Here is a 118,635-nt window from a genome sequence, read left to right as displayed (position 1 = left end):
AAAGCGACTAATGACGAGCGAACATTCAAAACAGGATGTGATTGTTTTTTCTGCTGCGTTCGAGAGCACGACGACAACAACAACAAAAATCCCGGTGGCTCCTTATGCAGCCGGTTCATCTCTTATGAGTTCTGCTCTGCTTTGATTCTCCGGTCATTACTTGTTAATAAAGGTAGAAAATAACAGTCCTGGCCCTGGCCATCTCTTTAATGACAAGCCCCATTCTTCAGTCTGCCGGAGGGCTGATGGCTGGGCGGTCACCGCGCTTCAGCACACAGCACTTCAAGCTTTAATCTTAAACAGCGCTGATCAATGTGAGATCAGAGGACAAACCACTTCATCTGCTGCCTGCCTGCCTGCCTGCCTGTGTGTGTGTGTTTGTTCTCTTTGCATCTAATTGGCTATGTCAGAGGATGAAAGTCATATTTTCACTCCACGTTCACGTCTTTTCTCAGGAGGTCGTGCGGCGGACAAAGTTAAACAGTTCTTCCACGTGTCGAGCGCCATTTTGAGTTAAGCGTGAACTTGCAGATATCATACAAGCAGACATTTTAATTTTGAATAAAGTGCCATCCAACAAATAGCACATGTTTTACATAGCCGCTTGGTCAAAATCAGGTAAACGGTGGAATGTGTGGAAGCAGAAATAAAAGAGCGGCCGCGAGTCAAACACACAAGACAACCGCGAGTAGCAACCTACTGTACATCCAAACATGGCAGCGACCAATAATGTGATATACATTGTTTAGTTATTTGCCATTATCGCCTCACTCTATCTCCAAAAAAAAAGTAGCAGCCGGTATTTTTTTTGAAACATCTGGAATATGGTTTCTTACAGGAAAACTTGCATGACATACGTATACGATTCTGCCAGTATGGAGCGACAATCATTTGCAGGACGTGATAAAAAAAACTCCAAAAAAGTACTAAATAGCTTTGTAAATTTTAAATATGTATCCACTCTGCAAGTGTAAAAATGTTGAGAGCCCGCGGCTCCCTCAGAATGTTAATTTAAGGTTAAAGCTGCACAGATTTAACAGTCTTAAAGTCTTTAGGTAATTTGTTTCATGTAACAGTGAATGACCAAACTCTTAAGAGCGTGACTAATTCTGCCGTAGCCCAGAGCTTTCATTTATTTCATGCTCTTCAGTCAGAGTTAGATCTGTTCACCATTGTTTCGTCTGAATTGGCGCGGCGTCCTGAAAACAAAACTTCAGAGTAAAAGACACCGAGGCGGATAAATCACAAAGATCTGCACAAGAGATTTTCTTTTTTTAAAGGATTAAATCAATAAAGGCTGGCCGAGCATTTAAAGCCGACCGTGTGTATGTATATATATTTATATATATATAAGCTTTAACGTTTTTCACAAGGTCTCGGTGTTCTACGTTAGTGTTTTTATTCATGTACCCAAAAAAAGAATAAGTGACCTCCTCATCCAGAGACATTTCAAATTGAAGAAGTTCTTTTTTTATAGTAAATGTGCGTCACGTTTTGACACTAGGGTGTAGTCCAATATTTTTTAAATACAACTAGAGTATCATCAATCAGCCGCGAATAAATTGGAAATGAGCAGAACGTCTTTGTGGTTTTTTTTGTTTAAGGAGAACAACTTGTTCTTTTCATTCGAGTTGCCCAAGTCAAGACATAAAACTCTCAAGAGTAAAACCTTCTACCAGACACGACACTTCATCTCGGGGTTCATTTGACTGCCTTTCTGGCACTGGAAAGCTTCTGAGAACGCCTCGAAATTCTGGAGGGATCCAAGCACCCTGAAGACAAAAGAAAACCAAAAGATTATGACAAACGTTGAAGTAAACAGACGAATCCTAGACATCCAGCTTCCGAGATGCTTAATGGAGTCGTGCTTTTTTATTTTATTTTATTAGGCTCATATTTACAGAGTGCTGAATCTTTAGATGTAATGAGGTGTGAGAAGTGCCAGCTGCGTCCAGCTGAGTGGATGAGTGAGCCGAGACTGGAGGGAAGGTGCAGCCGCTCCACAGAGAGATTTACAACAGCTACACGTGAATTTGACTTTGAAATGAAAGTGTTTAAGTGGCGATTGTTACTTTGGGAAAAGACAATAATTAACGTCCAGGTAAAGCATAAACAAAATCTGTGTTCTGAATTTGTCACACCACAGACAAATGTGTTCCTCACCACTCAGCCAATTTATAATTATTAAAAGAATTGGCAAGTATATCAAAATAAAAATAGCAGTATTCTCTGCTCTGAGCTTGCTTGCACGCTGAATCCTCTGAAACCACGGCCAGAGTGAATTGTAGTTGAGTTGAGTAAGTCTAATATTCTCTTATTAGCTCTGTATGTTGTCTCCATCAACTCATGGCAATATAATCTGTAATATAATCCACCTAAACATTAATGAACAGATTATTTCTTAAATGTGTTAAAACAAAACAAAAACATCTAAAAAAAAGGCCTTATTTTGAAACCGACATGGTAGTGAATCAATGCCTGTTGTTATTTACGATTGTGGGGAAACATAAAGTACCTTTTCTAATGTTCACTAATAAATCTATTTTATTACAGACCGCAATGTGATTCAATCCATCAAACTCCCTATGAAGATATTGTTATTGGGTCTGATTTATCTATCCGAGCACACTAAAACTCTTTACCTGTACTCTAAGGGACTGTGTGAGTCGGTCTTGATGGACTGGCTGGCATACTCAGGCCGATAAGCACCGCACCACACCTGGAGGGGGGGGAGAGTGATTACATGAGTGGAGGGTAACCTACTTTTAAAAGCATTGAAAGAAGCATTGAAAGTATTAAAAATGCATTTTTACATTTTGTATTTCACTTCAAACACAAGTTCATCCTATACAGTTGAAATTTGCATTTTTGGAGTTATTTAACTCATGCACCAACTGACTTTCACCATCACAATGGGACGTCATTGTCAAGTCTAATTGTCAGTTTCCTGCTCATGCTTTACATTCCCTTCGCCGGCACCGAGATGCTCTTCACTTCGGCGTCTCTTCTCCCTGTGATTGTGGAGCCGAACACTGATTTGTTCTGCGATTGCCCAACCTCATCTTGTCCCAACCTCATCACTTTGCCTCAGTGTTTTACTCCTCCAAACATCCACTCTTGAACTCTCGATTCCAGACGGAGAAATCCCTATTTGCTGAAAAATAATACAATCAAACATTCCCTCGCTGCTCTTACTCACTTGGGCAAAGTTGAGAAAGAAAAGTTGCTTGTGATTCATGTCTAGACCAGGTAGACGAGGCTCCTCACCCTCCATCTCCACCCACTTTAGATAAGCCTGTAAACACACACGCACTTAAAAACAGCTTTCAGATGTGCAGCATGTTTATTATAAACACGTCGGTCATTGTAGCTGAAATAGTAACACGTGGTTCGGTGCAGCTAATATCCAACCTTGTATGCTTGACGAACGCCTCCATTGTCTGCGATGTTCTCCCCCAAAGTGCTGATCCCGCTGACCTGAAACCACAAACGCACACCGACGTGGAAAAACAACTCATTGTTGGCGGGCGCTTTAATACGCGGCCTCCACCGTGTGGGATTACAGCTAAGACAAAACATCTCATTTCATACCAGCGGGAGCTTACGTTTTGTCCGCCGGCCAGCTTCCAGTTGAAGTTGCCGTACTGTTGCACCATGCACTGTGACTGCTCTTTAAAATGCTCAGCAGAGTAATTACTCCACCAGTTCAGCATATTGCCATCCTTGTCAAAATTACGCCCTGTGGGGGAAACACGATGTGTTAAAGCAACTTAAAAATAAACTGTTGTTGCGAAATGACAATGAACGATTCAACTTCCCCCAAAATATCTCACCGTTGTCGTCGAAGCCGTGCGTGATCTCGTGTCCTATGACCATCCCTATCCCGCCGAAGTTCAGGGCCTGGTGTTGGTGTTTGCTGAAGAAAGGCGGCTGCAGGATTCCTGCTGGGAACACTGGACGGACAAAAACAACCAGAGTGAAAACACTATAGCTATTGGCAACACTAAACGGGATTCAACTGAGGAGTATATAATAATAAAGAACACATTGCTTGTTTGTCCACAGAGGCACAGCTCTTACCGATCTGGTTTCTGTTGGGCGAGTAGAACGCATTCACCACGGCAGCACCGATGATCCACCTGAGGAGGGATTGGGTGATAAATCAGCATTAAAATGCATTTTCAGATAAAGACGTACTGCTGTAAAATCTAGAAAATTGGTAGGTTTTTTGTTCTTGAAATAGGAAGCAAAACATTTACGTCATTTTTAATTTGATAGAGGTGGTTTGTGTCGGCTCCCTTGATTACATTAAGTTTAAGATAAAAACAGATTGTACTCTCAGATGTATCAACAGCTTACAAGTCCGGGTCAACAGGCTCTCTGAGCTTCTTCAGACTCTTTTGTGCTTCGGACTTCAGGTTCTCCAGGATGTTCTCAAAGTAGTGTTCTATGCTGAAATTGAGCTGGAAAGAGAAATCGAAGATCAGTAACATATGTTGTTTTGTTTTTTCTCCAGCATGGCTTGGAAACAAGACTCACTTCTTACTTACATGAGCGTACTCCTGGTCAAGCTTCTGGTTGCTTTTCTGCAGGATATGATCCGGGTAGCCAATATGCTCCTTGATCGCCATGGCCTACATGCCAAGCAGGACAGTGAGTATAATAACAGAGAATATGGAATATGAATATTGGCCGTGGGTAGTATACCTTCTCTCTTGCCTTCTCCTTTGAGGGAGAATCCATCCAGCTTAACTCTTCCAGTGTTTCCACGTACGCTTTCTGGATCTTCCGGATAAGGTCGCTGACCTGAGAACAGCGTAATCACAATCCCATACATGTATTCAAGCTGTCATAGTTATGTCGTCCCACGGTTTTACAGACCAAAAGGACTCACCATTCGCTTGCTTTCCCCAGCAAAGGTCTCATGCACATACAGAGCTCCGACCGCATTCTCCATGCTGCTCTGGACGTAGCGGACGCACTCTCGCCACCAGGCGTCCTCCACGGTCGTCCCGTAGAGCGTCTGAGCGAACACACAGCACATTATCATTCAGTTGTCGAAGCAGCTCCTTTGTTTCTGCTGTTCTGTCACGCACCTTTCTGTAACGGGCCCTGGCGTCTTTGAAGCGGCGACTCAAGCTGTTCACTCTGTCGATGATGAGCTGCCAGGTGAGGTAGTTCTGCATAGTTCTGCAAACATGAATTGTTTCTGTCAGTTGAATGTAGCTTTTGTGCAATAACTGAATTTCCACGGTCTCCCGTTTGCAGTAACACTCTTGGACTCAAGGACCTGACGCTGTGTTTGGAGAGCACGTCGTTCATCTTCTCCAGGTAAGGGGAGCTGTACACCACCACCTCCTCCTCCAGCTGCACCTCCACCGACACGCTGGACAGCACGCCTTGAATAAACTGTGTCCAGTTAAAACCCTGGAAGACAAAGACAGTCTGCATGTTAGATGTGGTTCGAACACGATGTGGCAAGATAGGTTTTCCATGGAAGTGTTCCCAGCTATTTTTCTAACTATTCCAAGAATGTGGAAGGAGAAATCACTATTGATTCAAGTTTATTCAAGTTTCTGAACACAGTATTTACCCACTGAATAGAATAAGCTACTTCCTTTAGGAGTCAAACGTAAAGCTAACCAGTGGGTGGATAAAATAATATGTTAATTTAATATTTTACTTTTTATCTCACTGTTATTTGCATCTTGACCACTGTCACGAGGGACACCTCATGTAAGGCTCCTGATAGTAAGGTGAATTTTCGTTATCTTTGGACTAAGCTAAGCTAGCTGTTTCCCCCCCCCCGTTTCCATTCTTTTGCGCTAGGCTAACTAGTTAGCTTCATATTAGCGTACAGAAATGAGACCGGTATCAATCTTCTCATCTAATGTTTGGCAAGAGAGCAAGTGAGTGGATTTTCCAAAACAATTTTTTTAACAGCCATGTGTAGTCAATCATACATTTCCCATAGTATAAATGTAAATTTCTTTAACTAATAATTACTCTCAACAGTCGGCTCCTTGTTTATTATTTCACTCGTACAAGAAAGAAGAGAAATCTCACGTACGTTGAAGCTGAACGTGTTCTGCAGCTCTCCAAGCGTCGTCTTATAGTAGAGAACAGTGACATCTTGGCGTTCCTCCGCCGGCGATGTGGCCTGTCCAGCAAGGGGAAGGAAGAAGCCTTCTATAAACTGATGCTTGGTTATATATATGGTTATATTCATATTTTGCTTTCCTTTCATCAGGAAAGTCTCATTCGCCATGCTCATCTTGACAGACACGAACAAAAGAAGGGGAAATAAAACCCTGGTTAAAAGCCGGGCTGATCTATCTCCACACTAATTGAAACCCGGCTCTTTCATTTTTCAGCTTGCCATTATTCATTTTCTTCAAGCCCTCGTCCCACAGTTTTCCATTTCCTGTCGCGGCTGGCACTCACATTGGCGATGTCCGTCTCCAGCTCCAGCACTTGCATCATTTCCTCCCACACGCGCTCGTCATCCTGAGTCAAGTTCCTGTCCTCTCGGGTTATCTTCGCAACAGAAACCATGAAATGCAGGTAGGCCTCTCGAACCTAAGGTGCAATCACAGGCTGTAAAACGTTGCTTCACGCAGAATTAATGTCGTGTCGGAACAACAGGAATGATTGGAATCAGATTTGTACCAGTCAGAGAAAAGGAAAATTATAAGAAAGCCCTGATAAATGTACTTTCTAAAAGTGAACAGGCGTCTCTGGATGAGACCAATAAGACCAGACACTGTGGACAGTTTCTTCAGTAGAAAGTAGTTCTGTATGCAGCTGTTACTGTCATTTTATCATATTTTTTTAAATGCATGAAACACCACATAAAATGTTTATGTGTTTGTGTGTGTGATTTTGGTGTAATGATCCTTTAAGGCCTCACCTTTTTGTAGTTTCCATCATTGAAGTAATAGTCTCTTGATGGCATTCCAAGTCCTGGTTGGTCAATCTAAAACGAATCACCAAGAGTAATGATTTAGCAATGTAGCAATATTTTATTATTATTATTATTTTTATTACAATTATAAAAAAATATTATTTTATTATTATTACAATATTATTATTTTATTTTTTCTAGTCGTCAATAAATCCCATGAAATGACCAAAACCAGCCCAATAAAGTGGACAGGGTAAGGCAGTTTAAGAGACAGACTACATGGTGACTGTGCGATGATGACATCATGACTGCAGCCTGTTATTTGTAGTCTTACATAAATGATATGGCGCCGGGAGTCCCGGTCGTCCGTCCACACGTACATGTCCAGCAGAACCTTCTTGTGGAAACGAGCGGTGAGCTTTGCCAGTGTGTCCTCCAGGCTCCATGCTTCCTCTGCAAGCGGAGCAAAAACACAAAACAAACATGGCACTTCATTGAATCGCCGTTGTCTAGCTGTAAAGATCAATGCAAATGCATCAGTGAGGCTCCCTGCTCCTGCTGCCCATTTAACCGGGCTCTCTGTGTAAATCTGTGCAGATGCAGCAACGTGTGGTTAATTCTGCTCCAGTCACCGTCGGTGATTACATTTAATTAAAGTGGCAGGAGCCAGGAGCATGCGTGGACTATTTAAAGCATCCTTCGCAGTGTGAGAACCTGCTCCTCTACGCCCACTCATCACGTTCCCGAGCTCCACACACGACCGAGAGCCTCGGCCGGCCTCTCGCTTCCTGCCAACGGAGCTCACACTCCAGCGATTCACTGGGTGCAAATATAGCTGCACGAGCACCGTGCGATGCACATGTTGTTTGAGTGGGAGCACAATCGTTTTTGTGTGGCTGCGGGTGCACGTGCTCATTCCGTCGAGCCACCGGTGCGTTTTTCTACCTGTGGTGGTGTTCCAGTCGTCTGACGCCACGGGCCAGTCTCCGATGCTCTGGATGAGCTTCAGAAGGGGCTGCGAGTCCCGCTGCTCTATGAGGCCTGCAGGGGAAACATCACGACTTACACAACAACACGGCCGTCTTTACACTATTATCCTGTCAGACGACAGCAGTCGACAATCTCCCCACAAGAATCAACTTTCAATCTTAACTTATGAGGCCCCCATGTCTTTACAGGGGAATTTGAACATCTACATTTAGCTCCATCCCCCCGCGCCGGGTATCTGCAGTGTTATGGGAATTTTGATAAATTAGACTTTGTCAGGTCAGACGTTGATCCATCTCCTCTTTTTCCAATGTTATCCTATGACTAAAATGATTGCCTGTTTGTGTGTAGCCAGGTGATACGAGCATGACATGAGATAATTTCAGAGGACATTATGACATCTGTGTTCTGTACATCTTGTCTTTGTAAGATAGGACATGACCCGTCTTTTGTCTACAGTTTGATTCCTCCTCCTTAAAAGGGAGATTCCTGCTAGACTCAGGGTCGTTCCTGCAGCAAACTATTTTTGTCTGCAGATGAAAATACTTTGTCGAATAAATTTAGGAGAAAAAGCTGATCCTGGCTGGTCCAGATTCATTTTTTTCAACAGCAGGTTGTTTGATCCCTCAGAAAAAGACAAGGAGCTAGGAAGCCCATCGTCTGAGAGAAGGCAAAAACTTAAATTAACATAACTAAAATGGATTAATCCTTTTGAACTGGTTCATTAATTTCAATGCACCTTGTGCATGTCAAGGCTACATAAATTAAATAATTTATATAATTAGAAATGTATGAATTATATAGGCCTACTGTTACACCGGTACTGAAAACACACTTTCATACTTTGACAATAAGATCACAAAACAGGTATTTAATTCTAAATTACATTAAAAAGTCTAACATTTTACTTTGGCGATCCCTGCAGACTTCCTGGATGAGAAACAATACAACCAACAGTTCCTGAAACACAAACTGCCTGTGTTTATGTCTTCTATCTTTCAACACCCGTTGTTATAACCGAGCCTTACTCTCATTCATGCACGAGTTGTAGAGGACTTTGGCCTTCTTGATGGCATTCCTGTCCTGTTCGTTCTCCGTCTCCAGAACACCTGCAACAACAAACCAGACATTTCATCTCTGAATGAAGCCCACGCGTGCGCGCCCAACGCTGCAGCCCACTGACACTCTCCAGATCGAAAACCGACCTTTGAGGACAATCTCCAGCTTGTCCCTCAGAATGTCAAAGACGCTGTGGCGGGAGCTCGTCTCCGGGATAACGTGTCTCTCCAGCCAGCCCCCGCAGGCGTACTGGTAGAAGTTATCGCAGGGCTTCACGGACTCGTCCATGTTCTGCAAGAGCCGAGCGGCTGTGAGGAACCACAGAGAGAGGGGGAGAGGTGGGAATCCACATGTGGTTGGAAAACAGCTTTGACTGATGCAAAGTCAGGGGGGGGTCAGTTCCTCTCACCTGCAGTAACACAGTCCGCAGTTGTGCACACAGTGTTGAGGCGGGAGCGAAACAGCTGGCCTGGAAAAGTGAGGGTCAGTGTCAACATTCATGAGAATGCAGGCTATTTGAGCAACGACACCCCCGACTGAGACGAGGAGGATGTTATTGTGTAAAAACAGTAAACATTCTGAACAGCCCGTCTCTATGGTGTGTCCGACAGTCTGTCTATGTCAGCAGTGACTGCTCTTCGACTTTTGTGTGGCACTGCTGATGGGGCAGCAAAGGGAATTACAGCATTACAGCGACTATCGGAGCTGCAGGCTCCCCCATATGACGCGGGCCGACCCGCTTTATCGCACAGTGCTTCCTGTGTTCAGCTCAGAAGCTTATGGCGGCTGGAACCCACCTTCACTTGTTGAGCTCCTCGACACACTCGTCTTGTTGGATTGTTCTGAGTCGGTTGGAAGAAACAGATCTTTAGACAACATAAGACACAGACTTTGCTCTAAATTAAAGTTCAACATTTAAGTTAAGGAAGGATATCCCTACTTAAAGATTTGACCTGTGTGTAGAGGATATGATATTATGAGTACATATGTGCATCATTTTTGGCAGAAAGCAATATCCTGGTCATAATCTCAAAGCATTTCTACGGTGAGGATCGTTTCCTGTGTCAGTGCCAGCTTACAGTCACACAAAAAACCGAGCAGAGAGAGAGAGAGAGAGACACTGCTGTGTCATTACTGCTGCCGCCGTCTGGATTATCTGGATCCCTCCACAGTGAGATTACATTACCTTTCACAATCGACGTGTAGAGCACCACCAGCCCGGCCAAGGCACAGCTGACCAACAGCAGCAGCACGGACAGACCAATCTCTGCAACGGTCCAGCGACGCTTTCCAGGTTTACTTGATTTCTCCATGATATCCATTTGGCTTTCCGATTTGCCCATATTCCTCCTGACTGCCGGCTCTGTGGGAAAGACACTGTTGGAGTGTGGGATGGTCCAGGCAGAGAGCTACGAGAGCGTGTGTGTGTGTGTGTGTGTGTGTGTGTGTGTGTGTGTGTGTGTGTGTGTGTGTGTGGGCAGCGAACCATCAGTAAACTGTGCCAGCTGACCTGCAGTGAGTGAGCCTCAACTGCTGAACACCTACAACAACTTCACTGACAGTTGAGTTGTGAGACTGTTCTCGTCTCGCTGCACGAAACAAGATGTCACTCCGCGTGTTATTCTTCTCTTAGAAACATCTCAGCTCGGGTTTCATTTCTACGGCCTTAACTGGCCTTTTTCTAGTCTTTTCTTTTGCAACTTTAAAAGTCGTGATAGCCTTCATTAAAAACTAAGGGGGCTGCATTCCCTCTAAATTATTTATTTACTATCGATGCTATTTTAATGTGAAAGACATTCAAATGGAAAACGAACATTTAGAGACGACATGATCGCTTTGTCTTGCTGGAATATGGACAATTATGGACACCTTAATTGTTTTCCATCGTGGGAGTTGTAAAAATGGCTTCCAACAACATTTTGAAGGGTCATAAGCTGAATTAATCGATGCGAAATAAAATATGAATATTTAATTTTCCGACTTTTGCCTTCGTCATGTCAAATATTGGATACTTTTACTCTTCTTTAAATCCTTTAAGTGAGGTTAAACAATCTGAGAAACATAAAAACACCAATATATTCTTTTATTCTAATGGGCCACAAGCTAAAAACAGGACATGATCTCACTGAGACTGAAATGTTTTTGCTAACTGCAAGGAGACCTGTGCTGTCGGCCAATATGATTATTATTATTACAATATATGTGTTACGCTGTCGGGCATGTTTCCATTCTGTAATTTAAACATCATCTATATGCCTTCTCCCAGTTAAACTGATATTCATTTTTCTTGGTTGTATGAGTGAATCGTTCACTGTAATAATGATGGCGCTTTAATAACCTCACCACATTAGATACACTTTGTTGAGTGTATGAGGTCATTTAGGACGTTATTCCCTTACGTTCTCACACATTGAGCTCCATCTGTTGATATGGATAGAGAGCGGTTGTGTAGATTGAACGTGACGTTTATTCTGGAAACACACACACACACACACACACACACACACACCAGGCACTCTAATTATGTATGTGTGAACACAATATTGCAAATGAACATTTGTGCAGAGGACAAAACGACAATCACCCATTGCTTTCAGCAGCATTGCTTTGCTTCTATTCACTCTGCAGCACCTGTTTCTCCGTAACCAGCCCCATCGCCCTATCATTAGGCCTGACAGGGGACGGGCTGTAAATCAGAGGTTCACACTGCTGTGCCCCATTAGCCCTTCCCGATGAATACTCGTAGGCAGATATCTGGCACTACAGTGATGAGAGCAGGCAGGGGCTTGTTAGAGCTTCACCGACATCCTCGGCGTCAGACGGCACAGAAACCTCCAAATCTCAGATAGGCAAAAATCCTGTGACATCGCACAAATCTTTAAAATGACCTCGGACAATAAGCTTTGCTGTATTTCGGTTTCATTTCTCCCTGTTTTTAAGGATACGGACAGAATTCAGCACTTGTGTTAAATATTTATGAAACATGCATTTGGAATTGTGTTTATAAGCAACCACAAATCCAATGCATAGGAAGTCCATGGCCTCTTTCCATTTGAAGAAGAAACAATAAAAAAAAAAACGATAAAGGAAGCGATAAAATCTTTCTATTTGTGTCAAGTTTTTCCATTTAAATGTCATAAAAGTAGTATCTGAATAATGTAGGTGGCTTTACATTCTTACTTTCTAATGAAAGCAATACATCAGCCATTGGTCATTGAGAGAATTTAAGAATTTTAAAGATTTTTAGACACATTAGAATTATTATTAAAGGTAAAAATTAATCAGAATGTTTACATTATGATGACATTTGTCTTCATGCCTATATAGTGACAGTCAAAGAATGAAATGAATGACGTGTGTTCGTCTCTGTATCATTGATGCACTCATACTGCATGTCAAGATAAAGGAGATAGAAAGGAGATAATACAACAAATGAAGAATGCAAAACAACAGCAACAACAACAACAAAATTGTCTTTTCACCTGTTTATGCTAATTTGATTCATTCATATGCTAACTTTTTATTTCTTTACCTTATATATATATATATTTTTGTGTGTAAAGGACTTCACAACATTGTTATGATACATGCTATAAATAAAGTATTATTAACTTAAGTCACATAACTTTGAGGCTTTGTTGCCGTAATATAATTACGCACAGATACAAACAGTCTGTAATGTCTATAGAGGTAAAGTGACGGTATAATGTCATACTGGTGTGCCAGAGCATCAAGTTTAAACAAAGAATCCAATGCCGAGTTCAAATTCTACCTTGTGCACAATGAATGGGATCTAGTTGATATTCATCCTCTTGTGAACCCGCGCTGTAAACATTTGAAAATATCGGTTGTTACTTTTTCTCCTCCTGAGATCCACCAATCACAGAGTGAAGGGAAGCGTCTGTTGTAGCCTGCGAGACAAAACCCAGGATTGAAAAAAACCCCACCCAAACTGTTCCTCATGGCTGTGAGAGTGCAAGGGAACAGTAGGAGTCTTTGCATCTTTATCAACTAAAAAACAGACACCCGGGAACAACACGGAGCTGCAGCGACGGAGACAATCTGCTGCAGCTCTCCAGCAGCCTCCAGCTGCATGCTGGTGCAGCACAGCGAGGCCTCTGCAGGTGATGCGTCCACCCAACGAGGGGTGTGGTGAAGAGGGCGGCATCCAATTATTGTTGCAACAATAAATGCAAACATTAGCAGACAATCTAAATAGACTACATTTGGAGAATCTCAAGTCCGAAAAGGGTTTTAACTCGGGGGAACCAACATCTAAACATCTTGAGAACATCATTGGGAAAAATTTCAGTCGTTCATGCACACAGAGAGGCTGACCTCAAATCCAAATGGTCTTAACATGTCTCCAGCACCAAGGAGACAAGTAAGCAGAGAAGCACATTATGTGATGCATGAAAGGAAGCAGCGGCGCGGTGTGATCTAACAGGTCAGGGGTTCACTGTGTCAAAATCCAATCCTTCCTCCGAAAGTGAGACGAAGCTGAACCAAATGTTTTCAGGTCAGATGACGTCCCGTGACTGGTGCTATTCTTCTCCAAACTCCAGACAAAACAAGGATTAACTGCCAACACACTTCCTCGAGTTCAGTGTTATTCGCCCCTCTACTGACCAAATGTACCTTCAAGTCTAAAATAACGCCGCCAGCGTTCATTTCCACACGCACAGATGCCCAAAATCTTGTCTTACAAATCTACGGACCTCTGAGAATCTGACCCGAGTGATGCCTTAAAGGCTCCGCTTTCAGGTGGCTAACTTCTTTCACCACCTTCACTTTGGTGCCTCACGGCAAACGGGAATCTAACATTAAGGATGCTTACCTTTGGATGTTGGATGGTAGAAGTCCCTGAGCCCTTTCCCTCCCCCCCGACAGTACGCTAATATCTCAAACACCCCTGCTGAGCATCCACTCAGAGCTGGTGTGTAGAGAAATGAGTCTGTGCTGCGGGTTGAAGGAGACGTTATCCAGCTCAGAGTCCTGCTCAGGGAATGAGTCTACAGCAGAGAGGGAGGGAGAGCAAGAGGCAGAGGGAGGGAGGGAGGGAGGGAGGGGAGGCAGATGGGAGGTGATAGTTGGCTATTGGATTGTTCTCGATTGAGGCGCTGTGATAAGATGCTGGGGATGTGTGTGTTATGAGGGGCTGGGGTGGGTTATGATGAGGGTCAGTTCCCCCTTTATAAGCGTCCACAGAGACAAGACGAGCATGTTCTCTGCAGACAGATAATCTAGTAGCACAGAGTTTCTCAACCTTTTTTTTTTTTTTTATCCCTGCAGCCATAAAAGTGAGTTATGGCCTCCCGTTATCATTGAAACAAACCCCACTCATCACCGTCGTCCTCTCCTTCCTCTCCTTCCCTCGTCTTCGGAGGGAGATCTCGAGGTGTTTCTCGATCTGGACCGCGGCCTGGTGTCAGATTGAAATGGCGTGGCGCCCCACGCTCATTATGGGCCTGATTAACCCCCACTAATTATCTGATAATAAAAAGGATGAATGTGTTTGGCTGATGCTCGTAGACGGTTGCTCAGGTGGCTGTTTGCCGCCCCAAGACGTGATGAGAGTAAACAGATTTGGAGCGTTGAACCCCAAAATAGAACAGTCATTAAATATGTTGGAGGTTCCTGTTTTTTTTCTAGCAGGAATGATTTAAATTCATTGAAAATTAATGTTGCAGAAACACTTAAAGAGGAGAAGCTTGCAAACGCGGCTTTTTTACTTTCTGTTCTTGTTCACTTCCTCTTTTATTTGATTAACCCTTGTCTTGTGGAGTTTCACCCGTGTCTCACCTTTGTCCAGTTGTCTCCCACTTGAACTGAACCGGATCGACTCCGTGTGAGAGATACGGCATCTCAACTGTAGTTTTTGCCTCCAACGACTGATTAGCTGCGTTACCGGTCCTGAACGCTCCATTAAAAGACCGAGCCTGAGCAATGCACCTTTGTCTTGGTCTGCAGTATCTGAGTGTGCACCTAATATTTGATGTTGCCTCTCATATCGTCATTTCTAGTGTGATTATAATACATTTCCATGATATCCTGAACTCTGAATTTGATGTTTCGGGGTCACGGACGCCGAGAAGTTAATTACATCGCTTTAAGGTTTATAATTAGAGTAAATATTTAGGTGACAAAGTGAAAACTGTGCTTAAAATAACCCCAAAACATTGAGTTTTTAGTCATTTTTTACATTTTATTGTATCTTATGTGTGTTCATGTCACTCATTCATGTTCAACATTTACTATTTTATTTTTTTAACTCGTTTCAGATCACTTCACTTCCTGCCTTCGTTTGTTTTCCCGCCACTTTGGATCGCCGATTAGTTTCACCCGTCCCTTGTTACTCCTCTTCCTTTGGTCTGTCTCGCTTCATTTGTGGTTTTCCTGCTACCTGCCTCAATAGCTTGTTATGAAAGCCCTGATACCATCTGCTTCGGTTCCCTGCCCCCAATTCATTCATTTAACCTACGAAACTCTTCCTGCCTCCAGTCTGATGGCTTTATCTGTGTTTGGGTCCAAACCTGTTATTCACGTAACTGTGACAAATATCTTGAATGCATTTTTTTTTTAAACGTAGTGTGCGTCATATTTCCCATGATTTCGACTCATTCGTCTTCTAAGGTGAGGCAGATTGTATCATGTGAGCATTGTCATCAGAGACAGAGGTCTCCATGTTATCCCTCTGGGGATGTACTCACTGGAAGGGAGCATGTGATCGAGCATGACGGCGCTCCATCATCTTTCTGTCGCTCTGAACTATGAAGTCATTCTGCGCGCATTGGTGATGCGTACGCCGCAGACAGGACACTCGTACACCTGCCCATGTGATCCGGCCAGTAAGACGTCAGATCTCAGTTCTCAGGACTGCATTTCTTCTGACTAATGCATCGACTCATTTCATTCAAAGACAATGAACCTCTTTGCTTTTAAAGGGTCGGTCGCTGCGGTGTCCTTTCTTTCCCGCTCTCCTTTCAGATCGATGCCGTTAAGATATTTTTCTCACATTTCCTGGAGTCGCAACCTTTTGCTTTCCGCCTGCTGTGTTTCGGGGGCCGTTGACAGCTAATGTGCTCCTTTTTTTTTCGTTGTCATTACCCAACGTCGAACGAGCTGCTGGCAAACATCAAATCTTCTCTGCAGTTTGCAGTCTAATTCCATTTTAAGTAGGCAACTTCACATTTCATTATTGGAGGGTTATTCGCTGTAAGGCGGCATATGTCTGTTCTCACGCAGGCCATAAACAAACACTGGACTGTCTTCTGTGATTAGTGGATCTGAGAGGGAAAAAACAAGCTTGAAAGCTTTTTAATTAGACTATGTTGATGAATGCCACTGAATGTATTTGATGGACAAGGCTGCTCGACTTTGCTAAAAGCCTGTGGCAGAAAATGTAATGTGCACTTGGAAACTCGGAGAGGAGGGATGTTGCTGCTGCTGTTTATATATTCTGGTCAAAGAAATCTCATAACTAAAAATGATATCAGATTACATGTTGTGCAACGTGGACCAAATGGTCCTCTGGATGGTTCCAATGGAAGAGATACGAAAACATTCTTATTTGTGGCCGGATTCTTTCATTAGCATTTCCATTTCTACTGGTTTTTTTTGTTTTGTTTTGCCTGAAATCACTATTTCTGAGCTTGACAATAGTAGTAATCACTGCTTTACATGCTCCTCTCCCTGTTAATCATGTCTTGTGTAAAATGCCGTGGGATTAGACGGCAGTCAGCTTAACCGGCCCAGAATATTTGAGTTTTTAATTGCAACGCTGAAAGCCGCTGCTGTTTTTTACGAGCCAGCAGCTTATTTATTGTGATGAGTTGATACTATCTTACACTCCTTTCTTACAGACTATAGTCTCATAGTCTTATATAAGGATGGTTTGCCGGATGAAATAGAGGCATCGATTCTTTGAGGCAGGTGTCTGCAGAGGCGGTCCGTCCGTCTGACCTGATGGCATTAGTTGTCCTTACTCAGATTCATCGTTGTCCCTCAGCCCTGAAACAAAGGCTGTGGCCGATTTAAACGCATGCAGTAAATCGAAAAAAGAGGAAGAACATGCCAGTGAATCACAGAAAAGCACACAGGTCATTAAGCACAAACGGTGACACGAAGGCCCAGACGTGAGCTCCCACTATTGACTAACTTTGGGAAGAACCGGGACCCGAAGCGAACCTCGTGGTCCCTGTCCTCGCCTCATAAATCAGCAGCCATTAGATCACAGTTTCCAGGTGTGACCCGGTGAAATATGGGCGACCACAGCGTGACGGCTGGACTCACCGTGGATGTTTTCACCGGTGTCTTCAACCCCTCAATCTCACGCAGTCCAGACCCGAGCGTGGCCGAGCATAATGCCCTGTATGAAGAAGGAAGAACAAGCCGTATAAAAGGAGAGACTCGTCTACTTAGGCACGGCCTGCTTCAAGGAAAACATTATGTTAGCCCTCTTTGATTTTGGAATGTCTGGTTTCCATTTAATATTATTGTCGACGTCCAAGAGATTCTAATAAGAGCGAATCCTGACATGATTCTGGCAAACTACAAAGAAATAATAATAAAAATAAGCAGCGTGACATCTTTTCTAGTTGGGAACAGATGGCTCCAGTACGAGTATTGTGGCGTTGTGGTTTTTGGTACTCCACGATGGATCTGAATCCTCCGTCCACCACTGATCCAAACGTTGGTCTGTTAACAAGCTCGTGACAGAGTTGCTCGTGGTGACCAAATGCAATTGGTTTCCTGTTAATCCAAACAATATCCTATCAACATGAATCAGTCCCTTTGGTGACTAAGAGGTGACAACAAACCTCCCTGGATGTGGTCTTATGCTGCCCGCTCGTCCCCTCAGGATGGAGCCGCTATAGGCCAGCGAGGTGGCAGCTCTAATCCCCCTTATCTTAATGGCATCCACCTCTATCGCTGGAGTGGAGGGGACAATCGACCCCGGCCCTTTCTTTATCAGCGAAAACCACTTCCCTCGCCGATCCTGTTGGTCACCCCCCTCCCCTTTGTCAGACCCCCCCACCCCCACCCCCCCAACCCATCAGGCTCTCTGATGTTACCTCATCTCATCGGCTTTGTTACAGTCTCACCTACCGGCTGTTTATTTGGAGATGCCTGGTTCCAGGAAAATATAAAAAGCTTGTTGGGAGATGTGGCTGCTGTTGAAAAGGACTAATGGTACAAACACACACACACACGCACGCACACACACACACGCACACACACACACACACACACACACACACACACACACACACACACACAGGGTGGATGTGCAGCTCAGCTCTGGGTTATTATACTTTGCCTCCTCATATTCCTACTGTGACATATATCTGTGCTAATACCAAGTTTTCTATTCTAACCCTCACAAAAAGCAGTTTGCATAACCCAAAAACGTTGGTTTCTCAACCCGAACATGTAAAACCTGAGTACACTTGAACTCTTGGTTAACCTGAAAATCAAACCAGTAACATCTGCTTTATTTTGAGAAAGCTAAAACATATTTTTGCCAGTCTTTACAGTGTTTGGGATTCAGTTGGGAAACGTGATGTCGAGTACGTTCATGCAAGAGTTTGTCTGCTGATCTTGTCAGGTCACAGTCCTGATGAGGCAGTGATAAATTACTTTTTCCAAACTTAAACTTCAGTGTTGCTTATTTTGTCATACATATTTGAAGTTATAGAGAAATACTTTGAAAATAATGCGTTCAACAGTTTCCTTTAAGGCGTGTTTATGGTTGTCATTTTTAATAAATTGGCTGACATTTGACTAATTGGTATTCCGTCAATCACATTTAGTAGATAAAAAGTGGTCGTCAGTCCATTTCTCTGTCAGACTGTCAGCTGTGCAAAATAAACTTTTCTTCTATTTTAAAAAGGTTTTTGTTTTTTTTTCAAATGAGGATACAATCAGATAAAAACATATTCAGCAACTGGATTCATTCTCTGATCATTCTCTGCACAACACACCTTATAATCTCCTCAAAATGATTTTGCTGTCGATCAGAAATATGATTAAATTCCGTTTTTTGTCTCATGTTTTTGTTGTTGATGTGTCCCTTTCTCCTTATCGGTGCCTAATGAACGATGAAGCGTTCTGGCGGCAGGCAGTAATTGCTCGGGACCCAACAGTGGGGGTGTAATTAGAGAGACAGGAAGGAGTATATGACTTCATGACTGCCACCGTTTAATGATAATGGGGTGCAACTCCACAATACTGTGGTCAACTAATCATACTATACTGGCCCGGACAGCTCTCAATGCAAACCAGCCGTGACTGGAATACTGAGCAGCAGCTCGCCCACGCAGTTCCACGCCATTCGCTCCGCGGGGGACCAGGCATACGATTATGGCTGTGACCCTGCACCACCTGCAACACTGTCATTAGAGCCGCCACGGATGGACGGCTTTAATGTAAATAAACTAATGTCATCAAGCCACCCAGCAGAGGCTGAATACTGTCGCCATTTTTTTCATGAGCACAGGTTGTCCTCTAAGAGGGATACAGCAGGGAGAAAGTCAACATGTTGATCCGCCCAACTATCAGCCAAATCAACAAGAAAATGTGTTTGTGAACAGGGTGAACAAGATGTTATAAATCACCAGTACAACACAGTGTAATGCAGTAAACATGGGTCCAGCTTGAGATGGGATCACACCAGCTGGGACGCCAAAGCAGGCCAGGGGGGCATACAGTCTTGGAGAGCTTTAGATTTTACAGGTGAGTGAGTAAAATAAAGGGCTGCACTGACAAAAGTTAAAATATAATTTAAATGTCTGTGATCTGCTGTCATTTAAAGGTCCGTGCATGTCGTGGATGCGTTCACTCCTCTTCTGTTATTTCAAGATTTTGTACAATTTGACTTCCTTCTCCCATGGCATTTGTCCTCCCTCCCGACGAGGAGGACGTCAGACCCCGAAGTGGATTTTAGCAGCTTTCTGGCGATGGGCAGATACAGCTGCCCTCGTCCCCTGATAGGGTGCAGAAGTGGATCATGTAGTCTGTTGCTGTGTAGTAAACGTTTAGACGCTTGTATCACAATTTGAACCTAAAATGATCATGAGATTGATGAGCAGGAATTGTGCATAGTAGTTGAAGTAGTTATATAGATGATATACTTTCATGTTACTCCTAGGCTGATTATTTTTTACTGTTATTATTATTATTATTATATTTTTTTGTAGTGCTTACCTAGAATTAAGTTTAATTAATTGAGTACACAGCGCCCTCTGTTGTTCAACGTCGTGTCCTGGCGTTTAACTCGTGTGTGTGTGTGTGTGTGTCACTTTAAGATACAACCCCGGACGGTCGCAAGGCATGATGGGTAGAAAGGTTTCCAGCCAATCAAATCATTGTTGTCAACGCGTTGTTATGAAGCTGTTGGTGTTGTCTGTTTTTAAATCAGCTTTGAAACTTTCGCTGTTTGTTTCACTCTGTTAGAAAGACTCGATTTAAACGCACTATTTTTTTCCTGCAAATGTCCTCCGCCGACCAAGTAGCGTTGTTTTGCGGGAGCGTAACAAAGACTTGTTGAACCGGTTGAAGCAGCAGAAAGAGGAACTGGAGCGGCCGAGCGGCTCCAGCCAGGGCCGCAAGAGGGGGAGAGAGGCCGCAGAGGTCCTGGCCGGTGAAGGCCGAGGTCCAGCCCGGGCTGCCCCCGCCAAACCCACCGTCAGATTTGCGGGTAATTAAGCTGTTTGTTTACACGAGGATGTAGACACGAGATTAGTCCGCGGATATCTTAGAACGCTGGTGTTTATGCTGCCTTCGCGTGCCAGTCGGAAAATCCTACACTCTACTTGTGAAAGCGGAATTCCGAGGATAATGTCTTAACTTTGCACCGCGCTAGCAGATTATAGTCTATTATGGATAGGATGATACATAGCATTGGTCTCTTTCGAGTTATTGACAGCCTGCATGTATTGCTGATTCAAATGATAGAACAATCAACAGATAACACTTGTTGCGCTGTTAAAAATATACAATTGCGTGACATCAATTAGTGAATCTGCCCTCTTGTGGTTCACCCAACTCGGGAACTCGGTTGCCAAAATTATCTCCGGGGTTTCCCACCCGCAATTACGACTTGAGGGGGCTTTCGTGTGAAATTTCCGAGTGGGGGAACTCGTATTTACATAATTCCGATGACACGTGAAGCAACATTAGTCCTTTTTCGGTTTGCACCTTCTTTTTGCTGTGAACTCTGTTCCTCTTTGTCTTCATCAGATACATGTGAGAGTCAAATAGACGTCCAGAGCTCGAGTTCAACACCGTCTTTGAAACACAGAGGAGGGACTGGTGAACATACAGCACCATCAAACCTTTTCACAGACGGCAACAGACATCCTGTTGTCCACAGCAGGCTGCAGGACATGAAGTCCTGTCGAGTACATCAACGCAATGAACGGGTAAAATTGAAGACAGTTCCTTGCTCAATGTTTTACACGTTGAAAGGAGAATAAAATGTTTAAAATACCCTTTGTAGCACATCTTGGTTTATTTGAAGCAAAACATTTTCACTATGTTCAAAAATCCAACCTTGTTGTTATCTCCTATATTTTCCACACACACACACACACACACACACACACTACAGTCGTCACCTGTCTGAGCTGCTCAGGAACAAAATGACATTTTAAAGCTTTTTTTTGTAGCTATTGACCTTTGACCCTTTAGCGTTTGGGAGGGAACACAGGTGGAACAACACTCTCTGCATGCCGCTGTGTGTTGCTCTTGTATGATTTTTAGAACATGCTGATCACTAATACACCCGTTTGTGTTTATAGAGGGACGTGAAGAGTCGAGTCACATTCCCGTCCGATGAATCCGACGAGTTATCCGCCTCACAGCGGCATCGTTTGCCGCCGTTGCTCGGCTATGACTGGATAGCAGGTACGCCTTGTTCTCTCCACCTGCCTGTTTCTGTCTCATATTCACAATAATCAAACAGAGCCCTAACAAGGTGACGTTTGTTCCCTCCAAGGAGTCCTCGATGCCGAGGACTACTCGATCGAGCGCTCCGACGAGTTCTTCGACGACCTGCGCGCGTTCCGATCACTCAATAAAGACGAGTGTGTCCACAGCCCGCCTGAAGAGTGAGTGCTTCACCTCCGATCGCACTTTGTGACCGAGTGTTCAGGTCAGGTTCGCCTGTGATTGACGATGACTTCATTAAATTGCTATAAATTAGCTCCCCTCATAGATTTCGTGAGGAGAACCACTCGGCCCTGCCACCGCTCACTGACGAGGACGTTCCGGAGGCCAACACGGACACCCATCGGTGTAAGTGGGGGTAACTCGAGTCCAGGTCTTCTTTTCGTGATGGCTGACTTAATTCTCATCTCCGTCTGCTCACTTTTTTTTTTTTTTTTTTTTGTTCAGGTACGTTCTCTTACAGGATTAACAGCAGACTGTTTCCCGTCCCACTTCACTCTGAGTGCTGCCCGGTGTGCAAAGAGCCCAAATCCTCCCGTCCTCACACCACTGCTGAACCGGCTCTCATCAGGTAATGATCAGGATCCTCATAAACGACCCCGAAGGAAGTCAGAGCACTGAACCCCTGAGACCTTTTAGACCGTGTTATATTTCCTTGTATACGCATATCAGTCTGAATGAGTCCTGTTGATGACTTTGCTTGTTTGTCTGTGAATGTGGCTGTTAAATACTGGTACCTCATAGTGTGTGCTCCTTTAATTAAGTGGAATAAAAGGTCCAAGGCTGCCTAAAATGTTTGAGAATTCCTCCAGAAAGAGGTTGAACTGGACTTAAAATCCCATTTTTCAAAGTTTATTTTATTAAGAGATTACATTTTTACAATCAACAATCACTTTTAGTCAAGTTTAAGTTCTATTAAAGTCACCCCGACCATCATCTCATGATATTTCATCTTGTTTTATTCGAAAGGGTCAGCATCCCTCGCTCCAACTTCCTGCCACCTTACAAGTACAAAGCTCATCGGCGATGCAGTTTTGACCCCTCTGATAGTTTGGGTTTACCATCCGTGAGTAACCGATTACGTAGCTGTGCCATTTCTGTAGCTTAACATCTGTAATTGTGATTAAATTACATTTTTTTTGTTGTCCTGTCCAGCATTGTCTCTCAGGCTGGTCAAACACCGGTCAGAGCACGCCGCCGCCACCCGGCAACCTCGATCTGCGGAGCAGTCTAAATATGAAGAGCGTCGCCGGGTCACAGCTCCAGGACCTGGAGGTGATTCCTACTGTACCTCTCATTTAAATATTATAGACGGCTTTCACAGCATGTTCATATATCATGTGTGGAACTAAAACACAAATGATGACTCCAAGTAGTCCTATCTTATGGGACAAATGAGATCAGCGTTGAGTCTTATGAGGACAAACTTCTCATCTGGTGGTTTTAACATTTTTCAGGATCTCTCTGCACCCAGAGGGTCCGGTAAGCAGATCTCTGACCAGATCGAGGATGTGTCTCGCCTGGCTCGGCACAACTTCCAACACTTCTCTCCAAAAAGAAGTCTAGGAAGCACATTTTACCCTTTGCACTGACAAACAATCAAAGTTCCTGAGAAATTTGCCGCCGCCCAAAATTATTTCCTTTTTTTTTCTCTCTGTAGTATATCTGCTAAATGCGTTTGCTAAAATGTGTTTTAAATATGGAACAAATATGTGATGTCCAAAATAGATTATTTAGAAACATGAGATAATTTGATTTCAGAAATGTAACAACAATGTGAAGATTGTTTTCTGTCTATGATTATGCATCACGTAATTAAACAACATGGTTTCATGAAATGGTAATTTTTTTTTATGACAGAGTGGCATATTTCATGTTATCATGAGTTTGCGTTTTTATTTCTTCAGACCTGATTTAGATTCCACTTGTGACTGTCAGCACTCTCGTGGTGTGTTTTTCCTGTTTTCGATTCACGTAGCAAAGGTTAAATTTGGGTTTGCCAAATCCTGCGGATTTCACAACATCAAGGAAGTCATTTTGAATCATCTCTTTCGCCCTTTCCAGCTTGTTTGCTTTGGCTCCCGGGTTCAAACATACTTCTGTTTTTAACTTCCCTCAACACTTCCTGACTGTGGGACAGACTATGTTGCTGAAACACTGAGGCTGATCTGCAGTCTGCTCTGGGAACCGCAAACACGTACGCTTTACGTCAAACACAGCTACGTTTTAAATGCTTCCAGTTTTGTGTCTTGCAGGCTAACATATTGAAGAAGTCAGAGAGTATAAACAAATCAACAAAAATGATCAAGATAATGAACTCAAACGCATTATTTTTGTTAAATAATCGTACATAAATGTACGATTTGTATTGAGTTCCTGTTAAATGTTGATGCTGCGATACTTTGATGCTGCAGCGCTTGTTCAAAGCGGCGTGTTATCAGGCCGACTGCTCATCATTTTATGAAATTATACTTCCGAAGCTTAATACATCATCATCATCATCATCATCATCACATCTTCAAATCCTCAATACGTGTTTTAATGCTCTGCTCACTTTCGTTTCACAACTGTTATCACATCCAACACTGGAGCGTTAGACTAGAATGTAATGCATTTTTCTACCTTCGGGTGGCCTTTAGTTTCCATTTGACTCAATAAAAATGATTAGATTTGAACCTACTTTACACCAGTAAGACATTGGTTCACTGACTTTTCAGTCAGATCTCATCAGACTGGTGTGAAATATCTGCTCTACATTACCACGCAATACAAATTAAATAATTTGACTTAAAAAAAAAGGATGTTCATACCCGCCTGAAGCGAGTTTCATGTCTGTCATCTAAAAAAAAAAATTAACTACAGTGTTATATGTTAGGGAATTACTCAGCGATACAGAATACAAGAGCAGTGCACCCTAACCTGAAAGTAGGCCAAACATGAAACAAAAAAAGCAATTTAAAAAAAAAGGTTTCACTTCTGCTGGTCACGTTTTTTTTTCTTTTTTCTTCTTTTTTTTTTGCCATTGCAACAACTCGGTTAAAAGCTGAAGGTGTGAGATTTAAAAACAACGCCTCAGAGTTACATTATAAGACGTCAAATGAGACATGGATGCATAATAAGGCTGCTCCTGGTGTACTTGAATACCAGAGAAATGTTGAGGATGTGGGAGGGGGAAACTAATGTGAAATGTCAAGGTCTCACACAGGAACAAACAGTTGAACTGGCTTTGACCACAGTAGAGTACAATAAAGTAAACCTTTTTTCCTTTGGTTGACTTTATTCCCATGAATTGTTCCAGGTTATGTCGTAGGGCTTCAGTGCCTTGCTCAGCAACGAGAACAGTCAGAGAGAACTCCACATGGGGCGGATAAACAACTTTCATTATATAACTATCAACTACAATATCCTGCCCAAGTGTAGAAACCCAGCAGCACATATTCTTAAAAAAAAAGCCCCAAATGATTTCAATATCCAGATTTAAAGTGAACTCACAGCCTTTTTTTGTCTTTTTAAAATGCCTGAAAAATGTCCCTTTTTTTACGTCTTTTTGCATTTAGCACTTAAGCACAAGCACTTTCTGTGAAGCACTTTGGTTGCGGCTCAGCCGTTTGTATATGTTCTATATAAATAAAATTTGATTTGATTTCATACGACTCAATTGTATTCAAGAATAAGGTAATAATGTAGGTTATCTGTCGTTTGAATTGTGGGAGCAGGTCAATGACCTCGGACTGAAAGGATTGCTGTTTTTGCATAGAAACCTCATAACTACTCACCAACTAACTGGTTCTGTCAAAACCAACTGGCTGATGAGTCACATTGAGCCAAAGTTGACGTGAAAACTTCCAAGGGGGGGTTTGCAAACTTTCACTTTTGTAAAATCAGATCAAAACGTGAAGTAAATAGTTTTTTTTTTAAATATTAAACACTGTATGTGTCTGACATGTGGAAGTAGAGTGTTTAACGTCATCATATGAAGCTTAAAGACGGATCAGTGCATGTGGGTTAGATCCTGCCTGCTCGTTTCCTTCCTCCAAACTCTCGACTCACTTCAAGGAAATCCTCGGTGACTCGGTGACTGCCGGCCCGCCTTTAGATAATGATCTGGAGAGCGCACAAGCCGGCGGCTGCATCCTCGACGGTCCCCGCTTCTCTTGAAAGGAGGCGATGAAGGACCCAATATTGGTGCTGCTGGTTCTGCTCAGCGCCTTCACCGCCGTCAAGGTAAGGGGACTCTTTTATTTGTCCGTCACGCTCCGTCCGCTGCGTTCCCCGGCAGCGTCCGCATTCTTCTGGCGACACCGACGACGAGGAGGAATGTCGGATCGAGTTTCACTTTGTTGGATTCATTCAAGTGTTTCAAACTATCAGCATATTTGTCTTAAAAGTGAATTAATTGCAATTAACTTAAAAAAAATTAAACACTGTCTGTGATAATATTATATTACAGTTTGTAATGACATTTGTTTTCACCTGTTTGACGGGTTCACATTGAATATCTCGGTTTTCATTTAAAGACACCGTTTTATAACATGAAGGGTGTCGGTAATTCTCCACGGAAGCTTATCTCTACCATCACATCTCCTGCTGCCGTCGGTGGTCACACCACAGAAGAAGACTGCGCTTCGCAACCGAGGCTTCCAGTTCGTCGCCTTCTGTTTCCTGTAATGCGAGAAACGCGCCGTGCTGCTGTCAGCACATTTTGTCATATAGAGGGCACTGTGGCGACAGGTGTGTTTATTATAGCTGTTGCGCCTCTATTCCGGATATGTCGGTACGTGTGAGGGAGAGGTTGTGGACCTGAGTTGCTGCATATTTTCCCCCATAGAGAGAGGAAGAGATACTGTAGAGGTGAACTCAGAACAATGACTGCCTGTTTGTGCCTCAGGCTCAGAAAGGGGGGGGCACAGGTGTGGAAGGTCACCCCTTTAACTAAGTCTGTTTAACTTCTCTCTGCGGATTGTTATAATAAGAAAAATGTCTGGCCCATACAAAATATCCCCCTAGGTGATTTCAGAATGAGTTACCTTGATCCCCCGGTGGTCCGAATGCATCTCATTTGTGTCAGAGTGTTACGAGAAAACGCAGCACAAGATGAGTTGCTCCTCAGCATCGTCTCTTTCCCACAGGTCTCGTCTCAGCCCTACCAGGCCGACTCAGATGGAAACTGTGTCAACCCGGCAGCAGAGTACCTTTTAGACGGTTCTAACCTGTGCTGCAGAAAATGCCACCCGGGTGAGTGACGTGCTGTAAACGACGCGCGGCGAGGGCCGCAGTTTAGTAAGGTTTTCTAAAGATGACTGGTGACGGACTCATACCGAACACCTCGGATGCACCTCAGATGCACACACTGTACAGAGACAAACACGGGTCAAGAAACATGGTAACAACTTGGGCGCGGAGGTGTGAAAGATCAACACCTATATACGCTGTACAGTTTCCTCGTTTCCTCCTGAGAGACAACATGAAGGAAATGCATTGTGTTCACTATTCACTCAGCGGAAATCATTGGGTTTGTTTCAAGTAGAGCTGTATATATATATATATATTATACACATATATACATATTGGAATATTTGGTTTCAACAAAAAATCATCTGTTTATTCCTATTTAAATGCATCAATCACTTTTGACCCAGGTGAAATTTATTCATGCATAATATATGTTATATAAATTATTTCAATTATTCCAACTTTATGGATGACCCTATATATAAACAGCAAATTCTAAATAAACAAGATATATATCCTATCAAACATATATATTATAATATGTATTTTATATATAAATATATTTGGAAGATATGATATATATCTCGTTTATTTAGAATATGCTGTATATGTTTATTATTTATTTTATTGCTTATTCGTTACGTTTTACTATTAATACTACATGCTGAATATATCTAATCCAATCATTTCGTTCTAACATGACTCTGTCTGGCTGATTAGCGTACTTTGTACTCTTAAATGGTCATTTTTTACTTTAAATGTTCGAGAAAAGGCTTTTAGGACGTGGACTTTCCAGATGTAACACTATGTTGGGTAATGATGTTGTGATTGCTGGAGTGTGGACTTCCCCAAATACAGTAGAGCAGGACAGAGCCGCTAACGTTAGCCTCGTAGCTTTTTTAACACGACCAGCGATGCTCAGCACTCCTGTGGTTATTCAAAGACGTGCTCCTTTGACCTCGGGAGTATCGTTCCCCTCGTAGGCCGGTAGCTCGTGGTTAGTTCAGGGCAGAGATGCTGATGCTCTGCTCTCTATATATATAAACATGTTCATACACTATCATTGGGAATTTTACAGCAAAATGTGCTTTGAAAAGCCACTATGACTCCAGCGATGTGAACGTTCCAGCTCATTGAGGGCAGAAATGCAAACACATTATGAAACGTCTCCACATTAGTATAAACATGGTCTTCAGATCTGATGAAAACAGAGAGCATGTTTATACTAATGTGGAGATGTGGAGATGTGGAGACCCCCATCCTTTCCTAGTCTTCTTAAAAAAAAAAAAAAAGATCTGGGCCATGAAGGCTGCCGATGTGCTCAGTCACGCCCGCTGACCTCCTCTCTCCCACTCAGTGTGGAGTTAATTGTTTCTCCACCATGTAGTGGTTGAGCGTAGCAGCGAGTGTTTATTTGAAGGCCTTCTAGCTGTAATATGAACACTAAGCTATCTAATAAATGTGTACGAAAGTGCACCGCCACAAGCTCAATACACTCCAAATTAACATTTCTAATTGCATTACTTAAAGAGAGTAAATATGCAACGGCCTCCCCGGACCTAAAATACATGTAAGTCTGTGTTGTCACTCACGTATGTATCACCATTTTTATTTTGGACTGTGGATGAAGATGTGATGGTTTATATGAACCAGGGAAAACCAATCTTTATGGCATTCGTCTGCTGTGTTGCTGTTAGAAAAACCCGTTTAAAGTGACTAACTTTTCATGCATGCATGTGTTCTAACAGGACAGCGGCTGAAAGAAGAATGCTCTGAGACGACGGACACTGTGTGTGAACCGTGCCCGGGAGGCCAGTACATGGAGGGCTGGAACTACGCCCAAAACTGCTTCACCTGCCCCAAATGCAAAACAGGTCAGTCGCAGCACTGTGACATCTGGAAAGAATGCCATTTTTTTTTATTTAACACCAAACATTAATTTCTAAATACAACCAGGCAATGGTGTGCAGTATGGCCAGATCTGCTCCTCTACTACCAAGTCACAGTGTGTGTGCCAGCCAGGGAGGTATTGCATTCTGGGATTTGACCGTCCGTACTGCACAGCGTGTTACAGGTACATGCTGTGCAAAGCTGGCTTCGGAGTGTCTGTGCAAGGTACAGCAGCTTCTATTTTCATGTCAGCATGTGCTTATATGTATTTGTTTAGGTATAAACTATAGTTTAGAATCACTGTATCACATCCATCATGATGGTTGATTTCACCCGTCTTTAAGCCAGAGATCTTCAACAGGGGGTCCGGGAAACTTTTTTTCTTCCAAAATTTCAACATTAATACATCTAATAAGCAAATATAAATATAAATTGTTGTGTTAATGTGAAAATCGTGATGTAGAAATGCCAATATAGAATTACATTATGTTCCGTACATATATGAATTATTATTTTAATGGCTTTCCATTGTATACATACATCATAACCTTGATACATGTTTACATATACCTTTATCCCTGCACTACACATTATTATTGGCCCGGTTAAATAAGCAACACAGTTGTATACGATATGTAATAGGGGGTCCCTCCACTGTGTCACTATCAGCCACGGGGCCCTTGGCCTGAAAGACGTTGAAGACCTCTGGTTTAATCAATCACACATCCCGTCAAACATTGTTACATTGAGTATGCAGCATTAAGTTCAAAATAATGTTAGTGAGAAATAAGTAAACAGCAACACGTTTTTGGTGTCTTTTCAGGGACAGAAAACACCAATGTGAAGTGTGAGCGTTGCCCCAACGGGACGTTCTCTGCCTCCGCCTCCTCCACGGAGCCCTGTTGGCCCCACACAAAGTGAGTGAAAGGATGGTCACATCTGTCCACAGCTGCACGGAGCTCCGATCTCTGATGGCTTTCTCCCTTTTCTCTCCAGCTGCCACGGGAGGGCCGTCATGAGACAAGGCGACAGCACCTCGGACACCATATGTGAAGCCGAGCGTTTGATTTCGACCGGCGTGCGGCCGGAAACCAAGACGCAAAACCCTCTCACGGAGACGCTGTTAACTCCTGCACGCACGCCGACGCTCAAAGTCTCAGCCACCGCAGACTACGAGGCGCCTCGCAGGCCGACAAACTCCACGCTGTCGTTCAGGCCGTCGGTTTCGGAGGCAGTGTTCAACTATTCGACAAAAACCCCGCCACCGAGTGCAGGATCCGACAGCACAATGGGTACGGGAAGCCATTCTGTGTCTCTAAGTCATTGTGAGAAAACTGTGAGGTCTAATCAGCGTCTCATCTCTCTCCTTCTGACTCTCTTTGTTGTCTCTCTGTTGAACTCTTAGCTGCAGTCATTGCTGGCGTCGTCGGATTAATACTTTTTCTCATTGCCGTCGTTCTGCTATTCCTGTGTCTTGCTCGGAGGAAAGGTAACTGCATCCTGTAACAAACAACCCCATTAATCATGTTCTTGTTTTGTTTGGAAGAGCTCGGATTGTATCTACATTATATTTCCCCTCAACTGGAAAAAACAGAATGATAAAGACCATTATTTGTCAACATCTTTATCTCATTTTTACCCAGACGCTGCAAGCTTGCCCCCGAAAGTAGATGCAAATGGAAATTGTGAAAATGGCAATGAAGTGAGTCTGTTTTTTTTCTTCTCCCCTGCCTTTTAAACATCGGTGCATCCATACAGAATACTGACAATCCACATGTTTATGTATTTGTGCCGTAGGTCAATCATGATTATTTGGGGGCAACACAGCTGACTTCATTCACAGAATTGCCCCAGGAACAACAGTGTCTGCTGCAGAACGGGGAAGCCTACAGCGACGACACTCAGCGCAGTAACAACGTGGGAACTTTAGTCCTCGCAGACGGCTGCAGCAGCCAGGAGTCCATCGGCCCTTTGCGTTCACATGTGGCTCTCGCCAGTCCGTGCTCGGCCCTGTCGGAGCCCATGACGTTACTTTCTAACGCAGAGCCTTTCACGCGACAGTCCAGCGTGCCGGCACAGTCCTGCTCTCAGCCCTCCTCACAGTCCTGCTCTCAGCCCTGCTCGCAGCCCACCAGCCCGCAGGTCATCAGCCCCGTGGCCAGCAGTCCCCACGTCAACGTCAACATCACTTTCCACATAGGGAACGGGTCTTGCGGGACGCCGTCCGTCACCCCGCCAGACTTGATGCAGGTTGACTCTAAACTCCCCATAGAAGAGGAAGAGATGTTCAGCAGCCCACAGCAAGAAGATGGGAAACGATCACTGATGTCGGTGGAGGAGAGTGAAAGTTACAGCACATCAAGAGTCACCTGAACGAAAGACTGATACTTGCAGTTGTTTGTTTCTTTGTCATGAAACACCAAAACACTGACTGGCTCCGAGATGCACTTGTAGATATAAAGACAAGACACGCTTAAACCTTAATACTGTTTCCATATATGGAAGTATCACTGCGAGTTTATATATGTATATACAGTAAATAAAGATTGTGAATATTGTCTTTCCTTTGGTGAAGTGGTGAAAGTAAATAAGAATCCAAAATGTAAAGAATACGCTATTACAAGCCCTGCAGTCATAATCTTATTTATAAGGACATAATAAAGTAAGTTAAATATGCTATCAAAAGTACCTACTTGTATGTGTACTCGTAAGTAAATGTGCAATACTGCCATTTGCGTCCTAGCATTAAGAAGCATAGTCAATGGAAAATGTATTGTGAAATACAACTTTTGGTACACGTAGACCTACACGCTCCAATGTGGGTGACTCACAAGTGGCAGAATAGACATTATAAGGAAGTCTCCACCGCCTGCACTGGGAGAAGTACTCTGCTCTCTGCTGACACCTGTTGGTTGAAGGCGGACACTGCAGCTTGAGGTAAACCCCTCTCCTTCGGCGGATAAACTCGTGCAACGATGGCCTTTTTTTTTAACGTCAACTTCTACGCTTATCTATTTTCGTAATGCAAATAATTTCCCACACGGTTCCAGTTGCGGTTCGTGTACTTTTACCGTGTTTATTTGTTGTAATCAAGGTAGCTAAACAGCGACGCTAACGGGGAGGTGACGGAGTCCGAGCGACTCCATTCATGGCGGGAGTTGATCTTTATAACTAATTTTCCAAACCTCGTATTTATTGATTAAATTACTCGTATCCCTTAATTAAATACAAATTAAGTACAATTTGTATTCATCGAAGGACATCAGTTAGCACGTAAATGTGTTTTGCTAGCCCACACACCCCCCCATCTTTCGACGCAGTTGGTATCGTCTGTTGCCGCTGTGTGCTGCTCTCCTTCCTGAAAGACGCTGGCACTGGAGCCGCGGATGTCGCCGCTGAGAGGTCGGTGAGTTGAGGCTCTTTTCTTCGTTTACTGTTAATGACTCCGATTCTGAATTGTTAAATATAGATACCTCTACCCCTTACACGTTTCACCAGTTTAAATATGTCGCTTAATAAGTTAGTTTTGCCTGATTTATGTGCCCCCCTCCTCCTCGCTGTTGGCGGTGGAGCCGTGCTCCTGGTCGGGTATGTTTACAAATCTAGCTTGCAAGCAATGTGAAGCAAACCAATTAAAATGGCATGCACGCTAAAGTTACAACACAAATATTGATCCGACAGTTTGTGGTAGATGGAAATAAAATAATAATTAAAAAAAAAAACTCCCTACTGTTGAACCTCTCTTCATAGGGGGGGATTTAAAAAGAGTCTTTAAGCCCGTTGTGGGGGAAGACAGCAGCGGAGATAATACCGCTGCAGGTGTTTCCCTGTTGGTTGGTGCAGACAGTTGGCTGTGCACATCAAAAGGGATGCATCAGAAGTGTTTAGATTTTTAATCTAAAGGTAGTAGGAAAGTGAAACTAGATGGTATCTGCTGTAGTGAAAACTGTGTTACAATGGAGTTCAATGGTAAGTAAGAGGTTACAGGGTCAACCTGGGATATGTTGTAGGCTTTTTATGTGATAACATCCACATTTATTCTGAGTAAATGTGCTCTCAAAAAGGGGCTACATCTTCCTGATTTCATCATCCATAATACAATTATTTTCAATTAATCGTTTAATCCGAAATGTGTGAGAAATCTAATTCTCCCAAAGCCCAGGGACGACTTCAGAGACGTCCAACAATCCAACACCCGAAAGGTGTTAAAATAGATGATAAGAAAATACTAAGACTAAGAAAAATGTCCAAATTTGAGAAGCTGGAACTTGGTAATTGGTTGGCATTTTTGCTTAATTAGTGACAGCCAGCAATGAAATCACTAGATCTGTTGAATGGGCTCTTATTGAAGTCTAAATTTGTAGCCAAGGGAATGCCTACTAATTAGTTTCGTTGTTCAAAATGTATTGCAATAGGTGCATGATGAAAGATCAGTGACGTCTCATCATTGTTTTTTTTTTCCTGCCATATTTCAACAGAGACAACAAAGGTGAAGATTTCTCACAAGTCTTGTCAACTCCCACATGGCAGTAAACGACTCGCTTGAAGATTAAACTAAGTACACTCAGCTCCAGTGCATTGCCCTCGTAGATGCCGCTCAGTCTCTGTCTTTGCAAATGGCTTGCTGCTTGAAGGACGAGCTCCTCTGTTCCATCTGCCTCAGCATCTACCAGGACCCCGTCAGCTTTGGATGCGAGCACTACTTCTGCAGAAAGTGCATCACCGAGCACTGGAGCAGGCAGGAGCTTCACGGAGTGCGGGACTGCCCCGAGTGCCGGAGGAGCTTCGCCGATCCGCTCCTCTCGCCCAGTCTCAAGTTGTCCAACATTGTGGAGCGCTACTCGGCCTTCCCGCTCGACGCCATCCTCAACGCCCAGCGGAGCTCCTACCCCTGCAAGGACCACGAGAAGGTCAAGCTCTTCTGCCTCACCGACAAAAGTCTGGTGTGCTTCTTCTGCGACGAGCCGGCGCTACACGAGCAGCACCAAGTAACCACTATTGACGAGGCTTACGAGGAGATCCAGGTCAGTTAAAGCGCGCACACACTCTGACAGCTCATTAGCAAGGTGAGGCTGACATTTTCTTAAAACCCGTCGGCACGCCACGCCACATTCAGGCAGTTGCACTCGGCCCGTGGGAGCTGCCCAGACAGTTCAGCCTCAGTCCTCTGCTGCTCCACCAAAGCAGTTTGGGGATTTTGTGCTTTTCCTTAGGGGGACTTTTGGTACAATAGGTGCTGAGGAGTGATGCCAATTACCTGGCTCCCTTTGTGAGTTCAGTTGGTCGTCATTCCCTCTCTGAAAAAGTTTTTCTTTTTCATTGTGAATAAATGTCAAACCTGCTATTTTAATATTGCCTGCATGGGTATTTTAAATTACATTTAAATTCAACAACGAATGTAACACCGATAGCAGTGATGCACTATATTTGATAGTATTTGTGTCATAGGGTTCTGGGTGTTTCTAAGAAGCATCCTGGTATGTCTCAGTTAGGGATTTTGACTCTGCAAGTAGGGACGTGCAAGTGCACGAGCTTGATGTCAAGTGTTTGTTGAAACGAGAACCAGATCCATTAATGTTTCCGATCAATAATATTTTTCATGACAGTGACTTATGATAGTTATGTTACGTGTTTACACTGAGTCATGTTTTCCACATTAACAGGAACGGTTCGGTGTTTGCTTTCCTCTCTGGTGTTTGGATAATTCCATTCCCACAGAGCCAAAAATCCAATAACTGTGAAACAAAGCTCCTAATCCTGTTCCTCCTTTTGCTCCAGTATGCAAAGAATCACATTCCAGTCTCATTTCATTTAGTCGGTCTCATTTCCTAAGTCTGCTGTAACCAATGTGGATGTTGAGATCTGCTCTATGTAACATAAAAAAAAAAACACAGTGGTTTTCCAGTTTTCTTGACAGAAAACAGGGTGAATTTACTGATAAGAAACAGACCGAAGTGTTGATTGTTTACACTCAGCGGTGCAGTTTTGAAGAGATTATTCTCTCCCATTGCAGCTCAGAACTACACTCCAACCACTTTGGATGTCACACCTGCTTTCACAGTGTGTGCGATTCTTACCATTGAGGTCAATGCTATACTATCATGGTTGCTGTAGGTCTGTATTTTTTAAAATGCCACAGGCGCCGTCACGTTGAGCGCTGCTTTGTACGGCCTCCCTTTGCTGCAGCGACTGTATCCGTGAGATTGACTATTCATTACACTGACCTCCCTACACCCTTCTCAAAGTGTATCTTTGACACTGGTAATCTCATTTTGCTCTCACTGCTCTGAATCTGTGAGCAGGTCCGTGACCGCAGCTGAATGTTAAACTCCACCTGATGCCAAGCAGCGAGACAGAATTGATGGATAATCTGTAAAATGTATTTAATGACGCCGTGACCGGCCAGAAGTCACAGACCAGAAGCCGGAGCTGATTGTTTTCAGAGATTCTGATGTCTGGTTTTTTGGGATGATTGACGGCTGTTGGAAAAACATAACTCAGAGGTTTATAAAATGGATTAAGAATTGGTGACGTCATCCATCTTTGCCAAAGCCAGAAAAAGATGTGATTATACAGCTGTAGAGAGGCTCCGATCAGCTGGTACTGCAGCTCTCATGTTGACTAAAAATGAAGTTGCAGGACAGATATTTACTCGCTTATTGATTATTTAACCAAACTGCTGCTCGCCCTGAACTTTCTTATCTGACAACAACATTACCAGTATCTTTTCACGCATGTGACCCATCACACAGACACTTACTTCCTCTGTAATCTTAGTTGTATGTAGTGTATTTTTTTTGTATATGATGACATAATATTTCTATGTATTTACACTTATTTTAGCTTTTATTATTATTATTTTGCTATCTAATTACTTTACTTTGCTGTTCTGACACAAATTTCCTCCTGCAAAATGAATAAAATCAGATTCTGTTGATGAAAATCACTATAAAGTGAAGTGAAACAAAACGGTGATTCAGTCTAATTATCAGGGTTAATATCAGTTGGTTTTAAATATTATTTTTTAAGGATGTTTTAATTGAATTAAAACCAATTTACTCCATTAAGGTAGTTGTGAGGGAGAGAATGAAATCATTAGTCAAGTACATTTCAACTAGTTTACATGTAGACATAGTGAGTAGTAGTATAGAGCTACGGTCGTGCCCTTCTGTGAACTGCATTGAATATAATTACCAGCGCTGTGAACATCAAGGCTGCCCTTAATTTCAAATCAGGCTCTGCACTGGAAGCCTGAGAAAGGTCAAAACCGTGTAATCTTGGAGTAGAAGTAATTAGGCCCAGCACAAGATGTTTCTCTTTTCTTGGACACCAGCTCGTCCCTCTGCTTGGGACTCTTTTCAAGGCGGCGTTTTTTGGCATTTTGTATTCTGGCAGGAGCTTTGGAGGCTTCCCAGATCTACAACACTGAAAGAGAGTATGAGCACACAGCGGCCTCGCCGGAACAACCCTGTCCCATGATGAGCTCGGCGTACTCTTCTTTTCAGACCTGCAAGTGGTTAGCTTGTTACGTAGCGTCATCATCTGACCAGAAAAAAACTAATATCAATAACAATTACTTTCTGTCAAGTTAATTTGCGATTACAAAGTCGGCTTCGTTGGGAATCTTTCCTAACTGTGAACTTTATTCTCTGATTTTAAGGAGCCCATGTAAGCAATGCTCTGTGATATTAGTCAGCGCACAAGCTGCTTATCTTTTCTCTTTTTCCTTGCAGAGGGCAGAGATAGGAGCCGTGTGCCAGATAGAAACTAATGTGTGAGAGCGGCGCCTGCAGGCACAGGCTTCACTCTTAGCATGAGGGTCGACGGCGCTTAACTAAAGTGCCAAAACGACATGGTGATGATGTGTTAAAGTGCAGCGGCAATCAGCTCCAGTGTTTTGACTGTCTGGGTCAGAGTGGCGCGTGGCGTGCCAGCTCAGTGACCCCTTTTTTAAATGAACCAGAGAGTTTTTGTAGCGTTTTAGGAAATTTGAGGTGAGGAGGGAAACATTTGGTCGGTCGAGAGCCAAAGGGTCGTTCTTTATGCTGAATTGTTTGACACTTTGGCATGGGTTGGGGGGGTGGAGCTAACTGGCTATGCTTCTATGTCTCAATATGTTGCCTTTGTTGGCGTAATATAATCTATCATTAGTGTGGTTCTACAGAACTGTGACTCAGAACTGAGGTCTGCAGCCTGCTTAAAATTGTGAAATGTTCTGTGCAGTCATGATTTATTTATTATTTTTGTGGGGAAACCAAAGAAACAATCATCACCGGTATCCGAGAAGTAATAGTTGACTGTTACTGCCCATTTCCTCAGCAGTGTTTGCTTTGAAGTGATGTCATCCTCTCACCCTATCATCCGCTGGAGGAGGATGACACCGACGTGTCCTCCATCACCTTGTTGTTATTAACCCGTCTATCTCCAGACAGCAGGTCGCTGACGGACAGTGGGTTTCAAAGTCGGAGCTGGAAGGGGGAAATGAAATTCAAACATACAGACCAACCCTAACAATGGGCTACGATGATGAAAAACAGGAACATAGAAACATGGTCCGTCGTTAACCAGAACTGCTGTGCGTCAGCCAGCTTGTCTGGATTTCTTTGGTGATAAATGTTACGAGGGCTGTTTTCCACGAAAAGAAACACTCATGCGAGTTTCTTTCCAAAGAATCGTACAAAAGCACCACGTTAAATAAGATGTGCTCATGATTCTAATTTATTATACATCACGTATGCTTTTATTCACAGTGACAGCATTATTTTATAATAATCACAACCCTAGATTCCTAAAGGGTTCAGATCGACAACACTCCTGTTATGTCATGGCACCAATGCTGTGGACTCCATGTTGACAGTGTGCTTGGCTGGCCAGAGTCCTCCGATGATGGCAGCCTTTGGTTAGTCTGTGGCAGGCTGTAATCTCCTTAGCCTGGCATGTCACTCCGCTGACCTCAGGCTGTGAGTCTTGTTGCCGTGTTGAGAGCTTTACCTCCTGCTGTTTTTGCATCCTTTTCCTCCCGTAAACGCTCCTGCGGCCAAATCTGTAATGCACAAACACATCCAGCACCCGGCCGGGACGCACACACACACACATCTGGCAAAACATTCACCCTGCGAATGATTGTTTACTTGAACATATTTTTCAATGCAAAGCACATTAAGGTAGGATGGAAGAGGATTTGTCTGTGCCTCCTGACATTTTCATCAGGGAGCCGAGATTTCTAATGCATTCTGATTAGGGGGTTTTAGTCCGCCACTCATGTTCAACAGCATTAAACACCATTTAAACCGTAATGTACGAGAGCCCGAAGCACTCTGAATGCTAAATCTCAATTTAAAAAAAGAGAAAAGGAATCTCCATCTCACCTCCCAAACGTATTGAACCACAACATTAAACCGGAGCCACAATCGGCACTCCAAATCTTCTGCCTCTTAATAACACACACCAAGCGGTCTCATCATTTTTAATCCTCCGTTATTTTGTTGTGAATCTCTTTCGGCTTGTTTGCCTGACTTTGAACTCGTTAATGAAGTTATATCCGGAGAGGCAGATACTATCTATGGCGCCACATCTCTCTCTTTTTTTTTTTTTCAGTGCATGCTTTATGTTCTGGAAAGTAATGCTCTTTTCTTTTAGGCAACATGGTGATGAGATTACAGTTCCCTCCCTCAGCCATGCAACACTGGCGCCATCTTAAATAGAGGTTTGCTGGACGAAGCTGTGCACTTATTGTCGCACGACTGTGGCCTAAAGTGGGTAGTTCACTACTGCGGCCACTGTGCTTTAATTAAGATGATGGAGGCTGTCGGTGGGCTGTGTGCGACCGCAGTACTGCATGGCTGGACGGACCCATTCTGCTGCCCTAGGGACGTCTGTCCGCTCTACTTGACAGCGTAGGACCAGACGAGACTGAAATAACACTGCAACCAGGTTATCAATGCATGTATGGGGACTTAACTATCTTCTAAGTATAGATACCATTGATGGTATAGCAGCAGGCTGCCGTGCAGTAACGCTGGAGTTCAGTAAAGCCCACACAGCTGAAGAATTAAACGATTAGAGGTGGTACTGAGTCGCCCACACGGACCTGTCACTCAAAGATGCTCCTGTGTGCCATCCTTCAATAACTCCGTGCTCCTAATCAAACGGCGAACGGGAGTTAACCACGGAGACGCCGTGGCACTTTTCTCGCCTGCCTCGCTGTAACACAGGGTGCCGCTTTGAAAAGGAATAGAGCAGCACGCCGTCCCTTTTTGAAGTGTTCCTCCGGCAGTTCAACAAACATGGCTGTCTTTCACTCTCCGACTATCAGAGCCCAGCCGAGAGCTCTCTCTCTCTCTCTGAGCCTGCCATCGCCACACATGGCCGTCCTGCTGCAGTAATGAGTCAGGCAATTTCAAGGGCACCCACGGCTGCCATCTCCCCTGTGCCTCGCCTCAGTCTGCTCTCCTTTCCTCCAGCAGCTCTCTTTCTCTCCCCCCCCTGATGTGCGTTCTTCTCTCTCAGTAATCTGCTTGTTTCAAAGGTATGTGCTTTATTAAATCCACACATCTTGTTTGGTTACCAATTCTTTTGAGAAAGCTAGTCCCCCCTCCCACCCCACCACCACCCTGCTAATTTCCCCCATCCATCCACCCCCAAACAAATGAGTTTGTCTAGCTTGGCGGTCAGTCAGGGTGGTGTGGCTGCATTCATGCGGAAATGGAGCCATGGGGAAAGACAGAGCAGTCATGTTCCAGTGGAGGAGTGCCGGCATAATATCCTCATCCAGAGAGAAGCAGCACGTATCCCTGATGCCACTGAGGAAGAACAGAGAACGGCATGTTTACCTCGCCCAATGCTGCTGTTAGATCAGCAGATAAACAGCTGCAATGATTGCACATTAGGTTTAGTCTTGTTTAGTTGATTACTTTTGTTGGAGCTTAAGTTAAGCGACTCAGATGTCCATACATCTGTTGCGCATCACAAATGTTTATGTAGACTTTCTGCACAGAGGAGTCTGAATTTGACGTGTTTTCCAGCAAGTCGTTTGAATAGAGGGCAGGAAACATGCAGGTGAATGATGTTTTACAGCCGCATGCTGTAAAGGGACCAGATATCATCTGAAAAAGCCCTTGAAGAACCTCAAACTACTTGTTTTTGTAAAGTTCTTTTCGTTCTCTTCTTCTTGTCAAACACATTGATTTTTGGCTGAAATTCCATGTCCCAGGTATTATGTTTTCAGTCTCTATATCCTCTCTTTTATCTATTTATGGTGCATATCTTCTTTTGCCACACAAAATAAAACAGAATCACATAGATACCCCTCCCTCCCAAATATACTGATTAAATTAGCGACGTTGTAAATTATTCACCCTCAGAAATAGCCACTTCTGACGAGGTATGATCTGCAGAAATGTTGTTTAATATTTAATGCACAAGCTCCCACACACATCCCGGTGATTCATTATGAATGAATGCATTGTACCTGTTGCATGACATCAGTAGTTTCTGTCTGACAGTAGAATCTGGAGTCCACTGCCGTGCATGCTCCAACTGGTCTGGCAGGCCAGATAGGGACGGGGAAGGATCACTGGTGGACAGGTTTACTGGGTATCTTAGTGGATGAAAGGGGAAGTGCTGTCCCTAAAGTTTTGGGGCTTAAAGCGAGGCTTAATGCTGAGCCCGGGTCTCCCTAATATGAGGAAGGACAGCAGGAAGAACCACCAGCACACAAGCGACACCGTAAAGATTTCATTAAAAGGCAAAAAAGATGTTACTTTTTCTCTCTTAGAGGTGGAATGCCCTTTTAAAAGGTGGTGAATATGAAATGAGAGATAGAGGAAGATGGTTAGACAATTTCAGATCTTGGTAAATGTCAAAATCCATGAGGTGTTAGTGGTCACATCTTTTTTTCATTTCTACTTCTCTGCCTTACAGTTGTGTCTATGTCACTTTGATATTTGGGTGTGAACTGCTTTGCCCAGCTGCTGCAGCCATGAGACTCTGAGCCCCGCGTTGCTTGATTAGCTGGGGAATTAAGACCGATTACAGGCCATTGTTCTCGGGGGTCTGGGCAGGGCCGGACCAGCCTGTAATCTCCAGTAATTCCCTGCGTCCGTGATTTGCTGCAGATGATTTAATTAGACATGCTGCTGATAGCAACCCTCGTTTGCAGGTCTCGACCCCTCCCTGTGATAACAAGTCGCCGGGAGGGGAGAGACGAGGGGGCCGCCCGAAGATGTTTACCTGTTAAATATCCCCTTTTGTCTAAATGAGAGGGACAAGCTGTGTTTTTCTTTACCTAAAAACCTGTGGTTCTCGCTGCAGTCCAGGTGCAGAGGGACAGGTTGATTGATAGGCAGGTAAGTGCTCAGTCTCAGTCTAGTTTTAGCTTTGTGACTTGGGAAATGGTGTCAAATGAAGGGAGGGGAACACGCTCAGTGAATGTGACTTTTTGCATGATTGCCCTGGTTTGGCATACGTAATAATTGATATCCCCGTTAACTTCTAAAGTGCCCGTTAATGGCCGATTCAAGTTTCTCGGGCCAGTTAATCTAAGAGCTTGTTTATTTCCCATGATGCATTTAGTGTGCGTCCGGGGTCGGGCTAATCAGTGGGGAGCAGCCGGCCGTATTGTGTGTCCTCACCCCGGTTCTTCCGCTCCCTGTCTGCACATTAACAGATTTTTTCCTGCTCCGGCAGCTGTTTACAGTTTAGCAGGAGCTCTTATCCGATGTGACTTACAATAACCGCGGCTTGTAAAACAAGTGAGCATTCGCCAAGCATTAAAAGTGTAAGCTGTCGGATAGTCTAGAGGGCTGTGGGAAAAGTGTTACAGCTTAAATCAGGGAAAAGTCAAGTAAGAACATCCGTCTTATCAGCACTTTGATATATTGAAGTGACAGAGAAAACCTCCTCTTTTGAAATGCAAGCATGCGTCGGTGGGGTTTTTTAAATAGAAGCAGAGGTATTCGCTTCATTGAAAACTTCCTCCGGAGTGATTAAATCTGAAAACATTTTAATGTGAATGGAAAAAAATCTGATCTTTTGAAAGCATGTGAGCCCAGTTGAGGGCTTTGTGGCACTAAAGTTAAGAAGATGTCTGCTGCCTGTAAGCCACTTTAATTTTAAATGTCAATCTGGACATGAAACGGCAGAACAGCAATCGTTGCTTGAAAAGTACCTTTTATAACAAAACAAATTACACTTTTTAGACACTTTTTAGAGTGACTGAGGTGAGTGAATTGACTGTTTCCTTACAAAAATGACCTTGTGGAAATGTGGATATTTTGGTAAAAGATGAGCATTTTTTTCCAAGAGGTCCTACGGAGAGCCCACTTTCTGGTCGGCTTCTGTTCCACTAGCTTATACAGAATATCTGTCTTTCAAAAGCTAGAAAAAAGCTGAATTATGAGTCACTAGGCATTAGATTTGAACATTTTAACAAAGCTCTGTGTCGTCTTGGTTAAAGTGACTATAGCTGCTCTAATCTTTCCATCCTGCATAGTGGTAGACAGACCTCCCTGTCGGCTGGGTGCTCGAGGAAAACAATCAACAATGGAAAATTGCATTGTCTGGCTGGAGCAAGTGAAAGAATAACCTTCCATAAGAAGGTGAAATACTTTGTCTCTCTATACTGTGGTAGTGTTGATTAATAATTGACTGTATATTCTTTATTTTCAGTATTTTGTTTGCAGAGCACACAATACATTGCTGCTCCTATAATTAGGAGGAAGACAGAGAGTGTTCTTGAAGGCCGATCTTAATCATATTCAGTTTATACAGTTTTGGTATATAAATATATATTTTTATTTCTATATATTCCAGCTCTGTGCTCATGCATAGCCTGAAACCTGTGTTTTTTTGTTTTTTTAAATGATGAGCCAGGCAATATATCAATATGTAGATTGAAATCATCAGGGGATTTAATAACATGCAGACCTGACTGAAGGCTATACTTAACATTCATGGAACTGTACTGCCAGCTTCTGCAGAAAAACCAGCCTGCTATTTTACAGCGTGTGTGTTGACAAAAGAGGGATGCATTCCAAATATTTATTCCACGTCCAGGTTGCTGCGTCGAAGAGAAGGGAGGCTCGCACTTTATTTGGTCATATCGAGCTGCTTGGTGCGCTGGAACGACTGCATAGTGCATACACACGGGTTGCAGCCAAATGGCTTCCAGCTTGCACAACATGCCGCTAAGATGAAGTAGCCGCACGCCAATCTGTTTGTTATCCCTGTCGGGTGGCGTTGGCCACATCCTGCTTTTTTTTTTCACAAGGTGATTTGTGCGCCTGGCACATGCACGGTGGTCGACACGTTGACTATTACTGACCCATTAGGGTTGACTAATCCTAAGAAGCTTTTGCTAAAAGATGACACGGGCTTGTAATGCTAACATATCCGAGGGGTCATTTTCAGTGTGTGTTTGCGCAGCGTGTCCTCGGAGAGAAGTCATGATGGTGGAAGCAGGAAATGCAGATATTCATAGCTGCGTTTGTTATGCCCGCAAGTGAGTCTGCTTCCTGCGTAGCCAGGCGGAGCTCCCGATTCTAGCTGTTCAAACCAGCAGTCTGGTGAAAAAGGCCCAACTGGCTTTTGACATTTGAATGCCGAAACAGTGGGAATTGCAGTTGAAGTGACAGTCAAAATACTAATATTGACAGAACTTGAAAAAGCTATTTGTGTAGAGATTCGGATGTTCAACACATTTTTACTTTCCATATTCTAAGACCAATCAACACCACAGCAAGTTAAACACCTTTTTGTGTACAAAAACTACAGCTCCCATGGGGCTACTAGCATGGTTCCCTCCATCCATTAGCTGTACCATCATTTAGAGGGTCTCGGGGGGCTTGAGGTGATCCCAGGTGACATTAGGCAAGTGGCGAGGTATGCCATTCAATCCATAATTTACTGAACTTGCATGCAAAATATGCAAAATATTCCTTGATGAAATTGAGGTGGAGGTGGTACCGCCCTGATCATATGTTATATATTCTTAGTTATATATTCTTTTTGCTATCGGACAATATAGATCCAATTGAATTCCTGGATATTAAATGTTAACGTACATTTTTACTGACTTTAAGCTATGTGGCGACTGCAAATACCGATTATACTAAACGGAAACTCCTTTCTAGACATATGGAGACAAACACACAGCAGGCTACTGCTGAGGAAGGCTGTCACAAGGCCGGATTCTTGAACAGAACCAGGACGTTCCTCTGCGAGTGTGGCTCTCTAGACACAACCATGTAAACGTATGGTAGCCGCACAGCCAGGTGGACATTCCAAAAACAAACCAGTTCAACCAACGATCTCTTTGTCTGGGGATAATTACAGTTGTTGGTGAGTCATGGGAGACGTGTGTGTGATTCGTTTTGAATTGGATTTAATCTTAACAGGTCTAAAGAGAGTACATTTTTGGTATGTGAAATGTTTTTTCTTCCATCGGCTTCCTGTTGAGATCTCCCTGAGATTAGCATACCGCTCTTGACGGGCTTGATTGACGACTCTTTAGAGATGGGTTGAAACTGGTTGCTGCAGTGAGGATATTCTGAAATTTCATATTCGGCATTTAAGGTTTTAAATCTGTCTGTCTGTGAAAATACATTTCCAACTTCAGCAGTGAAAATTGGAGGCGAGCGGCTTCTGTCAAGCTGGTGACTCTTTGCAAACAGCAGGTCCGCTTATCGCCCGACGCGCCTCAGATTTCCACTGGAGAGCCCAACAACAAACCCCCTGTTCCCCCTTAAATGGCTCGTCCTGCACCGTGCAGATTGTCAAATTGAGCATTGATGGGTCTGAGAACTGTTTTGTCTTTCTTGAAACCCTCGGACATCCAGCTACTTTGCTGCCCCGGTGATACCACACACACTCCTGTTCAGTGAGTCACTTTGTAGACCTTTGTCAGCAATTCAAACACCATGAATCTTTTTCATTCTCACGATAAAAAAGTATTACATCCGACATGCAGTGTTGTGTGATTTTTTTCCTTAGCTATTCATGTTTGGGGGGGAAACATTTGCATACTCTGTGCCCTTCCTCGCTCCAGGAAGTGGAGCAGCAGCCTCTGAGCATTCATCATTTACATGACGTGCCCTATATTCAGACGACTGGAGGAGGCCGCCAGCATCAGCGCTTTCAATAATCCCCACTGCTTTTTACCAAACGTTTCCTGTAAAATAGATGTAGTAGACGTGGGGGTCACTTGTGAACTGACCCAGGATCGGCAGACCTGTGAAATATTCTGCGGAATTTGTCACATTTTAATTAGGCCGCTTGATGAATTTACCTTTTTAGTTGTCAACGCATTTGATTTACTTTCATGCACTTGTATTAATGTTGAATTACAAAAACAATTACTGAAAAATGTATTAATCTTTAAGTCATTTATCCAAAAAAATGCAAAAAATTTCTTCGTTTCAGAAAATTCTTTTTTGTTTTTGATATTTTGTTTAATAGCACGTTTAAACGGTTGATTATTGTCTTCCCTACAGCATCCCGTCGTATTTTGAATCCGTTACAGTCGGAAAGTGAGTATGATTCCCTGAAAATAAAACCTTTTGTGATGGGGTTATTAATAAAACTGTGATCTCAGCTGGCCTGTGCCTGCACTGCTGTCTGAGCTCAGGCTGCTGGGACTCGCTCGTCCCCCGGAGAGACGGGAGGCTCTGCTGATACCAGAGGAAACACGGCTGTGGCTTGTAAGCACAGCTTGGGCTCAATTTGATATCTCTGAACAAACACACAAGAGTTTGCAGCATCGAGAAAGATTTTATTTATTTTTTTTCTTTCCACCCCTCAATCAACGTCACACCAGACCGATGTAACATTTTCACGATTGTTTTCGAACCCTTTGGCCGACGGTTTCACAGCTCAAATATACGAGCTTCTGTTGGCTCGCGTATGCAGGCGATGACTCATATCACATCGAGTATTTCAGCGGCCGTGACATCAGTAGTTGCTGTTGCTCGTCGAGGTCTGCTGTTGGCTCATCCGCTGTGTTCGGTGTCTTCAGGCTGCACTCGGTTTGAGTGGTTGTTGCACTGCGATGACCGGACCTCGGAGACGCAGGCTGGTGGCTTGTGGCCACGTTTCACTGGGAAAATCTTTGCTTTTTACTTGTTTATTTTTCACTCCTGGCTTCTATATCACAATTTGAGAAATGTGGCACTTTGTAGAATCCGACTGAAAGATTATTTGGCCTTGAATGTCGTTGCACCTGTGACTCCTGGCATGTTGACATATCTCAGATCCACGTTAAATTACAACCCAGCCCATAAAGCCGACGGCCTCACTGTGAAGGCTGCAGCGTGTTCGCTGCTTCGTTATTGGCCGGTGTCCGATGTGCCCGCCCCGTCTGCTACCTGACAGAATTTCACTCTGACTGAGCTTGATGAAGGTTATGCCAAACTGTCCTTGTGAAAATCTCTTGCAGTGCAGAGTTATCGCGGACTCTGCTTGGGCTTTTTCCATTCTCTGTAATGATAAACCAATGAAAGACATTCCACTTTAATTATAAGTCCAAGTAGCATATTGGCTCTACATTCTGTACGTCCTCCAGCAAGGAGATGCATGTGAATTAAATTACTGGAAGCCAGTCATGTCTGTCTGCAGGAGGAATTTCTCCATCTCCTCTGCTTTTTATTATTCATACTGTGGCACTGCACGTTGTTGTGTTCGCCTCTTCATCGCGGCTGGCAGTTTTGAAGCCAATAACGCTCTTTCTATCCTGAACGAGCTGCTGAATATAATCAAGCTCGCAGCTCGAAGGAAAGTTTGAGGAATTTTAAGCCCCGCGCACAATTTTTTTCCCGACTGGTGCTGATGGTCGTATTATTTATTCATGTATCTACTCGTAAATATCTACCAGAACTGCTAACCTGACAGGAGAGGAAGAGGAAGATGAGAATGGCAGCAGCATGAAATGAATTTTAGATTTATAATCCCCCCCCCAAGCCGTGACCCTCATTTCCTACAACTTTATGTCCTGGGGAAATGTCATGTCAGACTTGTGTCGGCCAGATGTGATGGACAGGAGAGAAACGCCTGCTTTCACAAATTAAAAGCAGACAAACTTCACTCTTTGTTTTTGTTTTTTTGTCATCACGCACACATTTCCTCGAGATGCCAGTGAATCACATTCAATTTAGATGTTAATTCCTTCCGGTGTAGTGATGGCTTTTACTACACGTCATCACAGAAAACCTCCCATCTGTATCCTGCTCAAAGGATGCTGTTTGCTTCCAGGCAGATTAAAGAGGATTATGTTATTGCATGTTATGAAGGAAGTTAAGGGCCTTATTGTATGAAGATGATTTCACCCAGGTTGATTTTTGCTGTCTCTAAAATGCAGCGTTGCCTGTTAGAATCAGTAGGCTCCGGTGTGAGTTGGTTGGTTTGTTACACACTGACGATGCAGAGGGTGAGGCGAAGCTCTCGCTAAAATGTGAATGTAAAATAGCGTTTATGTTAAGAATTCTGCAGCTGTTTTGAGGTTTTCCAGGTGTGTGTATGTGTGTTTGTATGTGTGTGTGTCAGCCACAGTCAAAGACACCCCTGTCTGTCCAGTCAGCCTGACAGTGCAGAGCAGGAGAGTGGAGGAGCATGTTTTCTCTGCCAGTCTGTCAGTGTTGGTCTATCTCAGTGTGTGGGAGCGGCCTTTGACCCGCTGCAGACAAGCGTGTGGTGATGAGGCGGAGAGCCCTGCTGAGCCTGCCGCACTCCTGTCATTAGCATGGAGAGTCACGCTCCCCCTCTGCACCAACCATTGTTTTCCACCCTTTCTGTCCTTGGAAGGAAACGAGCTTCATGTTGGATAGCCCACATTTGCTCCTTTTTTCATTTTGCAGCCAATAATCGAGGTCAATGTTTTGTCCAATACATCACATTTGTGTCTGCGCTCTGCCTTTTTTTTTTTAAATCGTCTGGACTACATGATTCAATTCTCATGTATTTTTTCTGTTAGTGGCATTTATTGCAGGCTGAGTGATGGTCAGTTTATTCGCCCTGCTAAGCTGACGGTTCCATTCGGTGTGTTTTTTCCACCTTTAGTGTTCGGGGGAGGTGACGCCGTGTGACACATGGGTTACATGAGCAGCACCAGGGCTGGCTTCGTGGGGGATTGAAATATGAGGCCTAGGTTGTGTCCTTTGTTTCCATTTTCCCCTCAATGAGAGCAAATGCAATATGGCATTTCACCCACCACCGCTCATACAACGTCAGGTTATATACGAGGCTTCTAGGTTTGTATTTAACAGCTGTGTTGTGTGTATTTGTTTGTACTCGGGGCCCCGTCTTCTCCTGCTGTTAAGCTTTTTTTTTCTTTTAATTATAACATTTTTGTCACCCAGCCACTTTTATTAATGAGCAGACACTCTGTATAGTTACCAGAATGCAATTTTACCACCAGAAAGACTTTCAGGTTTTTATAGCCTGCCAACTCATTAAATAGTGCTGCTGTGGTTCAGGCGCCGCTTCACGTCGGTTTGATGAGGGCCAGGTCCGACTTTCAAGTCCACGTCCTTGATTCCAAATGTCTTTTTGTATATTATCGTTCATTATAACTGAATTTAGATTGTTCGTTCTCTATGATGTTATACTTTCACAAGCGCAAACGTGAGAAACTCGACTACTATGTCATTCCATATTGCTTACTCGGTATGAAACATCCAGTCAAGTACTGACCTGCACCTCAAGTCTTTGGTACATTTGTGTAGAAAGTCTCTACTTAAGGGAAGTCCTCTGCTGGACCGCTTCCTGTCCTAAAACCTGAACCTGAATCTGAGTGTGCCGGTGTCGTTGTGATGTCTCTGCTCCCTGACAGCAGCCGACCCAGCCAGCTCGTGCAGAGCCTCTCTCCTGCCTTGGGGAGACTTGAAGGTGGCTGAGTGGTGCAGGTTGTGCCAGCGTGTGCCTGACTAGAGATCAGACCCAATTTTCTCTGACGCAGCCCAACATCTCCAGAGATTTAATTTTTTTTATCTCTTTCATATCTCCATCTCCATCTGCCTCGCTTGTTTTGTAGCCGTACATTCTTTTTTTTTTCCTTTCCTGTACCCGAGCAACGAGCGCTGTTAAACATAACACGATTCACATCAAGTGAATAGAATTGCAAAAAATGTTTGCTACAAAATATTTATCATGCAACTGAGACATTGTTTGAAGTGTCACACGGTATTAATGAGATCCTCTAAATGCATTCCTCTCACCAGTTACTGACCTGTTGTTGTTGGTTGTGTTGCAGAGGGAGATGAAGGAGCAGCTGGCCACCCTGCAGGACAGTGAGAAGGGTCACACTGAGGCCCTGCAGCTCCTGCAAAGACAACTCACTGAGACCAAGGTACCGACATTTCTCCTTTTTTTAAAACAGCAGCTCTCGTATGCCAACGTGAAGTCATTAATACCAACAAGAGTGGCACATATTCAGTCGACAATCACATAATCTTTACATTTGAGGAGCTGGAATCAGGGATCATGTCATATATTCGTATATGTGTAGTAGTGTGTGCATGTATGTTTTCACAGTTCGGTACGGACCTCGGTTTTGGGGTCAAGGTTCGGTAGATTCTGTACCCGAGTGCGTCGGCTCCTGATCCGTCTCCGCGCCGTCCATCGACACACTGACTGCTACATGTAGGCCTTTCAGCCGCCGCCCACTTCTCATTGGAAACCAGCCGATCTCATTAGATTCAGATCCATTTGCAGAGTGCTCTGCCTGGAAGAGAGTTGCTCTGTGATTACATTGATCTCTGATGCATTTAAGTAGCTGACGATGAAATGTCTCCCTGAATTTCTCCATCATGTGAAAGTCATTTTTTTTAGTACTCCACCATTTCTGTAATAATGACGGCCTCAGGATGGACAAAAAAAAGTTTTAAAAGTCCATGTAGCAGAGCCAGAGGTGTTTATCCATACGTTATTCTTCTTTTTTGACATCAGGTTTGTCAGACTTTTATTAGAGATGAGCAGCTAGAGAAGTCTGGTGAACTCACTTCTTTCCATTTTCAATCTTCGCATTTTCAACCAATGTTGACTCATTTTGCTCAGCTCCCTCTGGAGCCATAAAAGGCTTTTGAAAACATTTTCATACATGCAAACTGATTCCGACGTGTAAAATCACTTCGAGTCTTAGCACAAGAACTGATATGCAAAACTCTCAACTGCGATTAAAAGGGAATCACAGCAGCTGCCCACTCATATTCTAACTGAATGTTCCAACCTTAAGCTCCAGGTTGAGTTTGTGGCTCACGTGTGCTCAGGAGGGTCTCCGTCTGAAGAACAGACATTGTGTCCCTGTCACACCGGGGGATTCGCTAGATAATTACATGCTTCCCCCGAAAGGTAGCTAGTCTCCCGTCTCCAAGGGCTGCAGACACCCGCTCAGTGCCAACACCACCTACTGGGCCAAAGCAGCAGCAGACGCGTCACTGAGAGACTGATGGCTGGGTTGCTGCAGTCCTCCTCCTCCTCCTCTTCCTCCTCCTCCTCCTCCTTAACTCTTAACTAGGTAGGAAGGCTGGGATGCATCCCGCCTTAATGTCATAGCTCTCATGCTTGAAACGGGCATCTGAAAGGTTTCCCACAGGCAGTCTGTGTTCAACTGGACTCAGAGAACAGGAGACTGCTGTTTGAAGGATTGATTGAATTTTTAGGCAAGTGCAATTAAGGCTGAGATCACAGCTCCTAAATCCTGAAAACATCAGAGTTGTGGTTGTAATTCCCAGCAGAGAAAATAAACTAGTTTCATCTGCACTTCATGTTTTGATCATTTTCACTGCGACTCATTGGGTTTTCTCTTTTTCTGAGCTGCTCTTTGAAAGGACAGATTTTATTTTATCCCACTAAAACACAGGTTTGTCTGTTTTTTTTGTGGTAAAGCAATGATTGCTGAGGACGGACAGACACACTTTCAACAAAACCTCAGACTGAACTCCAATCTTTGGATTCTTCTCAAGCGTCTAATTGAAACCCTCGTATTTTGTCTCTCTGACACCCTGATGATTCATTCTCTTTGATGTCCGGCTTCTCATTTCTCCCTCTTCAGCAACAAATCCGTTTTCTCCAAACCTCCCCGTCTGCTGTCGCCTACAAAACAGCCCGGCTCCTTCTGTAATAGCTTTAGCTTCTCTGCCCGGCCTCCCCCGTCTCATTATCAGCCTTCTTCGCAGGCTGGATGTCCTTTGCGACCCCGTCGTGGTCGTCTTGTTGGGTTATTTCTGTTACAGAATCCTCTTGTTTGTTTCTTCCTTACTAAAACGGTGTCAAAGCTACGTCATTCTCTCAGTGGAAGGTTGTACACACAAAGCTTCAGAGAGCCACTTAAAATCCATACAAACAGGATGAATGTTGGCGTACTATTAACACAATTTAGAGCACTTTGTAACTCCTCTATTGAAGAGGTTTTATTTTAAGTAACCACCCTTGTTTTTTTCCAGTCCTCAGCCAAAAGCCTGCGCGCCACCATCGGCGACGCGTTCGAACGCCTCCACCGCTTCCTGCGTGAGCGTCAGAAGAGCATGCTGGAGGAGCTGGAGATGGACACGGCCCGCAAGCTGGCCGACATAGAGCACAAGATCCAGCGCTACAGCCAGCAGCTGCGCGACGTCAAGGAGGGCATCCAGATCCTGCAGGAGCGCCTCAACGAGACGGGGCGCCACGACTTCCTGGAGGGAGTAGCTGTCACATCTGAGAGGTGCTTCACCTGTTTGCTAGAACAGTCGCAGGATAATCAATGTAGTAGGAAAACATGGGGTTGTGAACACGTCTGCAAGGCTTTCAAATCAAATCTTATATAGCTGTTAAACACTTGAGAATGATGATACCGAGTGACATGCCAGCTGCGTGTTCCAGAAGTATGAAACATAAGGTCGCTTACATTTTAGAGAAAGTACAGATTTGAGCGGCAGCATCAGATTATCCCTGAACAGATGGTGTAGAAGCTTTACTGTTTAATCTGGGAGGGAAAGTTGAGGACGAGTTTAATTGAACAATTTAATATGTTGGAGCACATTAATGAGGTTGCCTACAGAGAGTGACAGAATACAACATTATCTTTTGCAAAACCACGATATGAAGTTGGGGTTTTAATGTGAGAAGCAACCCACTCAATATCTCACCTGAGCTCCGGACTACGTGTGGGAGGAGCCTGCTGAGTGAGTCATGTGGAGGTTTATATTGAATCAAATTGTTCTGGTGTTAGAGACGAATCCACCTGATACATTCATCTCGTTTACTGGAGATTCATGAAGCCGTTGGTCAGCGGTTTAATTTCAATAACGGCACATTTGAAAGACGCAAAACAGAATCATTCAAGGAAGCGTCAACGCTGTTGGTTCAACAAGAGGCCGTGTTATTTCAGGGGGGGTGAAAAATGTAAATTTGACTGCTATAAATCTGCATTTTTATCTGTCCCAGGATTAAAGGGAAAATACACGAGACCAATCTGACGTATGAAGACTTCCCGACATCCAAATACATGGGACCGTTACAGTACACGATATGGAAGTCGCTCTTCCAGGATGTCTCGCCAGGTATGTGAACATGACCGGTACATGAGGTGTATGTTATATGCAGAAAATATGATTTTTTTTTATTTGTAGGGGAGAGAAATATGAGAAGATTGAGCACACCCTTTTGAATATAGAGCCAGTTATCTTATCTTTTAATAAAGACTGTAAACGTTGGGGAACCAGCTAGCCTGGCTCTGCCAAAGCCAACAAAAACCTGCCCACCAGCACCTCTAAGGCTCACTAATTAACACGTCATGTCTCTTGTGTTGTTCAGCTTTTTTTGTGTGGTTTTACGAACGGTTATGAGCTGATGTATTTCTTGGCCCGGTGCCCATGCAAAACCACAAATTGTTCTGCCTTCAGCAAGCTTGTGGGGCTGCTGATAGTAGGAGTGTTACCTTTTGGACGGAGCCATGCAAGCTGTTTCCAGTCTTTATGCTAACTAAGATAACCTGCGTCTAACTGACTGTATACTTGTATTTAATATAACAAACAGATGGCAGATATGGTCTTTTCATCTAACTGTTGGCGAAAAGGCAAAATAAAGTTCAGAAATCTGTAACTGTTCCTTTAAAAAGCAGGTTGCTTATCTATTTTTACCCCAGTAGCTGTAAAAAGCAGTAATCTGTGACTCAGAAACGTGGAGTGCAGGAGCTGATCCTATCGTGAATTAGGATTGCAGCGATGCTTTGTGCTTTTTTTCCCCCTCCTTGGATGAGAAATGATAGTCAGACCTGAAGGGCACCGCTGCTCTCTGTTCGACGGAGCCCACTGGAGCTCTCCTCCTTCTGCTCCTAAAGCCATCGCTCACTCACAGGAGATTATTTAAAATAATGTGCTTGGGAATATTTTTCACTCCCTCAATCAGCTCTTCTATTTCAGCCCCAGTACTGGGCCGAGGGGAGGGGGGCAGGCAGTTTTCTGGAGGGGTGGGGTGGGCTCCCTTGACTGGCTGCCAAATGGAACAATTGGTTACGATCCATCACCGGCGTTTGCCAAAGACGAAATAAAGACATTCCTCCCATCATCCCTCATCCCTCGCTGTCACTGATGGGTTACTGGTAATAACTTTCCCTCCACCCTCTCTAATGTTCAGCAGGAAAAATAGTTTTGTGTACACGCTTAAAGGTTTCTCTGTACAACACAAGGAGGCACTCAGGTTATGAAATTTTAATGACTTGATTGTAACAAACACCGGAGATGTCATTGACTGGAGAGGGCATTATCCTGCCCGCTGGCCAGATGCCAGGCTGTTTAACCTCCATTCATCCCAGCCGATACGAATACAGAAGAACTGAAAATCCTCCCCGAGAGCAAAGAGAACAAGCCGTTATTGTTTCGGCCTGATATGGTTCCCTAATAAGCAAACATGGGTGCAGGTTCTCCCTCCCTCAAACCGCATAACTGCACTGAGAAACGGCCTCCTCCGGGGCCTGGAGCCTGTGGAGTATAGCTGGAGCAGCTCCTCCCATCGCTGTAATTACTGCTTCACTGCATTGTTTGCACTCTTCATGTAGTCTCACATTGCTCAAATTGAGCTTTCCCATCAGCCTCTAAAGAAGAAGCACTTGACTTTGAAGACTGTGGTTTCCATGGAGGTAAAAAATTGATTGTAAAATGTTGCTCAATGTCTTGAAATAAGAGTGGAGCAGCGGTCGGGTGCTGCGTAACAAACCATCAGTCATCTTTTACCACACCACAGGGTGTGTGTGTGTGTATTTGTGTGTGTTTATGTAAATATATATATATAGAAAGCTGGAGTTGAGCATTACAGCAGGATAGGACAGCTGACTGACCGCAAAAAGTAAAGTAAACTTGCAGAAAGCAGCATATTTTTTTCTAATTTGTTCAGTTTATATATTCCAAATGGACAGTGCCCCTTGTTTTTGATCTGCCATCTTCTCACTGGAAGCAATTCAGGGATCGGTTCATCACCTTCACCTCTGTAAAGTGCCTGAGCAGCCCGTATATATTTACTGCCTCGGCATAAAACTGAAGTCCTCCTCGCCTCAACATAAACATAACCCACTTGCTTTGTTTTTTCCTCCTTATTTATAGGCCTGTTTATCTCGGCTTACTGTTCCCTCTCCACAGCGTTGAATCTAAACATGAAATAAACACTGATTCATTCTGCTGAAAACCGTCTCTTTCCTTCTCTTCGGCTCCCTCAGTGCCGGTAGCGTTGACCCTCGACCCCATCACGGCCCATCAGAGACTCATCCTCTCGGACGACTGTACTATAGTGGCCTACGGGAACCTCCATCCACAACCCCTGCAGGACTCCCCGCGTCGTTTCGACGTGGAGGTGTCCGTCCTGGGGGCAGAGGGCTTCGTGTCGGGGGTCCACTACTGGGAGGTGATGGTGTCGGAGAAGACCCAGTGGATGATCGGCGTGGCCCACGAGACAGTCAGCCGCAAGGGCAGCATCCAGATCCAGCCCAGCCGCGGCTTCTACTGCATCGTCATGCACGACGGCAACCAGTACAGCGCCTGCACCGAGCCGTGGACCCGCCTCAATGTAAAGAGCAAGCTGGAGAAGGTGGGGGTGTACCTGGACTACTACAAAGGCCTGCTCATCTTCTACAATGCAGACGACATGTCCTGGCTCTATACCTACCGGGAGAAATTCCCCGCCAAGGTCTTCCCCTATTTCAGCCCGGGCCAGAGCCACGCCAACGGCAAGAACGTGCAGCCGCTGCGAATCAACACTGTACGCCTTTAAGAGCCGCACACATCTGATTGTCCTGGCAGATAATTCACAGGACGTATGTAGGTCTCAAAAAATGTTAAGAAATCCGTTTTGAAAAAAAATGTTTAATAGGGTGTTTTGAAATGTTTATTTCTCTCAGTTGCGTTAAGAATCGTGCTTGATGTTGCTCTTTAAACCCGCGCTGTTGATTTTGTGTGACTTGAAAAAGACCATGTGATAATGACCCCTGCATTTGAGCCTCATTCCAGATGTTGAATTGAAAAGACGACACTAAGTGGCGACAGAGGGATCCCTGGGCTCCTCTGGGGGGTCTTTGGCAGTGATGTGCACCCTCCTTCAAATCCCAGGCCTTCCTTGCACATCCCCTTATCAGGCTCCAGGCTTGTCAGACCTGGCGTCCCCCTCTCTGTCCAGGCAAAAGGACACTAAAAGACTGGTCACCTTTTCTTCTCTGTGTTGTACGGTTGGCTTTAGCTTTGTGTGTGGAATGTGTTTGACAGCACTCGGCTTTCGTTTGGCCAGCAGTCCACCCTGAACTTCAAGTCTGTTGGCACTTTCTGCTCCTGTCTGAGACCAAGACCTTGGTTCGTCCTGCAGGTCACATCCACCATGTGTCCACTGAGTCTTTATCACGGCTGAGGGAAGCATCAGAAACGCCCGGCCCTACCCACAGAAATATGCTGCTACTGATGCAGCAAGGACTTGCATGTTTGTCACGGGTGAAAAGAAAACCATTCTCTCATTATGCTGGCTCGTGTTTAAGTTGACGCTAGCCATCGGCATACGCTATACCTGGGGAGTTTTTCCATCCACTTCACTGTTAAATTCAAGGAGACTGCTGAGTGAAACTTTGAGCATTTGGTCTTTTAAACTCAAAAGATTAAATCAACCTAAACCCAGCGGCATACGATGACGAATGTTTACATTCTAGAATGATGTCATCGCTCAGAATTTTTATCCCCTGTGTGGAGTCGATTTGTTTCAGGAGGTAATCCCACAAACTCGAGTCCAACCTTCCTCTGCAAGCCCGAAGGGTTAGCTCATTTCGGAGTGGGCCTTAGCCCGGGGCTGAGTGCAGCCCCGTTGGAAAAGCATAACTTCTCACATGTGATAATCTGAAATGTTAAAAGATTAATAATTACTCAAACTCTACGGGGACCAACTGATTGCTCTTATTTTTAATAATGGCATTTATGTAAATTAATTCGAGCTGCATGTTTCAGAAAAGGGCAACTATGAAGGGAAATTGTGATGGATGGATGGACTATAAATGCCGTTCCTGAGAGACTGGCATTCCCCGAGGCTGCAGCTGTGTTATGTAATGACAAAACTCACTCCCCCGTGTTAATGTCTTTGGCCCAGGTGCCTCAAGTGCTCTTGTTCATCATCGGTTGTAAACAGGTCCGGCAGAATCCGCTCTAAGAGGCTCTGGTCACCCAGCCAAGTCCAGCATACTGAGAGATGTGTCCGTGGGTGGACATGTGCACGGGTATGTTTGTGTGTGGGTCAGCTTTCATTTTAAATCCAGCTTTGGTTGTGGTTAATAAAGCCCATAATAAGGCCCATCTGGCCCCCCGAGCATACCCATGCAGTGGCCAAAAGTGATCATTACAAAATATGTTGGAATCGTGGTAAATCTACAACGGTAAAAAAAACAAACGCAATCACCTCCACCTTCCTTTGCCGCTGTACATCTTTGCATTTGTGTGTGTGTTGTCTGTGTTGTCCATTTAAAAGAAAATCAGGGCCGTGCCCTCGTGTTTGTAGGATGTGATTCCGGTATGTGCAGTATGATGAAAACTAGGGTCAAATAGTGAGCATCTGCAGATTGTTCTCGGCATTCGTTTCAACCTGCACAGATCTGCAGGAGACGGTTTCAGTCGAAGACTCTGCAAAAGTATCCAGATAAACTTCCTTTTGTGAAACGGGATTTGTGTAATTATGTGTGAAGATAATAATTACCAGAAGGTTCAGACAATCGAGACGATAATTTCACTTCTCTCTGATTGAGACTCTTTTGTCCTTGAGAAGCAAATTGCAACCATCTGGTGCTTCACAACCAAATGCTTAAATTTGACCCCAGTTTTCTGTGGCTTCATTAAAGGCATTGTTTGAATATTAAGAAGGAAGGATTATTGCAAGGGTGATGGGTTTCACTGGTGGTGGTGTGAATTGTTAAAAAGGATTTATGATGATGCTAACTATGACACTTTTAATGATTATAATGATGATTGTGTCTTGTGATGATGGCCGCTGTGCACCCGTCATTGTGTGACCACACTGTTGTGTGCTTTAGCTGCAGCCGAGGTTTGTGGGAAATGATTTAATGTACAATAAATTGCTGCTGAAATCGGCCCGTCTCTCTTTCTCTCTGTCCTGGTTTGGATGTGCATCAACACACAGTCTGTAGACCATCAATGCAGACCTGCTCACCGCTCTGTGTGGGACGCCATGCAGGTAACGTGAGCCAGAAATTGCAATAAAAACTGCAGGAGCCACGACTGACTGACTGAATGAATGTAACCGATAGCAGCAACACTGAATCGTACTGTTTAATATGGATGAGTCATGGCTAGTGCCAAATCCACTTAATAAGGTCCGATCCGAGTACTGGTTTTCAACCCGCTGGTTCGTAACCTCCAAGGGGTCCGAGCTAGATCTGAGGGATCATGGGATTGTTAACAATTTAAGAGAGATGGTCAGACATTTCTCATATCCATTTTTAGGAGAAACACTTGATGGTTTTACCTATTCAGGCCTATAAATCCACGAATGTACAGCTAGATGTGCAGTTAGACCAATGCTAATGTAACTTTTAGTCATTTGAAAGGAATCTAAACAGAAAATCCTAGATTAATATTTGAGAGTTACAATCACAGACTATTTTTGAGTATTTTCTAATTGTAATATTTCGGACAAATTAAAATGTCTTATTGGTAGCACGAGATCTGTACAAACTCCAGAGCAATTATCCAATTCAGTTAAAACTCACTCTTCACTTCAAGCTCATAGCTCATTAAAAACGTGGCCTCGGCCAATGGGGTCATGAGCTGACACGCTTCATTTTAAAGGGTCACAAGCTGAAATGGTTGAGTACCGCATGCTTTAATACGGCCGTGATGTAATCTTTAGTCGGAAAGTGAACACGATCTTGTAAGTCGCTTTGGACAAAAGCGAGAAAATGAACATAGTTGAAAATGAAACGTATCAGGGGGAGGCAGATGAATCATCGCGGAAACGTAGGAAGGCTCCGCTTGTCGCTGCCTGTTCCCGTTGAGTAAGAGATACGTGCCAGACATTTTTTGCCGAGATGTGCCAAACTCTCGGCCCTGCTAAGCCATCCAGCTGGGAGGTGGGAGGTTGTGCACTCTTTTTATTACTGTTCCCTATTTTTGGCATAGGCTGAGGGCCAGGCATGTGATGTGATGAACAAAAAGATGTCTGCATGGGTTCAGTGTTCCCCCTCGCCGCGGGTGAGCCGCCGCTTTCAAAAGGTCCTCTTCATTAGCCATCTGTGACGTGTTTGAACGACTGGTTGTTACACTGGTGGGAATAAATTATCATACAGTTTGAAATCCTGATGGGAAGCTAAGATCTGAGTCACACACTGGGTCAGAAACCCAGATATAGTTATTTATTTTTGCACCCTGCCACGTTATTATTTCCCACTGAAGAGTTGAGTCTTGTTGCATCATGGTTACAACTCTTCCACAACAATCGCTGCAGTTTGAAGCAGAGTGTGGTTTATTCACAGCAGACCCTCAGGACAAGTGGCTTCATATCCCCAGCTTTGATTCTTATACCCCTCCCCCCCCTCCTCTCACTCTTGTGATTGAGACATTTATATCCGAGGAGAAGGTGTCCATCCTGTAATAGACATTTTTTACCGGAGGGGAAAGTGTCCATTAAAAAGTCACTGTGCTCTCCTTTGAGAGACTTGTATCCGATTCCAGTCTGAGGTGGCCCTCCCGGGGGCACGAGTGTAAGGTTTTCTAATCTTGTAAAGCGATGGAAAAAGCAGAAATGAAGGCTCACTATTCCTATCATTCACAGTTAAAGAACAAGAACTGCAGCTATAACGCTGCATGAACCACTACATCCATATTGATGTAGCCTGCATTTGTTTAGGATTAATATCAGGTTAAATATCACTTATCGGTTCATGATTATAAAGTAAAAAAATACATGTTTGAAGCCATTTTCTGGTATAATTAGTCGTTTAATTGATCAGTTGAGGCGCGGAAAATGAATCACCAATCACCGACTGTTTTGATGGATAAAAAAATGACTATTCCTGATGCCAGTTTGCCTTTTGCATCATTAAAAATAAGGTACATTTAAGATTTGGACAGTCTGACGATATATTTTGTCATTCTTAACAGGTTGAACAGATACAGATATCTCATTAGTTGCTGCTCTACACTCTCTAGTGCCCTGATGGATGCATTACAGCGGGCCTGTTCACGGTGGCTGTTCTTCTCCTCATTTTATATACATTCAAAACATGTTCAATTAAGAAGCAATTACAGGAACACCTACGTCTTTGTGTGTGTGTGTGTGTGTGTGTGTGTTCAGCGACAAGCTGAAGTGAATATTCACCTCTCAAAAAGACAAATCTGTGCTTTGCAATTTAAGAGTCTCCAAAGTGACTGGTTGGGAGCAGTTAAACCACCCGTGGGTGTTCATGTCAAAGCAATCAAATTAAACACCATAAGAAAGAAGATGGTCTCAACACTTGTGCTGCCACCACACGGCTTCTTCTTGGCGTCTTTCGTGACATTTGTATAATTTTAAAAAATACCCTCAAAGATGCTCAAAAAACCTGCACGCTCGTTAAATTTTGTGTTTAAAGAACTAATTTGCCTTTGGTTTCATGTGGGCTTAAACAGTTAAGTGTCTCCATCTGTTCCCTGCATGAACTCCTGGAGAACCCTCCGTTAATCTGGTGCTGCAGGGTTTTTTTTGTCGGTATTTGTCTGCACAGGTCTGCCCTCTTTGAAAGAGGAGGTGTGCAGGACGTTCACTCAGCCCCGAGGCTTCGTAAAAATCTCCTCTTTTGTCTCCTGAATCCTCTCCATCCCTCTCAAGTTACCTCCCAAAGCTCGTCTATCAAACATTTTAGGAGCTTCAAGGGTTGCTGCTGCCCTCGTGTGTTGTTGTAGCGGAGCGCCCTCTGGTGTCGACATGTGTCCCTGCACATCTGTAGCTGCAAACGCCTAGGACGCCTGACAGGTTTGATGAGACTCAAGGTAACTCACATAATACCTCTGTTTGCATCTGTATATCTGTCTCTGTATATCTTAGTTAGTCCACATGAGGGGATGACCACTCTTCTCCCGAGTCCAGACTCTTTTAAGAGTCAGACGAGGTCGGAACAGCCAGCAGCCGTTAGGTTGTCATGCTAATTAGCATAAAAACCGAAAAAGCTAAGTCCAAAGGGGAACAACATCCACCCAAAGCTCATTGTTTAGAGCGTGTTTCGTCTTGTTTGTTTTCTCTATTTAAAAAAACAGAAGTTAAAAAGCTGGCAAACCGTACTTTAGAGGGAACTGACGTGTTGTTTGGCCAAGTTGCAGCGACTTGTTGAAGACTCGTTGTAGATTGTGGTTACCAGGCAACGCAGTGAGTGACGACGTTTTTTTTGGTTGGTAAAATTGAACAGAGATAACATGCATCACTGAGCTTTTGTTGGTTGCTGGTATGATTGTTTATGTTGATGTTACTTTTTTAATTAAAAAAAACAGTTTGTATGCTATGTTGCTATGTTGCTATAGCTAGCTAGCTTACTATAACTATATGTTTAATAGCATACAACAGAGTGGAATATCACAATATTGCATCATTAATACTCGTGCTTTAGCAGCTCCTAAAGAATCACAAGATACATTTTGAGGTGGTCGTAATTCTGCTTTTCCCCTAATCTTTCTGAAATATTGGATAATTTGACCTCTTTTTGGCATCATATGCATATGAAACTTATCCAGAAGAGAAATGTCTCTTTTGTCACGAGCCAAAACATTTGGAAATCAGTGGTTTAATATGATACACTACTTGATGAAATTACTTCTCACCTCTGATGAGTAGTACAATCCTGTGAAACCAGCGGATTTAACAGAAAAGATGAAACATTTAAATACATTTTTTACATTTTCACACTTCATATTACTCATTTCAAAACAGTAGTAGTCTTATTTACGCAGGACTTTTCTACAGCCAATTGTGTAATGACAAATCGCTGCAGATCTAGAACAATAAAAACAGGCCTTCCAGGCGTCTGTTTCAGTCTTACAACCAAGTACGCCTCAACCTGCCTGCTCAGCACCTTTCAGCAGTTTCCACATACTATTCCTCACATGTGAATAGCTGCTCAGAAATGCTTATTGACTCTCTATTCAAGCCGGTGTTGACACGTGGATCTGCCGTCTGCACACATGCAATATTAATGCACCGATCCTGTTGCAAATATCCTCAATCAGCATCCGCCTTTGCCTCTCGGCAGTCAGGTTTTACACCACAGTTTCATTGTGAGAGGTGGATGCGTCGCTTGCGTATGCTGCGTATGAAACTACAGATTCCATGCACAGCTCCAGCAGAGTCTCTATAGTCCTGATCAGAAGAATGTTCACGCTGAGGTTTAGAGGCAGCACAAAGATGGAGAGCACACCGACGAACCCTATCATTACATTCACCCCGGGGCATGGAAAACCCCACAGTCGCCACCCACTTTGGCTCCTGCATTGTGAGGCTACATGTTCCTCCGTGATAAATGTCAGAGGTATACCTTTCCTTGCCCTTTCGCGCTCTTGTCCTCCTCTCTCCGCTGACAAACACTGGGGGGCGACGAGGACAAAGTCTCCATGGTGATGCGCCGACATCTGCACGCTGTTCCAGGAATATGCTCTGTGAACAGTGCAGCTGCTCTCTGTTTTCCCTGGGTCAACACACTGTGAGTCTGACTCTGACATGCCGGATTTCGGAGGCTCGGAGGGCCCGCGTGGCACTGGATCTCGCCGGCAAGTGTCCCCGTTATTGTTACCTCCACGTTTCTCTCCGTGCGTCGTGGCCGTCCATGCCCGGTGCCGAATGTGGAGACCTGTGCTGGTCCTCAAGAGTCTCCAGAGGAGCAGCAGGAGGAGGGAGAGGAAGGCCATGCCCCAGCAGAGATTCACAGTGCTCGACATGGGTCTGAACAGGTAAGGCAAACATCTGAGGAGGGAGTTGGATGTGTGCATACAGGCAGCGGTCCACACTTCCTCCCGCTTCCATCCCCACCTGGCGTCAAGGGCGACGATGACCCACACCGACAGGCAGCAGAGGTAGCCGACCACATGACGGGACAAACTCTTTTCTTTGCCTCCGTTGTCTCTGCTCTCCTCCTCCTCCTCCTCTTCCTCAGCCACCTCCCCGACGTCACATTGACCGTGAGCGTCACCAGAGCGAGGCCACAGCAGCGTGGTCAGAGTCTCCACGGCTATCAGGGGTATGACGAGCAGCAGCACGGCGCCGTACGTGTGGCCGAGGAAGATCAGGAAGCGCAGGGCGACGGCGTCGCCCAGTTCAGTCAGCTCAGTCAGCCAGGACTCAAAGATGCAAAAGAAGCTCAGAAAAACTGTGGGAGACAAAGATCAGATGGTCATTCTGATTATTGCATCTATTCCTTCCTCTCTTTGAAAGAATGCAGAATCTTTGAATATGCTGCAAACTGCTGGACACAAGATGCATCATACTTCACTGAAAAGATGATTTACTTATCATTATTCATTGTTATTGTTGTCAATTAATTGAATAGACATTTGGTCTAAACAGTGACAAATCAAAAAATCAGCCACTACTTTTAAACCCAAAGATTATGGAAGAGAACCTGCAAATACTTTCATTTTCAGAACAAGGACATCTATCTCTCCAGTCTTGAATACACTGTGAAATATGTAATATTATAGTGCAAAATAACATCCTATTCCAGATGTTTACGGGTTGGTGTTGGGGTCGTCCGACACAGCTGTGTCGGGATGTAAAACTTGCAGCACCGTGGTGACAAGTACACCCCGCTAATAATCACCTGCGACCAGGAAGTCGGTGAAGACCAGGAGGCAGCAGAAGCAGAAGCTGACGGGGCTGTACGAGGCGGCCTGCGAGGGCAGGAAGAGGAGACTGCAGACCAGCTTGCACGCACACAACGCCGCCGCTCCTTCCAACACACCGTCCATGGCTGCAATCAGACAGCACACAACAAAGAGGGGGAACTCATTTAAAGACTGGTTTTCTTTTGCTTCGGGGTGGAGGAGCTCTGGAATGTCAGCTCTGTTGTCACTCAACCCCCCCAGCAGTGTTAGATATATAATGTTATAACATAAACCTTCAGTTGTTAGTGACACTGTTTGACCCTGTGGTTCCAGATCAATATATTTGTTGTTTACCTTCGTGGTGAACCCTGGACTGCACAGCTGTTTTAAGTCGATTAGAAATGAGGAAACTCGTTCATAAGTTCAACTTGTTAACACGATATTTCAATTCCAAAAGTTTTATCACCAGCAATGAACAAACTCCTCTCTAATGTGAACACACGCACGTTGACACAGACTGTGACTACGTCCACCACCTGACGGTGTACAGATTCAACCTGTAAACGCGACATTATCACGTGCAAGATCTCACTTGAGGGCAAACAGAAAACGAGTCATCTTGCATGAAAACACAAGTGTGGAGTTCGTTCGTTTCGTTTCACGTACCTGGACTCACGGGAGCTTTCAGAGCCGCATGTCAATATGAGCTTCAAATCTTTCATCCGCTCTCTCCACCTCCTTGTTTTGCTCCACCCCTCGTAGGGGATAATGACCTCTCCTCCTCCCCCACCCCTCCCTTCACCTCCCCCCCCCTCCGGTGCTCCCTGCTACACCTGGCCCTGCGTGGAGGTGAGAGAAAACGTTGCATCTCAGAAGGTGTGGCACTGTTTGCACAGACAAGAAAACCCGTCGAGCAGCTAACTGGCTGACAGTGAGGGATGCAAAGCGTCTGCATGTGCGTGTGGAATCAACTTGTTGAAGAAGAATAAATCAGATAAAAGGTGTGTTTCCCTGAGAATCTGCAAACATTCCTGCGTTACACCCGCCTCGTTCAAACCGCAGCGCGTTGCTTCAGAGGTTACAGCAAATACACGTTGGGGGGTTTCGGTAAAGCAGGATTAGACCGAGCCGTAGATCGCGTAACACATAACAATGAGTCATTCAGGATCTTAAACACTTCATTTAACACCCTATTAAAAGACGGTTCTCCTTCATTTATGAATCATAAATGACGATGATTGCTTTCGTTGTCGTATTAAGCCAATTAAAGGTATGCATTTTACATGATGTATCGGTACGGTTCTCCTGGGGGAAACCGCCTCATTGTCTGTTCTCCAGTTACATGTAAATGTCAGGTCACAAGACATTTTTATTCAGTTGTACTTTGTGTTCAAACTGGTTGGAAACACAATGCTCCTCCTCACAGCTGGAATGAGATGCGCCAAAAAGTCTCTTTTACCCCGTTTGAACGCTTTAAAACACTCGGAATGTGAGCAGAAGTTCACGTCTCGACCCCCCGAAAACAGCAGGTGACAAAAACCATCGGGTACCGCGAGCCCTTCTGGAGCTTTTGATCAAATCACACCATCTTCTTCAGCGTGATGGCGTCAGCCAAAAGCGACGTGGAAATTGTAATCTGTAATCTGAGGCGTTTGAGGACTTCTCTGCCATCTGAACGCTCATTCTCAATGACTGTGATCAATAAAAAATGGGCCTTCTGGTGTTTCTGTGGTCAACTGTGACAGAAATGAGGGCAGGAAGTCCTAAGAATGCTTCCAGAGGACATAATATAACTAAAATCTCTCTCTCGCTACTAAATGGACCTGGTTATGTGACTGCTTTTGGAGAGCAGGGGCCTCGATGACATATCTACGTGTTCTATCGATGTGAAGAATAGGTGTGCAAACCACATTTTCTTATCAGGTGTATTGACTTTTTTTTTTTTTTTATCTCTCTCTGAGGTACATGTGCAACAGGAAGCAGGAAGTTGTGCAAAGTAAAGTCAGATAAAGCTCAGTTCACGAGAAGCTGCAGCCTTTTCCGTTCTTCTCAAAGCATTTTAATTGTGTCCATATTGAAACATCTTGTATTCCATTATAACTTCTGTAATATCCACAGACTGGTAGGTCTGCACTCAATAACCACTCTTCTTCCTCTCTAATTATTCTCTTTTGTATCCTCAGTCTGACTCGTGTCAACGATATGAGACGTCCCGTGGAGTTTGCATGTCTTATGAATATGTAAACAAACATTTGAATGTGTGCGTGTTATTTTGTATGTGTGTAAAAACCCCAAGGCAGGTCAGAAAGCAGCCATGTGTGAAGGATGTGACCAAAACAGGGTCAGTTTTTATGCTGACGATCTCACTTAATATTACGTATATTAATTTGTCCGTAGTCATCTGTTTCTGTTAGTTATGTTTTAAAAAAAAGTGGTCTAATAAATCTCGCTAAAGCAGAGGAGGAGACGTTCAAGACGCCTGGTGCTGTTAATTAATCATCATCATTCTTGGAGGCCGGTTTGTGCTTGTGTTTTCTCTTGGGGGGGGGGGGGGCAGGTTGGGGCACCGACTGTAGAAGGGTGGCACACTGAAATTACAAGGTTTTTAAAATGCGGAACATCCCAATGTCTAACTTATATATTGACGTAGCCTAGTAGTCGTATCAACGTCTGCATATAATCAACAACTGGCCGTCCCTTCAAATAAAGAAAGAACATTTCGACAATATTTATTGTCACATTTAATTATACAGATATATATTACTGTAGATATGTATTATTTTCTTCCATCTTTAATGAAACGAAGGGCTGCATTTCAAAATAAAATTGTGAAAATAAATTTAAAAAAAATATATATTTTTTTTTAAATGTTGCATCTTAAAATAAAGTACCTATGCTCTAATCAAACAAAGTGATTGACCACCCCAAAGACACGCCCCTGAGTGTCCCTGCACCCCATGGACACACTCCTGCACCCTGTGTACAACTCAAGAACTGCATGTGGATAAATAAAACAGACAAAACTATATTAGGGCAGTTAATGTGTATAAAAAACACAACAAACACTGATGATAAAATGGAAAAAAGGATGCACTTTGGTCTGACACACAGCGGGGGGTGTAACATTTGATAGATACAAAATATTATACAGAAGCCAACGTCAACTATAGCCTCTAACTGTAGTGTTTGGTCCAGTTCTTTGGATCACAGAGCAACTCGGGAGAGTCTGCCTTGATAATAAGCTTCATGATAATGTCTCATTATCACAATGTTAAGTGGCGGCTGCGACACAGAAGCTCCCCATCAATCTCCTGCTGAGCTCAGCACAGAGCATATTAGCAGCCTGTCATGCTGCTGCTGAGCGGATTACACCTCACATTTACTGTACATGACCGTCGTGGCCTTGGACACACACACACACACACACACACACACACACGGCCGAGACCATTGTAAGGGATGATGCACGTGAGAGAAAGTCAGCCTGCAATAATATCTCAACACCACAACTGGCACTGTGCAGGAAAAAGCACGTTAATTATGAAGTCCCCGGGCGCGCACACACACGCGCCGCTATCCACCGCGCGCACAATATCTGCGAGAAAAGGCGACGTTTGAGTTAGAAAAACCAGGAGAGGAAAAAGGGGAAAGAAAAGAAAAGGGGGGAGAAGGGGAAAAAAAAGATCCGTTTCAACCGAGAGGTGTTCGGACGCCTGCAGCACCCAGAAGTGAACAGCAGGCGACCCGGAAGGTTTGAAGTCCGACCACCGAGAGCGAGCAGAGAGAAGAGTCCAATCCCAAAAATAAATAGATCTCTTCGCTTCCTTCAGGTACGTTGGCCGCTCGACGCAAACCGTCCGCCTCGGCTTCTTTTTTTTTTTTTTTTTTTTTTTTCTTCTCCTCAAAGCTTTGCTCTTTTCTGTCTCGCGCGCGAGCTCTCCTCGCGCCGCTTCGTCACCGTTTTTCTGTTCGAGTCGTGCAAAAGTTCTATTTAAAAAAAAAAAAAAAAGGAGAGCGAGAGAGAGACGACGAAGAGCCGTGTCTCTCCTCGTTTCACTGCGCCACGATGAACGACGACGTTCGGGGCTTTTGCGGCTCCGCGGCTGCAGCTTTCAGCGGAGGCATCACGATTGTTGTAGGAAGTGTCAGGCTTTTTTTTTTTTTTTTTTTTTCTCTCTCTTCCCTTCCTACCCCCCCTTTCAAGCCGGGCTATTCAAACCTGAATCAAAGTAAACAATCATCCGTACGCTTAATGCAAATGCGCCACATCGCCCGACGCGTCGCCACGGCGTTTAAATCACATCTGGAGGAAATATTCGGATCTGCAGAATATGGCGTCCCAGTGCTTATAAAAATAAGACAGGGGCTGCCATTTTTGTTTTCCTTTTGTCTGATTTTTTTTAATAAAACTGTCTGAGAATGTGGGAGAGGCGGCGGAGGGAGCGGAAGGCGCTGCGGAGGCATCGCTGCTCTCCGGAGGAGGAGATGCTCTCCGTTCGGAGCCGTCTCCGCTTTTAGACGTCAGACTCCGGTTCTTGTTGTTTTTGAACAAAAGGAGCAAAAATTCAGCAGAGCAGCTACACACACACACACAAAAAAAGATCAAAAAGTTAGCTCCAACTTTAGTTCCAGAGATGGAAGCTGATCCGCGTTTTATTACACTGAAGGTAAAATATTTATATTTAAAAACAGTTTCCTGTCATTGTTGTTACAGTCTGCAGGATTATTTTAGCACTTCCATGCAAGACAGCAGATATATGTTCCCATATTTCATGTAATATTAACACACTATTACAGTATCAGCAGCATGCAGCCTATAAATATTACTTTATCACTTTATAATGTCCTTTATAAGGACTTTACACGTTCTTAACAACTTGTTTTATTTATTCATTCATTATTTACGAAGGTCTTACAGTCATTAATAAGATATGTTGGGTTGCCTCTGACTGATATTTATCTTAAATTAGCTAATAATGCAGTTAAACATGTTGAATAAATTATTTTGTTTTGCACTATAAAAGGCCATTAAGTCTGTAGTTATACATTATAATAGGTTATTCATTTTAAGCCCGTCTGCAGTTGCAGAAATGGGCAAAAACCTTTGACGTTCTCGTCAATCTATTGTTGTGATAATTCATTAATAGTTGATTTAAATGTTTCAAGAAAAAGTCCAAAACAATGTTTTCTTCCGGCTTCTTAAATGTGAAAACAACAATGCTATTGTAAGTCATATTATAGTAAACGGAAACGTGTTGGTCAAACAAAACAATACATTTGAATGCATCATCTTGTGCCCTTGGAAATTATAATGGCCTTTCTTCACTATTTCATGCATTTTATTCATAAACCAATCGCCTTCACACCAAGAAAGTAATCTGCAATAACTTTTATTTGCAGCCCTTTCAATTCTTATTTAAATGTATTTGTTTAATAAGACACCTCCCTGATGCACCTGCACCTGAAATACTGGACGAATGCCTGCATGTCATTTTCCTACCTGCTGGAAATACTTCAAACCCTGTTCCAACATGAAGGCATATAAGCCATATTTCATGCTGCATTTCATGCCAAAACATGGCAGTATTCTGGCACAAGTGGCACAAATAGTGCTGAAAGAAGTCCAAAAGCAAGCTCTTAATTGAATGTACCGCACGAGAACTATGAGTTCCAGTTCATTTTTGTTTTTCAAAAAGTGACACAAAGATATCCAGCCGCCGTCGAACCCCCCCGTGCCGCCTCCCTCCAGGCAGAGAGTCTCCAGGAAGTGAAACTGATCCCCACTGGCATCATTAGAGAAATATTTTGTGGGGTTTACTGTACGCTCGTACCCCCAAACGTATCGTTTTTGTTTCTCTTGGCTCACGGAGATGGACTGTGTTATGCCTCCGCTAAGCCAAACAGACTTAGGAATGGTGGAGTGTGCCAAAGCATGCAATGCAAAATGTTTGAAAAAAAAAGAAAAAGGAATTTCATACGAGGTTGAAAAGAGAAGCTATGGAAAGAAAAGCCTCTCGGATCAAAACCGCAGCAGCGAGCAGCTCTCTGTTGTCAAAAAGCGGAGGTTTCTAACCATCTCATGTGGAAAAGCTGAGTCGCAACTGATAGAAATCATGTATTGTTATGTAAAAGAGAGTATGTTCTTATTTTGCCCATAAAACAAGAACAAACATGTCGACTTACAAATCCGCGTGGTGTCTGTGCAGCATCCTCGTTTCAGCCGTTCCATGTTCGGTCACTGACCCCTCAGCCTCACCGTGTTCAGGTCTCACTGCGCTCTGAGGTGAGACGGCGCTTCCCATCACGTAACCTGTCAGGGCCCCATGTGTCAAGGAGGAGACAGAGGGCGAGATTAGGATCCTTTTGCAACGTCTCTGTTTCCTGTGATAAGCGTTTGTCGGACACTTCCCCTCCCCAACGAGCCGTAATCATGTGAGAGCCTATCTCTCAGGCAGCATGCCCATCTCTGAGTTTTGTGGTTGGAAATCTTGAGAAGAAGCCGTGTCGCTCAGTTAAAAACGTCCTCCTCTGACGACAGACGATGAAGAAACAAGGTCTCCTCTCGCACTTTTGAGAACGGAGGAGAACTAATACAGAATTTATACCATCACAAGATCTCAAACTCCACGTCAAACAGTCAGCTGCTGTTTGACGTGGAGAGCTCCTTTTTTAGATCTTCATATTTATTATGTCATTAAGGAGGCTGTTTTTATAGGAATATTGTGGTCCCCAACATGGAATAATCAAGTTTCCTCTAATCTTTGCCTTTCTGTGTGTAAAAAGCAAGAAAAAAAAAAAACTTACCTAGTCAGCCCCTGAACAAGCAAACATTTCTTCATTTCCGTCTAAAAGGTTGAGAGTCATCATCATGTTTGGAGCTGCCCTCACCTCGTTCATGAGCCTTGTGTGTTTCTTTCAGGATGGCGGAACCTCGCTTTAACAATCCCTATTTCTGGCCTCCACCTCCAACGATGCCCGGCCAGGTGAGTGACTCTCATATTTAGTCAAATAAAGGTTGTTTTAACAGCATCTTTGTTGAAACATAAGCATTGGTTGAGGATTGTATTAACGTAATACACTTCAGTTTAAGTACAAGTTTATCTATCGTATCTAAATACGTATCTGCCCCGGTAACATATGTAAAGACCCGAGATGTCGAGGAGTGATTGGTAACCATTGATCGCACATGTACTTCTTTTCTAAGGGCAGAGAGAGTCGTCGATAACTCAGAAAGCCATTAAGCCATACTCGGCCTCCCGAACTCCCGAGCAATAATTCTTCCTCTTTCTTAAAAATAACTGTTGTCTCCCTCTAATGTTATGAATAGCTGGATATAAACCTAGTGTGAAAGCATTGGATCTAGAGGTATTTGTATTGATATAGTCTCTAACACAGAGGAAAAGCCTGTTTTCACACTTGATACATACATTAAGTATCACACTATTGTATATTAATGAGATTTTTTGGTGTTTGTCATTATAATTTTGCCATTATAGTGCAGTCGTTTTAGTTATGTGTTCCCAATGACTCTGATTATACCTATCAGAAGTTATTTTTTTGTTTAAACTCATTTTAAAACACCATTTACCTGATTAGTTTGTCATTTGGGTAAATATGAATATTTCAGAGAGTTAGATGAGAAGACTGAAGGTCTTTTGAAGATGTTTTCCTCTGGACAGCCAGACAAGTTTCCAGGACTTCAATGAAATAAATCAGATTAAGAGAATCCATAAAGTCCGTAACAAGTAGAAGTTGCTTCATATTAAGGGGTCACAAGACAGTTTGGGGCCAGTGGTTTAATGCAGCGTTTAATGGGCGAGACGTTGACGGTTTTAGGTGCAATGTCACATATCGGCCTCTAGAGGGAACCATCACCTCACAAAGTGACACTGACTGAACTGATGACTGTTCTCTTGTCACAAATGTTGTTTCCTGGCTGTCAGCTGGATAACCTAGTCTTGATTAACAAAATCAAGGAGCAGCTGATGGCAGAGAAGATCCGACCACAGCATCTGCCCGCTGCCTCAGCCCCTTCCCAGCAGCCCATGCTGGCGCCCCCCATCCAGGCGGATGGCGGCCAGCACGGGATGTCCAAAACTCACCAGATGCCAGTTCTGCACAGCCACAGCCCGTCTCAGCCCGATATCGCCCTGCACGCCCGGCCCGCCTCCAGCTCAGTAACAGGTACGCCTCCCCCGTCTCCCCCGCCTCCAGCTCAGTAACAGGTACGCCTCCCCCGTCTCCCCCGTCTCCCCCGCCCTCACTTCACCAGCACCGTACCAGTGGTGGAGGAAATATTCAGGTCCTTTACTCCTTAGTACGAATACTATACTGTTACAATAATACGTAAAAGTATGTAGGTATTATCAGCAGAATGTACTTAAAGTATCAAAAGTAAATCATCATTCTGCAGTCAGTGTTTTACTACAATATACAAGGTTTTTGGATTAATTACTGCTGCATTATAAGAATCATCACGTGGTCGTAGCGTTGCATGTTTTCAGATAGTTTATTTTGCTTTTAAAGTACGAGGATTTTCTGAACACACAGAAACACTTCATCCTTCAGTTTATCAGAAACATTCATAGTTAAAGAATGCGGGGTTTGGACGACTGGAATAAAAGCTGTCTGACAAATGGAGTGGAGTAAAAAGTACAAGATGTGCCTCTCAGAGACAGGAGTTCTATCAAAAGTCCCCGAAATGTTACTTCCAATGTCAACATGCAGATGCTGTATGATGACCTAAATGAAAATGTGTTTATGATAGAGACACTCAAGTTGGTAAGGATGATAAAAGATGAAAGATTTGTTTTGTAAAGGTGAGTTTTTCCTGCACATTTTCTACCAGGTCGTATTCTGGGAGATGTAAACCTGAATCTGGATGATAAAGCAGCTATAAAAGCCAGAGGATTATGGGAAGACTGGCATCTCCGTCAACTTATAGACCATCCGTCCAGGACGAACCACGTCTCAGGTATACCGCCGTTAAACAAAGAAGCACGGACGGCTGTCCTGCTCGGATCTGCGTGGATTATTTGAATTTGGGATATTTTGGACTGCTGTACGAATGTGTAGGAGACTAAGAATAATGTAAACACTTCATGAGAATATGGCTTTAACCATAAGCCTTTGCAAACACTGGAGAGTAGCCTTGCCAACCGTCCTGCCCTATTGCCATTGTGTCTGTTGCCTAGCAGCTGTTTGTCCATTGGCCTCGACATGAATGGGCAATTTGATGATACATTGTGACATTGTCCTCTTTGCTATTGTTTTGCATCAGGTGTGGCGCTGGCCTCCAGAACCGGCAACCTCAACCCCTCAGAGATCATCACCCCCACCACACCCAACTCCAGCGGCCACGGCCGACTGGGCGGGGCCCCCACGCATCACCTTATCTCAGGGTTAGCCTGCAGCCACGGAATGGAGCCTGGGAAAACCAACGGGGGCCTCGTGGGCCTCCTCGGCCCTCCTCCGAAGGAGGAACGAGGGCGTAAGAGGATCAAGGCAGAGAACGGGTCGTCACTTTTGGTGGTGCCCTACCCGATCCTGGCCTCGGGCAACGACCAGCCCTGCCTCACCATCACCTCCAAACCGGGGAAAACCTACAGGTAGGAGAGATGCAAAAGATAACCAAGGTGCGGTGCCTCTGATTCACGGCTCATTGTTTTCAGATAAAGTCCAGTAGATAACGCAGGTTTCAAATCTCCCTCTGTGATCAAACAAATTAGGAAATACAGTGATTTGGAAGACCAAAGGTCAAATCTGCAAAGTGGCAAAACAGATTTTAACTTCATGTCCAATAGATTTGAGAATCTTCTCTGCCCCACCAAAACATAAAAGCAGCCCAAAAACACGTAATATATCAAATATGCACAACAGAATATTTATGCACAGAAAAAAACACACTGTGGGGAAAAGCTGTGCTCCCCAGAGTCCTCAAACCGAGGAAATCAAGGATGAGAACCGTCGGCGTGTTCATGGCCTTTTCTCTAGTTTCCCACGATATTTACCAAACAGACTATGGTGACGGAAAATCAGGCAAAAACAAGAAGTGAAGGTTTTGTATTCAAAATGTTACTGGAAGAGGCTAAAATCGATCATGTGACTGTCCAACGTCAGAGAAAAATAACTTCCAACTCTTCAGCTGGTTTTGGTTCCCACAACTTTATTGCTTTGATTGACAGTTTTCAATTCCATTTAGCAGCAAAACAAGCTGTGAGAACGCACTGTTTACACCATATCCCGCCTGCTCAGCACCAAACAGCAGCCAGACAGTTAACAACTAACAACACAGAAGGCAGATCACATATATAACACATATGTTTATATTTGTTTCTGCTGGTCAAAAGATTTAAGTAAAAATACATGCACCTGCAGGTACAAAGAGTAAAAGTACTCACCGTGTTATACGGTACAGTATATTGCAGTATTATGCAGTGCATTGTTATGAACCGATCTTGTGTTTTGTATATATATACATATATATATAGATATATATGCAGTGGCACTAGTAACTGAAGATGTTACATAAATGTCAAAAGTTTAAAGCATACATAAAGTGGAAATACTTAAGTAAAGGTAACTCAAGAAATACTTACTATATGTACTTACTTTTCAGAACTGAGAAACAGACGGTTTTACACATAATCAACGTGCAAAGACGAAACAAAAGCAAACCGCCAAAAACATAAATCCTCCTCCTCATACAAATAATCCACCCATACATAATGATCATAAAGCCCTGTTCCTCTCCGTCCACCTCAGCCCTCGTCTCCTTTCCCCTTTCAGCTTCCTCAGCTGTGGTTATGTGTGTTGACATGCATCCAACGTGTCTCTCCGTCTTGTGTTTGCCGCAGGTGTAAAGTTTGTCCGCTGACGTTCTTCTCCAAGTCAGACATGCAGATCCACTCCAAAACACACACAGAGGCGAAGGCTCACAAGTGTCCTCACTGCACCAAGTCCTTTGCCAACGCGTCGTACCTGGCGCAGCACCTGCGCATTCACCTGGGCATCAAACCGTACCGCTGCTCCTACTGTGAAAAGTGTTTCCGCCAGCTCTCCCACCTGCAGCAGCACACCAGGTCTGATATCTGTCTGATGTCTGCATGTTTCCTTCACATCGCAGATTCAAAAAGCGCCGTAGGATTTAGAAATAGAGCTTTCCCGTGGAGTCTCGTTGGTGCTTAAAGTGCTGACGTGACGTGAGTTTCTTAGGAAGAAGACAATACGGAAACGCCTGACCACATTTTCTCCGACTGTATAATGAAATATGTTTTGCAACAACATGGTCGTGGTTACAGTCATAAATATCTCCCATTGCTCCATTTAACTGAGACAATGATGTATTTAGTGTCCGTACAATAGACAGTAGTGATAGTAGGGGCTTTCTTTATTCATAAAGCAAGATGTAGACAATGCATTAATCTGTGTTCTTCTATTAGTGGCATCACGTTCATCACAACAATTTCCCTCTCGGATAAATCACGTTTTGTCTTAGAGCTGTGGATTTTTGTCCCCTACATCACTTAAAGTCCCAGTCGGCAAGTCCGGCGGATGGAGGGCAGATTTTGAATGTTTACAACTCTCACGCTCCTCCCCCACAACCACCGAGCTCCTCCCCCTCGACTTCCTGCCCTTTGAAATCCCTTAGATCCCGCCACCTTTGAAAAGCGGGTCCGATGTTGACTCGTTTTATCACGGGCACCGTCGCAATCTTTCTTTTTTTCCTTCTTTTTTCTTGGTTGTTTTGGACCTCCTCGTTTCGGTTTTTAACCGAGGAATTTGAAGCTTGTTGCTACTTCCCTCCGCCTCCCTCCTGTGATAGTGGTACGACCCGAGGGGGGAGGGGCTCTGTGTGTGCACAAACACAGCCCTGCGTGCTGATTGGACAGGACAATCCGGGCTGTGTTGATATTTTGCAAAACAAACAGGCTCTACGTGCACGTAGAGACGTGCTTTTTTCTAAAACCGGATGATTTCTGTTGTTCTATCGGAGCGTAGTGTCAACTTCAGTGAATAAGATCAAAAAAATGTTGCCGACTGGGATTTTAACTGTAAAGGATCTTTGAACGGCCAGTGTGAACAGAAGGAATGAATTCAAATGAAACCAATCAGTAAGAAGCAAACGAAATAGTAGAAATTTCAGAAACGATTGCATTTCTCGATACTACTAAAAGTGAGTTGATATATATCGGTAATATTTGGTGAACTGAGCCTTTAACATGGCATCGACCTGCAGTGTTTTGGGTTGATGTGTCAGCTTTGGCGGAGCAGGAAGAGTGGAGGAGAGTGAAGAAGATGAGATAAGATCCAAATCCAGTCACAATAAGAAGCATTCACACAGACATTTAAGACAAGGATGTGAGGTGTCCTCTGTATCGTCACGGCGACGCCTCGTCTCCACCACAAATTCCACTAACAGGATTTTTTACATTTAAGGAAGGAGTTTATTGAGAGAGTCTTCCATCTCTTGTTCACTCCTGTGTTTGAAAAGAGGCTCATTTTTTCTCCCATTTCAGAATCCACACCGGCGATCGGCCGTACAAATGCGCCCATCCGACATGCGAGAAAGCTTTCACTCAGCTCTCTAATCTGCAGGTAAACACCAACCCCCCTTTTTTCCCTTCTCTTTACCACTGAGCTCCCGCGCCGCCGAAACAGGGAAGTGATAGAATTTTCTCAATGCAATGAGGCTGACTTACTTTCCCTCTGTGTGTTTTGTTTCCCTCCCTGCTGAAGTCTCACCAGAGGCAGCACAACAAAGACAAGCCCTTCAAGTGTTCCAACTGTTATCGTGCCTATTCAGACGCTGCCTCACTGCAGATCCACATGTCTGCACACGCCATCAAACAAGCCAAGGCCTACTGCTGCAGCATGTGCGGCAGGGCGTACACATCGGTGAGTTCCACAGAAAAGTCCAGTTACCTGTTAAATCCTGAACCGGCTGTAGCGGAGATGTCTAAAGGTCTTTATTTTTCTTTTTTTCCAGGAGACGTATCTTATGAAACACATGTCGAAACACACAATGGTGGAACACGGGGTGTCCCATCACTCCCCCCATCACAGGACAAACTCTCCCGCCATCCCTATACGGGTCGCCCTCATCTGAGCTCCTCCCCCTTCGCCCCCCGCCCTTCCCATCGGAGGCGTTTGCTGTGACAGCCGAGCTCCACCGAATGACCTTTGAACCCAGTTGTTGGGCTCCTACAAATGTGCCAGATTGTACAAGTATCGCGTGAAGAGACGCTCCTTTAATGAGCGTATCCTTCTTTCCTTTCTTGCTGACCAGATAGTATTATCGGGGACATCCAAAGATGACTCAGCACTTTCAGGCCAGGGAATGACGGGCCTAAAAACGTCTTTTTATATTCACAGAAAGAAAGAAAGAAAGAAAGAAAGAAAGAAAGAAAGAAAGAAAGAAAGGGGGGGGAAAGCATTGCTCTGGGCAGCTACATTACATGGACAATCTTTTTAAACGTTTTTGTGTTATAACATGATTACATCTCTTTTTTATACGGTCCATTTCCTTCGTTTACTCACGTGTTTGCAGAGACAAATAGGTTTGAATGAGAAATAGTCTTCCGCTAGCCGAGTGGCCAAGTGAGCATAAAGGTGAATGCTTATATAATGTGGATTCATGTATGTCGTGCCACTTTTTATGTCCGTGTTTGCAACGTCTCACAGTCCACGTGACCATAACGCGCACGTAAATGACATTTTTTTATTACCATATTTTTTTACCCTGTTGTCACCACGGAGCAGGATGTGTGACTCATAATTAGATGGATATGGATATATTTTCTTTGACATATATTTTGTGATGTTGCAAAAACGTGCTCGAGGCAGTCGTCGCATTTTAATCCGGTCCAAAAAAAAAAAATGCTTTCGATCTCCTAAAAGATTAAAAAAGAAGAAGAAGAAAAAGTGTTTAATAAAGAGGGGCGAGAGTCAAAACTCAGAACGTATGATCATTTATATGCATTTATCTTGCCAATTCACCACAATATTTATGATTATTGTATTAATATTAAATTGAACCATGCACTCAGTGTTGTTTGTCCACTTTGGTGTACAAATCGATAAATGTAATTGCAAGACGCCGCGGACAGATCTGGGTTCAGCCATCAATGCAACTGATCGCGTCCCACTCATTTCAACCCTCGTGTTGTTTGATGAATGGAAACTTTTTGCCATTTTACAAGCATTTAAGCCTTAACTTTGTTACGACTCTCCACGCTGTTATCACGTCCCATTTGCCTTTTTATTTCAAAGCATGATATAAACTGTAAATATACTATATTAACTGTCAACCAGTTTTATAATAAATAACTAGAATTACACGTAATGGTGAAAAGATTTTTTTCTATTTGTTTTCTTTGCTGGGAGATAATGCTAGTGACGTGATTGTACCTGTAAAACCAGATAGATGATATGAGGAAGCCGCTGCTTGCCGGCGGGTAAAACGCCTCGCCGGGGGCCGGGCTGTGGGCCTCAGGTGTGGGGTTGCTCTGTTCACACCACGTGCTCCGTTCAAAGCGTCGGACTTGGCCCTGACTTGTTGGTTCTCACGTTACCGTGAAGAGCAGACGAGAGGGACACCGACACCGGTGAGAGAACGGCGGTTTGATTACAGTCGCTTCCACTAATACGGACCGTTGTGTGTTGAAATACAAATAACACAAAAAGGGAGATTTGAGTAACTTGAGGATTTCGTTTTTCTCTGGTGGTTTCGAGATAGAGAGAATGTTGAATGCAAATTTTACATAAAACATGATAGCCTACATGATATTGGAGTAAACAGTGGCTACCAGCCTGTTTTCTTATCTTTTTTAAGGGTTGTGACAGTGTCTCTGAGGTCCAAAAATTCCCTAATATTTCTCTAAAAACATTTACTTTTAATATTTTATAGAAATATAGCTAAAGATACTCCTACTTATATTTGAGCAGCATACAACTTTCATGTGCCAGTCGTTTACATCTGGGCATACTTTACTTCTTTGACCACTAAGTCTGAACCAAACAGGAAGTGGCTGACTCCACTTCCTGTTCGGTGACACACGTCTGTGTTTCAGTATGGTGCTGTTATAGAGAACATGTTGGGAAGTTGGAACTAGATCTATGCAAAGTTTTGAAAAATAAATAAATAATGTACAAATGAGCAGCGAGCAGAAGATTTACAGGAACGTTTGACCGCTAATGGGCCGCAAAACAAACAAAGGCATAAAATGCTTCGTTTGTTTGTTTTTTTAAATCGTATTTAACGATTTCATTCCACTTTTATCCTGTTTTTTATGTCTTTGTTAATCACTTTATAACTTGTTTTGGAAAAGTGCGATATACATTAAATGATCATTATTCCCAAACATGTCACTTTACATGTTTTGGCTAATTCCCTACAAATAGCACTTTGCATCACTTCAAACCTCTGTGGTGTTTCATTTTCCTTAATGTGTTTTTTTTTTCCTTTCCTTTCAAACAGCCATTTCCATTAGTTGCCATGTGATATGAAAGTCAATTAGCAGACTCTTAAAACTGCGTGTGTGATTCAGCTCAGCGGTGTTGTTGTCCTGAGGCAACATAGTGCATGTCGGTCTGCACGTTAACTGCATCACCATGGAAATCAATCAATAATTAATAATACAAATGTAGATGCGCTCCTCGTTGTCTGCTAATTGATGGTTTATACAATCTCGAGAAATGTCAAGTTCTGCAGCACGTACTGAAAAATGGTCATCGGGCAGGAAATAAAGAAATGGGCTGAAACTCGGCAGAAATACTGGTTTGAACCTTTAATCTGCAAACAGACAGAAAACAAGAGCAGCTATGAAAGACATTCAGATGTTTAAAGGACTGCACCGATGCAACAATGTGTTATCCGCATACATTACAGTTGTAGCAGCTTGAGGTGGAACTACTTTTTAGGAAGTTAGGTTGTTTCGTCCAGCGGTTCCCAAAAGTCCCTGCAGAAGACAAACGGCAAACGTTTTTCACAGTTTTCAGAATCTTTTTTGTTTGTTTGTTAAACACCCAATCAGTGCTAACGTTGGCTAAACACACACAGTGAACTCAACGTGACCTCACAGTTTGTGCTAAATGAATAAAAACAACTCAGCCGAACTTCTGTTCCCATGACGACGACTAAACAGTCATTAACTCAGAGTATCCAGCAAAAAAACACCCTTCACTGTCATTGTAAACAATTTCAAACATATTTTACTACTGACTGTTTTCGTTCCTTTTTCTTTCTATTTTTTTTTACTTTTTTGTAAAATGTCAGATGATTTCATATATTTGGACCTCGGGGCAGTTAGTTAAATGAATCTCAGAATTACTCTTTGGTGGGAAAAACATCTGAAACATAACCTGTTTTGAGCAAAACCTCTAAATGAACCTCATTACATCAGAGACTCGGCATCCAGGAATTTGCAAACCGGCACGTTGGAACAGGCTCTCAGGTATTTGTCAACAGAGTTGGGAGTTCTTCGGTCTTCACTTCTAACTGTCTGTCCACACGCAGCCCAATGAAACTAAAGTAGCCTAGCATGATTCAGAAGTCAGAGAGACGACCGTTGTGCTACATTCCTATTGTTCTATGTGAGTCAGCCTTTTACCAAAGAACCACACCTTCTCACACAAAGCACACATCCGCTACTATTATAGCATATTACATTATTAGTGGACTCAAGGTCCTGATAAAACAATACATTACTATACAAGGGGAATCATATTTATATGATAATGATAGACATCTCATAATGACACAGTATTGTTCAGATTGTTGTCGCTTTTCATTCTATTTCTTCTTTTTGTTAATGCTTTAAATGCGTCATCATTGACTTTTTAACGGAAGCGATGCAATGATCCCCACTCTGACGTAACGCACAGCTCCGTCATGTGATGACTTGATGCTGAACCAATCCAACGTAACGGTACGTTGTGGGAACGGAAATCAGGCTGGTGCGCGTGGGCGTTGTTTTGGACCCATGTATAACTAAAAAATGTTGGAAAAAAGAAAAAAAAAAAACATCCGCGCGCGCGCGCAGCTGTATAAATCTGACGTGTGTCTGTCCTCGCGCGCTTAGAGAGTTTGTAGCCATGGCACGGTTTTACGCATCGCAGGCGTGTTGACATTAAACGTTCCTTTGCGTTGAAAGTTTTTTTTTTTTTTTTTTACTTGGTGCCATTTTAAACGAAATGACTTTATTTCATCTGTAGTTGTTTCCATTTCGTTGCTGAAACATTCCGGGCACTTCCTCCTCCTCCTCCTCGGAAGTTTCACCGCGGACAGACGGGAAAACCTCCGTGAACACAAACACCAAGGTAGGGTTGTCTCTGTGGGTCGGTGGTCATTAGTGCGTGTCTGTCGAAGCCCACGTGTGCTGCGTGTTGTACAGGTTCGGTTCCAGCGGTAAAACGCACCTGCGCGCGGCTGAGTGAACCTCACGCGCTTTACCTGTGACGCACGGGGACCCTCCCTTTCCACCTTCAACCCGAGGACACACAAAGCTGCCGCTCGTCGTGCAGGACGCCTGGAAAAAAACCCTGCTGGGATTATTTGGGTATTTTTGGACGAGTTATGGATGTACGCGCGCGACAGCGACTCGGAGGTAAGTTATTAACGTGTTTTTTTTTTTATATCATCAGTGGTTGTATGTTGTGTACAAAACGTACATTTGGTTTATTTAAAGTTCGACGTCTTCAGCTTAATTTAAAATGAACGAATTCGTATTTATTTGCACCACGAGGTTGCAGCCTGTCTGGAATCACACTAATGTGTCTCTTCCTTCTGTTTTGTCAGAGTTGCCGTTTAATTCGTGAACCTGCTGCTTCACGCTCGTTCACGAGACCTTCATGGTCGAACTCAGCTCGGACGCAAGTGTTTGTTGAACAATGGGGTATCGAACATATATGTTTTTATTTTTTTCTGAAATAAGATTCGTGGTTTGTTGGTGAATCTGACCGTCTTTGTTTTATTCTGGTTCCAGTAGACCTCTGCAGAAAATGAAGAACGGTTTGAAATGTGTCCTTTGCCTCCCTATCACGCTGTGTGTTCTCTACATAGTATCACCATCTTTGAGGTGAGTCTGCATTTAAATTAACTACTGCACCAAGCCTGCATGCAAATATTACATTACCAAATAAGACAAACAAATGTAACATTTGGCTTTGACTTTCCTGTTTCATATCAGACTTTTAATTGGCTTCCTACCGATGGAGAAATGCTCCTTGGAAAGTGCAAAGATGCTGTCTCTGGACAACAGCGTGGACGCCAGCCTTGACCTCTGGTAAGACTATGGGGACCTGAAGTTTTTTTGGCTGCACAGAATGGTGATGCTGTTTACTCACCACTGAATGCACGAGGACCCGGATCACGTCTTTGCTTCAGAAAATGTCCAACTTGAGAGAAGTTAAAACAGAATTCCTGTCATGTATTGAGTCACTGCAAATTTAATAACATCAGACCGGACGTATTTGGCATTTCCCGCTTTTGTGTGTGTGTGTGTGTGTGTGTGTGTGTGTGTGTGTGTGTGTGTGTGTGTGGGTGTGGGTGTGTGTGGGTGTGTGTGTGGGGTTTATTAGTGTATTATGTCGAAGACAATCCCAGTTAATCAACTGTATCAATAACAGTAAAAAAGGCAGCTTTAGCCAACATGGCTAATATCCTGCTGCAGTCCCCGGCCAGATGACAATAGGCACCCTAAAAAGCAAAACAATATATTACAGCACATTGATTAAAGGAGAGCGTTAGGACAGCTAGGAGACAGGATAAATCAATGAAGATCTTAAAGAAAAATGTAAAGAGTGAGATGACGGATATCTAACTCTTTTTAAATCAAGTTTTTCAAATAAAAATAATAATTTAAAGAGTTAGATGTCTCCACTGGTCATCTAACTCTTTAAATTAAGTTTGTTTGAATTACGTAATTTAAAGACTAGAATGACTAGTTGAGATAAAACAATCAGACAAACACTTTGTTTAGTTCCGTTTTTAAGTTATCCATACAGCCAAAATGTCAAACCTTTTCATGGTTTCAGCTTCTCAGTTTCACAGATTGCATTTCTTTTTCTAAAGTAAACTGGATATTTTTTAGCTTTGAAAAAGTTGCAGTGTTATTTTGGAAAAGCGAGCAGGAAGACTCAATGATCAATGTAGTTTACAGTAATGGTATATAATGGAGCCCTAACATTTTGATCTACATGGCTGATTTAGTTCATGTATGGTGCTGAAAAATTACCCTTCAAAATGTAAAAAATTAATTAATTAATAAAACAAATATAGTGTGTTTGTGTGAGAGAGAATTTTACTTCCTGAAGCTTGAACACTCCCTATCTAAACAACCCAGCGCCCTGGAACAACAGAAGGTAGAAAAGGAGAAAAAGGAAATGGATGAGTGATAGAGTTTTAGTGGAATTAGTTAAGGAAAAGAAAGTATACTGACAAATATTTCAGAAGTCTTATGAAATATACCGTAAGGTGGCACAATCCTCGTAATAAAGATGTTATGGAATACAATAATGTGGTTTGTTTTGTTTAAAGTTGTATTCACGGTTACTTGTTGTTCTGCCACTGAAAATGATCAAGTGTTTTTTCTCCCCGGCGAGTTCATCGCCGCCAATCATTAAGAAAACTTGTTGAGAAAACCGTTGTGGGTGTTCTAGAGTCGATGTGTGAGGGAGTTGTGATAAGCGTTGTGGTTGCTTTGGCACATTCTGGATGTGAGCTTAACTGTCGCGCTGAGCTGCAGGACGGTTTGAGGCTTTGAAAGAAATGAATTAAATTTAGCGTCTGCCAAATGACCTAAATGTGAATTAAAATCAACGGACTTCTTGTATTTCAGGTCCAGAACTGATGTGCAAACATGTACAACTTGGAAAGCTCCCATCATCTGGGAAGGCATGTTTGACCCTGACCTTTATGACCAGAGGCACAAGATGGAGGGCTCCTCTGTGGCTCTAACAGTGTTCGCAGTCGGCAGGTTTGTTTCCACTATAATATTGTCATTTCAACTATTTTTAATTTGGGGGGGAAAAAACCCTTGACATTGTCCCCGTGTCCACTCCCACCAAAGGTACCTGGATGCTTACCTCAAGACTTTCCTGAACTCCTCAGAGCACCACTTCATGTTGGGTTTGCCCGTGACGTATTACGTATTTACGGACGCGCCGGAGAAGGTGCCGGAGATCCAGCTCGCTCCTCAGCGAAGCATGGAAGTGATCGCAGTGGCGCGGCACTCCAGGTGGCAGGACATCTCCATGATGCGAATGAAGACCATCTCTGACACCATCGAGTCGGATATCCGCCACCGCTGCACGCACGTCTTCTGCTTTGATGTGGATCAGGTGTTTGTTGGAAGGTTTGGGCCCGAGGCTCTGGGGGATTCCGTGGCTCTGCTCCATGCCCACTACTACCACCTCCCACTGAAGATGTTCACCTACGACAACAACCCCAAGTCCCAGGCGTACATGGGAACTGGGGATTTCTACTACCACGCTGCCATCTTTGGGGGCTCGTGGAAGAGTGTGAAAGCGTTGACTGAGGCCTGCTATCAGAGCATCATGGAGGATAAACGGAACAACGTGGAGGCTCTCTGGCACGATGAAAGCCACCTCAACAAGTACATGTGGCTTCACAAGCCGAGCAGGGTGCTGTCTCCGGAGTACTGCTGGGACACCACTATCGGCTACAGGGCTGACATACGAGTCACCCGGCTGCTGTGGGCTCCGAAACACTACGATAAACTACGCACGCCTTAAGTGTCTTTTTGGAAAACAGCGCCTCCTATATTTAATAAATGGTACTAAGACGACAGCCCAAACACTTCGATCTCAGGCTGTCGTGTTCCCTGGCTCTTTTCGTTTGCTCAGCGCATTTCTGTGCACATCTGCGAGTGTGGATTTTCCTAATGGAGCAACGACATCTTCCGCTGACCACCTGCCCCGGCAACACATTTTGGTTTTGACGGCTCTAGGTAAATCTATGCAAATGCTGCCCTTGCTTCATTATCGCTGCATAGCGATGATATAATATGTGTGCTGAAATGAGGCAGATGCGTCGTTTATCAAGTCGTGTTGCAGGGATTGATTATTCGATCTAGTTTAGATGCTAGTTTGTGTTCTAATTTTGAAATGGTCTATTGGTTGATCTGTTATATTTGAGTGTGACTCAGTTTGTCAAATCTCCGTTTCCTAATTCCTCCTTTTCTTGATGGCTAATACATATTATTGACCTTGAAGTTGCAGTGGTATAAGTAATTAATTCCAACAGGATTTTCCCCTATGAATGAATAATGATAAATCATAAGCCTGTGCTTCTTTCCTCTTCAGGAAAGCAATTGAGTGATCTCCGTTATGTGTATCGACAGTGTTTATGTCGAATTCAATTACGTCTTAAAGAATTTAAGATGGATATGTAATATCCAGGAAGTCGGAGCATCATCAAACATGTCTGGAAGTTAAAACGCAGTTGTTGACACAACACAATAGAGCTGGTGGTCAATGAAGACTTCTCGTTGTCATTCAGATATGAGGATTAAAACGAGTGAAGAGACAGTTTGTTTGTCAAAGATATTGTTGCGGATGGAGATCAGTTTCTAAAGACATGAATGGAGAAATCACTTTGTTTTGTTGAGATGGAACCAGGAAAAGCTGCCCTAAGTTACTTTAATTTTCTGGAAAGCCAGTGGTTTTTATATTGATGACATTGACGAATCTTGAAAGCTTGCTCATTAGTGAGTTTTTTTTTTTGTTGTATACTTTGTATTTTGCATGGATTTTGCCAGTGTTGTTCATTGTTGTTTTTTATTCTTAAATTCAGTTGGAAATAGCACCTATTAGGTTTCCCTTAGGAGAGCCTTAAATGGATTGATGACGGACCTCCATAGTGCCTTATTTAAATCATTGGGAGTATGGGACACATGTGCAAATGCATTGTATGTTGTAAGCTTATTTATAAGTGCAGGGCATTTCAGAGTTCTGGGGCAAACGAGCTGATAGTTTACATCAGTTGTTCCGATACAGCCTGTGGTTTCACCATAACCACTGGCCCCCCGGGGGGGGGCGTGAAAAACACCTACGTTTCGTTTGCGGGAAGAAAGAAATGAATAGACTGTGTGACGATAAACCTCATGATGGAAAGTGACAGTTGTGTGTGGGTTTTGTTCAACTTAACTTATAAATTATAATCAGGTCAGGCTTTGGGCCTTAAAACAAGTTCAAGTCTGGATTTGGAACGGTTAAATGATGCAGATTAATTTAAAAAGTATTTTACGTGAGTTTTCACTCGGATCCATGAATTTGTTGTGTTCAGGGTGAACTTGAAAATGAAAAGGAAGAGAAAGGGACATTCTTCTGCTAGTTTAGCATTTTAATTTACTTACAAATGGAATAATCTGTACAGTATATTCATGTTGCAGACAGACGGACAGACAGAAAATCTCAGGAACACGTACTGTCTGAGTTGCTGAAGGCGGCCGGGGGAGTGGAGGGGTCTGAGCGTCCGGGAGCAGAGCTCAGATTCAGGTAGCCTGTCTCTGCTGATCGAGATGGCGGCCCAGAGATGAAACGGTGAGGACAGGAAGTCACATCTGTCTGCTCGCTCTGGGTGTTGTCCCGTAAGCCCTGAGTTTCAGACAGCTCGGGCATCATCACACTAGAGACGCAATCAAATTTAATTTAATGGGGTTTTTATTCAGCAAGCAAACAGGTTTTGCTTACATTCTGAATCGAGATCAGACTTGCCTTGAATTTTGCACAGGGAGGGATTTATAAACCTGCATAAGATTAGATGTTTTCTTCAGTTCCTAATAATAAAAAAAAGTTAGATTCATATTGTTAGATTCAAACAATAAATGTCTTTCTATATAAGACTCCATGAAGGGTTAGTATTTGTCAGTCAAACCCTAAAATCCAACATTAAATGTTACACATTTGGATTGATTGCCATGAAATCTGGTACCGAAGTTCATGATCCCCAGAATATGAAACATAATAACTTTTTTGACCCCCTAAAACTTGTCCTAAGCTAATTTTTGAAGACCATGCAATTTCTTCCATAAAACCATCTTCCCAAATAGATGAGAAAAATAAAACTGTGCCGTTATTGTGTCTGTCGGCTGTAGTGAACAAAGCTAATAATCTGCTTACCCTCAACCACCAGTGCCTGCCAGCATTAATCCAAATTTAATGTATTCTGGGTCATATTTCCTCGCAACAAGCTTCGGAGCTTTTTACTGGCGACGGGTTGTTTCCCACATCACTCCTTCAAAAACTGATCAATTTTGTGTGACTGCAACTGTCATTTGTCTCTACCTGATGATGATGATAATGATGATGATGATGATGTGTTGCGATTGGCACAGTGATATTCAAATGAAGCACTGAAATGATTCTTTGTTTGAAGCACAGTTTTGTTTATGCATCAGCACATTTGGATATAAACAATAACGAGCTTTGTAAATGACCAACGACGTACATTCAAATTGAATCTAATAATGTGTCGGTACCAGCACCGTGGTTGAGAATAACAGGCTAAGCTAAATTGGCGAATATGGAAAACATTTCACCTGAACATCAGCATGTTAGCATTATCATTGTGAGCGCTAGCACGTCTGTAGACGTAGTTTTTTATGCAACTATCTCGCTGTCTGGTGTCTGTGAGGCACGTGTATGAAGACGAAGATGAAGGAGACATAACTGTTCACAGTACCTCAGCGAAGCGGACTGGCTGCACGTTTTGCCGGCTGCGTTCCAGGACCGCTAGCTGATTGGACATGTAGATTATTTTGCTTTCTAGCTTCTTGTTTTCCATCTCAAGAAAATCCACCCTGAAGATCAAAACAAACATGTCTTCTTCGCCGATGAGCACACAATTTGAAAAATGTGCAATAACCCCTTGAGCAGTTTGTGGTCTCTGTTTCATCATGCAGCGAAAGGGTTGATTGTGTAAATGAAGTACCTGCATTTGGACAAAGAAGCCGTTAGATTACTGTCTTTCTTGTTGTGCTCCTCCTCCTTTAGCTGTTGTAGGAGCCGTCTCCTCTCAATCAGTAGTTTCTCATTTTCCACAGTAATATTTATGGTGAGCTCTTTTTCCTGGAAACGAAACAACGATTTCAATTTGTTCAATTCACCCTCCAGTTCTACATTGTCTCATTTATTTGTAAAGATTAAGTCAATGAGAGAGGTTCCGGATTCAGAATTAATACAGCGGAACATGTGGCGGCCTATAACCGTGGCTACTGAGTCGATATATTAGCATTCCAGCTCCACTTCCTCCCACTGCACCTGAAGCCAATCATTGACTCAGCATATAAACACCTGCTCACGATTCTCAGAACTTAGCTTTCCAGGTTCTTCTTTCCTTGTCCGCGTACGTTCATTGTCTGTTTTTGTTTCCGGGACTGACCTTGCCCTGTACCTTTTGCTGCCCTGTTCTGTTTTTTTTTTACTTTTTGGGGATTTTGTGACCTTTGGATTCACTATTTCCTTTGCATCACTGCCTAACTTTCCGTGTATGACTTCCGTCTGCATTAAAAATGAGGCCGTTGATTTTAACTGAGTTTTGCCTGATTCCTGCGTGTCAGTCTCTGTTCTTGGTCTATGGGAATACATTTTTAAATTTGTTGGATATCCATCATGTAAATGAAACAAGAAATAAGTGTTGAACAGAATTTTAAACAAGATTTTTAAGTAAAAAAAAAATAATAATAATTAGGACATCCTGGTTTCTTTGGTGTAAAGTGTGACCAAACTGCAGATTTACCTTTGCTACTGAATGGGAACACAAGGACAGCTCTCGCTCCAGATTATTTATCTTCTCATCACGCCATGCGGTTTCATCATCACATTTCTGTTTGGCTCGACACAGTTTTGCCTTGTGCTTTTCCTTCATATCGTGGTATTTACTGTAAGGAGATTGACCAAAATAACACATTACTTATCATATTAAATGCCCATTAAAGGGTGGCAAAAAGAAAGCCATACAACATAGAATTATTATATTGCACTATGAAGGGACTTTGTCATATATTATCATTCTCAAAGTTTATTCGATGTCCTCTCCAGGATGAAGAAAAGTATTTTTTGTTTACACATACTATTTGCTAGAATAAAATATGACTTTATAGAGTGCTTCAGGGATGATTTGGGATTATTGATATTAAGCTCTATGGCAAACAAACCTATTATACGATATTATATTTTCATATTATACATTATATTTACACATAAGGCTATAAAAGAGCTACATCAAGTTTGAATGAGAGCAAGTATACACAACAAAGGCTATGAAGGCGGATGTTATCATGTTTGGTGGTCTCATTTAGCCACCGCCTCTTTTAACACACTTAAAGAGGCGGAGGAAGAGACCAATTTGTGCAAAAATGCCGACTCATTTCCTGCTTGTCCTGTCATTTCTGGAGCACTCTATTGAGTTTTGTAGTTTGTGTTGGGTTTTAAATGTTCAGTTTTTCAGCTGATGGCAACATCATGGACACCGTTACCTCCGCTCTCTGTCGAGGCATTTAAGGGTTTCACAGATCTCCTTCTTGAGAGTCTCACACTCTTCTTGGCTGGCCAACGGAGTCTCCACTGCTTCTTGATATTCAGGACACTCCTGCGGTCCAAAGTATACGCCATTTTTTTTTTTTTGCCTTACTTGTCGACAGTTGTACAATGACTGTAAAGTATAATATTTAAACAGACATACTTCCGTTAGATTATCAGTTCTCCAACATATTTAATTACATACAAAATTACCTTACGCAGTGTGTTTTCCTTGTTGTGCAGCAGCTGTAATTGTGTCTGTAGCTCTTTCCCATGTTTCTGCTGGTTTTCACAATGTTGCTCTCTCTGGTTCCACAGCCTTCAAACACACACAGAAATCTTCACTAAGAGAGAGTTCACATGCACACATAGTAGCTGCTGGATGGTGTGTGGAGGTAAAATATCCTACTTTTGATCCAGGTTATCCAGGTCATTACGGGAGCTATCCAGCTGCTGCTTGAGGGAATGTATCTGAAAGGTGTGGCGAGGTTAAAAATGAATACATAAGGACTTATGCACTATGGCGTTTATTGTGTCTCATTGCAATTGCTGTGTATCAAAGTCATATGAGGGGGAAGGTATTACTCTAGGTTTAAGCGGGCCTCAAGGCCCAGAACATCTATACAAGGAGATGTGTGAGATAAGATATTGTTTTAGGGAACAACCAACATTGTAGTCCATTTCTTTTAAAAAATGTATCTGTTATTGTTTAATGTGATTATCAATAAGCTTTTAATATATTCTGAATAACTCACTTCTGACTCCATCTCCAAAAGGCATCTGGACTGAGCGCTGAGCTTTTTTTGTAAATCTCTGCCGATCTGAGACTGGACACAACAAGAATAAGATCAGGTCGGTCATACGAGCCGATCCATGCACATGAAAGTTTACAGAATTGTCTTGAACTTTTGCTGTTCAGTTGAGCTCCGTTTCATTTAGTGACAACAGTTAAAGCGAGCGTAATCTTCCCGTGAGACTTACCTTAGCAAACTCATTAGCCTGGTTGGCTTGAACCTGCTCAGCGAGGAGCTGCTGCTGCTCCTGCAGGGCTGACTCCAGCCGCTCCACCTCCCTCTGCAGAGGCACCACCTAAGAAACATTATGGAGATCAGTCAACATCGTTACCAAATGTCTTTCTCAGCACACGGTCCACATTCACAATGCAGTTGAGAGGGGTGACTGAGTTTTTATTTGGTAACAGTACATCCCACCTAGGGCTGAACGATTTATCGTTTTCTGACCGAAATTGCGATTTCAGACAACGCGATCATGTGATCGCCAAAGCTGCGGTTTTTGCAGCGCTCCTGACTCACCCAGGATCTGTTGTCAACTATTTTACACATGCCGTCTCCCGACCATCCTGCCAAGCTCACCAATCAGACTACTCGTGAACAGATCACGCTAACCAATCAGTATTAACCTGCTCCGTATTTGTAATTAGTCAGAAATTACTTCAACTGGACCAGAAGCGGAGTTAGGGGATTTAATCGCCAAGAAAAACAGCACGTCCGTCATTTGGGAGTATTTCGGGTTTGAGGCTGCAGACGTGCACCAGAAACGGGTACTGTGCAAAACCTGTGGCGCTAAAGTTGCAACATCCAGCGGAAACACAACCAATATATACCGGTGATACAATCTCCCGCGAGAGGGTGCATTTCACGGCAGGGGTGCTGATTACGGCACAACACCGGCACTTGAAAAATCACCACAGACATTTGCATGACGCGTGCATGACGAAAAAGTCCGGTTAAAAAGTCAGGTAAAAAGTCCGGTGACTATGATGATCAGGCCCACTGTAGCAAACAGACTACAATTACAGCATCTTTTGCTAGTGTAACTCCGTACGATAAGAGCAGAGGAAGACACCGGAAAGACGGATTTAAAAACCTCCTCCGCACGCTGGACAGAAGATATACGATTCCCCTCCCAATTTTTAACTTTAGTCCTTGCATTAGAGTAATAGCATTCCATTTTTTAATGTTACTGTACATTGTGAATATTGCACTGAAGCTTGATTTGAAGGAAATCGTGAATCAAATCGAAATCGCAATATCTGTCAGAAAAATCGCAATTAGATCTTTTCCCAAAATCGTTCAGCCCTAATCCCACCTAAGGCTTCTTATCCCTAAAATATTCATGGATTCAGTAAATGTAAGGAGGAGAAAACATGTCGCAGTATTTAGAATATCAGGCGTTTTTTTCTTCTTATATTGAAGAAAACCCCTAAACAGTTGAGATTTAAATCATGTTAGCAGGAACAATTTACCAATCCCAGACGTGTGTTTTATAAATCCATCTGTCAGCTCACAGTATTATCAGTCTGCTTGATCAGCCTACTAACCCGACGCAGCAGCCAGGCCTTCCTCACAAACAAAACTGTGCTTGCTTCGCTGGTTGTGCATGTAATAGAAGTAGGATAGGACACGCTGAAATGAATTCCTGTCTTTTATGAATGGGAAGTAGGTTGTGCCGTGTCTTAATGCAACAATGGGGACAAACTCTCTTTTGATATTTTGTGTATTTTTTTTAACTTTAAGGTGCTAAATGTGATATTCAGAGAATATACTTTATTAAGCAGCGATCTCCCTCTGTGTATGTAGATATCCAGGCGTCTCTGTTCTTTGTTGACAAAGCTGCGATGGCTGTGTGTGTGAGCGCGCGGTTACGGCTAAAAATGCCACCCACCCACCCAGCCGGTTCCCTCAGGTAAATATTGTTTGCTCTGTCAGCACTTTTGCTATTGTTTGCACTGAATGCCAGCCATTACCATGTTGGGGAAACAGTCGATAGGCTCTGCCTTCAGTATCACATGGTAGTTTTGTCAAACTTGATCAGTTAATTTGTTTTGGAGAGTGCAAAAAAATGGTGCAGTCAGAGCAATGTTGTTATGTGTTTGACAGCCATACAAACTATTCATAATAAGTCACATTCTATTTGTATGTAGTCACAGTTTCCTCCTTATCGAAAAGAGATGTTGTCTGAGCAATGACTTACTCCTGTAAATTTCCGCAAACATGCATCAGCTGAGTCATTTTGAGGAACAAAATCTGATTAATGCTGATTTATTCGAAGGGAACAGCATCTAGTCTGTGTGTACTCTCTCATACATTTAAGTGGCGCCTCTCCTTTAAAATACATGCAAATAATGGTGATAATGAAGAAGATCTGTAATGGTTTGACACCGAGTTACATTCTGCTCAGAGTTGAAATACTGACTGTTTCAGTGTCGGATGTAGAACTCTAGGTTCTGTGTTGTGGGACTTACTTTAGGTAAGTCATTGGACCGGTTGGCCTGAACCTGCAGGTCATGAAGGGCTGACTCCAGCCGTTTCCCCTCCCTCTGCAGAGATACAACCTGGGAGAAAATATAGGAGTGAGTGAGACCGAGTGAGAGTATAGATGGGATACTTTGATTTAAACACACACACACACACACACACACACACACACACACACACACACACACACACATAAAGTAACTGAAGATTTTTAAATGTGATTTCAATCAGTACTTGACTTTGAAGAGACTGTACTGTAGCTTTCGAGCATCTGAAGCATCCGTTTGATTTCACAGCCAAGCAATGAGGCTTACCTCCGTCAGCTCCGTGGCCTGATTGGCCGGAGCCTGCACAGAGAGGACCGGCTGCTGCTCCTGCCACGCTGACTCCAGCTGCTCCACCTTCTTCTGCAGAGACGCCACCTGAGGCAATCACACGTAAAGTAAGGCTCATTGTCTTTACCAAGTCATCTGATGATTACTCTCTCAATTAATCATGATAACATTTGGTCAGTAACAGCTTTTCTCAACCACTGGGCCGGAGCCCACTGGTGGGCTGCAGAGGTACTGCCAAATGGTTAGATTACATTTTTTAAAAAGTGGTCATTTTCAACTTACAATAAAAGACAAAAAATAAATAAATCGGCACATTTGAATGCATTTTGTTCATTTTGAAAGACAATGAATCAATAATCAAAATGGATGCGGATCAATCGATCAATCAACTAGCTCTAAAGTACAATGACATGATTACACTGATGTGTAGTCTTCCTATAACTACACTAGTGGCTCATATTTATAATCAAACATGTTTTCACCAAGAACTTGTACCCCATGTTTATCTATACAAGACAGAAGGTTGATGTCTGTGCAATCTTTTCCTTCCAAACAGGAAGCCATGTGGTTAACGGCAAAGGGTAATGGCAATGCTAGATTATTACCACAAGTGTACAGTACAAATGACTATTGAGACAGTAGACTCACTGTAGAAAAGGGCAACAGCATTTAACTATGCACTTTATTCAGCCTTAATTGTAAGGGTGCTGTACAACATGCTTATCTCAGACACTCTTAAAAGTATGATTTACCTCCACTTTTAACGTGGAAACGTGGACTGACAGCCTGAAGCAAGCCAGACTGAAATATCTGCATTTGTCTGAGGTAGGTAGACTGAGGTATGTGGTTCTTACCGTAACTATAGATCGGGATAATGTCCTATAGAAATTGAAAGGGCTGCAAAACAACTGTGCAAACTAGAAACTCCCGATGAAGTGATATCTTATCATACTGTTTACTAATAAAACACCTTATCAAGCATTTATATTACCCTCTGCTGCAGAGAGATTTTCTCGGCATCCAGGGTGCGTACCCTTGTCCTCAAAGCTCTAATCTCAAGATCCAGGCGATCGTTCAGCTCTTTGGCCTTTCGCAGCTCCACCATTTCTTTTGAAGTAAAGTCAGATAAAGCACTTGCTGGATTATAAATAATAGATGTGATAGGATTTCATTGTTGTCTTGCATTCTTGTCTATATTGTTGTGAGGGAATCTAGGGCAGCGAGGTGGCGCTGTTATGCACAATCATCCCGTTTCTGTGGGTTTCCTCCCACAAACTAAAGAAAGGAAGCCATGTGCATAAAACCTTTAGGAGATTCACGGCTAGGGCTGCCCCCTAACTGTCGACGAGAAGAGTCTCAGTCGATCAAATTTTCAGTGGTCGGTTAGTCACAGAAAAAAATAAAAATAATGTTAACAATGTTCTTTTAACATTCTTCCTCAGCCCTACAACTCAAACCATTTTCTGATGCCCCCCCCAAAAATAAAATAAAATAAATAAATTAGATCATAAACGTGCAACGACTAGTCGACTAATGGCTTGTACTAACGACTACTAGTCGTCTAGTAAAATCTTTGGTCGGGGGCAGCCCTATGTTATAATTATGTGTGAACCTGTGTGAACAGGACAAGCAAGTATAGAAAATCCCAATGTGGGGGATTGTAGCACACATCTCGTCTTCCTTTTAGACCCAGTATACTGTAAGATCAATAACACATGGCAATTCTTTGGAAACAGAATAAAAATAACACACATGAAAAATAATTCTCACCATATTTCTTCAGTTTTTGTACTTCCTGCCTGAGTTGCTCTACCTCCTGCTGTGCTGCCTGCAGCTCAGGCTCTAAAAAACACAGACGAATAAACACAAGGTCGCTGGCAGGCTTTCCTCTTCAATGTAGAGCAGTGGAAGTTGGTGGTAACGTCTCTTTTAGTTCAAAGTCTGTTTGGATATTGTATGAGGGTAAAATAGCTTCTTAGTATACAACATTTATTGAGGATTCTACTAAAAGTTTTCTTTTCTAGCAGTGGTGGCAATGATTGACAGCAAACTACTGTGTCATCACCATGAAACATCTCTTTGAGACTGACACAGGCTGCTTCTAAGTGGCTGATTAATATCCCTCACCGTAAGCTCTTTGGGTCAAATGAGCAGACTCCAGCTCATCAGTCAACCGCCGGATCTCATTGTGGGCCATGGCCAGCCGGCGGGAGCCCTCCTCCAGGTCCCGCTCCAGGCGGTAACATTCCCTCTCAACGCTGCTTGCCTCCCCTGCCAAATACCTGGCCTCATCCTGACGAGAGAGCGAAAGAGTAACTGACCGAGATTAAACTGACTGCCGTGCTATGAATAGAACCAATTAATATAAACAAGAAATGTTCATAAAAGGCATGCACCAGACAAGAGACCTTGAGAAGTGCACTGGATCAAGATGCATCAGTGGAGTAGTATCTTGAATTTCTTCAGCCATGCAAAGTTCCCTAGCTTGAGCTGGCAACAGAGCTTAGTAACACTGGAACAAACAAAAAAAGAGAGGTTGCAGCTGCTGAACAGACACTTTGAATGGAAAACATGCAAAAAGATCCTCCTATTCAAGCATGCAACACAAAATAAAGTCAGTGTGTGGCTGGTTGCCCCTGATTTTGCAACTGATCTCAGTGCAGCGTTTAGTGTTTGTTAATGTGGGATGCATACACATGACTGTAGATAAAAGGACATACAGGAATAAAAATATGTTTGCTCTGCGCAGCTTTGTGGAGTCCAAATAGCCTCTTCCATGGGCTGTGGCCGTGACAGGGCGCCCCCTTGTGGGAAGACTGTTAAATAACATCTGATCACAGAATCATGGAATACATATTTTGCCCACAGATAAATGTATGACTGCAGCCTACCCTTTAAACAATTGAAAATAATCTTCCTCCAACCTGGTGTGCATCGATGTTCAGCGCCTGTGCTTCAGTCCCCAGTCGACTGGCTGCGTTTCCATCTCCTGTCAGATTGTTAGGATCCTCAAGGAGGGAGGCTCTCTCCACCAGGAGGTAGGCCACCTGCTCACTGGGGCTGCTGTGAATCAAGTCTGTGAGACCCTGCTGGTACAGCATCTTAGCCACCTCGCTTATCTGGGAATCTATCACAAGAGAATTGTGACAATGCAGGATTTATAACGTATAAAATATGAAAATCTGTGAACTGGGGGTGACTGGGGTCTTGCCTCAGGAAGGCTGTTTAAGTCTAACTGATTGGTATCAGAACGTCTGCCTCAGTCCCATTCTGCCTGTCCCTTCCTTCATCCACTTCCCCACTTCCCCCTGCAGTGTCATTTCCCATCCAGCCACCAGATGCCCTCAGACTTTCTCACCTGTCCCAGTCACCTGACGCTCTCATTGACCTGTTTCCACTTTCCCTCATCAGCCCTGCAGTATATAACTGGCCCATTTCCACTAAATCCTGACCCTATTGTCAATATTGTGCTGTGCGGTTGCGTCCCAGCCCCTGAACCCTGAACCCTGCAACATGGTACCTGGACCCTGACGCTGATCATCTGTCTGCGTTCCTGCACCCTTTTCCCTGTTCCATTCCTGTTACCTGTGGACTCTGAGTTTCTTCTGTTCATACTTTCTACCCATGCAGGTAAGCTGACGTACAACAGCTCAAGGAATATATGAATAATTCCTTGAGCTGCATTTGGATCTTATTCCTCGCTGGCTCATCCTCAACAGCCAACGCATCCACTGCACACAGTGCATGAGACGGTCCTAAATCAGGGCTAACTACTACAATAGCATGTCTTTTTGTTCAACAAGCTAGGACGTCTAACATTGCATGTTGTGTTACTGGAAAAAAAACATGTGAATTATACCATAAGATACATAGAAAGTCATCAGTGCATTATATTCTCAAAATACAACTGTAACTGTAAGGGGAAATTCTTAACTGTCATAATTAACATAATTTTATTAGAATTTGTTTTGGAGCAACTCTTTGTACTGGGACGCTTCATAAACAGCTCCAGTGCGACTGCTCTTGCAGTTTGATGGTTATTAGCCGGTGGTTTACAGGTAAAAAAATGTCCAACCTTGAAGCGACGTGAGGCGTTGCAGCTGGTCCTTGAGCTGATCGTTTTCATCTTGTATCTCCTGAGCCAAAACGTCTTTGTGCTCTGTAAGGATTCGGATCTGCTCCAAGGACTTGCGTACCTTACGGACAGGGCGACACAGACCGTCACTACTTCTTGCTCTTCTCGACAATTTTTTAATGTCCGCAATGTTGACTTACCTCTGCCGTTTCTGCAAAGTGTTGCGAGCGCTGTGTGTCCAGGTCCCACGTCACGCTGTTCAGACGGCTTCTTGTGTGCTGGAGAGCACTCCATAAAAACCTCAGCTGAGCCTCCTTGGGGGAGTCTGGAGCGAGTCCCTCGTCACTGAGCCATGTGGCCATCTGCTCCAGCTCCTCCTAGAGACGGCATGGGCGACATGCAGACATGGTCAGACAAAACAACCCCACTAGTACTTGGAAGGACCTTACCGTCTCTTGGTTACTTGCATTGTTGGAGGAGGAACTCCATTATCACGATGTTCACTTTATGCAATCTTACTGGTTTCTTTAAATCCCACCCTGCAACTAAGTTCACTAACTGTAAGAGTGATTATGCGACAAGAATAAAATGTATAGGCTTACTAACCTTGTGTTTATAATGCTTACACGTAAGCCTACATATCGAGATGGCAAGTGGCTCATCAGATGTTTTTAATGAATGATGGCTCATCCACTGTGAACTAGAGTTTGAGATAACCGACACATCTGTTGGCTGCTTCCTCCAAGTTGTTTCCATATTTTGAGGAATGGCTTTCTCTTTGTGGAGGCAGCTGGCACCGCCTGTTTCTGTTGAGCAGCTTCTTATCCTCGTTTATCTGCTGTGTTGTGAAGCTGGGAATAGTTGAATGATGAAACAAAATAACTGACCACTGATCTATTTTTTTAATTTGAGTTAAAAAAAAAAAAAAAAATGTTTCCAACGAGGCAGACTATATCGGAAGGAAAATATGCCAGACATTTAAAGCATTTCCATTTGCAGTAATGGAGCAGCCATAAAAAAACGTCTAACCATAGTGCATAAAGTGTAAAAATCCTAGCTTGAACAAGCGGATGATGTTAGGTGAACTAACTGTACAGTGGAGACGGAATTAGATATTTGTCAAGCTTGAAGTTAAGTGGGGACAAAAGAGAGGCATCCTGTCGTTATGTTGAGGGTCTGATATAATTGCGTCACAAGCTTTTGTAACGTTAAAAAGTGTTTAGCTGCTCAGGTTTTAGCTAGCGATTAAGTAAACTAACCGTAGAAAAGTGTTCGGTGCGTTACCTTCGGTTCCTCCATGTCTCGCGCGACGGGGAACGACTTTCGACGGTAGTTTACGGTCACGTTTCAGCTTCAAATATTTGTCGTGTTGCGAAAAAAGTCCGACATCGACTCCACCACCGAGAGACCGGCGCTCACTTGCATCGTACCGAGACGGGACGCAGCGACGTAAACATTCCACTCGCCCGTTTGTCCAGCGGTAATAGCCGCGCGCGACAAACAGGGGCGCGCGCGCACTCAACTCTCCGCAGACGTCGAGATTTAATAGACGGCTGTCTGACGCTGTGATAGTGGGCTCTCCGTGAGTCCTCGAAGGGGTCTTCTGTGGTCGTTTACGGTGTGGCTAGTTTAAATGCACTGGTAAACCCAGGGGGAAACGAAGCTATGTTAAAAAATAATAATAATAATTTAAAAAAATATATATATATATCAAGAGTAAAATTATGGGATGCCTCTTTCACTGCACTGGTGGAATATACTGCATTACCTCAAGTCCTATTTACGTCTGGGGTACTTGCTTTCTTTATTTCCATTTCCAAATTGTACTTCTACTCCACTACAATAAAATAAATTAATCCAATTTGACCATAGATGTAAAACGGACTGCCATGATTTTTTTTGCTTTAAAAATAAAAATAAATAAAGATTTTACACCCAAAACTTGTCGTTATGCATTATACCACCCAACACACTGTATATACAACTCTCTGTAATAATGGCGCCACCTTGATGGCAGCAATGATACTCATTTATGTCACATTCATAATCCATAAAGATATAAGACATAAGGTGGGCATTCATCCTTCCTTAGTGATTTGTCATAGTTTAAGTACATTGTTATACTTGAGTTACATGTTTATCCTTGACTTTAACAATGTAGTCTTTACTTTTCTAAAAGAGAATAATCTGAATACTTTGCTGACGATTGCTCATTGGTTAATTAAAGAACTATAACATACAGGCATGGTGCAGTGGTTCCCTCACAGCAGGAAGGGTCCAGGTTCAAATCCTTGTTGGGGCTGCCTTCTCTGTGGAGTTTGCATCTTCTCCAGCTTCCTCCCACCGTCCAAACATTAGCTTAATTGATGACTCTTAATTGCCTATGTGTGAATTGTTGTCTCTGTGTAAGCCCTGTGATAGACTGGCAACCTGTCTAGGGTTGACCTGCCTTCGCCCAATGTCCAGTCATTAAGCATTATGTGTTATGTCTTGGGTGGTCTCTGAGATTTCCTGCACTTTTACAGTCACGAGTGGGCAGTTAACGGCCCTTACTTCCTGCCTTTCAACCACTCTGGAAATGCCATGGTGGCCTTCATGCCAAGCTGGATGAACAGCATGAGGACATGAGCAGCACTGGCACATACACTGGCATAACACAAAATGTAAGCATTGCTCTCACACATATGGCCCCAGAGTTATGACTAAATGTTTCAATGTGACTCTGCCTTCTGAATAAAGGATTCAGGCATGCATCACCTCATATTTTACCTAATTATAATGCAGAGTGGACGTCTGCAGTGCAGCTTTTGAAGAAATGCTCTGTGCTCCTGCCGGTCTAGAGGAATGTTATTCTTGGTGGTGAGCTGGTCCAGACCACAGAATTGAGGGGGAGGGCAGAGAAACTTTAGAGGAAATGGGTGTTGAGGACTCCTCCTATATCTAACTCTACATTCCTCTTCTGTACCCTTCTCTCAAGGTTTTGGAGCTAAAACATCTGTGGAGGGAGGATAACGACAACTGGGGGGAAATATCCAACGATCACTGAAGTGTACAGAGTCAAAGGCACTGAAACGGAGGGGTAAGAACTTCAACTTGGGTTAAACAAAGATTTCTGGACTTTCTATTATTGCCAAATGAGATCCAGGTCACACCCAAATATGATGAGATGCTAACAAGAGTCCTAAAGTATGTTGTTTGCATGTTTATGAAGATGCTTTCAGTGCTTTTCAAAATCCGTGGTCATTACTTTTGTCCTGTCTGAGGCGGTTACCTCAACTGTTACATAAACCAGATGTAGCTGTATGTAATCAGACACATGCCTCTTTGAATTGTCCACACTCGAATAGCAACAGAGGTTTCCCTCTGTGGACGGCTGGCTGGGAAAGGCAAACATGTGCAAGGCACCCACTCAAAGTGTACTGTACGGGTCAGGAAATGTAGAGGTCCACGTTTAGCATTAGTGTTTTGAAAACGGATTAAACGATTTTGTGAAGCCAGGCAGCAGAAATATATGTACCAAACATGTTTTTTTTTTAAATATATCATAGACTCAACTTTCGATTGACAGTGCATTTAATTTTAAATCAGAATGAGTCCTTACTGAGTTTGTATTGTGCATAATGGGGAACAAAGAAACATTATTTATTTTAATATTATATATTTATTTATCTGGGGGAACTGAAAATGAAAAGTCTTACTACATAATGTGACCATCCCTTCCCGTTTCCTCAAAATATATCTGATGGAAAAAGTGAATCAAATTATTGAGTCATCCATGACTAATTTAGTGGTGTTGCCATCTGACTTTAAAGCCTTTTCTCAATAGATTTCTTTCTTCTGTGTTCAGAAAATATTAATAAAAGGGAATACAATGGTAAATATTTGTTTAAAGTGTAATGACTGTCATCCTTTGTGTTTGTCACCGGATTCATAAAAGGTACGCAGCAGAATATTAGATCATTGGTGGACACGGATCCAGACCACATGCTTGTTTACACCAGAGCTGATGTGTTCCTCTGAGATTGGACCGAGACTCTGGAGACTCAGAGAAACCCCCCCCCTTGTCTGTTTGGCATTACGGCCTGATAAATGAGCCAAGATTGGAAGTGCAGATGTAACGATGAAAGGGTATCCTTGAGGGGCAGACAGAGAGTTCCCTGTTTCAGGCCACTGCCTCCAGAAATCTGCTGGCCGTTTTTAAACGACATGGACAAAATGGTATTAAGTGGGGGAAACCACCAATATATTCACACGACTGGCTTGTGTGCAGGATACCGGACTCTTCCCTCGCCTCCAAGCAGCCATGGTCTTCCTGCTCGTGTTCCTAACCGTGCTGCATCTGGTCACCTTGGCCATGCTCCTCATCGCCACCTTGGAGAAGGTGAGACACCTGCGAACTCGTCTCTCTTCTTGCATAGATGTCACGGTTGACTGAAACGAAACGCACAAATGCTGCATGATTGATGGTGTTTCTGCACTGTGCTTTGTCTCCCTTGTCTTTCTGCAGTCCTGGTGGATATGGGATGATTTAGAGATCACAGACCTCTGGTATAACTGTTTCCATGACAACGCCACAAACACCTGGTTGTGTGCTGCTACCAATGAAAGCGGTACGTTTTCTAAATATTTGTCCGAGTATTTCTGCATGATTGGCTGTTACATATTTGCCTGAAGCGTGTTGTTTTGCTTGTGAGTCATCGTCTCTCACACATTCTGTGATCTGCCTCCCAGACTGGCTGCAGTCCGTCCAGGCCCTCATGGTCCTCTCCGTGGTCTTCTCCTCCATCTCCTTCCTGGTGTTCCTCGGTCAGCTGTTTACCATGTCCAGGGGAGGACTCTTCTACTTCACAGGCCTCTGTCAAGCCTTTGCAGGTGTTTTTTTAAAAGTCATATTTCATAAGCCACATAAAATACTGTCGACGAAAATAAAAACCTGACATTTTGATTTCTCTATTAAAGCTAATTATTTATTGACAGTGCAAACTTAATTGTATTTGTTAGTTTTTTTTGCCTTTTTGTTTTGACAAATCGGTTTGACCTTCAAAACCAGCTATCATTGAAACTGTTTTAATAAGGCCAGGCACGTTCAAAACAAATATTTGGCAGGTGATTGGATGAATCATCCATCAAACTTTTGCCGACACGTCTCAGGAAAAAAGCCTCAGGAGCTGCCAGCGTTTCTTTTAGCTTGACGAGATAGATTTCCGTGTGATATGATCCTGCAAATCTCACGTGATCTGATGCGACATTGCAAGAATCCAGCTGCGGTGGGAGGTAAACATTAACTGCCTGCTGCTGTAAATGCTCACTGGAGCACCACAAAAAAGAGAACATTTTGTAGCCTTAAAAAAAAAAAAAATATGAATGAACATATTTGTGGCCTGTTTGTAAAGATTAACATCTTCAGTAGAAACCATTGGCATTGAGGCTAATTGCCACAGACAGTTTGGGCTCGGGTAGAATTGACTCCATTGTTTTTCCTTTTTTTGTTTTTTTCTTTAACTGTAAAGTGTAACATTTACATCCCTAATATGTAATTAAATATATATATATACATATGAAAATGTGGGACTGTGACGAGATAAGAGAATGACACACTTTTTTACTCTTGCAGGTTTCACAGCCTTTGCTGCTTGCCTCATCTTCACCTTCCACAGACGGGAGATCTTAAGTGAATCCAGAGATCTGAGCAAAGGACGCTTTGGCTACTGTTTCATCCTAGCGTGGCTTTGTGTCCCTCTTCTCCTGGTCAGTGGAGTCCTCTACGTCCACCTGCGCAAGAAGCAGTGAGACCAAATCCGGATGAATAGGAAAACCGTGTGACGTTCAACGATATAATTTTCCAGTTGAAAGGGAGTGCAAATGAAGTAATGACTGAAGGGAAGGAACCTCTACTTAATATCCATACCTTCCTGCATGACTTGCAGGACATTATTCCATGATTGTGGCATCGTGAGTCATATAAGACCAGACAAAGAAACCAAAAACCCAACGTATGATGCAAAGATCAAATTAATGTTGTAATAATGCCAGAAATATTAGACAATGAATGCATAGCTTGTGCTTAACGTGATTGTGATGGGGTTATTTTCTTTTCTATTCTGTATATTTTGGTTTACTTATAAAATAAACAAGAACCCTTTTTTTATTCAAAGGGTTAAATCTGTGTAAGTCTTCGTTTTGTATTTAGCTATCTGTGCAACACAGTGCAGGTGCTGATATATAACACCATGGCTCTGTAAAGGGTGCGCCATCTTTGTCTGTTAATCACTCGTCATTTTGTGGCACTGATTGTTGACTTTGTTAAAGTATGCTCGCGCTATTTTCGTCGGAACAGGTATGGAATGTGACCATGAACTGATAACAAACGGGTTCGTCACATCTCTAGTTTCAGGATTTGCAAGCATTTTTGTAAAAAAAAAATTCACAAAGAACTAAAAAACTGCTGTGATTTGCCCCTGGCACTTTTTTTTTTTTTTTTTTTTTTAAGATGGGGAAGGCAGACCTACCCGTCTGGCTGGACCAGCCCAAAAAGTCAACAATGCTGAACATATCAGCCTCTGAGTATGGAAATTATTTGCCACACACCTTTTAGGAAGTGCATGTCTGTGGAACCAGAATATCGAAAGATGATTTCAACGTAAAACTCCGTCTGAGAGGATCGGAGAGACACGCGTAGGATTGTGAGTTGTGAGCAGACAGCAGCTCACCGGTCTGTCAGCTGCACAGAATCTCTGGAATCTAAGCCGGGAAGGAGTGGAAGGGTTAAGAGTGGTGAGACGACATGCAGGGGAGGGAACAGGTGAACGTCTACGGCTCCTCAGAGCTTACGAGTTGCGTGAGAGAGGAGACATGCTGCCTGCCAGGTGAGTTTTCAGACAGATTCTTTTGTATTTTTGCAGATTCTCTCATGATTTTCTTTTTCCAGAATGTAAAACATACAGACTTTTTTTCTCAGAGCGGATTGTCTGCAACAAAAAGAGATCCGGGCAGCTCTTGCCAATGTAACAGATAGAAAAAGGAAACAACAGACCCGTCCCGGCTACACCAACATGGAAATATTGTGACTGAAATGAATGAAATCGCTTCAACCAGAAGGAAGGGATGAGCTGGCCGGGGTTAGTCTTGTCTTCACGCAGCAGGAGTCAGCAGTGAGAGCGTTGATAGTGTCACTTTCTCCCAGAGACGCACCAGGCTGGGGTCATGTCCAACTCCCAAGAGCAGAGCCTCAACGAGGACGCCGTCTTCCTGCCGGTGAGCGAGTCCTCACCGGTGTTCCTCCATTGTGAGAAGGAGCGTCAAGCAGTGGAGAGACTCCTAAATTCAGGACCAGAGGCCTTCTACAGCGCCATCGGCACAGAGCGCTCCGGCTGCTTCCTGTCTTCCGAAGAGGTCAACCAGATAACCGGCTGGGCTCAGGACTACCGCTTTAACCCTCTTCAGGTGCAGAGTCAAGAGAATGGAGAGCAGAGCAGCTCAGAGATGGAGGACTTCTGTTCCACCTACTTCCCCTCCTGCTCGGACACACCGGCCCCAAACCTGGACCTGGGCTGGCCTGAGAAAGGGCCCTGGACGCCAAAGGGAAGTGTTACGATCCACACCAATCCACCTGCCGAAGGAGAACCTTCGATCCGAGAGGTCATCAGGCGGCACTTACAAAGGGCTGGCCAAGTATGCAAATCTGATTTTCATGGACGAACACAACACATTTGTTCAAGTGGGTAGAGGTGGAGCACATATATGTGGAGACCTGCTTTCACACTACATTTCAATGATACATTTTGTAGTTTTTGTTTTAATTTAGGTTACGTTTTGGTTCAAACACATAGAATAAACTTAAACATATAATGCACTTCTTTAGTTTAAACTCTTCAATGGTATGTCAGGTATTCAGACATGAAATCATTTGCTTCAGCTACAACATCAAGGTGGTGCTTAAAGGTTAATACATCAATAAATAATAGCTGACATTTTTACTTGCTGGTGATGGTTTACGTGTTCAGTTTTACTGACTCTATTGCTGCACTAATGTAAATGACAAGGGATCCATTTTCTGTCGGCCACTTTCTGAATAATCCTGTCAACAACTGGCTAAGTGACATTTTGTGTTGCTATGCAGGTTATTGCCATCGTGACGGACAGACTGACAGATGGCGCAATAATCAGCGATTTGCACAGCGCTGCTTTCCGGGGTGTCCCTGTCTATATCATCCTCAACCAAAGGTCCATTCAAGAGAACTTCACGCTCAACAGGCTCAGGCATCCGGTGAGTCACCTCCTGCACACGCCTATAGCAGCCGCCCGTGTATGTTTAATGTGGCGAGGAATACACCAGACACTTTATTGAGCCAACACCAAACACCACAAGTTGCATTATGGGATTCTTTGTAACAAGGTCACATGTCTACGTTAGCGTTATTAAAAACTTGACACACTGCATATGTACTCTGGATAGGTATCTCGTAAGTGTCCTTTTACTTTGGCGTGCTTATCTTGGGAATGTTACACCGCATTGTTAAACTGGTTGCACCGCATTCATTGTTGTCCGGGTTTGTTTCCAGTGGTGGAATCTTGTGCCTGATGTTGAGAAGCAAATGAAAAAAATAATAATAATAATACAATTTTCTCGAATGCAGTACAGGAAACTGATAAACATAGACTCACAACTCAGAAGTTATAGACTACTGATGTTTAGTAGTCTCATTTCACAACTAATATAGAACCTTATTATTAAAATGTCTTGAACTTGTATTAAAGGTTGTATCAGCGATTCTGGGCCGAAACATAAATGATCACATTCATCTGTTTTTACCTCACGATCCGCTAGCTGCGTCGGCTCTGTGATTGACTGGTTACCCCCCCCCCCCCCCCCCCACTTTGAACATGGTCAAATCATGCTAACATGCTAGCATGCGGATGTTAGCATTTAGCTACAGTTCAGGCACACAGATCCTTCAACACGGCCGTGGACTCTTGTTTACATACATAACCTTTAGTACGATATACATTCATCACTTACCTTCATGAATTAAACAGCAAGTTTCAGTGTTTTTGATCTTGTGATCTGGCAGAACATGCGTGTCCGTGTGCTCGGAGGGAAAAGCTTCTGTTCGAGGACGGGCAAAACGGTGGTCGGGGAAATGAAAGACAAGTTCCTTCTGGTGGATTTAGAGACAGTGATTCATGGCAGCTACAGGTAACCAGTCGTGTCTTTTAACTAATTCCTTTTTGTATCTACTGTGTAATGTAACGCGTTGCTGTTGCTCTCTGCAGCCTCACGTGGACGGACGCCCACCTGCACCGGCAGCTGATCACTGTTGTCAGCGGACCAGTCGTTGAGTCATTCGACCGGGAGTTCAGGATCCTTTTTGCAGCTTCGCTCCCCGTCCCAGACACGCGGAAGGTTGCAGGTTCCCATGTAGATGCGACTCATCAGCTGACGGACCGCTCAGATCTCTTGTTTAAAAGACATCCCCATTTGGAGAGTGACATCATCAACCCGCCATCCCCACCTGCTGATTCCCTCCTGGACTGGGAAGCCATGGGGGTTGTCCAAAGGAACTGCAGGTCCCCAAGCAGTCCTCTTGATCAATATGAGGAAATCATGCCCGTGGATCTACCAATGCAGAGCAAAATGCTGTTTAATACTTACTCGCCCATTATGGGGGGGTTTACTCACAATGGAAACCAATCTGTGGAAAAAAGGTACATGGAGCATCTTGACTTAACCAACCTTAGTTGTCTGTTGCCCAAGAATACTGTATATTTAAAATTTATGTTGCCATTTACACAAATGCAACACATCCAGTCATATATCGGATTAACTTGGAGAAAAAAAACCCCTAGACATGTTCTGATCCTAATCACAGACATGGTCATGCAATACTGATCGTCAGTGAGCCGGATAAGTTTTGTTTCGTTTTGCAATACCAGCTGGTGTACAAGGCTCCAGACTACTTTTTTCAATTCAACAAATCAAATGATCAGGAAATAAAAGATTGCATTTGGAAAGAAATCATGGCATTAGTAGATTTAATAATGTAGTATAAGCTGCTTAGAGTGTTAGAAAGTTAAAGGGGTCATAATTCCCTCTTTAATATCTATATATTCCTGTGAAAACAAATTTCAACACATCACAAGTTATAATTAACCTTCGCCCAATACTCATTTTTAGTTAATAGAGAAGAATGCATCATAATGCAACTCAATGTAATCTGTTAGCTGTTAGCTTTGATTTCAACAGCATTTGTGATTCACAATATAATAACTTTATTTAACAGCATGGGGGTTAAAAGGGATCACAGATTATAATCAACTAACATTATACAGTTTGTTTGTTTTTCTGCTGTAATTAACATTTTACTTAAACTTATATCAACATATTGAAACCCGTTTTATTGAAATTCTTAGAGAAATTCCCCCCAGGGAGGCATCGTTTTTCATATTTTGGTTGTTTGCATGACTGAATTGATCCCATTTTTTGTGACAGGGTGTATGAGAACTCCTCTCCAGTGACAAACTATCTGCCAGATAAATCAACAACTTTGAAGTGAGTCTTGTTACAGACAATTTTGACATTATACCGATATATTAACTCTTGTCTTTTTATGCTAACCCTTTCTACAAATCTTATCCCAGGGATCTTGATTATTTTCATAGCAACAAAGAGCCCTCGCCAACAGACCCGACGTCTTCAGAAAGACTCAAAAGGTAACAAAAAAAAATAAAGGATACACATTGAATACATTATTATGCAAATATCATATCCAAAAGAAATGATTTTTTTTCTTCTCCTGCAGGGTCGAACACATAATTAATGAAGCCATTTCCAGGCAACTCTCAAGGACAACAAGACTTGATGATGACAAAGCAACAGAACCAACACGCACTACAATACTTTCCTCTTCTAGGATAAGAGAGCGCTCAAGGAATCAGGCCATGTTGGAAGAAGAGGGCAGCATAACAGAAATCAGCTCCAGAGAGAACACACCATCCTCTAGAGTAAGTAATTCTCTTTTCTGTCAAAACACTTGAGTTAAACTCGGGGAAAAACCTTTGGAAACCTGAGATGCTTTTCTCTCCCTTGGCAGAAACCTATAATCCTGAGGATGCCTCAGTCTGAGAGCTTCAGCTCTATAAATGACATCATGGCGAGGCTTCAGCCCCAGCAGATCGCTTCAGGGCTGCCCAGGAGAGGAACTAAGGCCGCTGTGTCAGAAATGAGCCAGTCCATGATGGACCTGAGCATGCACAAGACAGATGATGACAGAGGAGTCCCGGTGCCCAGGTTTAAGCCCCCTGTAAGTGTGAGGTTTCTCTGTTTACTTGTGAAAAAGGAGTGATGGAGGAAGACAAACTATTTAAGAACTCTACAATTATAAACTGATTCATGTTTTTGTTGCCATCGCTCTCCTTCCTTGGCAGGGCTTCGACCTGGATAATATAACACCTGCTCTTGCCCTGATGAAAAAGAGGAATGACGAGTTGAAACCTTTATTGTACAGAACTCCAAAAAGCTTTGTGCCCAGAGAGAGGCCCCGCAGCGCCTGTTATTCGCACTGGAGGAGATCATTGGCCGACACGGAGGGAGAAGAGGGATGAAGAGCGAGGAAGAAAAAAAAAATACATGAGCAATATGTTGTGTCATAACTGTCACTGAGGAAAGGCAGCGGATAGTTAAAAACCTCTGCAGTGTTAATAACTGAAACGAAGCCTCTATATGTGTAAGATGTAAATCAATTATATCTGTTGATTTGATGTCCCGGGGCTGCACGGTGGTGTAGTCACCTCACAGTGAGAGGGTCTCGGGTTCGATTCCCGGGTCGGGTTCCTTCTGTGTGGAGTTTGCATGTTCTCCCTGTGTAAGCGTGGGTTCTGTCCAGGTTCTCCTCCCACAGTCCAAAGACATGCAGGATGGTGAAAGGTTCATTTATGACTCTAAAAAGGTGTTAATGTGAGAGTGAATGGTTGTCTGTCCCTACATGTATCCCTGTGATAGACTGGCGTCCTGTCCAAGGCGTAGCCTTCCTTCCCCCAATGTCAGCTGGGAGCGGCTCCAGCCCCCCAACGACCCTAGATGATGGATGCATGGATTTGATGTCACATTGAATTTGATCATTATATGTTTTATTATATATAGTGTGTTTGACGCAAGGCTTTACCTATAGAATATTAAGCAATTTATTGTGAAATAATACAAAATATTAAATAAATATGTTAATGCTGCTCACCATGAATAGTATCAACTGATTTAACCACTACTCCATGTAATCCATTTACATTATGTTTGGATTCAAGTAAATAAAAGGAAATTGTGCTCATAAATTGCCACAAAATGTCACAAAGAAGTTTTTAAAAAAATATATATTACTGTTAGGACATATGCATTGTACAGTATGTCATGAAAAAGAAGGTATGAGATAAATGTAAAAATGACTCCTCAGTATTTCCAGGAAGTATTAAAGTGTTGAGATAGGAAACCAGCAATGGGAGTGAAGATTATAAAATATTATAATATCCAGAAAAATCAAATAATCTTCATCTTCCCAAAAATCTCACGAGCAACAATTATTAACCAGATACAGGATTTCTAATCAACAAAACTCTCTTCCACTTTAGCAACAATTGTTATTGTGAATTTGTTTTGTATTATTTAACAATATATTTATATTATATATTTCACAACACATTGTATTGTCATTCGCATTTGATTTGTTTGATTTTAACCGAAAAACTATTCATTTTAAACACACACAAACACTACTAAATAAACTGCTGTTGCATCCTCCAGCACAGAGGGGGCGGTATGCACCTTTAGCATCGCGTTGTAGACCGCCATTAAAGGTGAAGAAGAAGAAGAACTCCCGGAAGCACATGGTAACCATAGTGGAAATGTGGCGATTCAACTGAGCTCAGCTGGATATTTACGTTGTTTTGTTGTTAGAAGCGTTCACATTGAAACGTTCGGTTGTATTAACGTCTTATTAACGCGTGGAAAACGCGTTTAATTCATTTCCATCATGGTTCGAATGAAAAGGTGAGTTTTTTGCATGTTTGAATGTGACTGTTTATGTTGAAATAGCCTCCATACACTGTTTTCACTGTATTTGTTAGCAGTTAAGTGGACGGTGGTGTGAATGGCACCATGTAGGTCCTACAGGAACGTACCAGATATAACAGTTATATAAATAATATGAGGTTTAGCAAGTCTGCATCGTTCTTACATTCCTCAGGACTGTGAAGATCCCAAGAACTAAAAAGACAGAGCGATATGATGACGATGACCCCGAAGGCTACAAGAACATGCCTGTCCCTGATAAGGTAAGAGGACTCGGCAGAGTTTGCGTTAATTATAAACAGTGGAATATTTATTTAATAATGGAAATGTCTATTGCAGTAATTGCATCGTTACACACACAGTATAACTTCAATTAGACGTTAGTTGCAGGACACACACAAGAGGAGAGTCCACGGGAAACATGAACTAATACAGGGATATTCAGAGCAATAGAAATATGTTTATTATACTGTATGTATCCAACATGTATTGATAGTGTTAGTCGAAGAAAACTTCATGGTTCATGCATGTTTACATGCTTTAATGTTAAAAAAATCCATGATTTTTCTTTTACTGTCAAGGACACTTCCTTGGTAGGACCTGGTGTTTTTCGGCAAGACTCCTTCCTTTGTTTTGTTTTTACTATATTTTAGGATAATTCAGTAAAAATGAACACAACAATGTTATAGGCCTACATTAAAGGCAACAAAATGAGATACTCTTTTAAAAGATAGCAGACATTATGAACAGTTAAAACTGACAAATAGAAGAGGTGCCGAACTTTTCTCTAACACTGTTACTTTCTTATAATGACCACAATCTGATATGTTTTTTTTTTCACATATCAAACCAGCCACTCTCAACCTTCGACAAACTGTCACCACATCAACTCTGCTATGATGTGGTTGTTATTTTTTCAACAGTCAGATTTGAACACGCTTCCTCTCTTCCTTTCAGAAATCGTCACAGTACACAAAGGACAAAATCGATGAGTTTCACGATGAGAAGATTGCAGTAAGTTAACTCGATCGTAGTTCTGTGTTGGGTGTGCGGTGCTGCCATTGTTATCTTCTCGTAACTTCTCTTAACTCTTTGCCATAGAAACTTCTGGCGAGCGGTGTTCAGATGGAGAGCGACCAGGAGGAGATGGATGATGAGGTGACGACTTGCGTGCTTGTTTGGATTTACCTTCAGAAAAAGAATGTAGTTCAAGAACATAATCGAGCTCGGCTGAATTTCACAGGAGGAGGTGATGGCCTTGGACGATTCTGAGTCAGAGGATGAGGAGGTGGAGGAGGTGGTGGAGGAGGGGACAGATATGGAGAGTGATCTGGAGGAGAAAAAAGAACGAGGTGAACATAAAATCATCCGTTTACATTCAGGGTTTGTTTTACTGTCATTCTAGGCCATTTAACTGAACTTTGTTGTCTTCCTCAGAGCTTCCGAATGAAATGGCATGGGGCACCAAGAAGAAGATGTTCTACGACTCTGACTATGTGGCAACCAGTAAGCATCTCCAACATTATTACTGGGTTGAAATTCATAATCGTTTTGTTGTCTGTGTTCGCTTATGCAAAATGTTTTTTTGTGTGTTATTACAGAGGGAAGAACGCAAGACGAGTTGGAAGTCGAGGAACAAGAGGAAGAAGAAGAGGCTAAAAAAGTCCAAACACGTTTAGCTGCAAATCTGAGCGAAGAAGATTATGATTTAAACTTCTTTAAGGTATCATTTTTAATATCTCGGAGGCATTGTGTTTTTGTCCGTATGGTCCATTCCTGTGAATGCAATATCTTTAAAAGGTCTTCAGCGAATCTATTCAAATTTGGCACAAACCTCCACTTGCACTCAAAGATGTACCGATTTAGATTTTGGTGGTCAAAGCTCACACAAATGTCTAATAGGATAAAATGACAAAGTGATGACATTTTGGATGCAACACAGCTGTTTGGCGGATTCATTCCAGAATTTTAGTTTGTTAATCGCTGTTCTTCTGTGTGTCTAAATGAAGGAATTTGCTGTGGAGGAGAAGGATGAAAACAAGACTGTGGAAAAAGAGGAGAAGATTGTGAAAGACCTGAAGCAGATGTCCAAGAAGGAACAAATGAAACTGTTGAAAAAGGAGTCGCCAGAGCTGCTTGAACTTATTCAGGACTTCAAGACAAAGGTAAAACACAGGCATGCAACCACAACATTTACTGTGTTACCTCAGACCAACAGGTATTTGATTTAAATTGTTTGTGTGTGTGTGTGATGTGTGCAGCTTAATGAACTAAAGGATGAGCTGCAGCCTCTCATGCAGATGGTCAAGGACGGGAAGATCCCACCAGGAAAAGTGAGCACATTTACCTTAATTTCTTCTTCTTCTTCTATTTGTAACAACTATGTAAAATCGTATATTTTATTTTTTATAAAATTAAAATGTGTGTCATTAGCTACTCAGCAGAATTGTATTGTATGACATACATAGCCTTCTTATAATCAAAGCTTAATTATTGTTCTATAAATTGCTTAGCCTGGGTCTGCATTAGTATTCACACTGAAATCTAACGTGGCCGTGATCAGGTTCTTAAAGTGACTAATCACATCAGCAATTAGATTGATGATTAACTTTATTATTATTTTTTTTTTGTATGTAATGGCTGTTGTTAGATGTATTAACAATCAATGTTTCCTCTGTGAAGACATGGGGGGGGATGTGATGCTGTGCTGTAAGCCTGTAGTGTGTACGTGTGTTGACTAGTACCGAGAAACATTTTTAAAATGACATGTTGCTATGGCAATAGAGTATGTGAATCTGAAAAACCTTCGTCCTGTCTCCCAAAGGGTGCCGACTACCTCAGGTCGAAACAGCAACTGTATCTCAAGTAAGTTAAACTGTACTGACATGTTGCAGAGTCACTCATTAATCGGGTAGCTAATGATTCTTTCTTGCCACAGTTACTGCACCAACATCAGCTTCTACTTGGTGCTGAAAGCAAAGCGAATCCCTGCTCACAACCATCCTGTGATCGAAAGACTGCTCACGTACAGAAATGTAAGTCCAGCCAGTGAAACGCAGACTATTCGTGTGTTGATGAACGCTGCACATATAGTCTTTTATTAGTGTTTTTTATACAACTTCTGTATGACATCACGCTACCCGTGTCATGGGACACGGAAGATCTCCTACATCCACATTAGGTACAACCCTCTGTCTTTCTGACTCTTCGATACCTGTCTGTAGCTCATCAATAAACTAGGTGCAGTAGATGCTCGGCTTGCACCTCAGTTCCGCAAGCTGCTGGCCGGTGATGAGAACGAGAAGACCAGCAGCAAACCAGCAGAGGGCAAGAAGATCAGAGTCTCCAGCAGGAAGGAAAAGGTGAGATTTGTGGGTCTTCTCGCTTTTAATCTGTTGCTTGTGTTTTAAATATGGAGCTTGAATGATGATGCGTGCACGCTGTTCGCAGGATCCTGGAGAAAGTATGCCTGAGGTTGAGGAGGACTCGGACTCGGACCTGGATGAGGAAGCGGCTCTGCGTTTCTACAGAGACGTGGAGCAGCGGTCTAAATTGAAGCGAAAGGGCAAGGACACGGAAGCTGAAGAGTAAGTATGATTTAAAATCTTCACAATGGCAGTTTGAGGGGGGGGGGGGAATACAAAAATCAACTGTGGATCTGATGAATTATTGATTTGTTGCAGGTTGGTGGAGAATGAAAAACAGGAGGAAGATCCAGAGGCGAAGAGAGGAATCACTTACCAGGTACAGTGTTGTTTTGTATTGTATCTGATGTATTAGTATTTGGATTCTCTCACCTAGAGTAAATTAATATTCATGATGAACATCAGGTCATCTTTTACCAGCAACTGAAAGCTTTCCTTTTATACTGTTTTTATGTTCATTCTGTGTCTTTTTAATGTGAAGCACTTGATGCAGGACATTTCCTTGTTGTAAAGCACCGTGGGCTGCATCTCATGTATGAAAGGTGCTATACAAATAAAGTGTATTATTACTATACAAATAGTTAAGTAAGTTAAGTTAATTATTATACTGGGCTAACAAAGCTGAATTGATCATCTTATACAGGTTAATAATATATGATAATACTTTAGATGTTAGTCTTGATAGCAGCATGTTTTCTTTGTACAGTACACCCTTGTACAATATCAATAAAATTGTATCACCTTACAGTAATTGGATTACTTCTGAGTTGAACATTAGGGCATTTGCTCTTATATAAAATTAAAAACTAACAGTTTAAATTTACTATATTAAAAATACAGGCCCCACAGTAGGATCTCAATGCAACAAACTTCAGCACACCTTTCATGACTGAGATTCAAATCTTTTATTTTGTTATTTTTGTCATTTTTGGAGCTGCTCTTTGCTGGAGGGGTTGCGTTGCTCTACCTTTCTCTAAAATACCCCAAAGACGTTGTTGGTTGCCAGGTCATAGCTTTCACTTTTTCCTTCTTTAGAAACTCTTGATTTATGCAGTGTGCTTTGGGTCGTTATCATGCTGGAATATTCCTCTTCTGCCAAGCTTCTGGAGACTGGGAGTCATGTTGTCAGCCAGTATTTTGGTATATCCACATGCATTCATGGTGCCATCTATGAATGTCATCTCCCCAACACCTTTTGCACTCGTGCAGCCCCACATCATCACACTACCACCTCCGTGCTTCACTGTCGGGACTATGCATTCACTGTGGTCGTCCTGGCCAGGTTTACGCCAGACATGCTGGACCCCATCTGAGCCGAACAAATGTATCTCGCTTTCATCGGACCAAAGAATGTGCTTCCAATATTTATCAGCCTTCATGTTCTTTAGTTTCATCTTACAGTTTTGCACCGAAGAGCAAGAACGTGTTTTTTTTCTTGGACACCGTCCATAGAGGTTGATGTTATACAATGGCCTTCGCTCTGCCTGAGGTGTCATAGAAACTCAGATTTACCATCCATAACCTCTCTGCCAAGTCTGGAGCACTTGCCCGTCTGTTTTTCAGAGCTAGATTATGCATTCAGGGATCAATAAAGTATCTATCTATCTACTGTCCGTCATTTTAGAGGGACGGCTACTGCGGCCCGGATTAGTGGTACTATGGCTCGTTCTATACCTCCTGATTTCTGCTGCTACTGTGTGTTGACCGATCTTTAGTTGGTCACCGATCTTCCTGTATCCTTTTCCATCTTTGTGAAGTCTAACAATCAAATGTTCATTTCCTTTTTTATTGTATTCACTTCTTGCATTTACATAATTTCCCAATTAATGTGTCTCTACCAATTCCACAGATGGCTAAGAACAAGGGGCTCACACCAAAGAGGAAGAAGATTGATCGTAATCCCAGAGTCAAGCACAGAGAGAAGTTCAGACGGGCCAAAATCCGCAGAAAGGGCCAGGTTTGTCTTGATGAGATTATTTTTCTATTACACTGTTTGAGTGCATCATAAAGCTTCCGGGAGAAACCGTCCGGTCAATATTGACACGGGGCTTCATATTCACCAGGTGCGTGATGTTCGTCGGGAGGACACGAGATACAGCGGAGAACAGTCTGGTATTCGTGCTGGTGTCAAGAAGAGCGTGAAACTGAAGTAACCAAGCAAGAATCCCAAATATTGCTGCAGGGGGAGTCGCAGAATTCAAGAAATACCAGTAAATACTTGTAAATGTTTAAAGGTGTGTCATAAAGCATGCTTCTTAAGTTGTCACTAATTGTTTTATAGAAAGACACAATGCAAATAAACATTTTAATAACATGTTCAAACTTGTATATTGTATATCTGTACAGAGACAACATAGTAAGAGGCCAGTTCTAGAGTACAAAGGTTTGTTTAGTTATAATTATTACTAATGTTACACAACCATACACCATATATATTAATACACAGCAGAACAGGCAACTATGAATTTAAGCCAAATTCAAGCTCAGGATTGTTTAAGGGCAACTTAAACTTGTCACAAACTCAAACATGTAGGTCATTTCTGCTGAGTCAGGAACTTGTCGTGTGCCGATATCAGGTTGCTCACTATCCTCTCCTCTATCTCCACTTCGTTCTTCACATCCTCATCCGTGATGATCAGCTCATCCTGAGTCTCAGGGGTCACCACCATCACATAGCCCCGTCTAGAGTCCAGCACGTTGGCCACCACCGCCTGGTGCCTGTAGGTGTTCAGAGCCCGCCGGGCCTTGTCTAACAGGATGGTTGGGTCCGTCTCCAGCTTGAAAGATATGACAAACGCTTGCGGTGCCCAGTCCTTAACCAGCGGGGACAGTATCTTGGGAACCATGTTCATGCTGAGCTGAAGGGGGGGGGAATATATTCTCATTAATAACAAGGTTATGAACAGTGGCTGTACTAAAAAGAAGAGAAAAAAAAGACCTTGCATGTACGTTTGCTAGAATTTTAGTGAATTTTTCCACTCACTTGAAGAGGTCCATTGGAAGACTGGATTTTGTGTTCAGGCATCTCAGATGCTGGGATATAGAAGTCAGACACGGCAGCAGCCAAGTAAAACATGGCCATGGATCCTAAGTGCAGAACACAGAGTTAGGAACAATATGGTGGAAACTTCATTTTGTAAGTAGCTACTAACTCATACCTATCGTGCTGACGGCCTGTGCTGCTGCTTTGAGTAGATGCAGATATTCTGACAGAGTGTTGAACTCGATGGGCAGAAGGAGTTCACCCTCTTTCACTTCCTGGTATCTCCTCAACGCTTTGGCAATGTTGGGAAGCACCTGCTGGTTCACCACCACTTCACCGGAGTTACCGGACGCTCCGTCTCCTCCTGTGAACTTGAGGGCGTCCAGCATGTTGACGGCGGAGAACATCCGCGTGTAGGGGTAGAGGGAGCGATGCCTGTGCAGGAAGATGACCGCGTAGCCCGAGTCCATGAAATACTCTGCCGAGGAGGCTCCCCGTCTGCCGCTGCTGAAGTTGTCGAGGAAGCGAACGGTGCGGGACTCCAGGGGCACCTTGGTGCCTCCCGACGTGATGAGAACCAGCCTGCGACCTTCTGCCACGTGACGTCTGGCGAACGCAGCCATCTTCTCTTTGACCTCCTCGACATGGGCGGGCACGGCAAATTCTTCAGCTAACTTGCCATCAATTGAAGATATTCTGGGTTTAGCCATCACCTAATGAGAGAGAGAGAGAAAAGATGATTCACACTGCATTCCAAATTTTTTTTTTATTATTATTTATTTAGTGCACACTGCAGCTGCCCTTTAAAAAAGCATACTTTTGCATGCAATATGTATTAAATCGACTACCAATACTACGTGTTTTACTACACCCATACTACCATACTTTTTAGTATGCCAAAAAAAATGGATGTCAAATGAAGTATGCCAAGAAATACCAGGATGTTCCATTTTGCTGTATGCATTTCTGACTTGTCTGACCAGCATGTGAGAGCAAAAGGGTCAGAGTCCGAAAGTAAACTGTCACGACGAAGTAGTTTGTCCCAATATAATGCATACTACATGCAGTAGTATGTACTCAAAGTAAATACAGAGGTATTGGTGTACATTTACAGTCAGAATGTCGGACCTGTAGTTTTATTGGAATGTAGAAAAAGGAAGTTGTTAACAAATTAAAAGCCCGATACTAGCTGTTTGCAAACAGGAGCGTGACGCGATATAAACGTCCATACGGCGTTACGTTACCTGCTGTCAGACAAAAACCGCGACAACAGCCCGCGTGTTTGTTTTATCACAATGGTTTAAAAACTACAAAACTACGGAAAGGGCTACTACTTTAGATTCCGACGTTTCTCGGTCCGCGTCCGCACAACAACTTCTGCACTTCCTGAAACACCACGGAGAGAGCTGCCGTTCTTTGGTCTTTATTTATACAGAAGAAACCCGCCAGCGCCCCCAGCGGCCTTCACGGGTACCACCACCAAACGCCACCAGGAGTATTTCTCAGTCAGGTGTCATAACGTGCGTCAATTGTTTTTCTCACTTTCTGAAGAGGTGTCAGACTGTATGAAAATCAGCACCAGAGGGGAATTATCTGCAAAAGGGGATCTCTCGAACCGCGCTGACTCATCGAAACGCACTGAAATGCTTTGACACTTGTGTTGTAACTATATGCGTTCTGAAAGGAGAACATTATTATTTGAATAAATAAACGAAACACGGGACTGAATAACTTACAGTACCAAGGTGTGGTTTCCTCTGTTAAGTGTGTCTTCTTTTACCCCTGAAACCTAATACAAATGAATAACTAACTAGCTGAAAATGTGTTTTTTTTTTTACATTTAAATATAATAAAATATATATATATATATGGGGATAGGTTAATTGGTGACTCTAAATTGCCCGTAGGTGTGAATGTGAGTGTGAATGGTTGTTTGTCTCTACATGTTGGCCCTGTGATAGACTGGCGTCCTGTCCAGGGTGTACCCTGCCTTCGCCCAATGACAGCTGGGATCGGCTCCAGCCCCCCCGTGACCCTAAATACAGGATAAGCGGTAGAAAATGGATGGATGGATGGATATATATATATATATATATATATATATATATATATATATATATATATATATATATATATATATATATATATTTAATATTTATCTATTTACTTTTCTTTAATCCTTGATATATTGATGTCACCTGACAAAGTGCTACATTTATTTTTAAATATTGCTTTGCTGAACGTCAAATCATTTTGGAGATAAATTACAGGCTGGTGTGGGGGAAACTGCACAGAGGCTTATTGAAAATGTTCTGGTTAAAATAACATCCCGGAAGTCACTCAGATAAACATCGTCAGTGACGTCTGCACAACAACATTAATTCTGTGTTTCGGTCTAAAACGCCACCTTGAACAGAAGGGCAGGTCAGTAAATGCCTTGATTAAAAATGATTGATAATTTAAATACTTAACTGCAGTGGCCCTGATCAACCCACAAGAGGCGCTGTTGCCCTGCTGAAGAATAGACATTCACAACACTCCATCATGGCTGCTCTCATTTATAACTGTTAATGTGTAGGAAACTGATATGTTTACGCACATTTTTATTTTTATGTTGTTTGTTCGCGTTTGTAAAAACGAAAC

General features: G+C 43.1%; 12 protein-coding genes and 1 long non-coding RNA gene across 18 annotated transcripts; 9 read left to right on the top strand and 4 right to left on the bottom strand.

Moving 5' to 3' along the window:
• Positions 1–1,654: 1,654 nt before the first annotated feature.
• Positions 1,655–10,374, bottom strand: mmel1 (membrane metallo-endopeptidase-like 1). The gene is made up of 23 exons (XM_084035522.1): positions 10,137–10,374; positions 9,748–9,792; positions 9,360–9,419; positions 9,097–9,258; positions 8,920–9,000; positions 7,850–7,945; positions 7,239–7,357; positions 6,911–6,976; positions 6,445–6,579; positions 6,071–6,160; positions 5,291–5,427; positions 5,097–5,190; positions 4,895–5,023; positions 4,708–4,806; positions 4,551–4,634; positions 4,360–4,463; positions 4,081–4,139; positions 3,834–3,953; positions 3,606–3,739; positions 3,412–3,477; positions 3,200–3,295; positions 2,643–2,719; positions 1,655–1,772 (listed from the first exon to the last, which is right to left on the bottom strand). Exons 1-23 carry the CDS (start codon positions 10,291–10,293, stop codon positions 1,673–1,675), a joined length of 2,310 nt encoding a protein of 769 aa, XP_083891648.1. The 5' UTR covers positions 10,294–10,374; the 3' UTR covers positions 1,655–1,672.
• Positions 10,375–20,265: 9,891 nt separating this feature from the next.
• miip (migration and invasion inhibitory protein) lies at positions 20,266–23,716 on the top strand. Its single transcript, XM_084029955.1, is given in 10 exon segments — positions 20,266–20,465; positions 20,468–20,648; positions 21,191–21,372; positions 21,751–21,856; positions 21,948–22,059; positions 22,155–22,246; positions 22,346–22,469; positions 22,868–22,964; positions 23,054–23,173; positions 23,356–23,716. Coding segments are annotated over 10 exon segments (1,173 nt in total). The 5' UTR covers positions 20,266–20,441; the 3' UTR covers positions 23,491–23,716.
• A 2,157-nt stretch (positions 23,717–25,873) lies between these two features.
• On the top strand, positions 25,874–31,585 carry tnfrsf1b (tumor necrosis factor receptor superfamily, member 1B). Its single transcript, XM_084025021.1, has 9 exons — positions 25,874–26,122; positions 27,028–27,133; positions 28,879–29,004; positions 29,087–29,245; positions 29,844–29,937; positions 30,017–30,312; positions 30,426–30,509; positions 30,664–30,722; positions 30,818–31,585. Exons 1-9 carry the CDS (start codon positions 26,066–26,068, stop codon positions 31,391–31,393), a joined length of 1,557 nt encoding a protein of 518 aa, XP_083881147.1. The 5' UTR covers positions 25,874–26,065; the 3' UTR covers positions 31,394–31,585.
• An 802-nt stretch (positions 31,586–32,387) lies between these two features.
• trim62.1 (tripartite motif containing 62, tandem duplicate 1) lies at positions 32,388–57,586 on the top strand. Its single transcript, XM_084026785.1, has 6 exons — positions 32,388–32,426; positions 33,499–34,044; positions 49,260–49,355; positions 51,451–51,707; positions 52,430–52,545; positions 54,696–57,586. The coding sequence occupies exons 2-6, from the start codon at positions 33,637–33,639 to the stop codon at positions 55,244–55,246; spliced, it is 1,428 nt and encodes a 475-aa protein (XP_083882911.1). The 5' UTR covers positions 32,388–32,426; positions 33,499–33,636; the 3' UTR covers positions 55,247–57,586.
• A 3,535-nt stretch (positions 57,587–61,121) lies between these two features.
• On the bottom strand, positions 61,122–69,614 carry LOC311031595 (uncharacterized protein). 2 transcript variants are annotated; one of them, XM_084037956.1, is made up of 3 exons: positions 69,481–69,614; positions 63,294–63,443; positions 61,122–62,843 (listed from the first exon to the last, which is right to left on the bottom strand). In XM_084037956.1, exons 1-3 carry the CDS (start codon positions 69,524–69,526, stop codon positions 61,741–61,743), a joined length of 1,299 nt encoding a protein of 432 aa, XP_083894082.1. In that variant the 5' UTR covers positions 69,527–69,614; the 3' UTR covers positions 61,122–61,740. The 2 variants fall into 2 exon arrangements, with proteins under 2 accessions (XP_083894082.1, XP_083894083.1); XM_084037957.1 differs by lacking the exon at positions 69,481–69,614 and adding an exon at positions 63,964–64,102 and having other exon boundaries at positions 61,123–62,843.
• Positions 66,513–77,221, top strand: znf362a (zinc finger protein 362a). 2 transcript variants are annotated; one of them, XM_084037937.1, is made up of 9 exons: positions 66,513–67,127; positions 70,217–70,280; positions 71,274–71,481; positions 72,146–72,271; positions 72,578–72,905; positions 74,154–74,378; positions 75,816–75,894; positions 76,036–76,194; positions 76,286–77,221. In XM_084037937.1, the coding sequence occupies exons 2-9, from the start codon at positions 70,218–70,220 to the stop codon at positions 76,403–76,405; spliced, it is 1,308 nt and encodes a 435-aa protein (XP_083894063.1). In that variant the 5' UTR covers positions 66,513–67,127; position 70,217; the 3' UTR covers positions 76,406–77,221. The 2 variants fall into 2 exon arrangements, with proteins under 2 accessions (XP_083894063.1, XP_083894062.1); XM_084037936.1 differs by having other exon boundaries at positions 66,516–67,127; positions 71,241–71,481.
• A 3,119-nt stretch (positions 77,222–80,340) lies between these two features.
• Positions 80,341–85,435, top strand: LOC311021692 (alpha-1,3-galactosyltransferase 2-like). 3 transcript variants are annotated; one of them, XM_084022420.1, is made up of 7 exons: positions 80,341–80,616; positions 80,691–80,903; positions 81,095–81,191; positions 81,282–81,374; positions 81,486–81,581; positions 83,136–83,273; positions 83,367–85,435. In XM_084022420.1, the coding sequence occupies exons 3-7, from the start codon at positions 81,187–81,189 to the stop codon at positions 84,049–84,051; spliced, it is 1,017 nt and encodes a 338-aa protein (XP_083878546.1). In that variant the 5' UTR covers positions 80,341–80,616; positions 80,691–80,903; positions 81,095–81,186; the 3' UTR covers positions 84,052–85,435. The 3 variants fall into 3 exon arrangements, with proteins under 3 accessions (XP_083878546.1, XP_083878547.1, XP_083878545.1); XM_084022421.1 differs by having other exon boundaries at positions 80,341–80,903; positions 81,285–81,374; XM_084022419.1 differs by having other exon boundaries at positions 80,341–80,903.
• A 142-nt stretch (positions 85,436–85,577) lies between these two features.
• LOC311021686 (coiled-coil domain-containing protein 30) lies at positions 85,578–98,026 on the bottom strand. Its single transcript, XM_084022402.1, has 19 exons — positions 97,812–98,026; positions 96,728–96,904; positions 96,528–96,648; positions 95,377–95,579; positions 95,173–95,268; positions 94,580–94,745; positions 94,223–94,294; positions 93,444–93,559; positions 92,432–92,539; positions 92,105–92,194; positions 89,821–89,928; positions 89,595–89,666; positions 89,249–89,310; positions 89,053–89,158; positions 88,797–88,909; positions 88,058–88,199; positions 87,251–87,387; positions 87,002–87,119; positions 85,578–86,096 (listed from the first exon to the last, which is right to left on the bottom strand). Exons 1-19 carry the CDS (start codon positions 97,824–97,826, stop codon positions 86,025–86,027), a joined length of 2,094 nt encoding a protein of 697 aa, XP_083878528.1. The 5' UTR covers positions 97,827–98,026; the 3' UTR covers positions 85,578–86,024.
• LOC311021717 lies at positions 89,081–93,432 on the top strand. Its single transcript, XR_014598038.1, has 4 exons — positions 89,081–89,234; positions 89,616–89,691; positions 91,440–91,545; positions 92,414–93,432. It is a non-coding gene; the product is annotated as an uncharacterized lncRNA (long non-coding RNA).
• emp3a (epithelial membrane protein 3a (MAM blood group)) lies at positions 96,896–102,693 on the top strand. 2 transcript variants are annotated; one of them, XM_084022450.1, is made up of 6 exons: positions 96,896–96,913; positions 99,505–99,606; positions 100,798–100,908; positions 101,035–101,137; positions 101,259–101,399; positions 102,142–102,693. In XM_084022450.1, the coding sequence occupies exons 3-6, from the start codon at positions 100,831–100,833 to the stop codon at positions 102,315–102,317; spliced, it is 498 nt and encodes a 165-aa protein (XP_083878576.1). In that variant the 5' UTR covers positions 96,896–96,913; positions 99,505–99,606; positions 100,798–100,830; the 3' UTR covers positions 102,318–102,693. The 2 variants fall into 2 exon arrangements, with proteins under 2 accessions (XP_083878576.1, XP_083878575.1); XM_084022449.1 differs by lacking the exon at positions 96,896–96,913 and having other exon boundaries at positions 99,466–99,606.
• A 498-nt stretch (positions 102,694–103,191) lies between these two features.
• On the top strand, positions 103,192–108,131 carry fam83e (family with sequence similarity 83 member E). Its single transcript, XM_084027151.1, has 10 exons — positions 103,192–103,393; positions 103,486–104,198; positions 104,647–104,793; positions 105,599–105,723; positions 105,801–106,232; positions 107,017–107,076; positions 107,166–107,237; positions 107,327–107,528; positions 107,618–107,827; positions 107,952–108,131. The coding sequence occupies exons 2-10, from the start codon at positions 103,731–103,733 to the stop codon at positions 108,126–108,128; spliced, it is 1,893 nt and encodes a 630-aa protein (XP_083883277.1). The 5' UTR covers positions 103,192–103,393; positions 103,486–103,730; the 3' UTR covers positions 108,129–108,131.
• A 1,274-nt stretch (positions 108,132–109,405) lies between these two features.
• utp3 (UTP3 small subunit processome component) lies at positions 109,406–115,173 on the top strand. The gene is made up of 16 exons (XM_084034903.1): positions 109,406–109,563; positions 109,760–109,847; positions 110,542–110,598; positions 110,686–110,742; positions 110,828–110,936; positions 111,022–111,090; positions 111,186–111,307; positions 111,594–111,749; positions 111,846–111,917; positions 112,409–112,449; positions 112,523–112,619; positions 112,809–112,946; positions 113,035–113,171; positions 113,268–113,328; positions 114,859–114,966; positions 115,073–115,173. Exons 1-16 carry the CDS (start codon positions 109,547–109,549, stop codon positions 115,160–115,162), a joined length of 1,419 nt encoding a protein of 472 aa, XP_083891029.1. The 5' UTR covers positions 109,406–109,546; the 3' UTR covers positions 115,163–115,173.
• Positions 115,174–115,266: 93 nt separating this feature from the next.
• ppcs (phosphopantothenoylcysteine synthetase) lies at positions 115,267–117,398 on the bottom strand. Its single transcript, XM_084034921.1, has 4 exons — positions 117,237–117,398; positions 116,168–116,705; positions 115,993–116,096; positions 115,267–115,867 (listed from the first exon to the last, which is right to left on the bottom strand). Exons 2-4 carry the CDS (start codon positions 116,700–116,702, stop codon positions 115,544–115,546), a joined length of 963 nt encoding a protein of 320 aa, XP_083891047.1. The 5' UTR covers positions 116,703–116,705; positions 117,237–117,398; the 3' UTR covers positions 115,267–115,543.
• Between the last annotated feature and the right edge of the window lie 1,237 nt (positions 117,399–118,635).

The sequence above is a fragment of the Eutrigla gurnardus genome (genome assembly GCF_963514095.1).
Source record: "Eutrigla gurnardus genome assembly, chromosome: 2".
In the NCBI taxonomy this organism is placed as follows: domain Eukaryota; kingdom Metazoa; phylum Chordata; class Actinopteri; order Perciformes; family Triglidae; genus Eutrigla; species Eutrigla gurnardus.
The sequence above is the reverse complement of the archived record's forward strand: the minus strand, read 5'-3'. Positions and strand labels throughout refer to the sequence as shown.

Bases quoted from the DNA above. Each gene is read 5' to 3' on its own strand.
- fam83e (XM_084027151.1), top strand. From the start codon at position 103,731: ATGTCCAACTCCCAAGAGCAGAGCCTCAACGAGGACGCCGTCTTCCTG. The intron at 104,199-104,646 runs GTATGCAAATCT...GTTGCTATGCAG, and splicing joins ACTTACAAAGGGCTGGCCAA to GTTATTGCCATCGTGACGGA. The intron at 107,828-107,951 runs GTAAGTGTGAGG...CTTCCTTGGCAG, and splicing joins TGCCCAGGTTTAAGCCCCCT to GGCTTCGACCTGGATAATAT.
- ppcs (XM_084034921.1), bottom strand. From the start codon at position 116,702: ATGGCTAAACCCAGAATATCTTCAATTGATGGCAAGTTAGCTGAAGAA. The intron at 116,097-116,167 runs GTATGAGTTAGT...TTCTGCACTTAG, and splicing joins ACAGGCCGTCAGCACGATAG to GATCCATGGCCATGTTTTAC. The intron at 115,868-115,992 runs GTGAGTGGAAAA...CCCCCCCTTCAG, and splicing joins CTTCCAATGGACCTCTTCAA to CTCAGCATGAACATGGTTCC.
- trim62.1 (XM_084026785.1), top strand. From the start codon at position 33,637: ATGGCTTGCTGCTTGAAGGACGAGCTCCTCTGTTCCATCTGCCTCAGC. The intron at 34,045-49,259 runs GTCAGTTAAAGC...GTTGTGTTGCAG, and splicing joins AGGCTTACGAGGAGATCCAG to AGGGAGATGAAGGAGCAGCT. The intron at 49,356-51,450 runs GTACCGACATTT...GTTTTTTTCCAG, and splicing joins GACAACTCACTGAGACCAAG to TCCTCAGCCAAAAGCCTGCG.
- utp3 (XM_084034903.1), top strand. The intron at 110,743-110,827 runs GTGACGACTTGC...TGAATTTCACAG, and splicing joins AGGAGGAGATGGATGATGAG to GAGGAGGTGATGGCCTTGGA. The intron at 112,947-113,034 runs GTGAGATTTGTG...CGCTGTTCGCAG, and splicing joins TCTCCAGCAGGAAGGAAAAG to GATCCTGGAGAAAGTATGCC.
- tnfrsf1b (XM_084025021.1), top strand. From the start codon at position 26,066: ATGAAGGACCCAATATTGGTGCTGCTGGTTCTGCTCAGCGCCTTCACC. The intron at 30,313-30,425 runs GTACGGGAAGCC...TTGAACTCTTAG, and splicing joins AGGATCCGACAGCACAATGG to CTGCAGTCATTGCTGGCGTC. The intron at 30,510-30,663 runs GTAACTGCATCC...ATTTTTACCCAG, and splicing joins GTGTCTTGCTCGGAGGAAAG to ACGCTGCAAGCTTGCCCCCG.
- znf362a (XM_084037936.1), top strand. From the start codon at position 70,218: ATGGCGGAACCTCGCTTTAACAATCCCTATTTCTGGCCTCCACCTCCA. The intron at 71,482-72,145 runs GTACGCCTCCCC...ATTTTCTACCAG, and splicing joins CGCCTCCAGCTCAGTAACAG to GTCGTATTCTGGGAGATGTA. The intron at 72,906-74,153 runs GTAGGAGAGATG...TGTTTGCCGCAG, and splicing joins AAACCGGGGAAAACCTACAG to GTGTAAAGTTTGTCCGCTGA.
- LOC311021692 (XM_084022420.1), top strand. The intron at 81,582-83,135 runs GTAAGACTATGG...CTTGTATTTCAG, and splicing joins GACGCCAGCCTTGACCTCTG to GTCCAGAACTGATGTGCAAA. The intron at 83,274-83,366 runs GTTTGTTTCCAC...CTCCCACCAAAG, and splicing joins ACAGTGTTCGCAGTCGGCAG to GTACCTGGATGCTTACCTCA.
- LOC311031595 (XM_084037956.1), bottom strand. From the start codon at position 69,526: ATGGAACGGCTGAAACGAGGATGCTGCACAGACACCACGCGGATTT. The intron at 63,444-69,480 runs GTAAGTCGACAT...GTCTGATTGCAG, and splicing joins CACAGACACCACGCGGATTT to CCATGGACGGTGTGTTGGAA. The intron at 62,844-63,293 runs GTGATTATTAGC...TGTCTCCCACAG, and splicing joins CACCGACTTCCTGGTCGCAG to TTTTTCTGAGCTTCTTTTGC.
- emp3a (XM_084022450.1), top strand. From the start codon at position 100,831: ATGGTCTTCCTGCTCGTGTTCCTAACCGTGCTGCATCTGGTCACCTTG. The intron at 100,909-101,034 runs GTGAGACACCTG...GTCTTTCTGCAG, and splicing joins TCATCGCCACCTTGGAGAAG to TCCTGGTGGATATGGGATGA. The intron at 101,400-102,141 runs GTGTTTTTTTAA...TTACTCTTGCAG, and splicing joins CCTCTGTCAAGCCTTTGCAG to GTTTCACAGCCTTTGCTGCT.
- LOC311021686 (XM_084022402.1), bottom strand. The intron at 96,649-96,727 runs GTAAGTCAACAT...CCTGTCCGTAAG, and splicing joins ACTTTGCAGAAACGGCAGAG to GTACGCAAGTCCTTGGAGCA. The intron at 89,667-89,820 runs GTAAGTCTCACG...TGTTGTGTCCAG, and splicing joins AGGCTAATGAGTTTGCTAAG to TCTCAGATCGGCAGAGATTT.
- mmel1 (XM_084035522.1), bottom strand. From the start codon at position 10,293: ATGGGCAAATCGGAAAGCCAAATGGATATCATGGAGAAATCAAGTAAA. The intron at 3,478-3,605 runs GTAAGCTCCCGC...TTGTGGTTTCAG, and splicing joins AGCTGGCCGGCGGACAAAAC to GTCAGCGGGATCAGCACTTT. The intron at 2,720-3,199 runs GTGAGTAAGAGC...CCCCCCCTCCAG, and splicing joins TCTTTCTCAACTTTGCCCAA to GTGTGGTGCGGTGCTTATCG.